Source organism: Alligator mississippiensis, chromosome 7, assembly GCF_030867095.1.
Source record: "Alligator mississippiensis isolate rAllMis1 chromosome 7, rAllMis1, whole genome shotgun sequence".
Taxonomy (NCBI): Eukaryota; Metazoa; Chordata; order Crocodylia; family Alligatoridae; genus Alligator; species Alligator mississippiensis.
The window spans coordinates 69,239,156-69,383,334 of NC_081830.1; the positions used below are offsets into that span (position 1 = coordinate 69,239,156).

A 144,179-nucleotide genomic window follows, 5' to 3' on the forward strand; every position below is an offset into this window, starting at 1 on the left:
CTGAACAAAATGTTTCTTCACCCCCTCTCATGATTAAATTCCTCTCCCTCTTTGGTTAGTGTCCAAAATGGAGTTTGAATTCAGCCAGCTCTGTCCTAATTCAGAGGTCCCAATTGGGCACCATAGCTTGCTTACTCAGTCCCCTAGCTGGCTCCATGTTCTGTCCCTGTTGCAGGGGCAAGCTCCTGCTCTTCACAGGGCAGCTCTCTCTAGGTGGCCCTTTCTTTCTCCCTTGAGGTTATGAACCCAATGTGCCTCACTCACCAGAGGAACCGTTTATAAAACCTGCAATGTGATGTCCTTATGCCGGCTCTCACTCAAGTAAGTTTTTGTCACTGGCTCTGTTGACCCCCTTGGCTGGGGTCAGGTAATAGCTGTGCCTCTGCACAGCTGCATAAGCTCTTGCTCCCATGGCTTTCCCTTTTCCTCAGTGAACACATCAAGCTCATTTCCAGTAGAATGGTACAAAGCAATACTTCCAGGAGTGATGTAAAACTCCTCTGGACATGAAGCACAGCATCTCATACATTGATATACAACCTGCATTTGTAGGAACCACTCACTCACAATTAAAGTGCATCCACCTCTGGTGTGAAACACAACAGCTTTTTTTTTTACAGCACACAGCAATCCTATAATATATTTTTGAAAAAGGGATGAAGAAATATCATGGCATATTGCTTTACAAATGGACTGTCACCAAAAAGTGTTTTCTTAGCTCAAACCTTGTACAGAACTGTGGTTTGCAGCTGATCTACCAGGTGATATTTCTAACAGCAGAGTGCCTTCCTGCATCATTATGGAGAATTGTTTCAATAGGGCTGCAGAAGGGAGTTTGCCATATGTTGCATCATCAATACTATCTCGAAGCCACAGAGCAGATGACTTTTCTAGTTTAAACATATGTATTAAACAGCACATATTCTTCACTGAGTCCATTTACAATAATTTCAGGTTAGATAATTAGGGATGCAGAAGACAAACAGAACCTAGGATCAAAGAACCACAAACCATGCGATGGAACACTCCACATAAGTACTATGGGATCCAATAGGCATCAGGACAGGGGGGTACCAAGGGCACCTATTGTGGGGGCTAAAGTGCCTCTATATCAATGCTAGGAGCATGGGGAACAAGCAGGAGGAACTCACACTCCTGCTTGCAAACAAAGACTTTGACCTGGTTGGATTAACTGAAACCTGGTGGGACCCTACCCGCAATTGGGCAGTAGGCATTGAGGGCTATAGGCTGTACAGATCTGACAGAATGGGGATAAAGGGGTGGAAAGTGTTGCTTTGTATGTTAAGGAACAATACATGTCCTCTATAATCAGGATGGAATCAGAAGAGGGGCAAATTGAGGTACTGTGGGTCAGAATACAAGAAGGTCGGGGGGGTGGGGGTGGGAAGGGACTTGGTAGTGGGGGTCTATTACAGACCACCACACCAGAAGGATGAGCTAGACTGGAATTCTCGAGTCAGTGCACTCAAGGGACATGGGTGTCATGGGTGACCTAAACTACCCCAACATCTGGGAGGAGCACTCAGCTAGATTTAACCATTCATGTAGGTTCTTCACCTGCATACAGGACCTTCACCTAATGCAGGAGTTTTACAGTCCCATCAGGGAAAATGTCTTACTGGGCTTTGTGTTTGCTACAGGCAATGACCTGGTGGGAGATCTGCAGATACAGGGTAACCTAGGGGACAGTGACCACCAATTGTTAGAATTCACTATCCAGCAAAAGGTGGGAAAGATAACCAGTAGGGCGGAAGTGCTAGACTTCAGAAAGGCTAACTTTAATGAGCTCAGGAGATTAGTAAACGAGGCATTGAAGGACAAGAGCATTGGTGAGATGGGAGTCCGGGAAAGGTGTTCATTCATCAAAGGAACAGTCCGGGCACAGAAGAGGACAATCCCATTACACATAAAAGGTGGCAAAAGGGCCAAGGAACCCTTTTGGCTGAACAGGGAAATCCAGGAAAGCCTAGGGGTGAAAAAAGAGGCATACAGACTGTGGAAGGAGCGGGTACCCAGCAAGGAGGAGTATACCTACTTGGCTCGTACTTGCAGGGAGGCAGTTAGAAAGGCCAAAGCAGCAATGGAACTCAGGCTGGCAACAAAAATTAAAGACAACAAAAAGTCCTTCTTCAAGCATAGGGAGCAAAAAGAAGGCACATGCAACACAGGACTTCTACAGGACAGACTAGGGCAATTGGTGACAGATAAGAGGGACAAAGCTGAGCTCTTCAATGAGTTTTTTGCTTCTGTATTCCTGAACATGAATCAAGACAAATCTCCCAGTTGAACTATAGGCAGGCAGGGGAGGGACACCAACCCACCAACAGTTAGTGCCGACCTAGTGAAGGGACATTTGGAGGGGCTGGATGTGTTTAAGTCAGCAGGCCCAGATGATCTTCATCCAAGGATGCTGAAGGAATTGGCCAGTGTCATAGCAGAACCACTGGCATGACTATTTGAGCGCTCGTGGCACTCAGGTCAGGTCCCAGAGGACTGGAAAAAGGCTAATGTAGTCCCTATTTTCAAGAAAGGGAGGAAGGAGGATCTAGGTAACTATAGGCTAGTTAGTCTTACCTCTATCTTTGGGAAAACCTTTTAAAAACATTATCAAGGATTATATTTGTGGGATGTAGGCAGTGGGGTCCCCCAAGGTTCAGTCCTTCGCCCAGTACTGTTCAATATCTTCATCAGTGATCTGGATGAGGGCGTGGAGAGCACTCTGTCCAAGTTCATGGATGACACCAAATTATGGGGCAAAGTAAACACACTAGTGGTCAGGCAACGGATTAGGTGGATTTGGACAGGTTGGAAAAGTGGGCAGAGCAGAATAGGATGCAGTTTAACCAAGATAAGTGCAGGGTACTGCACCTAGGAAGAGGGAATCTCCAACACACTTACAGACTGGGAGTTGACTTTCTAAGAAGCACAACAGCAGAAAAGGATCTCGGAGTCATGGTTGACTCCAGGATGAATATGAGTCGTCAATGTGACAAAGTGATCAGTAAAGCTAACCATACTCTATCATGCATTAGTAGGTGCATCACTAACAGATCTAGGGAAGTAATACTTCCCCTCTATTTAGCATTGGTATGGCTACAGCTGGAGTACTGTGTTCAGTTTTTGGTGCCACACTTCAGGAGGGATGTGGAAAACCTTGAGAGGGTCCAGAGGAGGGCCACTTGGATAGTTAGGGGCCCTCAGGTAAGGTCTTACAAGGAGAGATTGAGGGACCTGGATCTCTTCAGCTTCTACAAGTGAAGGCTGAGAGGAGATCTAGTGGCCATCTACAAATAAGTGCAGGGGGACGGGACAGAGGGGACAGCAAGGAATAGGAGATGCTCTGTTTACCAGGGCACCCCTTGGAGTTACTAGAAACAATGGCCACAAACTGACAGAGAGCAGACTTAGATTAGACATCAGGAAGAACTTATTTACGGTAAGGGTTACTAGAATCTGGAATGGGCTCCAAGGGAGGTGGTTCTGTCCCCTACCTTGGAGGTCTTTAAGAGGAGGCTGGACAAGCACCTGGCTGGGATCACTTAACTGCAATGTTCTTTTCTGCCTGGGGTAGGGGGTTGGATTTGATGATCTACTAAGGTCCCTTCCAACCCTAAATGTCTAGCTATGAATCTATGAATTTTTTTTTTGGCCAAATCATGCCGTACAGAAGGGAATCCTTTTAATGGTTCAGAGGTTCTTGTGACTTTCAGCCCAGTGCTCTATCCCTTAAATTGTGCTGCTTCTCTAATGCTCTGGTAAATTACTTAAAATTTCCATGGGCTATTACTCGATGTACTAGGGTCCTGATTGAAAGCAAATGCAAGTCAATAAGAACCTCTCCATTGATTTCATTGGTCATAGGATCAAAAAACCCTTGGTGGACTGTAATAAACTGGATAGGTTAAGTGTTCTTTCCATTCTTAATTCTCTCACTTAAATTGCCATCCTGCCTTCTTTAAATACCACTGGAAATCATGTCCTTAATTTCTTCTTCTCTTTAAAATCAAGATTAAGGCTTACTAGGTCTTCTCAAATACTCTGAGAAAATTAACTTGAGAGAATTTCTGTTAAATTTTAAGTTAAAAGACCAGCCATTTTCAAAAGACTGATCCTATCTGCCTACAAAATGTAAAGAGTCTGTCAGCTCATCAGCTGCACAGCCCAATTTAAGGGAAGTAGGTGTATCAAGTAGCTGATATGTAATTTGGTATTTAGTCTTAGTTAACATGTGATCCCAAATCATAATGCTAACCACAAAAAATATATTGGTTCTAGTCTAAGAATTTTTGGCAGCCAGTAAATATTGGGGAAAAGCAACAGCCTACAGTAAGTTTGGACTCCTGCTGTCATAATATCCTTCATTCATTTGCTATGCCTGCCCACTCATTCACATATGGTCCCAGTAACAGATGGCTATAAATGGACAAATGACTAACAATTTTCTGTTCTCCTTCTGAAGCTTTATGTATTTGCTGTATGAATAAACTGTTTGAATAGCTCACCAGAGTCTCAGGGCTTTGAGAAATCTAGTCAGACTTATTTCCAGACACTGATTGTCCCTCTCTGGTGAACAGAAGACAGTAAGTCTAGGATGTGATAGTAAATAATATTCATCATACAGGCCAAGGGTTGGAAGATACAAGGCTCTATAGGTAAAATATACCTGTGATAGAGGAGGCTAGCATAGCCTTGAACTGCAAAAGGGGCACAGAGACAGAGTACAAACAGAGCTGTTGAGCAGGAATATTGTACAACCATGTCTAATTTGAAAATAGTAGCAAATAAAGTTCTGTAGAAGGCTGGGTTTAATGAAGATTAGGGCAACAGAATATATATTAGAACCAATCCAATGGCTCTTAAAGCAAGCAAATGGTAAGACTAGCCTACAGAAATTACTATGAAAAGAAACAGAAGGGACATTGCAGGATTTCTTTTTCCTAGTCCTGGGATAAGAGTAGTCCTAGGATTTACATTGCCATTCCCTTTGTATTCTACTTGCACTTTTTAGCCTGAGGATGTATTCAGGTGAAATAGATTTCATCATAACTCACTTCCTTGAAAGCAGAAGCAGCATGCTGGATGGTTTACTGATGGAACAGTCATCTTTTTGGCTGTAGGCATTATTTTCAGTAGTTTAAGACTTTTAGCCTGCTTGGAGATATTTAAAAGGAGAGTGTGAAGAAAGTTTGTGTTTACTCCTCAGTAATTGTTTATGCTTGTGTATTTCTTCAAATGAATAAAAACAAATTAAATTAAAATCTTGCTTCATTTTAGTCAGGGTTAATTACTGCAAATGGTCCTCAAGGGAAAGAAATTGAGTTTCCAATAGATTATTTTTGTTTATCAAGTAACACATTAACAACAGTGTTCTGAAGAATACCATTCCTCTGTATTAGTATTTTTCCAATTCTGTATCTTGACTGTAGCATGTGTTTCTATTAGCCTAAGTGGCTTTAATTGGATCAAGCTACAGCTGAGGTTATAAGGAGGTTTATAATGTTGTTCAACATTAGTTTACATTTCCTTCATAAACCAGTATGCTAAAATCTAGTCCTTCTATAAACACAGGCTCATGGGACTAGATTCCCTTTAGTATTTTCCTATCTTTTAAAAGCCATACAAAACTTTCTTGATCAAAAGACTGCAAAGCTTTAAACTCAGCAAAGTGGTAGGAAGACTGAAATTGAAAGAAATATGCAGATTTGCTCTCCTACTGTGTGTGGTATGCTCCAAATCACAGACACTTGGCAGGGCTTTTTATACCTGCTGCAAAGCTAGGTTTTACTCTTTCCCTTCCTGTTTCATGAAGAGGTGCTATTAAACATCTGTCACTCGTATGATAAGATGAGGTAGGAGTTCTGTGAAGAGGTGGTTTTGGCTGGATGCATAACAATGAGAGCTCCTAAGAAGATTATCCTGTACTCAGCTTATATGGGAAAATACCATTTTGATATATATATATATATATATATATATATATATATATATATATATATATTTAAAGTTTGCATCTATGATCATGAAACTTCTGGTGGAAAAAAAATAATTTCCCGACTTTTATATTGGTAACATTTGAGAGATTTTAATTTTAATGTCATTTTATACTGGTTTTATATTATTTTGGGACATGTTTGAAGTGCTGCATAATGTGAAAACTAACAAAGTTGTGTCATTACGTATTTACTACTGATGTCACAATTAGGAAGTCATTTTAATTATTTAATTTTTAAAGATTTTGAAGACTGCTGTTGCTTTCTAAAGATTAATTTTCTCTAGCAAAGTGGAACTGAGAACTGTTAGTATAGTCTTGAGTTTATACTTTGAGCTAGAAATACTAAACACAGTGCATAAATTAAAAAACAAACTAAGATATTTTAATAAAAAAAGAAAACTTGTTTCTCCAATTAGTATGCTAAAGACTAAATTCATGATGAAATTTAGGCACCTTGCTAACCAAAGTAATCTTCAGCCTGAATTAAGTATCTTAAGATTCTATGAAATATACTTCTAAGAAGCAATATACAGAATGTTGAATGTGACCCTGACTGCCAATCAATAGGACATACTGAGAGCAGGACTGGTAGAAAGTTACGTCTTTCCCTCACGCTAGAGACTTACAATCTTTTGAAATAGTTATTGAAGTCTCTTTGGTTAAAACTGAACCTTTCATTTAGAACTAAGAAAAGGTGTAGCAGGATCTCGCTCTCACGCTCTCTCTCCCCCAATTGTGCAATGGTTAGAGCAGTTGTGCAGGATTTGGAATAGCTGGATTCCATTTTCTTCTCTTTTTGGGAGTATTCAAACCCACAGGTCAAGATCCCAAGAGCATACCCAAAACATCAGAAATAAGGGATAGTTGAAAGTAGTGATGCTATTTCCTGGAGCTTCTGTGAAGTAGATATTGATCCCTTTATTTTAGCAATGAGAAAACTCAGATGTGAAGAAAGAGTTTACATAGGAAATGTAGCTAAAATACTTTGGTTCACAATTTGATCCCCTCACCACAAAGGTCACTCCTTATCCTGCAATATAAAGTAAGCTCACCCAAAAGAAAAATCATTCTCAATGTCTATGTTTTGTAATAAATGTGCCCAACACATCAAGCTGTAACAAGCAATTAGGGTATGGGGAGAATTAAATCTGCAGTCTGGCATGGCAGGAAGCAGAATTGCAGGGATCCTGCAGATCCCATTGCACCTTCAGTTGCATATCTGCTAGGGCCTTACAGAAATACAAAGTAGGTATAAAGTGGTAGCAAAGCAGAACAAGCACAATATGTTTTGTAGGACCTGATATATACAAATTATATTAATTCAGTTCTCTGCTGTTTTCATGACCCTCATCACTACAGCTTCTGAAGAGCTCCCTCATTAATTAAAGAACAAAGACATTTCTTTCAAATAGAAACTGTTATGTTACCTATACATTTCTGTTAACAGTGCCCTAAATCTTACATAAATGAATATACTCTTCATTCATTTACTGTTGTTAATGACTTTCCATTTGATAGGCTTATTCCTGAGTGTTTGTAGAATGCTATATCTATGAGAAGCTAGGCCCCTAGCTGATATATCTGCTTTTTCTTTTTCAAAAACTTTCATATCAGTCCTGATTAAACAAAAGCACTTCTATGTTGTACATGTTAGAGTTGGATCTGCTACTCTTAACAACATTGAGTGATTTCATTGGAATCAGGTAGGAGACTCCTTGACTCTTTCAGTTGTCACTTAAAAATGCTCATTTCTGATTTGCATCTGCTTTTTTGGCTATGGATAAACCTATTCCTTAACTGTTTTAAAAAGGAGTTGCCATTGAGGACTGTACATCACCTGTTGTGATGTGATTGTTACCTCTGCATGCAAATTTTCTTAACCACTGTAACTTTAACCCTGAGTGAAGCAGGATCAAAGTTGCATTCATCTTCCTATACTTGAATCACTATAGAAGTATGTATAAGTAACTACTACATTGTAACGGCTGCTATTGGCATTATTTTATATCATTGCAATTATTGCATCTGACTTCATCACTAAGACTCTCTCCCACTCAGTTATTATCTTAATAATTTAATTATATTAATGTTATTGTAATATATTTGGCTAAATTTACATATAGCATAATACTTTTCAGTTCAATGGGGTTATTCTAAGCATAACTTTGTCCTCAGATCCATATACAATTCTCTCCCCACAACGATTTACACCCTATTTTGCTTTCAGTAATGTTTTGCTATCCCTGACATCTGTTGATGTTTCTTACTGCTCTTTTTTCTATGTTCAGGAGCAGTGTTTGTGGGCATCTTGCTTTGCTTTCAGGCATACCATTCCATTAACCTGATCAGCTGGTACTGCATTCAGGACCACATGCAAAGCTGCAGCCTTAGATTCCTGGTATTGGCTTAATAAGCTACATAATGTAATCTTCTACCAGTCATAGTCATGTGTTCCTTAGGAATGTCTAGTTTGTCATTGTCATAACATTTAAGTTCAGTTAAGCTTTCTTTCATTCTTTCTCCCACGTGAATCAGAGAAGAGGCATCTAAGTGGAAAGTGTGTAGAAAGCAGCCAGGTAAGCAAGCAGCTCAAGTGCTGTAGACCTGTTTGAATGGAAATAAATGTGTTTGAGTGAAGGCACAGTGAGTTCGTGAACTGAGTTCATAATACGTTTTGAAAAGAAAGTTGGATCTTCTCATGTAAAGGATTTCAGCAGATACATGTGTTGTTTTGTCATAAAGACCTAAAGCTTTGCTGAAAAATATTCATTTGAGGGGGAAAAAAATCTCATTGGGGGTGGGAGGAAAGTCTTTCAATGTAAATTAAAATGTATGTTAAGTTATCAAATATGTTTGTAAATGCTGGGGCTCCTAAATAGGGAGTACTTGCGAAATGTCTCAGATAGGTCTTTCTGTTATATTCACCATTTATTTTTTCATGATAAGAGTATTGCCATCAGTTTTTTGTGTCTTCTCTAACTCCCCCACCCCCCAATATTTGGGACTAGGGCCTCAGAAACACTATTTGAAGCTATTATTTCTGAGTGGTAGAGTATACCATTGAAGACAATGTACAATTATTTCATGTCAGAATGAAATCTGCTTGCCCTTGCTTTGTTTAAGTTCAGTTTAACAACTGCTATATCCTCTAGAGGTGTGGCAGTTGCTAATTAAGTAAGTTCAAACTGTTCTTTCCATTATTACCTTTTTTTCTTCCTTTTTTAATTACTCTGTAGTTTCTTAAACTAATTCCTTCTGGGCTGAAAGCTTTCATACTTTGTCATTCCATAGGTAGAATGGAAATCACCCCTGTATAGGGGGCCTTCTCACTTGTTCCTTGAAAAGTTATTTACACTAGGGATAAAACATGCAATTGTTTCCCTACATCCTGGTTAGAAATTTTGTGCACTTATGACTTGTATATGAATTAGGAAGTTGTCTTGTACTTCTCATTGAGCTCTGTTCACCTTAGGCAAAATTAGGAGCAGTCTTAAGTTTGTAAAGCTATTACTTATAAAGATTGAGTTCAGTAGAACTGCTCACATGTTTTTAAACTTGGCATATGCAAAAGTTTACACATTCAACAGTGATTTGCTAAGAGCATTTTCCCAAAATTCAATTAGTTTTATTTTTTAAACTGAAATAAGAATTGAACAGGGGAGGGAAAGGGGATAGTTTAAGAGACTGGTAATGAAACTCTCTTCTTTCTAGATAACTAGTTTATTCCTAGTTGAGGTTGATCTTGAGTAAAAGCTGTTACCCCACAACAGGTTTTTTGGTGGTGAGTGTAAATATATATGTATATGTATCTGCTATGTTTTTTCAAGATGTTGGAAATTCTTTTGAACCTGCCTATATGTTTCTTATGCAAAATAGGAAAGCTAATTCCATATTAAATTTGAGAAAACAATATGTAAAACAAAGTACATGTTTAAGACAATGCCTCAATTTCACCTTGTACATGTTATGATAATTCTGATTCTGAAGACAAAGGACTGATTTAATAAGATCAAATGTGATCACAAATGCAGTGCCTGTAAATTGGTGAAATGAGGTTATGCTGCTGTAAATCAAGTCTCTTTGTGGAAATGGATTTAGTCTATTGTTGCAGAAGAGTACATAGTCTCAGACTGCCTTAAGATGTACTTGCATTGCCCAGCAATGTGCATCAGACCTTCTTTTGCACATACACGTGCATATTTGGAGTTAGTTTTGTTTAACTAATCCTGATCAGGTGATGCTTAATTTTGCAAAGCTAAAAACAAGTTGATTTAAGGCCTATTTTAATTCAGCTTACAAAAGTTTGAGGATGGAGAGAGAGAATTCATAACAAGACTCTGTTGTATGTTGGTGTGGCAGAGCACCTAGCAGCGGAACAGCCTGCAGGTGGCTGCACTCCCCAATCAGGCATCATATGGCTGGCAATATTTCCTGATTGGGGAAGAAGGCTCAGCTGCTGGCAATAAGTGCAGGCCTGAGCAGGGGAGCCAGCAGTTTGCTGGCTGTAGCCATAGGGAGAATGTTGCCTGGCCGGTGCCTTTCCTCACAACATCTTGGAGGTAAGGGCAGGACTATGGGGATGGCAGGAGTCTCCTGGTCCTGGGGCATGATGTAAAACTATACCCTGCTGGGGTAGGATGGTGTGGTGGGGCTGCCCATGGCAGGGTGGTCCCCAGGAAATGCCATGCCAGTTGTCTCCCCAGTGAAAGGCAAGTATGGGGTGCCTTATAGCCCCAGCCCCCACAACCTGGTGCGTAACCCAGATGTAGGGCCAGGCCGACCTAGGGAGAGGCACCTGAGTCCCAGTGAGGGGGCAAGTGTGTGTAGAGGCCTGCAAAGAGTAGTGTTCATGGTGATGGCCTGAAGGACTGTGTGTAAGGTGTGCAGAGTATGGTCTGCTGAGGCAGACTTGAAGGGCTGTACAGGGGCACTCAGAGTAGGTTCACAAGGGTGACCTGAAGGGTCACCCATACGCAAGGGTGACCCATACGCATGGGCTGTCCCCACAAGAGCAACAACATGAGTATAAAGCCCTAGTGAGATGGCATAAATGGGAGGCCCTAGTATAAGGGCATATAGTCCTGGGGAGGGGACAGAATGGCCACAGTAAGTACGGATGCCTGAGGCTGCATTTGGGCCAGAGGCCAAGTGGTATGGCTCATCAAGGGAGGTGGCAGTAGTAAATAGTGGGTAGTTTGGGCCAGTGGAACCTAGTATTTTGGAAGCTATCTGTGCAGCATGGGACATGGTATAGGGGAGGTCAGAGCCATGTTTAGTGCCCTGGGCATTGGGACTGGCCTCATGATGGCCCCCATCACAGTTGGTTTGGCATTTCTTGAGTTTTCTTTCTCTAAACAGATGTTTGCACTCAAGACTGGAATAGATAAGAAACATAGTCCTTGGTACCAGCTTGTGGATATGGGACTGTCAAATCAAGCAAGGCAGGTAGTAAAGCACTAACCCAAAGATCAAAATAACATCTTATTTTGATGGATAACTGTTCTGATATACGGTCTCTAGTCAAACTGCCTTAGGTATCAGGTTCTACAGGTCTCACTTAAATGCTACTTACTGTGCCCCAGAATTTTTCTTATGTTGATATATTAAATTTGAAATTAATTTGGGGAATATTCTAGTCTAGTGGAAAAGAAACATTTGTTTTCAGCTGTATTACATACATGTCAATAGATCTTTTTGCTCAGTGATCCACAAAAAGGAATCTTGTTTTCCTCCTCAAATCTCTTTTCATATAACAGATTCAGTGTACTCTTCCTGAACTATACAAAATTGCTAAAACAAGTGTGGGTATAAAAGTGGTCATCCTTCACCTGGCATTTTTGTCAGGTAATCTAAACTGTTGCAATAACAACTCTATCCAAGACTTATGTGTTGAGTGAAATGATCAGTGATATAAAAATAATGGTGTTTTTGGAAGGCCCTGTGAGCTGTAGGTATGTATAGCAATTTGGAAGCAGCTATAAACTTTGTTATATCAAGAAAGAGAAACTATTACTTCCTCCAAGAGCTTACTGTAGGAATAGACTAGTCAGGATCAAACCTGGGAATCTGAATTCCAAGATCAGAGCCTGCTCTTAGCATTCTAGTTCTTGTGAGAAGTTTGACATTTTGCCCCCAACCCTTACCTCAAAGTGCACCTACCTGCACTTCCTTCAGGCATACTTCCTACCTTGGAGGCAGTCTATCCTCTTTATCAAGCACAATTTCTTTGGTAGCTTTCCATTGGTCAACTGACTTTTCACTATCTCTAATTGAGGTTGGAGATCTCTAATTGAGGTTGGAGATTTCTGGGCAGACTTAAGTATTGCATTAGTGAGAGTGGCAGGTAGAGTTCCTGTAGGCACCAGTTGATACAGTACATTTTTAAACTCCCTTTCTTTAGTCTGGTATACTTTGGGAGATAGTGTGTTAATTCAGGAGGGTGATTTGGGCTAGGCATAGACATTCAAAAAGCCTGAACTGGAATTGATCCAAGTTACGCAGTTTTCTGTAGTTTAGTTTACTAGCCAACAGAACACACATTCACCCTTGGGTGGTGGTGGGGACCATAGACAATGGAAGGCTGGGGCTAATGGGGCTTAGCACCCCCCCCCTCCCCTCCTCCCAGCTAATTTTGTGGCAGTGGGCAACAGCAGCAGTACTATGATGCCACTGTCCCATAACACCTGGTGCCATTCCTCCATCGCTGCATATAGTACCAGTGTGCACCAGCCCTGCAATGGCCCTGTGGGAGGGAGGTGTGGGAGTCAGCCCCCACATATAATACTTACTCATCCTTCTTCAATAATACTTTCTCCTGCTGCCAGTAGGGAGGGCAAATCTTAGACTGGTTTAAAAATGGCATAACACAGTCTGTGTGTGCTGGACTTCTGTTATGTTACAGGGATAGACCAGTTTACAATCACTTATACCCATAAAATGTGATGTCTGTACCTGGCCTTGGGGTCAGTTCTCTAAATTCAGTCATTGTACATTCAGCTACAGTAACTATTTAACAAAACATAATATTTGATCCAAGTAACTTTTAATGATTCTTTCCTAATCAGCTGCAGTGATATGTGGATATTTGTTTCTAGCATGTAACAATATCTGAATGCTTTAGTCTGTGTTTCCCTAGACTGAGTGAAGACTATTTATAAGCAGGCTGATCAACACTTACAATAAAGTTAAAAAGCACAAAGCAGCAATGTAATTCAGAAGCATTACTATATGTCATAATGAAATACTTCCTCAGTTCCCCAAGATGGTTACTCTCTGTGTAAAGTTATTTACAACAGATCAAATAAGTTTTAGAATGTTTATATGAAAAATCATAGCAAATATTAATTCCAAAATACCTAGCTTCAGTGCTCGGCAGTGGGCTCACTCTATTCCCAATGCAAATTCTAGCAGAGGTCAGCTGATATTGAAAATATCACTTAATTTATAAAAACAAATGAAAAAGAAAAGAGCTCCATTCTCTAATGGTAGATGAGGCCCACTTTCCAAACAAGTGCGTTAGAAGCACAGACAGAAGTGCAACTCCCCACTGTAATGTCTCTTTGGGGGGTCTTATAGTCTACTAGATTGCTGTATGGATTTAGTTTCTTATTGTTACCAGAGCAATGATAACTATTTCTAAACATTAGAATGCAGTGATTCCCAAGAAAATGGGCAGAAACATTGAATATGTCTACAGCGTTGCTGCCTTGCCATGTCAAGCGTGCTCCGGCCACCCAGGCTTCCTCCATGTGCAACAGTCCTGAAAATGCAGTAGAGAAGCCATGCTGTGGCTCTCAAGATCTCCCAATGCACTCTAAAGGTCTCTGTCTCTGTTGTGTTCAAGAACAGTGGTAAGAGACACCCTTAGAATGGCTTCACCACCTCATTTCTGGAACTGGAGTAGGTGCAGGCACTTGGGGCCTGCTAGAGGGCAGTGCTCACTAGTGTGCAGTGGAAGTTGGATAGCTGCACCCACTTCTGATCTAGGAGCCCAGAGGTGGAAAAACAAACAGGGAAAGATGGTGCGTGTGTATATGTGCATACATATTCTAAAGGCTCCAGCTTTTTCTTATCTGCCTCTATGCCTCCTTTGGTACCTACAAAATGATGGTCCATATCCTCAGCTACTGTAAAGTGCAACAGCTCTAATGAAGTCAATGGAGCTGATATGATTTACATCAGCCATCAGTCTGGCCCTACATTTTTAAGAAACCTGCAGCTGAGCAGATTACAGGATCATTCCAGTTTTCAAAGGAAACCACCGTTCAATTCGGCTTGAAATCAATGGGCTGATTCTAATGAATTCACTTGTAAGACACAGTACATTGAGCTTAAGGGAGCATTACTAACAGACCTGGATTTCTTACATCGGGGTCATGTCCTACTAAAGCGTTACTAGGAAAGAAAAAAAAAAAAAAGAGAGAGTCTACTAAAAAAGAAAGTAATAGAAAAAAGTTGCAGTGAAAGAATGTTTAGGTTGTACTTTTAATCAGTGGATGGAAATGCACAGGTTAGGAGCTAATAATACTTCCAATGCCCTTTGCTACAGTGTCACAATGTGATGCCAACTTCATTATTTTACTATTCCCATTGTTCCTAATTACTTTATGTGGAAACTTTATGTAGACAGATAATTTATAGACCAATATAAGGAGGAGGTCCTTTCTCTGAAGATGTTGGCAGTAAATCATTTTGGACACCTACAGCCAGATCTTCCTCAGTTGTTCAGTTCACCGAACACATTGACTTCAATGGAAGTGTGCTGAAAATCTGTTGCTTGATTTCTGCGCTTAGTTATAAACAGGGATCCTGTTTTCTCTGATTTAAAAAAATCCCCAATTTTTGGTTTAAAAAAAGTAACCCCAAATCCACATTTTTCCATGATTAAAATGAAACACCACTAATATATAAATATATTAGTGGTGTTTCATTTCAATCACAGAAGAATGTGGATTTGGTGTAGCTTTTTTTAAAAACAAAAATTGGGGATTTTTTTTTTTAAATCAGAGAAAACCAGGATCCTTAGTTTGTAAAGGAAACATTATTATTTTAGCATGCTTCTCACCTGAAAATCAGATCATCATCCACTTAAAATCAAGATATCTTTCTTGCATAATGAATGCAACAGGGTTTAGCTACTTGTAATAAAATAAAGCAGTTTCTGAGCTCGGTCTAAGGTGGTGAAAGAAGTGCATATTAAGGATATTTGCAATGATTAAACCTTTTCATAATTACAAGACTAATTATTACCACATCTGGCAGTGAGTGGGGAGGTGGGGGAGGAAGGCTTACTCCAATCAAAATCAAATGATAAAACCAAAATTAATTTGAAAGATTAACCTGAAGGGAAAAAATCAAGGAAACCTCAAGATTATAGAAACTATCAAAGAAATTTACAAAAACAAATATTTTTCAAGTGTTAGAGTGATGAAGCTATCATTGTCCAGGAAGTATGAAGGAGACAAGGATTTCTGTGGGTGATATCTTTTATTGGACCAACTGCTTGGCTGGGATAGATTTAGACAAACTTTCAAATGCAATGCATTCAGGCGACCTGAAGGAGCATGCACTAAAACAAAAATCTCTCGCATCACATGTGAGTGCCATATTACCAGGGTATTGGCTATTTTGAGGAAGTTTTCTCTTCTTTGTGTCTCTTGTATTTCATTCTGATGTGGTAGGATAAATCTTTTAAATCTTGAAAATTTCCATAGGATCAGAATGCCATTTTGTGCTTGGCTCAATTCCAAAGTATAATGAATGTGATAAAATGTAGCTGGTGCTGGAGTATTCCAGAGAGAGTCTGATGTTGGGGTGATGATTATTGAATTTGTGATGGAAATCAATTAGGGATTTCAGGTTTTCAGTCCAAACAATTAAGATGTCATCTATATATCTTAGGTACAGTGTGGGTTTGATGGTGCAGTTCTTGAGGAATTCTTCTTCCAGGTGGCCCATAAAAAGGTTGGCATGTTGTGGGGCCATTTTGATGCCCATAGCTTTGCCCATGTTCTGGGGGAAGTGTTGGTTATTGGAAGTGAAGTTGTGTGTGAGGATGAACTGTATAAGTTCAGTAATAGATTTAGGTCTGTACTCTGCATTGTAAATTTGCTCTTGTAGATATGTAAGGCAGGCTTGGAAGCCATCCTAGTGTGGGAGGCTGGTATATAAGCTGGTAACTTCCATGATGGCTAGGAGGGTATTGCTGGGAAGGTGGTCTATGTATTTTTTAAGTTTTTGTAGAAATTCTGTTGTGTCTCAGACAAAACTCACTCTTTGGGTGACAAGAAGTTTTAGGATGGATTTGATGAAACCTGATGTTTACTCAGTTAGAGTTCTGTGGTTGGATACTATAGGTCTGCCTGGGCTCCCTTGATTGTGGATTTTAAGGAGCGTGTAAAAAGTCCCAGGTTTGGGTAGTGGGGGTTCAAGTCCTGTAGTTTTTCTTGTAGCTTATGTGGAAATGATTTGATGGTGGTTTTGAGTTTTAAGGTGAAAAGGCATATGTAGAGTAACTCAGGCCAACATCCTAATTCTGCTTCAGGAAGTTATTTGAATGTGTGTGGGAGAGGTGGTACGTGCAGGTGACTTTTTTTCTTTCCATGTACTGTGGCAGAAAGGAAAGGTAAATGCCTTGGATCAAGATAGATTTAGAAACATTTTATCTTCTTAGAAGAAGAGAATATATGATGAGGGTGGACGACAGTGGGACTGGGAGTGGGAAGAGATGGTAACTTTCTAGAAGAGAGAGATTCTTTCCCACTTGACTGTAAACGTTCTCTCTGTATTTGTCTCTCACCCATCTTTTTCTTTCTGTTTTGTTTTCTCTCTTTAAATCTGTCAGTATTTTAAACTACAATTTATTGCCCTCAATATCAGCTTTCATTGAGAGAAGTGTAAGTCTCCATAATTTATTGTTTTTGAGATTAGGGCTGCATTTTGGTCACCAAGCAGCAGAATACGCCATGAAGGAAAACTGAAGTTTACTCTGATGAGGACAAACTAATAAAACAACTACTGATTTTAATTTTAGTTGGGTTGTGATTTAAATGAGTAATACTCAATTTTTATGGTGTCTTTGGGATACTATTCTGACATTTCTAGTGATCTACATAAACTTTCACTACCCCATAACAGTTTATTAAGCTACAGGGTCTTCATAAATATGCAGCTAGCTTAATAAGATTGTCTACCATGATTGCTCATCAATTTGGTATTGAAAGGGCACCAATCTAGTCAATAAAATGTCTAAGGTCTGCATATTTTCAGAGTTTATTTTATTGTAAAGAGTCAATAAAATGTTAGAATAATAGACTCACATTACTTATGCTATTTCTCTATTCAGCCTTGTAGCCTTGTTCTGTTGGTATTAGTTATATATATCAAACCTATAAATGGGTTTTAAATGTGTGAGTTGGAGTTGGAATAATTTTATTAATCCAATTAGTACGGTTCTGAACACCGAGAGCAATTTCTGATGAACAAAGTAGTAAGAATCAATTTTCAATGTTCCATTGTTTTGTTTTGAAATGTTGTTACCAAGTCAGGAATGTGGTGAGACTAGGAAATGCACACATCTAATAATTACAAATACAATGTTAGCACTCCCATTAATACAGAATATTAAGAAGTTGCATAGTCTAAGCTAATATTAAGAATCTGGGTAGCATGATCACATCCCTCACCCTCTTTTTTTTTTTTACAGATGGAAAATGGTTTCTTCCAAATGTACCAATTCATTCTTTGCCTGTACCTCTCTGAAGCTTTAGTTTTGAGCCTTTTTTTTTTTTTATAAAATTAATACCAAAGCCACTGTTAGGAAATGTTTTCCCTGAAATACAGATACATCCTTAGTGTACAGTCTCTTGGTACTTTAGGATTGTTCTGGGAGAGTTTTATTATAACTTTTACTTTGCATCCAACAATAGAAACTTACGAAAGCCAATTAATGGTTTCCTCAAAGTTTTTCAGAACTCCTATACCATATATGAAGAATATCATGCAATGTATGCTTCCCTAAAAAAGACTAGGACTGCTTAAATTAGGCTTACATTGAATATTCTAGGAATAAAAGTGAGATTTGCTCTTGAACTAAATGTGAACAGAATCCGAACTGAAACTGAAATATTATTTTGATTCAGGTGAACTTTTATAGAACTGGTATCAACCTCAACTCCATTATGCTATCAATGGGGCCAATCTTTGAAGAAAAGTGGAATGACCTTTAAACAAAGCAAAAACAAAAGGTGAAATTCTGGTCCCACCGATTTCCCCATTGACTTTGTTAGACCCAAGATTTCTTTCCAAGTGTTCAAGTAGGAACAAAATAGGAGCAGTAGGACAATAGGACATTTCACTTCTCTGCTCCTTTCCCTAGTACCAGGTTGTGCAGCCATGTTTCTAACGAGTTGTGCTTGAGCAATTAATTCTATTAAATTTTATCTCAAAAAATGTTCACGTACATAAGTAAGTTCCTAACTGGGCCTAAAATGTTCAAAAGAAGTAACTTTCTGCATTTCAGTAGATCCTAGATAAGCCACACAGAGTTCTGAATTTGTAATAACTTAAAACGAAAACATCTGCAAGGAGAGTCAAAGCGAGAACTTCTATTAGCACATCTAAGGCCAAGGTCATTTTGGCAACAGATAAGTCACAATTTTGGATCTGTCATAACTTTCGAGTAAGATTCTCTTCTTCCCTTTTCTAAATGCAAGCATGGTTCTCTTCTGTCCAGAAATCTGGTTCTTTGCCACTGCTACCTGAGATGAAACATCTGGAAAGTTTCATCCTCTCCCCCAGAGATCCATGCCTATTCCATAAATATAAGGCATCACACTCCGTGATCTTGGTAGAAGTATTGTCTAACCCCTCACACCTTACAATTCTGGTAATTACACAAATTAATCCTGCAATGTAAGTGGACAGTTTCTAAAATGTTTTAACAGTTCACGCATGTAGCTTGGTAAATTGAAGGAAATGGGACAGAGCCACATGAAGAAAATTGTAAAGCATCTTAATGTCTTCATCAGCAACATGGACGAGGGAGTGAAATGTACTCTGTCCAAGTTTGCAGATGACACAAAGCTATGGGGAGAAGTGGACACGCCGGAGGGCAGGGAACAGCTGCAGGCAGACCTGGATAGGTTGGACAAGTGGGCAGAAACCAACAGAATGCAGTTCAACAAGGAGAAATGCAAAGTGCTGCACCTAGGGAGGAAAAATGTCCAGCACACCTACAGCCTAGGGAATGACCTGCTGGGTGGCACAGAGGTGGAAAGGGATCTTGGAGTCCTAGTGAACTCCAAGATGAACATGAGCCGGCAGTGTGACGAAGCCATCAGAAAAGCCAATGGCACTTTATCATGCATCAGCAGATGCATGACAAATAGGTCCAGGGAGGTGATACTTCCCCTCTATCGGGCGCTGGTCAGACTGCAGTTGGAGTACTGCATGCAATTCTGGGCGCCGCAATTCAAGAAGGATGCGGATAACTTGGAGAGGGTCCAGAGAAGGGCAACTCGTATGGTCAAGGGCCTGCAGACCAAGCCCTACGAGGAGAGACTAGAGAAACTGGACCTTTTCAGCCTCCGCAGGAGAAGGTTGAGAGGCGACCTTGTGGCTGCCTATAAGTTCATCACGGGGGCACAGAAGGGAATTGGTGAGGATTTATTCACCAAGGCGCCCCCAGGGGCTACAAGAAATAATGGCCACAAGTTAGAAGAGAGCAGATTTAGATTGGACATTAGGAGGAACTTCTTCACAGTTCGAGTGGCCAAGGTCTGGAACGGGTTCCCAAGGGAGGTGGTGCTCTCCCCTACCCAGGGGGTCTTCAAGAGGAGGTTAGATAACCTCCTAGCTGGGGTCATCTAGACCCAGCACTCTTTCCTGCCTATGCAGGGGGTCGAACTTGATGATCTATTGAGGTCCCTTCCGACCCTAGCATCTATGAATCTATTAATGTACATATCTATACAAAGTATTTATTAATGGTTCCATGCTATTTTCTTCCCTAGCACAAAGGAAACAGTCACAGTAATGTTGCTCTTGGCTTCGGGTTTGGTTTGGTAGCTAGACATTTAAGTTTCAGTACTAATCTGCTTGCTGCATACATGAATGATGACTTTTAGACAAGGTCAGAAAGTAATGGGTTGCAAATTCTGTAATTTATTGTTATCTGTTTAGATGATTTACATATTCTGCTAAGCAGTGCTGTAGCAATGAAGTTTGGTGCCTGTGGCAAAGCCTGCAGTGGCCTGCCCTCGCCCCACACACAGATCTGGGGGGTATATGCCTCCCCCCATGCTTGCCCGGGAGTGCACACAGCAATGGGAGCCACCCTTTCCCCATCCCCTCCCAAATGAGCCACTCGCAACTCCATCCTGCACCTCACCCTGTCTGCACAGCACCTGTTGGCGCCCCTTGGCTTCAGTGCCTGAGGCATTCATGCTGCTCGCCCCCCCCCCCCCCCCCCGCTATGGCACTACTGCTAAGTACTTCATAGGTGTCCTCACCCTGGTATAACTGGGACAGACAAAAGTTGAATAGAATATTCAGGCAAAAAGATACAAAGAACCATAACCATATGGCTATATATCAGTGGTGGGTTGTTTGTTTTGTTTTGTGTTTTTTTTTTTTTTTGACAATTATTTTTTTCTTGGTTAGACTGTATTACTAGTGTGTCATCACCTGTGTGCTCCTCAGCCACATGGACACTACTTATTCTGATCACAGTGAGACAATTTCACCATACTGGTGAACATGTTAAGAGGCTGTGACTTGGATGACTACACGGTCTGGTGGGTGGCGAATTGGCTAGAGGGTCATACCCAGAGAGTTGTAGTGGATGGGTCGGTATTGACCTGGAAGGGTGTGGGCAGTGGGGTCCCACAGGGCTCGGTCCTTGGACTGATACTCTTCAATGTCTTCATCAGCGACTTGGACGAGGGAATGAAGTGTACTCTGTCCAAGTTTGCGGATGACACAAAACTGTGGGGAGAAGTGGACACGCTGGAGGGCAGGGAACAACTACAAGCAGACCTGGACAGGTTGGACATATGGGTGGAAAACAACAGAATGCAATTCAACAAGGAGAAATGCAAAGTGCTGCACCTAGGGAGGAAAAATGTCCAGCATACCTACTGCCTAGGAAATGACCTGTTTGGTAGCATGGAAGCAGAAAGAGATCTTGGAGTCCTAGTGGACTCCAAGATGAACATGAGTCGGCATTGTGACGAAGTCATCAGAAAAGCTAATGGCACTTTATCATGCATCAGCAGATGCATGATGAACAGAACCAAGGAAGTGATAATTCCCCTCTATCGGGCTCTGGTCAGACCCGTTGGAATACTGCGTGCAATTTTGGGTGCCGCACTTCAAGAGGGATGTGGATAACCCGGAGAGGATCCAGAGAAGGGCCACTCATATGATTAAGGGCTTGCAGGCCAAGCCCTATGAGGAGAGACTAGGGCACCTGGACCTCTTCAGCCTCTGCAAGAGAAGGTTAAGAGGTGACCTTGTGGCTGCCTATAAGTTCATCATGGGGGCACAGAAGGGAATTGGTGAGGCTTTACTCACCAAGGCACCCCTGGGGTTTACAAGAAATAATGGCCATAAGCTAGCAGAGAGCAGATTTAGACTAGACATTAGGAAGAACTTCTTCACAGTTCAAGTGGCCAAGGTCTGGAATGGGCTCCCAAGGGAGGTGGTGCTCTCCCCTACCCTGGGGGTCTTCAAGAGGAGGTTAGATAGGCATCTAGCTGGGGTCATCTAAACCCAGCACTCTTTCCTGCCATGCAGGGGGTTGGACTCAATGATCTATTGAGGTCCTTTCCGACCCTAACATCTATGAATGTATGAACCCACCGGCCCAGGCATTAACAGTGAGAAGGCAGTGGGGCTCCAACCAGCGTGGGGGAAGGTCAGGTTGGTGTCCGCATCCCATAGGTGACTGCGTGACTGAAGCGGAACAGGTCACGGGCTGCAGCCCGCAGACGGGGGGAGGTGGTGCTCTCCCCTATCCTGGGGGTCTTCAAGAGGAGGTTAGATAGGCATCTAGCTGGGGTCATCTAAACCCAGCACTCTTTCCTGCCTATGCAGGGGGTCGGACTGTATGATCTATTGAGGTCCCTTCCGACCCTAACATCTATGAATTTAATGAAAACCATTAGTATTACACTGCTACTCAGCTTTTTCTCCTTTGGCACAGTTGTGTTTTTTGACTCTGACCCATAGGAAGATGACACGGGGGAGACTTCAAGGTTTAGGATGTCTTATGCTAAAGTAAATGTTATTTTTCCTTCCTTACTAAAGGTGTGACACATGAGGGAACATACTCCTGGAGACTGGAGTTTCTGGGGAGCCCCACCATTTAACATTTTTACTATGAGCAGGAAACACATGTCTGTAGGTTTGTCTTCAGTGATTCATTACTTTGCTGCTTTTGTTCTGGGAATGAGCGGGGAAAGCACTCATGGTGCTTATGGTGGTTGCAAGCATTTCTTGCTTTTTTCACTGGAGTACTGCCTCTTTTTGGGGGAACAAACAGATGCTTTGTGACTACCTTTGCCATATATTCTCTGGAAAGTAACACAATGATTTATCTATGAAGTATTCCTTCTTCTTAAACAGTGTAGTCTTCCTTTTATCAACCTGGAATGGTAGATTCATTTGCTAGCCAGCTCTTTTCCACTTTGCACTCCATTGGTAGTAAGCTGGGGAATGACTACACATCTGCCAACCACAGTCTACTCAGTTATTCTTCCATTTAAGGTTCATGGAGGAGAAAGAAAAACCAAGAAAAAATAATTGTCAAAAAAACCAACCCACCACTGATATATAGCCATACAGTTATGGTTCATTGTCTCCTTTGTGTTTCAACTACCTTTTTCTGCTGTCACTGAGACCAGCTAAGGAACTGAACAGGAACCCTGGGGATCTGGGTTCAATACCTGTTTTTAGCACAGATTTCTTTTGTGTTCTAAACTAAATTTCTCTGTTCTGTACATCTTAATTTATGTAATGGCAATAATGTTTTCCCACCTCATAGGAATAATGTGAGGATAAGTCCATACTTGCTCGACAGATATAGTGAAGTAGTGATAGGTACACAGAGGCAGACCTACAGCAAGTGTTGACTGTGGTTCAGTTAGGAGTTTGAAATTTCAATCAAATGAAAATGTTAGAAAAAGGGAGGAGAAGACCATCATTTCAGGTTTATACTTGTGGGTTTAATAGTAGGAACAGACTGTACATGATGCTTCTGATTATGCTGGTCAGAACTATTTTGAGAGCTTTTGTAAGGTTAGCCACTCTATCATGCAAGCTTAGTATAAGTACGAACAAATCTGACTCCTTTTTAATTATCCTTTTATGACCTACAATAAAACCTAAACATTAAATGTTGCAACTCCATCAGCATTTCTATAACCCCATTCTTCTACTTTCTTATTATGTACAAGTATCTCAGTCAGCTATACTCCTCTGTCATAGAAAGTGTTTCATACTAATCCAGTGGGTATGATAAAAGCTAGAGTTTCTCAATTAGTTTTTGCTACTCTTCTTTTGAAAAGTGGATGAGAGAAACAGCTGGATGGCCATGTGGGACTTCTTTACTTCTGTTATATTTTCCAGCTGTGATAAGAGAATGAGAAACACCTACCACATAGCCTTAATCAGTGCCTGTGACAGATCAGAGGAAGAAATGTCAGTGACAAGATTTTTTTTTTTATTGACTCCTTTCTTTTACAGTGACAGTCACTCAGGGAAATCTAATTACCCAAGGAAGTTTTACATGGCTGTAGCATCTGTCTGTCTTTCACTGAATCCCCCTTGCTTCTTTGAAAAAGCTATAAACTGGGTTGATTGGCACAAGAAAATAAGAGTCTTGACCATGATGATCATGGTGCCAGTGGCTTAGCCACCATTATATCTTAGGACCCTTCTGGCAAACAATTATTTGATCTAACACACAACTAAACTGTCTCACAAATGTAGCTGCAAGCTAGGCCTTAGTAGCATGTTACACTGTTTTCACATAGAAAGTGTAATTAACACAGCTGCAAATGAGCTCTTCTCAATAGTTTCCCCAACTGTCCCATAAAATGTGAAAAATATGGGTCAGTGCATTTATTAGTTAGACCCTTGGAGTTTACACAACCCTATCAGCTCTTGGCACTTTGCAATAAGTCTTCTGCTCTTCCATTAAAATGTAAATTGGAGGAGAAAATGTCTGCAGGCTGGTGGTTTCTCACTTAACTTTTCTGGTACTTCATGGAAAGTTAATGGGGGAATGTGATTTTCACAATCTCTCTCATGCTGAAAGAATTGGCTGTTGGAGACTGATATTTAATTAGTTCTACTTCTCTTGGACAATAAATGAGAAAAGGAGTCTTTGTATATGCATTACTTCAGTTCTACCTAACACAATATTTGAAGGAAAAATGTTGGGGGCCCTTAGTTCCCACACTGATGCATTGTTGAATTCAAAGCAGCAAGAGCCCCAGTGTATTCTTCTGTCTGCCTAATGCATGGGCAAGGTGGATAAATGTAGATTGGAGCCCCCTTGAGGCAGGGGTCTCCAATCTATGTGCCCCCCTGTCCAGCTCAGGCTAGGCAAACCCCAGCCTGGAACTCGCTCCCATCTAGTTTTACCCCTCCCATTCTGTAGGCAGCAGCAGGACTGGGAGGGGGGAACAGGGGTGGGGTTAGGGGACAGGCAGGTCCTCCTGGATTGACTCCAAAGTGGAGCTCCATTCTTCCCTTTCCTCCCCCCCCCCCGACTCCAGACACAGTAGCAAATGTCTGTTGGTTAGAGTGGATCACTCTAACTCATGGCTTGTGGGGGTGGCTTGGGGGTGTGGGGATTGTGGAGGGACTCTGGATGTGGAGGGGCTGCTCAAGAGGGGTGGGTCACCTGCCCCCTGCAGGGCACAGCCCCCTCCCCCAGCTCATGGACTGCTTCCCCCCACCGGGCCCACAGCCTCTCCTCCACAGGCCCACAGCCCACCCCAGCACAGCAGCAGCGGCTGTTCGATGCTTTGGGTCCACTGCTGCCAGAGCCCCGTGCAGCACGGCCCTGGCCAACTCAGACCCGGCGCCACCTGTGCGGCTTGTCACGGGTCTGGCCCAGCCTGGCCCGGCCCAGTGCAGGGCTGTACACGTTTAGGCAGCACTGGGCTGCTTGAGTTGTCACTGGGGGCTCTGCCACTACTTGCAGGGACTGTGCATCATGCTAGGCCAGGTCCTGCCTCCACGTGCCCCAGGCTGGCTCCATGAAAGCAGGACCCAGCCCGGCATAACATGCAGTGCCAGGCCTCTGGTGACAACCTGAGCAGCCCAGTGCTACCTGAAGGTGCACAGTCCTGCACTGGGCCAGGCTGGACATGCAACAAGTGGCACAGATGGCTTCAGGTCTGAGGTGGCTGGGGCCGCACTATGCTGTGCCATGCTGCCCCATGGGGGGCTCTGGCAACAGTGGATCCTGAGCACCTGACAGCAGCTGCTGCTGTGGAGGTGGGGGACTGCTGTGCACTCTGTAGGGGAGCACTGTAGAGATGCTCTGGCTGGATGCCTGAGTGTCTCTGGAGGACCCAAGTCCACTTGACTCGGGGCACAGTACAGGACCGTGCCTTGCCTTGCTTTTTTTTTTTTTTTCTTTCTTTGTGGGTTTTTTAATTTATTTATTTTTATACCTGGATTTCAAATTTTGAGCCCTTGCTGCAAATATACAGTGTGGGGAACATTTTTCCGTTTGCAGCGTGTCTCTTGCGGCGTCTCAAGCTGCTTTGAGATGCCACAAGAGGCACATACATGCTCATCTGGACTTGCCCACAGAGTTTATAGCTGCAATTTTCCTGGTCACCCATTGACTGATACTCCAGTTGTCATTGAGGGTGGCATTGGCTTTCAAATAGCTCTGTAACAGAGAAGAGTGTACTGGTTCTAACAGCATATATAAAAGGAGTTAATCTGAGTTAATCTGGCTGTTCTACTTTAGCTCTTTTGGCTTACTGCAGTAAATCTTGGTTACATGGTTTACAGAGACCTCACTAAAGTAGGTAGAGGAGCTGACCAGAATATTATTTCTGAAATTAACATAAATAGGATAACTTGTGGAGGAAATTACTAATGACTGGAAGTAAAAGTATTGAATTTGACTTAGTGGATTCTCATTTTACCTGAACTGGTTTTGTCATCCAAGATTTTACTCTCTAAACCTATGCATTCTTCCTTAAATTATTTAAGAGAAAAAATGACTACTGCTATTTTTATGGAGACAGAAACTGTATTTCAGTATGATCTGGTCAAAAATGAGATCACTTTTTATGACAACTTTTTGTACATTTCAGCTAATGTCTTCTTGGAAAAATAAACCAAAAATGTATACTTTAGCTTTTTGATCAGGTCTAGTTTAATCTGCAAATGGGTTGAAACCACAAATTTTTAGATCTGAACTTGTCTTAACTGTTGGAGGTATTTGGGTGTGCGTTCCAGTTTGGGCTAATCTCCAGTTTGAATTCACCAGTAGAGCATTAGTTCACACTTTTGCAGTGTTTAGTTTCAATGCTATTATAAGATATAGCAAGCGGATAAGAAATATGCACCTGAACATTAAACACATTACTGTTGGAACCATAAGGGGAATCCATGGATCCAGGACTGAGTGCCAAATGTGCCAAATGAGTGCTTGAGGTCAGACACCCGGACAAGTCAGCTAATATTCTCATATTTTGGCTTTTTTTTGTAAAATGTGAGTAATAACAATACATATCTCATAGATTCTGCGTGAACTCTAGGTCAATGCAATGATAGCACTGGACTTACTGGCATTTTCATCTGTTGACCTGGCAAAAGGTATTGGAACAGGTGTAAAGCAACAGAATCCAGGAGGATAACATGCTGTGCATATGCTATTTCTAGAAACTGCATACTGCATGTAATCTGTGATTACAAATTGAATGAGACAACACAGCACTGAAATTGAAGACGAAAAATGGATTTGGATCATTCTGCCCATAGTCAAGATCATAGTTTTTTTCCATCATTTCCCACATGAGAGTTTTCTGTTGCTAAAGTGATCTCCAGGTCTGGAAGTTTTTCTTGATATTCTATTTGTTTCTTAGTTCTTAATTTATTTTATTATTCCTAATTGTTGGTATCATGCTAGAATACTGTAGTCCTAACCCTTTTCAAATATTTGACTTGGAACATAGTACAGCTCTACATAACTCTTTTAATCCTCAGTCCTTTTTCATCAAGTGTTACTGCATTGAATTCTGCTTGTAGCAGATAGGGCTACAAGAAAGTTGTGCATTAAACCCCTCCCAGTATCTCCTGCTGTATATTGCTTTTATGTATACAGGCCAAAATTGCATTGGTCTCTTTTTTTTTTTTTTAAATCCACATCACATTGTAAATACGTGCCTGTATGTCTCGCAAATTTTATGTCCATTATTGCCTCCTCTAGATTTCTTTTAATATGAGTGCTGTAGCCACATTTCTCTTGCCAATTGAATATCTGTACTTTCAAAAGATTAGTTTGCCTTTCCCATATGAAGTCTCATTTTCTGTGTAGAGTGCTAATCTCTGATTTCCTTCCTAGAGAACTCACTAACAAGCCCGATGGGAGAGAACAGATGGTACTGTCAACCAGACAGTGGGGCCAGTGCAATGTGTATGTGCTACTAGATTACCATGTTTTGGCCAGACAGACAGAAATGGCTTCACCTCTTAAGCATTCTAGTTCCTTTGATTATTCTATTTTCCATCAGGTTTTGTATCCCTTGGTGGGTTTATATCTTCGTGGTTATCTGTGGCTCTTTGAAGGCGAGGAGTTATATTTGTTCTCTGCAGTGCACTGCTGCTCTCTGCTCATTCAGGCTAAGGATGCTTTATTTATTATCCAGTACTTCTACATTTCCAAAACACTGCACAACTGATAACTAATAAAATTTCACAAAACCCCCATATGATAGGAATGTGCTTTTAGTTTAGAGTTCAGCTGTAATTAGTGTTGAATGCAGATTCAAAGCACGGTGAAGAGTGATGATGGCAATGTACAAGGTAAGTGACAGAAGAACATTTTTTCTCACTATCACCTTCCAAGAAGACCAGGACGAGCTCCACGTGGCTTTCCCAAGGAAAAGGGGAAATGGACTGCCTCCACCTTACTTTACTCCTTGTTCATAATGACATGCCAGGGCCATTATGACACACGATAGCAGAACCCACAAGTTCTCTGTGCTTGTAACTGATGATACAAGACCTGCAAGGCACTGATGGGATGGTTCTATGCCACTTGGCACGGTTTCTTTTTAGGTATTACCTGGGGTCTGTTCCACCAGATTTTTGACCTCTTAATTTTGGATCCAGTCACAAGCCTTATCCTGTGATTCATGGTCTGCCTTCTGCCCCCAACCATTGGCTGCTCTCTGAGGTAAGACCTTGTTAACTATGTCAATTGCAGTTAAAACCCATTGAGAAAGAAACTACTCTGGGCCTGCCCTTTAGTTACCGTTACTCATGAAAATACAATCCAATTTGTGCTTTCCTAGAATTGTCTAGGAGAAAAATGAGCAGGGGTCATAAACAAACCTGGGGGTTTATGAATGGAGTGAGTCAACTGAGGAATACATGCCTGGAAGCACGCAGTATTCTGTCAGATTATACTCTCGGCAAAAATGGTCTGGAATGTCATTTCACAAACGGATAAAATATGCTTTTGCTAGTTTTTATCACCCAAGCATACATTATTGATTGCACATTGAAGGTGGCATGATTACTTTTTGAATGAGCCAATTACAAGGGCATAAAAATATTTTCTGAGTGATGCACCTGAGCTGTGCTACCAATGTGACAAGAGTTAATACTTCCCTGAGCATGAAATGCTCTGATTTCTCTTCTAAATGCTTCCTCCATATAGTTTTCTGTACTACCATGCTTTGTATTTTTTTTTAAACAGTTACTTTAAAATTATTTAAATAAGTGACCGACTGCAGTCCTGTTTGCATTTTGAACAACTTTGTTATAGTATTTCATGGAGTTATCACTGAGGGTGCTGATGACAGAAGAGGCAGCAGATGGCAATGTTGTGTTATAAAAGCCTGAAGAAACTTGGAACTTTCATGAATTATATACACGTGCCTGTAAAGCTAATTGCAAAATGAAGAGGATAGCTACCATGCAAGATCCGTTGCTTCCACTTCTGATCCTGGTGCAGCTAGGGTATAAAGCCCTCTTTCTCATGTTTCATGGTCCCTTATGTTCTGGCGGTGGTCACTTCTGGTCTTTGACGTAATTTAGAGTAGCTCGTAGGGTGGTTCTCAACCTTTTTAGACTCAAGACACTCTATTAATAGATTCAACACACCCCTTGGAAAATCTTAGTTTTCACTCATTTTTGACTACAGAAAAAATAATAGCAAATCTGCTGTTGCAGAGAACTCAGAAACCTACAACAGGCCAGCATGTTTTTCATAATATGTATTCCTAATTGAAATCTCTGGGTTTATCTTGTGAATCATGGTTGCACGTCTAACAGTGCTAATATTGAGTGGCACCCTTGAAAGGATCTCAAACACAGCAAGGTACCATGGCTCCCTGATGTGAGAATCACTGGTCTATCACAACCCTCTTGGTGAATTATTACAGCAACAGAGAATACCTATAACATATTGCACTTTAGCCCAACCCCTCACCATCCTGATGTGCCCCATTTGTTTCTCATCACTCTCCTGGCATGGCCTCACCATAGAGGCTGTCAGAGAAAACAATGTAAAGCTCTTCTATTTGGTTGGTGTTTATGGTTTCTGGGTTCTGGCAGAATCAGCATTCAACATCTCCCTCCTCCTCCCCTTCCACTCCCCCGCTGATGAAAGCTGGTTGGATCCTGCTCCATTAGTTGTTCTGTATGAATTTGGCATCTACAATTGCAGGGCTGCCATGAGCACTCATTAGTGTATATGAATTGCAACTCACTGATTTATTTTTTGATGACTGCCCATTAGGCTTGAGTGTGGCTTTTGAATTTGCACATGCTTGTACAAAAGTGTGCATATATAATTTTGCATAAATGTGATAACTGATGATTATACCCAGCTGGCTGGCTTTGCTGTTAATAGGAAACATTAAATTGAACAATCTATGGGTAACTCTTTGGGTTATACTTCAAAAGTAGGATTGTGGAGTGCAATTTTCAGCAAAACACAGTACAGCCTGTCCACTAACCTTTACATGCCACAGTATGCTTTTGAGAAATGTATACACTTATGCAAGAATAATGGAAGAATGCATCTGTCTGCCTGTCTCTAATTGGGAAGCCAGAATAGAAAAATTAATGGGCCTTTATTCTTAAGGTGACTCCAATTGTGGAAAATTGGATGCCAAGAAAGTTGTAAGTGCAAATTGCAGAATTTGGATGTCTATTTTATTTGTGGGACCGATCCGCTAATTAGACATTTAAATGCTGTTATCTGCACCTACAATTGATTTTTGGGTGGCAAATTGCTGCTACATAATTAGAGGCAGTCTAAAGAATTTAGTTCATTAGCCTCTCTGGTGCATAAATTATTCCAGTGGGCTTTCAATTTGAGGGTTGTTTCAATTTTTCATTATTGGCAGGAGAACAAGCAAAACAGACTCTTACCAGATGTTGATGTGCCTGCCACTGTTTGCACGGAGCTGCCTTCAGAAGGAAAAGTGGAGATTATGATAGCTGTGCAGGGTTTATGTTGAAGTGTAGCTCTGGGTTAGGGCTTAGAGTAAAGATTAGAAAAAATGCTGGCTGTGAAAATGAGATTTGTTTGAACCTGTGTGCTGATGGATGGAAAAGGCCAGATCTAGAGTTTGAGAATTTTAGGATTTTCTTTCTAAATACTGTTTTGTTTGTATTAATCTATAAAGTAGATATCTCTTTATCTTGTGCTCTTTGTTTCAGTAAAGGGTGACATGAAAAGTTGAAGTAGCCCATTCTTGTTTCTCCCTTTGTCCTTTCTTGCATCTGTGACTAGATTTTGTAAAACAAAGTATGATTCTCAGGATAAAACTGCTATGGTGTGGATAGAAGGCTCAGAGCCTGTTCAAACGGGGACCATTTCAAAAGGGTAGAAGCTGATACAGCTGTGTGTGGATGAGTCTAGAATGATTTAAATGGAGCAAACCTACTCCAGCTTTAACCCTGAATGAAGAAGTGTTAAAGTTGGAGTAGCTTTGCTGCATTTGAATGAGGATTTTAGAATAATCAAAGACCCAGGAAGGGGTGAGGACATGTTAAGAACTGAGCTAAATTTATCAAGTATATTCATATCTGGTGTAACTGGTGAATTAACTGAAGAATCACTGTTAATCATACCTGAACCAACATGTAGCTTATTTTGTTTTGCAAGTCCTCAAATGCACTTTAATGAAACTGGAAGAATGTTCCCAATTTCTGTACAGTTACCCATCTATATGTTTGCTTGGAATTCACTTTAATTACCAAAGCATTTGATGTTCCAGTAAGGAATTACATTTCTTCAACTCTTGGGATTTCTGACCGATGGCAGGACCAAGATGTGCAATCTATTCATGCCTTTGTGATCTGAATGATTTTCAACATTTCCTGAAGAAGTCCAAATTCAGATGTTACCACAACTTAAACAGAGTTGAGGTAGGACAGGGTTTTTGCCTTTTGCCCTAACTTTTTGTTAATTAATTTACTCAGTGCCTCACTAGAGGCCAGAGGAAGAGTTAGCGTATGCTTTAGAAGTTCAGAATATGATGCTGAGGAACTAGGTTAGGAACTTATCTGTAAACAGCCATGAGTGGATAGGATGTAGGATTTCCGTTCAGTGCTGTTATTATTATTTGAAAGAGCACTATGATCTTAACATTTTGTTTATAACAAAGATTGTCCTCTTGGAATAAAATCTGTTCTGTCAGATCTAGCAGTAAGTCTGCATTGAGACTCTCTATGGGCATGACCTCACAAGTGGGAACATGTTTCTCCAGGGATGAGTAGCAGTGGTACTACTTGTGCCACTGCTACTTGTCCCCAGGGAATTGCTGTGTCACGCACACTCTGGCGTGCAGCACGTTGCCACGGGTGGCCAACTGTGCCGGCTCCAGCAGCCTTACCTGGGGTCCTTGGGGCCTCTGGGAGCTGCAGTCGTGGTGCTTCTGGAGCAGGGAGCTTGGGTGGAAGCTGGAGTATGGCTCTGGCTAGCCTGGCTCTGGTTTTGGGTGGTGCATGCTACCACCACATGCGTCATCCTGCTTTTTTAGGCATAGATTATTTTGCAGGCATGCCTGCTTTTTTAGGCACTGCAAAGTAGCAGCATGGGGAATGCCTGCATGTGTGATGTGTATGACATGTGGCACCACAGAGGGCTTTGCGGTGCTGCATACTGCATGTCCACACTACTCTGGACATGTTCTATAAGGCCGTTTATAGATGTTACATTTTTCTAGATGTTGCGTATATATACAGCATAACTTTTTGGAAAAGCAGTCTTTAGGAACTCAGATAAGCAGATAATCACTGAAAATATCATTCCCTGCGAGGGAAACTCAATTGGGTTTTTGCAAAATGATAGAGGCTATGGGGCACTAAGTAACACCTCTCCAAGTCAATTTGTGCCAACAACACCTCATCCTGCTAAGTATGAGATAAATTATAGGTTCTGGAACAGCACTTTAGATAACTGCAACAATGTAGCAGTGCTTACACCAGCTTCTTATTGCCTCCTAATTACTTCCAACGTCTGTTAAGGGGCTCTCAAGTGTATAGACCGTGTGTAGCCAGTGCCTCCTGCCGTGATGGTCAATGATCATCTGCTAGCCCTTAATTCGAATTTTGAATGCAAATCAGTTAACATGGAATAGGAAATGCTGAACATGTCTACAAGCAGCCTAATGGACTTTTACTCCCTAAATATTAGATGCTCAAACACTTATTTGGAGCATTTCTGGAAGCCATTTTGAAAGATACATTTTCTGTCCCACTTACAAACATAAATAAGCCCTCAACTAGTTTGCTAGCATCATCATATGGCTGGTTAGCAACTTTCTTTCTGTTCTTCCAAAACAGCATCTAGGTAACGTTACAAAATTTTCTGTTTGCCTTGTCTGCAATTTCAAGGTCTAATTAGCCTGAATGGATTGTTGCCTAAAGCTGTCAGCTTGGCCTCACAAATGCATATGCAAAATGCAAACAAATTGTTTACTCTGACTATGTATGGCTGTATAGTATACTAATGTGTTGGAATGGTTGCTGTGAAAGCTCTGTAAGCCTTGGGTCTAATGCTAGATGATGTCACAGGGTAATTTTGCTCTGGGTTAGTGAGAACATTAACTTTGAGTCGTTTGCTATTTCTTGTATAAAAGTATGTTTGACCAGAGGCAGCTAGTAACGAGGAGCTAATGGAACTAAGTGCCACTTATGACAACTTTATTTTTTGTTTTATAAATAAAACTCTTTGTGTACATGTACGTAATGGAGGGAACACTAGCAGGTAATTCAGGGGAGGGGAAAAAGGGCTAGGAGATTTGAGACCTCTTTAGCAGCAGAATATAGAGCAGTTTGAGCTGGTAAGAACTGGTAGAGGTCTAGCATTAAAAAACCCTTCCTCCCAGTAATGAAAGGACAGCTTTACCTCTTTTTATCCCACAGGAGCAGCAGGAGGAAACCAAGACTAGGAAAGATGAAGCAGAGGAGCTAGTGACTGTGATTTCAAGGAAGAGCAGGGAGGGTTCTGTTACTCAGGGCCTTCTTCCACATTGCACTTTGAGCTGCTCACATGGTGACTGGTGTTAGTGCTAGCTTAAGTTTGGAGCAGTTGCACCTTAAGGTTAGAAACCTCTGATTCTCCCCAACCTGCACAGCTGTGACTTGCTACTAGAGGGCTGGCGAGCAGAGACCTGATTAAGAGCTATAGCTGTGAGTTGCTACTACAGGGCTGGTGAGCCAGGGTAGGCTTCTATCTCTGCTCTAGGTGGGAGTGTAGGAGAAATGGGTTGGGGGTGGTGGAAACATGAAACTGGGAGGTGGAGAGTTAATGGGATGGCATGGGTAATGAAATGGGAGATGGAAAACAAATGGTGGTAAGGGAAGAGTGGTGAAATGAAGGAAAGCAGCCAGTAAGGGATAAAATAAAAAGAAATAATAAAAAAGAATTTAAAAAGAAATGAAGAGGAAGTAAATTAAAGAAGGTATCATGTTTTAATAAATTGGGATTGGGTTGTGTGAGTTGCTTGCTATGCTTTCTGGGGTGGCTAGGAGGTAGGAGTGGTGAGGGAAGGCACTTTTCGGGGAGCTATTGGCCCTACCCTTGGAAGGAAGCTCCAGCTCATGAGGACCTGATTGAGCCCCCTACTTTGTTTCTCTGCACCCCTCCAAGACTCCGCTTCTGGACCCATCTGTATTTTTGTTGCCCTGTGGGGTCAGGCCAACTCTCAGGATCTCAATATTGCGCTGTTAGACAGGAGGGCGTGGTGTACAATTGCACAGGCACGCACTCAAAAATCAATTGGGTGTGTACATACACTCTAGGTGCACATACCCCCACCAGGCATGCACACGCACACTACCAATTCAGGCACATACACATCCAAAATTACCAGCCTAGGCAAATGCACACCTATCACCAATTCAAGCACCTACACACACTATACAGACCAAAAGAAATTAGACCAGAATCAATTACCAATATCTGCACACCCAATACACATGCACAGATCACTAATTCATATATCATGCACACAGTGACATACATATATATCAGTTCACTCACCTACACATACACACAGGTGAGTTTCTAACTTGGGTGGTGTGGTATGTATGTATGTGCTTGGTATACTTGGGATACCTGGGGGAAGGTTAAGGTAAGAGAGAGAGTGGAAAAAAAGGGGAGGAAGGAGGACCCAGGAAACTACAGGCCTGTTAGTCTTACCTCGGTGCTGAGGAAGGTCTTTGAGAAAATTATCCAGGACCACATTTGCGAGGGACCAGCAGGGGCGATTATGCTTAGGGGCAACCAACATGGGTTCATGGGTTCAACATGGTCCTGTCAGACCAACCTGGTGGCCTTCTATGACCAGGTCACAAAATTCTTGGATGCAGGTGTCATGGTGGATGTAGTCTTTCTGGACTTTAGGAAGGCCTTCGACACTGTCTCTCACCCCATTCTCATTAAAAAATTAGGCGACTTTGGTGTTGATGGCTACACAGTCAGATGGGTCACAAATTGGCTGGAGGGCTGCACCCAGAGAGTGGTGGTGGATGGGTCTTTTTCGACCTGGAGAGATGTTGGCAGTGGGGTCCCCCAGGGCTTGGTCCTCAGGCCTGCACTGTTCAACATCATCATTAGCAACTTGGAGGAGGGGGTGAAAAGCACCTTGTTCAAATTCATGGATGACACTAAGATGTGGGGAGCAGTGGGTATGCTGGAGGTGAGAAACAGGCTGCAACTAGATCTAGAAAGGTTACAGGGGTGGGTGGATGAGAACAGGATGGTCTTCAGTACTGACAAGTGCAAGGTACTGCACCTGGGAAGGAAGAACCAGCAGCACACCTACTGGCTGGGGAACTCCATTCTAGTCAGCACAGAGGCAGAAAAGGATCTTGGTGTCATTACTGATTTCAAAATGAACATGGGCCACCAATGTGGGGACATGGTCAGGAAGGCTAACCGCACCTTGTCATGCATCCACAGATGCATCATGAGCAGGTCCAAGGAGGTGATCCTCCCCCTCTATATGACATTGGTCAGGCTGCAGTTGGAGTACTGTATTCACTTCCGAGTGCCGCACTTCAGGAGGGATGTGGACAGCATTGAGAGGGTCCAGAGGAGGACCACTCGCATGATCAGGGGGCAGCAAGGCAGGCCCTATGAGTGGAGGCTATGGGACCTGAACCTGTTCAGCCTCCACAAGAGAAGGCTGAGGGGGGATCTGGTGGCCATCTACAAACTGGCCAAGGGGGACTAGCAGGCTATGGGAGAGGCCCTGTTCCTCCAAGCACTATTGGGAGTAGCGAGGAATAATGGCCATAAGTTGATGGAGAGTAGATTCAGGCTAGATCTCAGGAGCACTCTTCACAGTCAGGGCAGCTAGGATCTGGAACCAACTTCCAAGGGAAATGGTGCTGGCTCCTACCCTGGGGGTCTTCAAAAGGAGGCTAGATAGGTCTTCAAAAGGAGGCTAGAATCACCTAGCCAGGGTCATTTGACCCCAGCATCCTTTCCTGCCCATGGCAGGGGGCTGGACTTGATGATCTGCTCAGGTCCCTTCCGACCCTACCAACTATGAAACTATGAAAGTGTAGGGGGTGAAAGTTGCTGGGACCAGGATTAGAACTGGTAAACTAGAGAGAGCTGGGTTGAGGAGCTGAGGCTTGGGGTTACTTTAGGTTACTGCTGGTGGAGACTGAGATGAAAGTTGCTGGTGCTGGGATTAGAACTGGCAGACTGGAGGGAAGTTGGGGTAACTTAAGGTTAATTGGTTTTAATTGAAAGCATAAAGTTGGCAGAGCAAAGGAACAATGCTAGGGAGAAGCCTAGAGGCTGGAGCCAGAGCAAGGAGGCTAAAAGGGCGCCGAGAGGTATGTGGGGAGAGGAAAACTAGGAGTGGTGCTGTGGGCGGGAAGGCTGGAGAACACAGAGAGAGAGAGTGAAAGAGAAGGTAGATAGGGATTGGGAAGAGGTGGCAAGAGGCAAAAAGAGGCAGCAACAGGACTGAGAGCCTGCAGAAAAGGGACAGAGAGGAGGCAAAAAGTGGTGGGAACAGGGCTGAGAGCCGAGAGGGAGAGAGAGAAAGACAGAGACCGAAATTTAAGATAGAGAAGGGACCAGGGCTCAGTAAAATACAACCCAACTTGGGGTTACAAATGATAGTGGTTTTATTGAAAAGGGGAGATGGTGACATGATGTTTGATTGGTTCCTTTGTGCGTGCACACACACAGACAATGGCAGCAGGGGTTAAAGAGGCTTGGTGCACTGTCTGAAGTCTGGGAGGAGAGAGAGAGAGTCTAAATTGGAAGAGGACATACGCAGGTGATATCTACTTATCCCAGGCTGAAAATGGGCCCTTGATGGCCAGTCGGGGTCTCCTTCAGCTCGATGTTGTCCAGAGGGGGTTGCCAGCAGGGCCTCTGGGGTGGATAGGTGGTGTGACATGGAGCTGGTCTGGCCCAGATGGAAATGGCATTCCCAAGGAGTCAATCTTCATTACCCCTTTTTATGGGGCAGACTACCTCTGATCTCCTATGGGGAGGGCCTGTCCAGGCAATGTCAGTCCTGTTCCAGAGGGTTTCAGGTGTTCTTACTGAGCATGTGAGCCTTGGCACAATGGTGGGTTGCCTCATCTTTTGTTTCTTGAATGCTGAGGGTGGTTCCAACGGCTGGGTCATTGGTCCAGGCATTGGTGTTGATGATTTGATCATGCAGAGGGAGTTATTTTTAGACCTACTGCCATTGTCTCTCAAGCACTCTCATTCATCCCCATTCATTCAGGAACCAAGTTACATAGGAGGGGTAGGTGTGAGTCATGGGTTACCCAACTGGGCATGGGGATAAGATGGAGGCTTGACATTTCAAGATGGAAACTTGACATGACTCATGCTAACTTACATATATAGGCCTAAAACAGTAATCACACAATATAAAAGCAGTAAAAAAAAATCAATACAAACATAATAATTATCACTTAAAGAACAGTGGATATCTATATCAAAATTGCAGGGCACTTATTTGCAAAGAGGGGAGAGAAAAATAAAACTTACTACCTAAAATAAAATGTTAAAGCTTATTCTGTATTTTAGCTTATTTATACTTATCTATAGGGAATAGAGATAGAGAGCAAGTCAGAAAAAGTTGGGGAAGGGGAGGGAATGCTTTTTAAAAGGAAAAAAAAAAGAAGAAAAGGGGGGGGGGGGCTTGCTATGTTTTGAGACCTGGCTATCTGGCATGTGCTCTGCAGGAGTTGGCTTGGTGCCAGAACTACCCATGGACAGTAGAATTCAGGGGGTGGAAAACTTGTCTATACACAACAGCAAAGTGGGGGAAGCTGGGAGACTGCAACTTGGATGGCTCATCTCTGGGTAGTGGCCACACATTAATGGAACATGAGTTGGGTGACATGGATCAGAGAGCAACCTGCCCTAGTATGGTGCAACTTTAAGCCACCTAAAGTGTGCTTAGAACTAGTTATTTGTGTTAATGCATGGACAATCCAAAGGTTAAGAGCTTGAGAAACTGCCGAAAATTAATGTGTAACAAGGCCCTGAGAAGGTATGGGTGGGAGTGGGTCTGTGACCTTGTGAAGGTAAGAGGAAGGACAATAAGCAACAAGAACTGCCAAGAAAACTGAAGGAGTTTTGAGGAAATTGAGATATAGAAAAATAAAAGGAGTTTTGTTTTGTTCTGCTTGTGCTTCTGGGGATTATGAATTGATCTTTTCCTGAGACTCAAATTGGTGGTGTTGGTACTGTGCATATATCAGCTGGGGAAGCTGGAATGCATAAAGGCTAATATCTTGTTCTGGAACTCTTCGCTGATTGACTGCTTTCATCTCTGTTTGCACTGATTGGTACAGTATTCCTTCTGGGCATTTGCTTTAATTAAAAAGAGATTTGTGTACTACAAGAAACCCCCTAAAACAAAGCACACACACACACAGCTAACCAATCTACAAATATAATTTCCTTTTTTTGCCACTTTTACTCTTGTTGAGTAGTATGCTGCTCCACAAGATATCAGTGGCACCCCTTTTCAAGGAAACATCACAATGCAGGTAGGATTGGCAGAAATCAGGCAGTTGTATTAACTTACTAATATGCCATTCTATACTTAAGCTTCTAGTATGCCATACTCAAGTTATTTTCATATTACTCTGTCCTTTGTGTAATGTACCTCTTTGCTTATATTTATATAATGCATTCTTCATGATGCTAAGGTACTGCAAGGTAGTGGTTTCTTAAATGCTGTGGAAAGCACAGTTAATAGCCAAAGTTGTTCGGTAATATCATTTTTTTTTCTGCACTTGAAATATTTTCTGTAAGAGACTACTGAAATGTTAAGGATGGAGTGAGGAGACAAGCATCATGTTTTCCACTCCTCAAAATAATACTCTTCTTTTGTTTAATTGTTAAGCTGTACTGCATAAAATAAATACATTTGGGTGTGTAAATGAGTTAGAGGAGTAAAATGCCATGTTATGACAGGTTAAAAAATAGGGATATGAGCATATTTGAAAAGATAAGAACATTATTAACATCAGTGAGCAATGAAATTGAAACAGGCAGAGTAGAGCAAAGCCAGATCTAAGGATCACTTACAATAAGCGACTCTTTAAAGCGTCTGTAGTACAATTTAGTTTGACCTTTAGCTAAAGACCACCTCTCCTAGGTGGCTGAGTTTTGTTCATCCCTCAGGCAGTTGTTTTACAGTACTTAATCACTGACTTTCAAATGTCAAACAGTTTAGGTTGGGAGAAGTCATGTGCATCATACATGAAAATTCTTCAAGACTGAAACTTTACCATGAACTTTAACCTGGATAATGTTGCTCACTAATCTTTTGGGCAAATCAGAGCTGTGTTTTGTGTGAATCCTTCCTCTCCAAGTGCATCAGGTTTTTGTCTATGACTGCTTGAACCCTTGAAGGATGCATCTTTTTTTTTTTCTTCTTGGTTCTGATGTTCAGGTCAAAACTCAGATGGAATGCAAATGTGTGTGCACGAGAATGATTAAGGGCCTGGAGGACAAACCGCATGAGGAAGACAAAGGTATCTGGGACTGTTCAGCCTGGGGAAGAGAAGACTGAGGGGGGACTTGGTGACCATCTATAAATATGTAAGGGGTGAATATCAGGAGCTGAGAGAGAAACTCTTCACTAGGGCAGCCTGGGGAGGAAAAGGAATGGCCATAAACTGTTACAGGATGGTTTCAGGTTGAACAAAAGGAAAAACTTCTTTACAGTAAGGGTGACCAGAATCTGGAATAGACTTCCCAAGGAGGTGGTGCAGTCCCCATCTTTGGAAGTCGTCCAGAGGAGACTGGACAGACATTATGCTGGGATCACTTGATCTCAACAGTATTCTTGGGAGCGGGGGTGGGGGGTTGGACTCGATTATTCGAGATTCCTTCCAGACCTTAATTTCTATGATTCTGTGGACTCCAATGGCTGATACCCAAGTCAAGGCATACTCAGTAACATGTAAAGGCACATTGTTAAGATGATAGGAAATTGCAAATAGGATATTTCCACCTTGAGTAAAAATCAACCTTCATGTAAAAACGTGTAACCCAAATTGCTTCACCAGAGATTCATTTTGCTCAGTCCGTCTGTGTCTACCTGGTAAAACATCCAGGTGGATCACATTCTAATTGTTGTTTTAATGTTGGCTACTTGTATTGTTTAGTCATTTAGTTACCATCAATTCATAGAATCACAGAGAAGCAGGCCTGGAAGGGACCTCCATAGGCTTCTAGTCCAGCCCCCAATTCATGCTTGAATTTTATATAGTCTTAGCACATTCTGAATAACAAAACCATCAGAGGTGCAGAAGCCACTTGGTTTCAGGTTTAATGGGATTTGTTCATGTGGATTTACTTTGTGCTCTGTGTGTAAACAGTCAAATGCTCTATCAGTTGCGGCTTCACTTGCATTAGTACTGAGTATGCAAATAAAAACAAAGGACATAACGTAGTGTGCTGGTGTCCCCCAATGTGTCTCATCAAGACAGATGGTATTTGTCATCTTCAGTACATTATATATTCAGTGCTGAAGGCTTTTTCTTTAGCTGGTGTCAGAAAGGGCAGATTGAAGAATCGGAGTAAGAGCCTTTAGAGTAAAGAGCTTGGGAATGAGAAAATTATCCTTGGTAAATTTTAAGATTCAGTGTTATGACTAATTTATTAAATAAAATATTTCCACCCTATAGAAGCTGAAAAGCAGTTCAACTCTAATATGTAAGATGAATTTGAATAAATAATTGATGTCCTGTGTTTAGAAACATTCTGCTAGACGTGTGATACTAAAACCTTGTGCAGAATTCTGTCTCCAGCACTTAAAACTGTGCAAGCCAGCTTACCATACGTCATTCATTTTATGGAATTGTGTAGAATGGAAGAACATGATGGCATTTGCTCCATTTACTCTTTTAAGCACTTTTCACTTCTTAAAAACTCCATTTGGTGCTTTGGTTAGTCAGCTACTGCCAGTGGTTTAACAAGGATCCCCCACAAACTATTCTTCTTAGCCTCTGATAAATGTCATGGATTTAAAATTCATCTGCTTCCAAGGAGCAGTGTAGGTGCTTGAACATTTGGCAAGCAAACAAATATTAAATGCTGGAAGTAGGTTTACCTTATTCCTTCAAGAACGTACTGAATCGGCTAATATTGCAGTACATTGATCAAAGCTTATGAAAGCAGAGAAGCAAATACAACAATTTCTTACTCCATGAATATTTTCACAAAGTCTTCAAGATAGATGTATCATGAGCTTAAAAAACTGTTGTTGTTCACAGCAAGAGGGAAGGGAATTCAACCCAGTGAACAAGGCTTCAGCTCCAGCTCCAGCTGGTCCATACTACAGACCAGTTGTGTCCCAATGCAAACAACATGTGCTTGCACGACTGCATTTCTGTAAGATCTCATTTAAATGAATTAGGGCTATGCATCGTTTGCACAATTAGTTGCAGGACTGCAGTCTTGCACAATATGCACAAGACAGATGAGTTGCGAGTTTTCTGGGCTCTATAGCTTCAAATTTAACTTTTGTGTATTCATCTACTAGCAGTTGTGTTTCAGTTTTATAGGTTTTCTTTGCATTTTTAATCCAAAGTTTTAGTGAACAAAGATGATTTTTGACCAATCTTAGTATTACTTTCTACAGTTCTATTAATTTCCTGTGCTACAAGAGTGACCTCAGAGATTGGAATGAAAACTTTAGTCTGCCTTTCACTGACCTGAAACGATATAAAGAATAATTGAAATTGATTTATTTTGTTCAGTCTGCTCAAAAAAAGGGACTTCCTACTAGCAGCTACTTGGTACTTGATTCCATTACCTCTTTTTTATTATTTTTTATGTAGCTGTTACACTTTGGGCCACATTTAACTCCACATGGGAAGTGGTGTTGTATGCTACTGATGCAGAGTGCATTATTTTTTCTAGAATTTGATTCAAAAGCCTTTGGAAGTGATTGGAAACTCCACCAATGGCTTCAACTTTATACACAGACATCTGAAGGTTGGACTGTAACCTGAACTGTCTATCCTGAATATGGGGTAGAACAGGGATCTTGCTATGGGCCCGGTTTGACTGAATCAAGGTTGGTTTACTTCTGAACGAGAGCCTCTGTCTACTCAGAGATTTAACATACTCTAACTTGTGCACGTTCACTTTACATCTTGATTTGTATTAACTGGGTGTGTCTACGCAAGATGTTTACTGCGCAGTTGACTCATTAACTGCGCAGCAAATGTTTTGGCATCTACATGTGCATCCCTATTCAGGAGCAGAAAACTAATAAACTCTGCAGCAGGGTAGTACCTGAAAAATTCAAGTACTACCCTGCTGCAGAGTTCTTTCATGCTCAGCAGCACTGTAGATGCTGCCCCAGCTGACTAGGACACAGGGAGCTTCCAGGCAGTCTCTGCATTGAAGCATCTTCATGACCCAGCCAGCTGTTCTGCGGCATGTGGAGCCCAGATGGAGTAGCCAGCCCAGCCTGCCTACTGGCTAGCCCCATGCTGAAGCATATTTATGCCTCAGCAAGCCCCTCTGCAACACATGGAGCCCAGTTGGAACAGCCCTGGTCTGGCAGGCTGACCTCCCATGTCCCTGGCTAGCTCTGTAAGGTAATAAGAACCTTTTTCAAATGCCCACTGGATGTATTATGAGTCTTTCCAGCAGCATCACAGGCAGTGGATTGATTATCTTATTTCCAGACCCACTCAGCATAATATATAGTTCTGAGGAACCATCACTGCCATCCAGATATATGATTAAGGGAATGCCTTCCTTCTTCCACCCACAAAATCAGAAAAATGAAGGCTTTAGGAAGTGGCCAGGAAGAGCCTTAACAGCATGCCCTGGAATGGCCTCTCATGGAAATGGTTCAGCTGTTCTACAGGCGTGTTGCTATTGCAGGTCTAATTAGCAGGTTGTCTTCTCAAACTGTAGAAATTGTACCAGATAGAACATGCACAATAGTAAGAGTTAGGACGGCAGTGATACACAGCCTTGCCTACTTTTGTCCGTCTGGTATACTGTTTCACTGATGGAAAGTGCTGGCATTTGTGTTCCACTCTGTCCTGAGTAAGGAGTGCCTATCTGACACAGGCAAATCTGGCTGCTCTGACTAGGCTCCACATGTCGTGTGTGAATAAAATCCAGAACAATAAGCCCCAGAGTTTATATGTGTGCATTAATCACAAGTGTTGATGAGCCCACTGAGTCGCAGCGTTGTCTTAGTTTTGCCCTGAAATCGTGGAGGAAGTAAAGTATTCCTGCATAACTTATTCTCTGCAGTGGCTGCTCATGTGCATAGGGAACTGAAATTTTGTTCTACTTATTCCCTGTCCATAAGAAAAGCTGCTTTCTAACAGGAGGGTCCCATTCAATTGAGTATCCTTGCAGCAGATTAAAGGCATCCCTTCAAGCAGGGCTTATTACTGAACCCTAAGCATGTTCAGTTGTGGTCATCAAACCAATCAACAAGTCCTTTGCTATATGCCATTGTAGCTGAAAAATCAGTGACAGCCTAACCTTCAAAAAGAAATAATGGCGGCATCTTGAGTTTTGTGGGGTGGTAATTTCTGATTAATGCTGTTTGTTGTTTTGTTTGTATCCATTTTGGAAAGTTATATTATCTCATGCACTGATCAGCCACATCTGTGATTCCTCTATGAAACTATAAACATCTTCCCTTGTGGAGAAATTCTTAATGAGGGGTGAGGTATATTTGTATATGTGGATTTATTTAATGTGCTTTAAATTGCTTTAAAGTTAAATGAGTTATTAAACAACTATTAAAAGCATTCTGTTAATGCTGAAAAATAGTTTATATTAAGATGCTATCTATGCCCTGGCAACCTATCTGATGGATTCAGAAATGTTTCCTAATATTGAAAAAAAATGCACAGTAAGAGACGATAATTGTGTATTCTGCAAGAAGTCATGAACCCTTTCTTCTTTTAATTCAGAGCAGGTGACTTCTTATGACAAGGTTTAGTACTAGTGGTATTGTAAAGAAAACAGCAACAAAAACATGCAAAATGAAAGGGAAAAATCTTCAAAAAAGAAAAAGCTCAACCTGCCTATGGTGTTTTTTACCTGTCGAAATGGGCACAAGTTGGCTTTGAGTCAACTGGGTGCATGTTTAAAAAAAAATAATAGCCACTTTATTCAATTTTATAGAAGAACAAAATACAAAAAAGTGAAGTGTCCCCATTGGAATGAAGACTTTATATATTCCATACCATCAGGACATAGCAACCTAGAAAAAAATGGAAGTTGAAATGAAGAACCTGGTGATATTTTGGCCTAAAGCCAGTTCTGTGTGAACACAGCAGCACTGCTAGTTGTGTGGTCCAGAAGCCCTCCTTTTAACTATGTTTCTGTGCTGGCAAATGAGGCATCATGGGAGAACAGAGAAGAAAATGTTATATGCTACTATTGTCAACATATTACATATTGTAATGCAGGCAACTCATCCTGTGTGTGGATACAAGTCTGCCAGGCTACAATAGCAAAACCAATAATTATGTTTCTGCAAAGTTTGAAAGAAATACAGTTGAGTTACAGATATGCTAAAAAAAAAAATCAATGAGACTCATTTGCATTATTCTGGCATATGCATGACAATAATAGATGGCGTGAAGGCTATTGACAGTCACAATCAGAAGTTCAGTTCAAAGCCTATGCATGCCCAACTACTAAGAAAGAACTCCTAGACAGTTAAATTTGGTGTCACATTAATGATGACTTCTCTGCCAATAGTAAGGGGTATAGCATATGTCAAGTCAAGTCAGTCGTGTGGTTGCTGTGATGGTTGGGGCACCTTACATGCTGTTGTATCGCTGGTGATTCTTCTGGCAAAGTGACCTGGTGGCACACATCTCGTCTCCAGGTATGGATGGCCATTGGCTTGCAGGTAGCTTATTTGCCCTTTGTCCAGTCTTGTTTTTAATTTTGCTGAGTGTCCACACACCCTCCCCACCCAGGCTAGCCCAGGTGAATGCACTGGTTTAGTTGCCAACATCCAGACCACGGAATAGGCTGTACTAGTTTACATGGTACCAGAGAGCAGACTAAGAAAGTCCTGCCTAGTAAGGCCAAGAGAATAGCATATGCCTAGTACCCATTTATCATTTTCTTTGTTAACACACTATTCTTTCACCAACAGGGTGTTGTACCTTCAATCCCATGAGCTCTAGAACACGCACCTATTGAGAAATATTTTTCCATATTTGGCAGCCATGCAGACTTCACTCTGAAAAAGCACCCTGTTATTTTTTGAGTATGATCTAGGAATAGGATTTTACTTGGGTACATTTTTCCTTTACCTCTGTTCTTTCCATTAGCCAGGCTGTCTATATAGTTTTGACAGTTAGGAACTAGCAGTTCTGAAAGGAGTGGTGCTATCTTACCACTGCAGTGCCTTTCATCAGAAAATGATATTGAAATATGATTGAGACAGCTGGCTACACTGTTTAAGGGATGATCTTAAAATTTCGCTATCACATTGTACACTCTTACATTATACTGTGAGTTTCTAAAGCAGAAGTCCATATTGAAATTTTGTAAGGACTTCTGTCTATGAATTGAGGACATAATAAAACCATATTTAAGTCTCAAATCTGTTACTTACAGCTACGTGAACCTTAATACCATTTACTAGTAGAGTGGTTACAATTAGGATTTCCTTTAAAAAAAATGTTAATTCATATAAAATTCTAGGGTGAAATCTTGCTGCATAGAATTCAATAGGAATTTTGCCACTGGGTAGATTTAGATCACTAATGTGTTTTAAAGTAACTTGCCTGTCTGATAAAGAATATTTCACCTTTCTTTAGCAGTGTGGCAAAATTCACTGGTTCCTAACCAAGAATAATCTGAGTCTCAAGGGAGTTATCATTCCATATTACACTGAAAATCTCTAAACACCTTCATCCTAATGGAAAAATCTTTCACAGTGGACAGTTTGAAAGATGTAAAAGTTATTCTCTGTCACTGAGATTTTATGGGTAAAGATGCTTCTGAACTCTCTCTACTAAATCAGAGCTATTGAAAACATTTAAAAAGTTTAGCACAGCAGAGAAAATTATACTTGCAGAAAATTATGATTTTTGCTTTTGAATTGCTTCAAGAGCACTTTACAACATCTCTGAGTCTAGCTCCTCCTACAAAGTCTACTCTGGATGCGAGTGGAATTTATATAGCAGAAAACATAATGATAGTCATGCATTCACAAGAAATTCTTATCAGACAAAATGCATTTAACACTTCCTAGCTGCATCGGGATTTATTGTGAATAACATTCTCTAAGATTTAAAGTGACTTAAAATCTGCTTGAGATTTAAGAGACTTAAAAGAGAGGAGCTTTGGGGATTTACAGTAGTTTCAAATTTGCAAATGCTAGAAATAACATGAGCAGAGCAACACTTTATTGATGAAAATAAATAAAATTATTTCTCTTTCCAATAGAAAATGGTGGAAGCATCTCCTTAACTTCTGATGATATATGGTAAAGATGTAGTTAAGCAGAAATCTGCAATCCCAGGTTGCAAATTACGTTGAGTTATTTTAGAGACAAATTCTGGTAGTTACTCAGCCCAAATAGTTTTAATTGTCATTGTGCATTTATGCCATTGTAAGGGCCTGATCCAAACCTTGTCAAAATAACTGGGAGTCTTCCCATTGACTTTAATGAGCTGTGGGTCAAGCTATAACTTAGAACAACATTTAATGCTGGATATAAATGTATTCCCCTCTTCTGAGGATACCAAGGGCTTTTTCATAGTGGTTCTGGTTCATTTTCAGAAAGTACAGAGTCATGACTTACTTGTAGTCAAGATTTGCTTCCAGATGCTCAGAGTTGCATTTGTTTGGTTGGTCTGAAAATCTGTTATGTGAAATAATGGAGCTCAAAGGCTAGGTACAGACATTCAAAAAGCCCGAGGCAGAAAGCCTGTTTTGTAGTTTTCTGCAAGTGGTGTAGTTTAGGTCAGTCGTGAATAGAAAACATATCCCCCCTGGGGTGCAAATCTTAGACTGACTTCTGCCATTTTTAAACTAGTCTGTGTGCTGAACTTCTGTTCTGTTTATGGGTATAAACCAATTTTGTGTGCTGAACTTCAGTATAGACTGGTTACGGTATAGACTGGTTTCCGATCACTTATATAGGTGTAGCCCAGGTAACTTGGGTATATACTCCCTTCTCCAATGGAAGAGGATTGTTAGCTGGCAGGTGTCCTGTGGGGTGGGAACTGTAGACCGCTCAGTTTCCCTCTGTCCCTAGAACCAGGCCAGGATAGTCAGGGGCCTTAACTATATACACATGTATTTACATTAACTTATCACAAGGGAAAGGAACATGGATATAAACATATGTACAATGTATGTATATATTTATAAGATATCTAAACCAGTAACATAAACAATGCCCTCTGGGTAAATGCCATAAAACCTTATACCAGTGTTCCAGATACAGGTAAGTATTTGATCTGAAACAGATAAACCCCAAAGATAAACGCAATCCCAAGGAGAAATCCCAATGCCCTTAGGCTTTTCCCAAGCCCTACAAAGAAGCTGGTAACTTTAGGTGGGCCCTCTCGGTGGGACTTCACCTTTCAGGAGCCCTTAACTAACCATGGGGGGGGGGTTCCCCTCCCCTGTGGGAATCCTCTTTTCCCTGCAACTCACAGCTCCCACGCCTGAGGGTGGTCCTCGTCCTCTGTGCCAGGCTGCTCTTTCGCCTGCAGTGGGCTTCGGGGGGGGGGGGGGTCGCTGTCCCCTGAAACAAGGCTCCTCTATGCAGGGCTTCTGGGGCCTCTGGCTTGGCCCTGTCTGCTGGCTCAGTAGCCTGATCACCATCTGACTCCCTGGACTCAACCTTTTGCTATGGGTCGGAGGCCTGGCCTGCCTCGTGCAGCAGCAGGCTCGGTCCACTCCCAGACCCTCCGTGCAGCGCCTCCTGCACCGAGCTCTGAGCCTCGTTCCGGGGGCAGAGGACCTGAACTGCCCAAGTGCTCCAAAGGTCCTACTCCATGCACTGGCCTGTGCACAGTGTCTCTGCCTGCACACCAGAAGTTGCAGACCTGAGCTGCCTCATGCAGCTCCCAGGGTCTGGATGCTGTGTGCCGTGATACACACCAGGAGCCTAGCTGCTGAGCTGTCTGCCGTTCCCCACTGATGGAAGTCTTCAGGGGTGCTGCTGGGGTCCTGCTTTGCCCTGCTGAGCAGCTCTCCTCAGCTCTTCTAAGCCTTGCTCTTCCCTCTTCTCTGTCCCAGATGTGCTTCCCTCATGCTGGGCAAGCAGCTCCTTTTATATGCTCCAGGGCTCCAGCCCTGAAGTGTTCCAGACCTGAGTGTTGCAGTCTTTAATCAGGTCCGGGGGGGGGGAACTCCTCTCCCCCTCCCCTCATGAAAGAGGCATGGCTTCACTCCTCTTGCTGCCTCCTGATTGGGGGATGAGCTCCACCAATCAAAACAGCAAGATTTCAAGCCTGGGACTCAACCTAAGCTCCGAAAGGCAAGCCTGCTACACTGGTAAAAGTGTAGTGTCTGTACTTGACCTGAGACAATCCCTGTGAACCCTAATGTGATTCCTTTCTTTGCCAACCAAGTGACACCACCACAGGGTGCACAGGACACCTAGCAGATAAGAGCAAATTCTGTGCAACACAGGGCTTGTCTGTACTGTATCAGTGGTTTGTCTCAGGAAGAATGAGAGAGTACTTATTGCCCATGACCCTCTGACCTGAGTCTGCTGCCATCTGCCCATTCTTAGATAAAGAAACCAAGAGTTCAAGTTTAGATGATGGGGTATGAACCCAGAGCAGCCTCATGAGCAAAATTCTGGTTTGGGAGTGCATCAGCAGACTTCAACAGGGTACGTCTGCTCAGACCTGTGCTCCCTGGGGCCTGATGCTAATGTGGTATAGACAAGCCCTCACTATATGTGCAGAAGCAGAAGTCATTGCCATACTGAGTGCTTGACCTGAACACAGGAAGAGGTGCACGTGTTATGCAGGAATTGTCTGTGTACTGACATATCTACTGTATTGAGCCAGTGCTGGATAGCTGATGGAAATGCATAAGTGAGCTAGATACAAACAATAGCTGGTAAGGATTTTAGATTTTCTTTTGGTTTTACTCATGTAAAGTAAACCAAGTCACATTAATAGGGTCATATGGAACGATAACCCAACAATTGATAAAATTACATTTAGACTGAAACTTTACATTTACGTTAGTTTTTATTTGGTTTGTAATTTAAATAACCAAATTCAGTGCATTGTACTCAGTCAGTTTTCTCTGTACGAGTCTGAATTTTGTAGAAGCATTCTGCTCTCCTGTTAACTCTACCATTGTTCACTAATGATGCTGCAAACATGTATTCATGTGAGTAACTTTGATTCCATGGGCTACACCCAGAGTAGTGATACTACCCACACATCCACAGTTGGCAGAAGGAGGGTCCGAATTATTTATATTTTATTTTTATATTATAATTATTTTCAAGACTACTTTGAAATTTGTGACGTCATAAAGTACTCAGTAGAGTAAGTGTAAGTAGCATGAAGTAATGAACTGCTGATTTCTGGCTTTCCAAGTGTTTTTGAAAAGAAATAAAAAAAGGCGCCATTTATAAAGAACAGTTGAACTAAATTGAAACAAGTGGGAAAATTTCAAACTGGTGTTGCAGGCATTGTAAACTTTTTCTTCTTCTTTGTTCTTCATATGTGTCAAACTCCAGCAGTTTTTGAAACTGTATCTAGCCCACATCATACTTTGCACATCTGTAGAAGCTTCTGCTACATATAAATTGTTTTGCTTTCAACTGCTTTGTATGTGCATTATCTTTATGTCAAAGCATTTCTCAACTTGACAGTTCCTTTCCAAGGTTCTTGCCTTCTATTACACAGGCTTTTTATTGCTTTGCAGAAGAAACTTGCCACAAAGTTGTTTTTATGCTTTTCCTGATTATTTTACTTTCTGCCACTGACAACACTTCCAGCACCTATAAATAGGGGTACCTTATGCATTTTGCTCCATTTAACTTTTTAGCCTACTTTTTAGATCTTGCTGAAGAACTGGTGATTTTATTTATTTTTTAGTTCTTTAGTTCTCTTTCATGCAAAGCAGTGTTGGCATTAACATGTTGTCATGAGTGATTGCCTGTGCCAAGAGAATCACCTTATTCTTTTGAGTAAAGATGTCAGGAATTAAGCTGGAGTAATTTGCAAATAATATATAATTTAAAATAACATATTACTGATTTTTTTTGTCAACCTTTTTAAGCAATGTTAATCCACTTCAGCATAGATTCATGGGATCCATGAATAGCACAACTGTTTCCTTGTCACTTTTTATATAAAGCCTTTTGTGAGCTATATCAAACTGTACCTGTACTCTGAATACTGATGCTCCTTGGGGAGCCAAGTTCATGAATATGCTAATATCTATTTCTGTTTTAAAAGAATGACAATATTCAACATACACACCTATCTCAAAACACTTTTATGAACATAATTTCAGCCTCACAACACACTTCCCTTTCCCCATGGGAATTTTTACATGTACAAGGGTAAACTAAGGCAAAGAGGTTTAGAAGGACTTGCTTAAAAGTTTAGAAAGACTTGTGACACCAGTACCAACGTCAGAGCAGAGAGCAAACTAAATGATCTCATACTTACTCCTCTACTCTCACCACTCAAACAAACTGCCTCTATGTCCTCAGACAACCGAAATATAGATGGGCAGATAGCCCAGTAAAGATAGAGATATGAGAGAGGAGAAATAATGTGATAGTATTGACCAAGACAAACTCTAAAACATAAAGGGAGGTAGATTTTTTATAGTATTTCCTTGTAACAGCAACTCTTTGAAGTCTGGATATCCTTTTTCTTTTTACAATTGTCCAATCACTTTTTTGTATCCTACTCCTATGCTCTTAGCTTTAATGAAAGACTTCTTATACTTATCTCCAAATGGTTTCATTGAGTCCTGTTTCTTGGCCATGAATAAAGTGCATCTCTTCATATTTGTTTACTGGGTTTTCATAACTGTTAACATAACCCTTCTCCATGGTATTCATTTAATTAAATCCAGGACAAATGTATTGTTTTGTCAACCTTTGGGTTGTTGTGCACAACTGTTGCAGGCCAGGAGTCAGCAACCTGTGGTCTATAAGTTGCATGTGATCTGAGAAAAGTTTTGACACATCCAGCTGGGCCAACAGTGGCCTTCAACAATGGGAGAAGTTGTGGTAATCTGCAGAGGCAGCAATGGCAGCTGGATTGCAATAGGAGACCCATTTTAGGACCACCCTGAATTAATTTGGCCTGCCATTGCTAGAAGATTGCTGACCTGATTTGTAGAGATTGGGTTGGATTGGGTTCTCTGTGCCAATAAAGTATATGAATGAAATCTTCTTGCCCAATACTTGTTAATACATTTTTAAGTCTCTTGTATTATCATGACTGTAAACCAATTTAGGGTAACAGGCTTGATTCATAATCTATAAGTGTATCTCATAGATAAGTCAGGAAAGCTTGCATCACCAAGACCTGAGGTAAAGCATAATTTACATTCTTCACTGTCCTTACTAAATCAGTATACAGGATCGGTTTCTCTGGCGTGGTATATGGATGAAACGTTGGATGTAGAGTTGGTACAGAAACCCTTATGTCGTTCCTCTCCCTTATTGGTAGGAAGAGCCTGTTTGGGGCTAGAGCAGTCTGAAGAGGATAAATCTTGCAGAGGCAACGTGAGGATTAAGGGACTGGAAAGATGATCTTTAGGTTCCCTTTACATGCCTATGTGTGTGCAGTGCACTAACATGTTCCTCTCAGATCTGGGGTCCTTCAAGATCAGCCAGGTGTAAGAAGTTCAAAGAGATTCAAATACATAAACTCTTGTGCTGTTGAACAGTCCATGGCATATTCAGTGATAGACATGCTCCATCTCCTGTAAGAAGATCCTTTATTGTTTGTTTTTTTTCATTATTTAAATTACTTGGTTTCAAACCCACAAATCTTTATACCAGGCTCTTCCTGCCTGTTTTATTATTCTCTTTCTAGCTCTCTTGCTAATTTATTGTGTGACCTGTGGGAAACCTTTATCTGTCCCTGAATCTGCAGTTATAAAAAGATGATGCCTACTCTGATTGCCATTGGAAACTTAGCAACACAGTTCCAGACATTCAGTCAAGTCATGATACTGTCATTTCCAATCCCCTCAAGCCTTTTTATTATTTATATGAATTGTCAATATTTCTACATACTTGTTATAGCTGGTACTGTGTTTGTGAACCTAACATAATTTATTTAGGAAAATACATTTACCATATAGTGATATTGCAGAGGCCGTAAATGCAAAAAATTCAAAGAGGGCTTGGAAATTTTTCTAGCTAATTATAATTTGCAGGAATATTAAGAATGTTATAGTTAATGTTAGCAAAAAGGTGTTAACATTAGAGGTTATATTTCAGAGTGTTATCCTATCTCTAACTACAAATTGGTAAAACCATAGGTATGGCCATGTTACATTGCATCTACCAGTTGCCGTGTTTGTTGTACTTTCCTTTGCATCACCTGGTATTACCCATATTGGAGATAGAATGCTGGACTGAATGAAAGCAGGGTCTGATCCAGTATAGAATTTGTTTGTTCCTGTATCTGAAATACTGCAGGGATATAGATTCATTGTAAAGGCTCCTAGGGAGCTGCTCCAGGCTGATAGAACTGCAGGAACAAGAAAACATTTGCAAAATGTCTATATATCTGAAGTGAATCTAAAATACCACTAGAGGTGCAGTGGTGCATTGAGAAACACATTTGTTTTCAATTTTTTTGAAACTGCCATATGATTTTTCGAGCTAGATAGTTTTGATTAGCCGTATTGATACGATGGTATGTTTGTTCCCTGCTTGGGGGCCTGATCTAAAGACTGTTGAAATCCATAAGAGTTTTTCTAACATTACTCATCACTTGTATGACAAATTATGGTAAAATTATATGTGTGGGTTTACGTCATAGTGCTACTGGTTTTAATAGGTTTGTAAAAATGCAAAGTAAAGGAGAATTTGGCTATCATTGAGGAAAGGTTTTGCATCTACTTTAATATCTTTAAGGAGAACTCTTCTTAGTTTAGACTTTTCTGACTCTGAAGTTATTGAAACTGAGCTATAATCTTTACGGATGTTTACAGAAGTGCTCCATTCACATTTTCCAGTGCTGTAATTTAGAACACTTTTTATAGCATTGTAAAGGGCAAAGACCAAAGTTACATTTGTTACACAATTGATCCCTTGAGAACACGCTACAGCTGTGACCTTACAGAAGTGCATGGTTGCAGAGCACTTTAAAAGTGCCCAATTGCAAAATAACCCCCCTGGCTGTGTCCAGATGAGTGTGGATGTTTGGTTCCCTGGGGACAAGAAGCAGTGGCACACCTTGCACCACAGCTACTTCTCCCTGGGGAACGCCCTTGCCACTCATGCTTTGGCACGCGGCAAGTTACCCTGGGGATGGTAGGGGAGGCTGGGGCCAGCACTGTTCTGGCCCCTATGTTCTTACTTAGGTTCCTGGAGGCCTCCCAGGGCTGCAGCTGTGGTGATCCTGCCAGATGGAGCCCGGGTGGCAGCTGCAGCACTGCTTTGGGTGGCCCGACTCCACTTTTCAGCAGCGTGCAGTGCCCGTGTATACGCTGCTCCAGTTTTTTGTTCTGTGGGGTTTTTTTTGTTTTTTTCTTTTGGTATTCAGGAGTTAAAAAAAACACAAAAACCCACAGGGGAAAAAAAAGAATTGGAGTACTGCACACATGGGCAGCATGTCTTTGCAGTTTGGGGAACACCTCAGTTTGCAGTATGTGGCACTGTAGACATGTTATGACTAAATTTACTTCACACTAAGCTAATGTGCAGTAAGCGATTTTTTGGCATGTGTCTACATATGCAGGGACTTGGCACTAGAGACAACCAGCCAGCAGCCCCGGGGGGATCTCAGGGCTGGGGAAGGGGTGCAGCAAGCTGCAGCACTCACCCGTGCAGCAGCTCTGGAGAGGGAAAAGGCCGGGCAGAGGCAGCCTGTGTTCTGCCCAGGGTGGCATACGAGGCCTGCAGTGGTCCAGGGGATTGTACAGGACCCACTAGGCTTCTGTGTGGTGTAGCCCAAGGCAAAAAATGGCTGCAGGCTTTTATAGCTTGCAGCTAGGGGCTGCCAGAGAGCAGACCATCTCTGGCTCAAGAAAGGGCCCCAGCCAGGAGCCCCGAGGCTGGGTTCAGGCCAGTCCCTAGTGGCAGGGCAGACCCAGCACTAAAGTTAGTGCTGAGTTACATCTACATGTGCATTCCTGTGCATTAACTAATCACAACTACATTTGATACTGCACTTTTACTGCACAGTAAGGGCACACACATGTAGATGTGCACCCTTACTGTGCAGTAAACTAGGCTAAGGCACATTAATGCATCTCATGTAGACATGCCCTCAGTTCCCCAAACTCCACAGAAAAAACCATGATCTATGGATGGGGAGGAGGAGGAACATGGGGATATATATATCAACTCTTTTACCCATTCTCTGGCTATCTGTACAGAAATTAATGCATGTAACCTCAAATGCATTAATGTCGTACAGTGAAGAGGGGGCTCTAAATAGCTGACCAGAGCCTCTGGTCCATGCTACACATATCCTAGAGAGAACTCAATTTGGGTGGTAGAATTTTATAATTCTGAAGGTCTGTGATAGAGGAATTTTTACAGATCTGCACAGGGAAGCTCACACAATTTTGTTCTTCCTCCTTCACATGTTTAAATTGTATGTGTTGTTGAATTAGATTAAAATCTGCAAAAATACTTATGTACCATCTAAGAGATGTTCACAGGTCTGCTAGACCAGAGTATAACTGGAAATAGGGTTGAATGTTTTCTTTCTCTTATTTACCCACTTATTTAGTCACTCAGCCAGGTATAAGACAGCATACACATCTATAGTAGAAACTCCCATTAGATACTATAAAATTAAATTTACAGCCTTCTCAGCAGAGCCTGTGATCGTGAACCACTAGTATATCTGGAATTTCACATGAGGTGATGAAATTACAAGAACACCTATAACCTCCTTCCAGGAAAAAAAGCCACATTGTTAGATGATATTGTAATAACCACACAGTAGTTCAGGCTCTTGCAGCAGTAAAAGGAGAATTGTATACAAATCTCATTGACATAATAATGAGATTTTTTTTTTTTTTTGCATATAACTCCCTTATTGCTTTACCTTATTCCTCCAGTGAGTTTCCTCTTACTCCTACTAGCTTCAGACACGATATAAAACAATAGCTATTATTAGGTTTGTCTCACTCCTCCATGAATAAAGATTTAAAGTAAACTATCTTTGTGGAGGTACAGACTAAGAGATGGTTGGCAGAATAATGAAATAAGAAACAAAGTGCTTACATACTACTCATAACAATGGTGTCCAAGTCACCTATTTGCATATCCAGTTTTGTACCCAGCAGCAGTATCAGTGATTCTGTTGGAGTCAAGAATCAAAAAAATGATCAGAGAAATATAGACAATTTCTGTTGAATAGAATAATTTTACAAATATATTTGTGGGTGTAACCCTGTATTGGAGCAACTGCATGGTTTGAATAGATTTTAGATGAGCTTTGGGTACCAAATACCTTTCCTTAGAGTTACAACACTTCGATACTCTGAAATTAGTTTTGCCAGGGGATAGAGACAAAAGCCCTGAGGCAAGTGGGGAAGTGAGTGACCTGGAGGAAACACAAGCAGGAGAGGGCAGTGGAGGAGGCCTTCTCATTCTCCCTGAGAAATAAACTACAGTTAAAGTAGTTTTACCACAACAACCTAAGAAAATACATGTCGGATGAATGGATTGTGAGGTGGATAGAAAACTGGCTGGATTGTTGGGCTCTAAGGGTAGTAATCAATGGCTGGATGTCTAGTGGGCAGCTGATATCAAGTGGACTGCCCCAGGGGTTGGTTGGTCCTTGGGTTGGTTTTGTTCAACATCTTCATCAGTGACTTGGAAGATGGGATGGAGTGCACCCTCAGCAAGTTTGCCGATGATACTGAGATGGGGGCAGTAGTAGATATACTGGAGGGTATGGCTAGGATTCCGTGCCCACATTCTGTGCTTTCTGTGCAAGCTGGCAAGCAGCGGCAAGCAGAGTCCCACAGCTCCCCCTGCTGGGGCAGAGTCAGACTTCAGAAGCCCCCATGGCTGCTCTGCCTAGCCCCATCCCCCACCCGGCCCCAGCCTCCTGGCACTTAAAAAGGAAAATAAAATAAAAGCCCTGCACTCACAGGATCTGGCAGCAGCCATTGGGACCTCTGGGGGCTCATGGCAGAGCTCCTCTATGCAGCATGGGGCAATGGGGGGCAGCTGGGATGTCCCCCCCGCTTGGTACACGTGCAGCTGTTGCCCCGTGGTGCAGGTGCAGTGCAGCTTGGCAGGGTGCTGTGTGCTGTCTCAGAGCTCCATATGTTAGTGGGAGCCTGGCATTGCTTGGCTCCAGTCGCCCCAGATCCCAGACAGTGCATGGCACCCCGCTGAGCCGTGCTGCACCCGCACCATGCAACAGTCGCTGCATGGGTGCCAAGCAGGGGGGAATGATCCTTGCTGGCCTCCACTGCCCTGTGCTGTACAGGGGGCTCTGCCATGAGTGCCCAGAGGCCCCAATTGCTTCTGCTGCAGCTGGTGAGTGCTGGGCTGTTTTTTTTAAAGTTCAGGAACTGGGTTGGGGCTGGGCTTGGGCTGGGGCTGGGCAGCCATGGGGGCTTCTCCCATGGCTCCCCCTGCCCTGGGAGAGGCAAGCATAGCTGGAGGAGCCACGGGAGAACCTGCAGCTACCTGGCTGTGCCTGCCTCTCCCCGGCTGATCCGAATCACCGAATCTCTCTAAATCGGGGCTGAATCTTCCGAAGCTGATTTGGCTGAATCAATTCAGGACAGTGATCTGAATCTCCAAATTGAATCACTGTCCTCTGAATCAGCTGAATCTGAACTGAATACTTTCCTATTAGCACAGGCCTACTAGAATATCCCTCAACTGTTAAAGGTCTTCATGCTTAGTATTTTGGCCTTGGGGCTTGTATAGCAAACGCTTAGATGCCAAGGGAGGATGGCAACAGAAGTAGAGGCTTAGCTCCTCCTAGGTACTACTAGAGTGAGTCAGATGGGATGAGACTAGGGTAAGATTCCAAGAAAGGCACCTGAAGTCTATGGATGATTTGTATTCTTGTGATGGCAGGTATCACAGCCTTTTGTGTTTTCAATGCAATGAATGATTAGTACCCGCTTTTTGATATCTGCTGGCTCTCTTTTCTGGACTTCTCTCTCTTGTGTCTTTCCTAGGAATTAATGCTTTTACTTTAGCCTATTGCCTCTTCTCCTTTTTCCTCCGCATCCAAGTCTCTTTGTTGCTGCCACTGCCATTATTAACTACAAGCACTTCTTCCCTCCTGCTGCTGTCTAGTATTTGTTTTTTTCTGGCAGCATACCTCCAAGGCTTGGCCTGCTTTTTAACTTCTGCTGTTGCTAGCTGACCCGAGTGTTCCTTTGGTGCCTCCTCAGCTCTCCTCAGCTGCTACTGCACCTACCAATTAATCTGGGTCATTGTAAGACAATTTTTGAATATTGGATCACAGCTAGCATACAATTCCATTTAAAATGATGTAAAAATGATTTTGGCAGCTGGGGTATGTATTGATTAAAATCCACAACTAACAGATGTATAAGTGGAGTATTTCAAAGTAAGATTTTTTTAGTAGATTGCCATATGGCACATACTTGTACATTTGTGCACAATAGCATACCCTTTGTAGGAAGGATATACACACCAGCTAGATGTTGAAAAGCCCTTGTTCTTTGTAGCAGCCAAGGCTACCATCCTGTATTGTCATCTGAAAAAAAAACAGTAAATGGGCATGACTTACGTTTGTTGAAGGGCACTTTTTCCCTGCTGGATCTGGTGCCTGATTATGTGGTGTATGTTTTTGATAACAAAACTGAAAAGGATTTACTTGCTTTTGGTACATGGGTCTCACAAATCATTATGTATGTTTGACATATTGTTGCGTGTGAGGAACTTTGTATCATGAAGAAATGATTCACAGAACTTTTTTCCCAGAAAGCCTGTAAACTCAGCCTTTGAATTGCCAGGCTGCTGCCCAGATAAGGTCCTAGATGTACTGACCCTGAACTCTCTGTAGCAACGGAAGTAATTTGTTTGTCACAAAAGTTCCTTTCTTTTTTTTGTTTTGTAATAAAGATGTCTGTGCACAGATAAGCACTTAATGTTACACACAAACTTCTGATTTATTTAAAGAGCAGGGGCAACAAATATTGCCCAAGGATTTAAAACATTGTAAGTCTTCAGATTATACAATATTGTGCCTTGGTAATTCTCACATACCTCAGGCACTATGGTTATGAAATGCAAATGTTTTGAACTATCAACAGCAAATATAAAGCATACAAAATATAATTTTTTTGTTTTATTTAGGGTGATCTGTCCTGTTTTTGCTGGCACGGTTCTGGATTTTGGAGGCCAGTCCTGGGCATGGGGAACAGATTAAAATGACTGACCTGGGCAGGGGCGCAGTCCAGTGGAGAAGGGAAGTGGCATGGCTCCCCAGGAAGGCAGCCACAGTGTTTGCCCGGCTGGCCTGCCGGCCTGTTGCAGCATGCCACTCTGCTTCCATCTCTTCCTGCATGCCACTGACTAGGGAGGAATGGGGAAGAAGGGCACTGTCCTGGATGTCCCATATTTCCAGCTGGAATGGATGGTCACCTGGGTTTTATTGGTTTCTTTGCCAGTTGTACCTGGGGATGCTCAGGAGTGTGTTCTCAGCAGGAGGATACTCGGCAAACCTAAAATCATGTCTTGTGGGATGTTGCTCTTGGCAAGCATTACATTGACAGAGTCCAGGAATAACCAATTACTAGGTCCCAAGAGCTACTCAGTCACTTTTGTTGCAGAGTCAGGTGGTTAGTAATTCTCCTCAGAGTAGTCCCACTATAGTTTTTGGGACTGCCTAAGAAGTTAATTATCTGTCCTGTTACTTGCTATGTCTTGTCAAAATTAACTAAATCTGAAAGGCCTTAGCTACTACAACTGCACATTACACTTAACAGGAACTTTGGCTGAGTTGCTTGTATATTCACTGCTGTTTATTTCTCATAGGGTAGGTACAGAGGCTGCATCTATTGAGCTTTAACCATCCAGAAAGAAGTGCTTGAAAGTTGTAACTGAACAGAGATTCACATCTCTTAGTGTGCTTTAAAAATGGCAGATCATGCTCTAAGTTAACCCTTGATGGATGAGCTTCTGGCAAAGCGCTTTATCAAATGTATGTGCCAGATCCCATCAAGGGTCAACTTAGATGGTGATCGCTGCCATCCCAGGTGGCATTGCACAGGGGTGTGCTGTAGCTTTAGAACTGCTGACAGTTGCCAGCTGGCAGAGAGGAGGGGGACAGAACTGGGGAAAGGGGCCACTCCAGCAGCCTCCTGGGAGGTATGCGGGGGCAACCCCAGTGGCCAGTGAGGGCAGGATCTGAGCAGCGAAAGTCTGTTTGGTGGGCTCCTGCTCTAATTTATCATGCTTTAAGTAAAGTACGATAAGTTAGGGTGCTTCTGCCAGAGGTTTTTTGAATGTCTGTGCTTAGCCATAGTGACCACTGTGCCTGGCTTCTTTCGTGCAAAAGTGGTGCTTGATTCCTTCCCTGACAAGCCGACAGTCTAATAACAAAAGTAAGCAGTGGTTTCGGAAAAGATGACATGCATGCACTGATCTCTTCTAAATACAGCAGTCTTTTCAGTATGTGATAGGACAAGTGAAAGGTGAAGCTTTGCTTAAGCCTCTTGGCCCAGTAAGTTAGCGGTGAGGACACAACAGTCTAGAAGGGAGTGATGTCGGCAGAATACTGTGCTTTTGACCTCTGCAGTCTGAATGACCATGTTTCCATTTATACCTGGGTCAGCTGTGAGCAGCCTTCACCATGAATTCAGAAAGGGGCTTGAATCATGTCTCTGGAGCTGTAGTGAGGCATATGTCAGTACCTGGAAGGTAGGAGTCATTTCCTTTCTGAATGGATAATCTGGGACAAAGAACAATAGCCTGAAGTTGATTCTGATTTGATGCCCAGTTGAGAACAGCAACCCTTAGTGACAGGCTAAGCATGAAGGCTGCTTACAGATGTGAACGCCACCTACCCTACTGCCCCCCCCCCCAGCCCGTGCTTTACTTTAAGCTCGGCATGCCCCTGCACCAAGCGCAGCGTGTGCCCAGAAGAGGCATTGCATTAGTTTGACTGGGCTCACCCAATGTCTGTATAGATCAGACGCTTCAGTGGGGCTTTTGGGGGGTTCTGTTTAATAGCTGATTTAATCTGCTTTACATAAAAGCACTGAAAAGCCCCACTGATATGCCTGATCTATACAGACCCCGGGGAGCCAGGGTGAACTAAAGTGCTTCTTTTTCTGGTAAACTGCTGTTTTTGTGGCTTTTGGGGTTTTTTTGTTTTTTTTTTAAACATCTTTCCCCCACCCCATGTCTGTCAGCAGCCAAACAGACTTGTTGTCTGGGGAAACAAAAATGCTTAAAAAATGAGCACCCTGTGTCCTGTGAGCTGAGAAAGAGGGGAAGTTCAATATTTGTTGGGAGCTAGAACTCAGAAGTGTTTCCTGAAAGTGGTAAGACTGGAGTCTAGAAAAGCATTGCTTTTGCTGTCTTACCCATCTTTCTTCCAAGTGGAAACAATACGTGTTTTGTGAATGAAATAGATGAGGAAGGATTCCTGAGTGTACTTATTTCTCTCTTGACAAGTAATTAACCAGAAATGTAATTTATTCTTAAGCAGGAAATGGGAATAACCTTGCTAAAACCTGACACTTGGATTACCTCCTTTCACTGCAAAATGCTTCTATACTTCTGTTTTCCTAGACATCTTTATGGTCAGCAGTAGGTATAGGTATCATTGATGGGTAGTACTTTCAACAGAACATACATTTCAGTGTAAACTCAACTAAATTTCCATATTTTCCTGGGAAAATTCCATCCAATGCATATATATTTTTAGGCATTTAAAATGCATAAGTGTGTTCTATTAATTACTACTCATAACTTTTTCCCTATTCCCTCCATCCTTGTACTGTATTATAACTTCATGTTGTATTTTTCTTAACCTTGACCAGTAAGCTCCTTGGGTTAGAGACTGATTTCAGTATATATTTGCTCAACTATGGTAGTGCTATGCTATAGAGTCTTCATTCTCTTGAGGTCTTTGGCATTCTTGTAGTGTAAATAAATAATAATCACCAGAAGACAGCCAAATCTATATCTTAGGATTTTGAAGATGTTTAAAATTAGGATCCATATCTGACTGTTGTAAATGGAAAAATGTGAGCAGAATATCTTTGGGCACTTCACCAGAGTGCCAGGAGTTCTCGAAGGTCTGTGCCAGAGGCTGAGCTATGATGCTAGCCAGCTCCTTGAGTACCCTGGGGTGTAAACTGTCGGGGCCAGCTGACTTGAAGGTATCCAGCCTCTCAAGGTGTTCCTTCACAAGGTCAGCATTGATGGAGGGTAAGGAATCTCCCTCAACTGGGCCTCCTTGTCCCGTAATGGGCAGGGGCGTCCCTTGGGACTGGTGAAAAACCAATGCAAAGTATCCATTAAGCAAGTTGGCTTTTTCCTGGGCATCATTTGTCAGTTGTCCCATCTGGTTTAGCAGGGGTCCAATGTTGCCCTTACTTTTCCTCTGGCTCCCCACATATCTATAAAAGGACTTTTTATTGTCCTTGATACTTGTAGCAGGCTGGAATTCAGTCACAGCCTTGGCTTTCCTGGTTCACTCCCTGCAGGTCCGGAACACTGCAGAATATTCCTCCTTGGTGGTGGATCCCATCCTCCATCCTTTGTAGGTCTTTCTTTTTAGACTCAGGAGGCCTGCTAGTTCCCTGCAGAGCCAGGGGGGCTGCTGGGTCCTTTTGCTGCCTTTCTTCTGAGATGCTTGTGCATCCAGGATCGCTCCCTGGAGGAGCAACCACTGATCCTGAACTCCCCTCCCCTTTGGGTTGTGTTCCCTTAGGGCCTCACTGACAAGCCTCCTGAGTTTGTCAAAGTTGGCTTTCCTGAAGTCGAGGACTTCTGCATTGCTGACTGACTTGCCGGCTTTACGGTGGATGGTGAAGGTGATCAGCTCATGGTCACTGTCACCCAGCTTCCTATCAATTGTTAGGTCACTGATTAGGTTGTCCCCCATTGCCAGTACCAGGTCAAGCAGTGCTTTACCTCTCATCAGCCCGTAGACTTCTTGAGTCAGATACAGCTCATCCATGCACGAGAGGAAGCTTTGCTACTGTTCTGATTTAGCCGAGAGCTCTTCCCTTGAGATGTTTGGGTAGTTGAAGTCTCCCATAACAACCATGCATCAGGGGCATGCAGCCTCAGCCAATTCAGTGCCTGAAGATTGGAAGAAGGCCAATGTGGTGCCTATCTTCAAGAAAGGGAGGAAAGTGGATTCGGCAAGCTACAGGCCCATCAGTTGGACCTCTATTCCGGGGAAGGTCCTAGAAAAAATTATCAAAGAGGCCATTCTTAACAGACTGGCAACATCCTGAGGGATAGCCAGCATGGGTTTGTCATGGGTAGGTCTTGCTTGACCAATCCTATTTCCTTTTACGACCAGGTGACCTATCACCTGGACAAGGGAGAAGAGATTGATGTCGTATATCTTGACTTTAAAAAAGCTTTGGATCTGGTATCCCAAGATCACTTCTTAGCAAAACTGGCTAACTGTGGCCTTGGCTTCACCATGATCTGCTGGCTGGGGAATTGGCTCTGTGGTTGGAACCAGAGGGTGGTGCCCTGTGACCAGTGGCTCTGTCCTTGGGCCAACAGTATTCAACATCTTCATTAATGATGTGTACATTGGTATCAGAAGCAGACTGGCCAAGTTCACCAATGACACTAAATTTTGGGGTAAAGCATCCACACCTGAGGACAGGAGGGTGAGCTAGGCTGACCTTGACAAGCTCAGAAAGTGGGTAGATGAGAACCTGATGGTGTTTAACACTGAAAAATGCAAGGTTCTCCACCTTGGGAAGAGAAACCTGCAGCATGTTTATAGGCTCAGCAGTGCTACGCTGGCTAGCACTACAGATGAAAGTGACTTGGGGGTCATGATTGACCACAAGATGAACATGAGCCATCGGTGTGTTGCTGCAGCTAGTAAAGTGAGCAAAATGCTGGCTTGCATCCATAGATGTTTCTCAAGCAAATCCCAGCACATCATCCTCCCATTGTACTCGGCCTTGGTGAGGCCACACCTGGAGTACTGCATCCAGTTTTGGGCTCCACAATTCAAAAAGGATGTGGAGAAGCTTGAGAGAGTCCAGAAGAGAGCCACTTGCATGATCAGAGGTCAGGAAAACAGACCTTATGATGAGAGGCTGAGAACTATGGCACTCTTCAGCCTGGAAAAGCACACGCTCAGGGGTGATCTGGTGGCCGCCTATAAGTTTATAAGGGGTGTTCACCAGGATCTGGGGGAATGTCTGTTCACCAGAGTGCCCCAAAGGATGACAAGATCGAATGGTCACAAACTCCTCCATGACTGTTTCAGGCTAGACGTAAGAAAGAACTTCTTTACTGTCTGAGCCCCCAAGGTCTGGAATAGACTTCCATCGGAGGTGGTTCAAGCACCTACTTTGAATGTCTTCAAGAGACATTTGTATGTTTATCTTGCTGGGATCCTATGACCTCTGTGGACTTCCTGCCCCTGGGGCAGGGGGCTGGACTCGAAGATATTCTGAGGTCCCTTCCAGCCCTGATGTCTATAAAATATATTGTAGGCTGCCCTCAGCAGTAGCATAATGTGGGGTGGGTGAGCAGAACACTAGCCCCAGGTGCCAACTAAGTAGGGTGCCAGAATTATGCTGTCATGGGGCACATCCAGGCTAGCCCACATGTGCCTCTTGCAGTTTTTCAAACCCCTCTGAGATGCTGCAAGAGGCACGTGCAGGAAAAGGTTACCCCCACTGCAAATTTGTAGGACGGGTGCAAAATTAGACTCCTGGATATCCAGGGATCTAAAAATAACATAGTTAAAAAAAGCGGGGCAGGACACATGTGCCCTGAAGCAATCAGAGGCTGGGTCCTCCACAGAGACTCTGGCTGCCAGAGCAACTTTGTGGTTGGCCCTCACTCTGGTGCTAGCAGCAGGGCTCCAGTACTGGTAAGTAAGGAATCAGGGGGCTGGAGAAGGGGGGAGGGGACTATGGGGGGACCCCCACTGGCCTTGCCCACTCCCTGAGCCCTGCTTTGCCAAGCCCCGACCCCAGCCCCAGCCTTGCCCTGCCCCCCTGATCCCTTTTCCTGCCTGGCCCTGCCCCCTGCCTGCCCCCTAGACCCCCCCAATCCCTGTCCTGCCTGGCCCCATCCCTCCCCCCCCCAGCATCCCCACAACAACCCCCCAGCACTTATCAGCAGTGACTGTCTGTGTCACTGGGGCCCCATCTGCACAGCACGAGGCAGGGGGGCAGCCCCAGACCAGGCCCTGCTGCACCCTGCTACCCTGTGCTGCCCGGGGGGGGGAGGGGGTGCTCTGCCAGGAGGCCCTGGAGCCTCCACAGCCCCTGCTTCTAGGGTGAGTAGAGGCTTCTCCCCCCTTTTTTCCTTTTTTTTTCCTTTTAAAGCAACAGTGCCTGGGGTGGGGGGGGAGGGCCTGGGGGCCTTGGGGTGCAAGTGGAGGATGGGACTGGGTGGGGCAGCCATGGGGGGGGTCTGGAAGAATGGGGGCTGGGGCTGGGTGGGGCAGCCATCGGGGAGGCTGGAGTGGGGCATGTGGACCCTGCAGGGGTGGGGGCATAGCCTCTGCAGGGTCCATTTGGCCCCTATTGGGGGGCCATAGCCCCTTTGGGGTGGGGCACAGCAAAATATATATTCATGAATTCATTAAACATGTATTTAGAGTTCACTATATTATTATGATAGAGACACTGGTAGTCTTCCAAATTGCTTTAACACTGTAGAGATATCAATCAAATATTGCCCAACTAATCACTTTCTCTCTGTCTCACTCTCTTTCTCTCTCTTTATAGTGGTCTTTCGTTTCAATTGTGGAGGAACATTGATTTTGGGGTATTTTACAGAATGACTGGGATTTTTTATCAGGGTTTTTTCATTTTTCCAATAGGGAACACCAGAATTCCTGTTAGGGAGGCCAGTGGCAGGACCCTGCCTGCTCAGAGCTGGCACCTTGGACCCAGCTGGCTGTGGCTGACCTGGCCAAATGGGGCCAGGAGGACATGCTTTGACAGTTCAAACCAGGCCACCACTCTGGGAACATCTTCCAGGCAATACCTGCCCAGATGGCCAGGCAGGGGGCACATGTGGCAGTAGTGCCACACAGAGACCATCTCTGCAGCCACAGCCCACTGGCAGCTGGCCTAAAGGGGCAGATGCCTCTACTGGCTGTGCAGTCCTCATCCGGGTCTGGCAGGTGCACAGCAGGTCACAGCCAGGCAGCAGCCCCCACTGCCAGACTGCTGCAGTGGGTAGAGGGTGCAGGGAACTCTCAGGTCTGCTTCAGCAGTCCAGCTGGAACAAGGGGTAGTGTCCCCAGGTACCAATTGGCTGGGGCCCAGAAGCTCCTGAGAGCGAGTAGCCCTGAGCTACTTGCCAGGGCGGCTTTTTATACTGCTGGGGACAGCACAGGTGCTGGCCCCAGGCTCTAGCTCCCCCTGGCTGCAGCTCTGGGAGGAACCAGGCAGGGTTATTTTGCCCCAGGTGGCACAATTTGCTCCACAACAAAGTGCATGTCCAAGCACATGCGCTGAGGCAAAAAGCCCCGGGGCAAATTTGCACTGCTTCTATTTGAGCTGCTGCAAGTGCATGTGCTTGTATGAGTGGATGGGCCCATGGAGTCCATGCCCCAGCACCAGAAGCAGCTCCACAGAACTGCTGGTGCAGCAGCAGCTAGGTGAATGGACATTGCAGTATGAGTAATAGCTGGGGCAAGCAGATCGTGTTGCAGCTGTGGCACAGAAGCTGAGGTCTGTTTTTGAGTTCCTGGAGTAAGTATATGGCTCCTTTCTCCCTGCCTGCTCCCAACTTCTTGCTGAACCACTTTTCCTCTGGTACTCCCCACCCCGGCCCCACCACAGGATTTGCCCTGGACACAAACTCTACTTCATATGCCTCTGGCCTAAAGTCCTTAAATAAAAGTAGTCAAAATCTATTAGCAATCCTAATCTTGATTCAACTCCTGTTTTTTGTAACTTAAACCTATCTCTGTGGTTGTCTTTTGCTGTCACAAAAGGCTAATTTTTTTCAATCAAATGTTAAGGATGTCATTAGCTCCAAACACTATTGCAGTGCTATTTTGCGATGACTGTGCCTTCACCTTGACATTTGATAGCAAAACACCATGTTATCTACCATGCTGAGGATAAAATAATCTCTAAATGTTGCTAGTGTAATTTCCTTTTCATTGGCCACTTTTTGTCTGATCAAAGTCTTAGTGCTCTAAAACTTCTTATTGTCTTTTAGATTATATAATAAATCCAGTGCTGGAATTAGATTCAGCCTAGTTCAAAAGAATCGGTCTGCTTCAATTAGACTTGTGCTTGATAGTCTTTTGATCCTTAAGCTAATTAGTAAACAATGGAACAGAGCATTTATGTATGAAGTGACCTAGAACTAACAGGAGAAATTGTAATTATTATATCACGTGTTGTCTTCTCCTTTGCAATGCAGAGTTCACAGCCATGTATTTATGAACTCTGGGAGTAGAATTCAGATGCATCCCATTCTCCATGACTTGGAGCAAAACTTGCATTCAGAACTGGCTCTGGATATGGATTTCATACTTTGGACTCCCTTTCTATTTAGGAAAAACACCAAGATATTTCTAATTTTCTGGTCAGTTAGTTTTTTAAATTCAGCTATTGGAAAACCTAACACCAAAATATCCTGACTTGAGTGCCAAAATCTTAGGCTGCTGTGAACCCTGAAAAAGCACATTTTGATAGTGTCAGCAGGACACTGTGTTAAAGCACCACCAGTCTGGGGGGGTCAGGGTGTTCTGAAGTTTTCAGAGACTTTTGGATGGGCAGGGCCTCCATCTTATACTCAGTTGTACAAAATGAGATCCTGTGGTCAAACTGCCTAGGTCCTTTGACAAGCATGGGCTCACCCAGGCTCCAGTTACACCAGTAACTTGAATATACTTTTTACCAGAGCTTTGTGGGCACTCTGTCTTATAGTTTCTCCTTCAGGGACAATTGATAGTTGGGGCATGTAGTACATAGCATGTTGGTTTCAAAATTGGAAACTATTGTAGATAGCACAAGAAATGCATAGACAGAGACAAAATAATAAATGTTCACTGTTCTTGAAAAATGTTTGAATATAGATTGGAGTCCCCTAAGTGTCTGGGATTTTTCCTTACCTGAACATGGTTTCTCCTTTGGAGTCTCATTTTGATCCTTGTAAACAGTGTCCTTCTGCTACTTTTCAATGGCTAATCAGACTACTTCCATTAGTCTTTATTACAGGGGCAGGGAAAATATGGCCTATGGGCCAGATCTGGCCTGCCAGGTCATTCCATCTGGCTCACAGGGGGGGAGAGGGGGGAGGCAGGGGAGGCCAGTGGCAGCAAGTGGGCATGCAGAGTACAGGGACAGCTGAGTGGGAGCACGGGGCCCATGCCATTGTCCCCGGGCCAGCGCTGGCAGGGCCCAGAGTGGGGTCGAGGCTGGCAGGAGCTCTGGAGCTGGGCTGTCTCCCCCATCTCCCTGCTGGCGCAGCCTGGCCCAGCTCCATAGACTCCTGCCTGCCCAGGGCTTGCACTCCTCCCACCCTGCCCTGGGCCCTCACATTGCCATTCACGTAGACCTTCATACCCAAGGCCCCTCCCAAACCCTATACCCAGCCACATCCCATGTATCCACACACACAACCACATGCTTCCTCACCCCACAGCCCCCCCACAAACCTATACGCACCCCCCCCATGTCCCCTACCCTCCACAATATACAAGAGTAAGACTTCATTTTAAGCTTTTGTACAATCATCTCTGCATATACTACACAAATACATGTAAATCAGAACAAAAATATTTTTAAAAATCAAATTAATGAATGTTCTAGACATTTAGTTTTTAGAATATAATTTGATAATTTTCTGGTACCAACATGGCAAAATCCCTCGCTGAAAGGAGTGGGAAAGGGAAGGGACTGCTGGTGGCAAAGGTCAGGGGTTAGAGGGTGGGACTTCCGGTCACAAGATGATGACCAGGGGGTGGGACAGCCATCAAGGGGTGGGGCTACCCATGTGGCCCTTGACAGCTTGCCAAAACTTGGTAAGCAGTCCTACAGCTGAAATAATTGCCTGTCCCTGCTTTATTAGCTGGTTAGCCATATCATGTAACCAAAGACTCCCCAAAAGCAATCCCTACCTTAGTTACTATCCACCTGGATTTCAGATCTCTAGCTATCTCTCTGTCTATGGGTTCTCCACTTGAATAGATGACAAATGAAGTTTTAATTTTCATCTCCAGATGTATGAATTTCTACTGGTGGTGCCTGTGGATGTTTTTCTCTTGATATGCAGGTAGAGCACAGTAGAGAAGGCAACCAACTCTTGGTTCAAAATGGAGTTTGCAGTCTGATGCAAATGTACATAAAGACTAAGTACAGACAGTAAAAAAGCCTGAGGTGGAATCAATGCAATATACTCAGGTTTCTCTAAGCTGTGAGGATTCGACCATTAGAGAAAACAACTCACCTTCACTCCTCAGCTGGTCAAGGAAGGCAGATGCCTGCATTGGCCAAGACCAGAAGGTTGTGGTGGGGGGGAGCTCTTCCACATGCCTCCCAGCTTTGCTGTGCTGTGATTGCCCCAGCTCCATACCCTAACCAGCCCCCTGCCTTTCAGATGTGGGCAGGTGGGTGGGAGGGGGGGTCTGGACAGTGGCTAGGGGGAGAAGCCCCCAATGTGGGGGCATCCCCTCACTCCTCCAGCCTGGCTTCGCCAGGATTTGATCACCCCAGCCCTGCCCCCTGGCCAGCTCCCTGCCTCTTAGGTGCAGGCTTGTGGGTAGCGGGGGAACAGACCCCACCACTTCAACTTCTCCAAATGGGGTCTGCACAATGGATGGGGGGGCATTGTCCCTTGCCTGCCCCCCTCCAGGGATGAGGCAGGGGGCTGGTGGTGGGGTGGAGATGCAGAGGGAAGGAAGTCCCTGCCACTGGAGCTGTCCACCCCCCAGGTGTGTAGAACCTGGCTGGAGGGGGCTGAGGCAGGGGTGTCCATTTCTTCCTGTGGCTGAGAGGTGATGGGCTGGCAAGAGGTTGTGGCTGGGGAGATCACATACTGGTGGAGCCAGGCTGCACAGCAAGGAGCCCCTGCCATGGGGGCTTTCTGCCCTCTAGCTGTGCAGACCCTGGCTGGGTGGTGACGGGCACAGGGGGTTCATTCCTCCCTTGCCTTCACCCCCTGTGGCTGAGAGGCTGGGGGCTGGTGAGGGGGTGAGGTTGGGGTGAGCACAGAGGGATTTCAACCCCCTGCTGTGCACACCCTGGCTGGTTGGGGCCAGGGCTGGGGTAGTTTTATGTTTCCCTCCCAATCCCCCTCACCGTGCTGCCACTGGCTGGACTGGGGAGTAGAGGCTCTGTTGCCTCAGCTCTGTGACAGCTCAGGGATGGAGCCACCTGGCTTGCCTGGAGCAAACAAGCTGGGGAAGAAGCTAGGCCACCTACTGTGCTAGGGGAAGTTAGTGGGGAGCTGCAAAGCATCCTGGGATGCTGGGGGACTGCAACCAAACTTGTGTCAGGAGGGGATCTGGAACAGAAGTTCCATAGACCAGTCTAATTTAAAGTGATTAAATCTGATACTATATCCATCAGGTCCTTCTTAGACCAGATTCCACCATTTTGAAACAGGTCTATGTGTACTGAACTTTTGTTCTCTTGCAGGCTTAGACCAGTTTCTAATCACTTTATACCAGGTTATTTGTGATTTCTGTCCCTAGCCAGAATTCTAGTATCAAAAGTATTCATAAGCTGAACACACATTCCTCAAATTGTCATAGAGGGCCTTCAGTCAGGAGGAGGCAATGCTGGCAGCAGCAACTGGAAAAGCAAGTAATGATATGTGGTGTGGTAGCACCATTACTACCACAGAACAGGAGGCAAATACCTGAGGGAGATGCACCTTTAGCTCTAGCCACCACTGGCTGTCAGTTAATATCCTCCAGGAACTAAATCACTTCTTGAGTAGTCCTCTAGCATCTGCTATCTCAGAATACCATCTACATCTAGTACCAGCTTCCTCACCACTTGCTCTTCCTCACCTCGCAATGAATCATCTGCTTAGATATTCTCTAGCACTTGCCCTTCTCTGGTGGTGGTTACATTTTGTGCAGCTCTGTGCCTTGCCCTCCCCAAGCAATAATAGGGAGTATGTTGACTGTAAGTTTACTGTGGTATGCAAATTAGCTCTGTAATTTGTATTAAAAGTCACCCGACAAATACCATAACATTTGGCAGTTATGCATCTTATACTGTGATGGCACTGCTGTCAGGAAGTGCACCCTTTGGGTAGCCATGGGCAGCAAAGCACAGAAGGGCACCCATGCCAGGGCCATAGTAGGAGGGGGGCAGATGACCATGTAGACGATTGCAGCTTGGTGTAGGGCAGCTATAGCTTGCTGGGGTGGGAAGTGGGGGTCTGTTTCAGGAGTGAGGGATTACTGGTTTGCCAGCGCCTCCTGCTGTAATTGAGTTCCAAAGAGATCAGTGGCATGAATTGATATATGGCTGGAATTTACCGGGAATTGCACACCAGGCTTAATTTATTATAAAGGCTACCACGTGCAAACACTAATGCAATGTTTTAAAATAAACCATTTTAAATTTAATAAATCTATTTAATTTAATGAGGATTAAACCCCATTATGTGTAAAAGCACCCCTTCATTTTCTGTGTCATTTTATTAAGTGTGGAATGCTCTGGTTCTGGCTTAGGCTCTGGCTGGGTATAATAGTCACATTTCTTTCTGTTCCTTCAAAGAAATAATTAATATTTGCTTGGGGTTGTCCAACTCTATTATCTATTGTTTTATTTATATGAGCTCAGATCCAATCAGTTCAATTTGAAAAACTGATGATGTTGTAGTTAGAAAGTCAATATTTCAGAAAAGCTCCAAGGGAGGAAAAAGATGCCAATAATTGAAATGATCACTTTTTAAAGCCTTTATCTTTAATATAAGACAGCTGTTATGAAATAACGAACTTATCTTTAACTGTGGCCTTGGTAGATGGATATATTTATAGATCATGTCTTTGTGGACCACTATGCTACTGCACTTTGATATTAACACATCCCCAAATGTATATTGGTAACATGCAACATGTCAAATATTTTCAGATATACCTTACAAAAAGTAATGAATTCATATTTAATGGACCCCAAGTGTCAGGGAGAGTCATTGTGATTACACTTCTGGCTAAAATACTATTTCAGAACATACACAGAACAATGAGAAATAATTGTACATTCATTATTTATATGGAAGGTAATAATGGAAAATATTTTTCTTCCCATAGCCTACTCTTATAAAATAACATCTCTTTTTGCTTTCTGCAGGGCATAATTTCTGCTGCCACCTTTTTTGAGATAGGTTTTGGCTAATGAGATATTTTTCTTCACTAGACCGATTGTTTTACTCGCCAATATTGTTAAATAATATTAATGTGGGTTTTCAGGGTTTTTTTCTCCACAAAAGCTTATAATACTGTCGTTTAGATGCTAACCAAAAAAAGAGAGACTCTTGTGTTTGACAGATAATGTATCATTTACAAGAAGAATGACTAGGATAAAACAGAAAATTGCATCTTTAAAAGGCATTGCCTTTCAGCTTGTTTACTCAGCATAGGTTTAGTTAAGGAAATGAAAAATTTCTAGCCTTCCATAGTAATTGGTAAGGCACAAAGCTGCAAATTGTATTTTCAGCTTTGCCAATGACACACAATTTTAAGGGATGTTCCAGAGTGGCAAGCAAATAAAATTACTTAAGTATAGCATTGTAAATGGTAGTTGTTTGATTAACAAATGATAACTGTAGCACATGATTGTTAGCTCAGTGCAGGCTGGTCTGTTGTCAAGGAGTTTTTTGCAATGTCTGTTGTTGCAGTTGAACTAATCCTGCTGCAAAAATATAGCATCTGTATTCTATATCCTGTTGCAGGTGTGCATGGCATAAAACAGCCGTAGGCAGGTTTGTCAAACTTTGAACTACAGCACCTGCTCTTAGCACAGCTCTGTGGAGAAGATGCTTGATCTCTGTGCTGTATTATGTTAACTCATCCCCTATCCACATTTACTTTTCTTTTGCCTACATGAGATGATTGTGAGCTTTCATCTGAGAAAAGACTGAAGAATTAGGCCCTTAGTATGGTTTTGCATTTCCCAGGAGTGGATATGACAGCTTGGATGGCAGAGTGTTTATGGCAGTTTAATTTGGCTGTCGGATATCATGTTTTTTGAATCCTTCTTAAATGTAGACTAGAAATTTTTCCATGGTGTATGCCCTCTGCTGGATAACTGCATTCTGAGTCAGTGCCAGACCTATACTAACATCAGATCTGTAGAGGGGACCTTAACAGTGTTACAAATAAGTAGATTTCATAGATAAATCTTGATCTGTATTTTTCATCAACTCCTTTAGCAGAGGTTTAAGGGAGTTTACACCAAGCTCAAAACTGAGTTGTATTCTGCATGTACGCCTGATGGGCTGCTAAGCTCTGGCAGACCTTTGATATTTTAATTAGTTTGTGTGGACAGTTTGCATGTTCGTGAGTGCTCATCGGGGTTGCCAACCCAAGGTTTTGGGCTTTTTTTTGTTCTTTATTGTTTGCTTTTTTTTACTGACAGTCTGTAAACTTTTAATTGACCACAAAACCTTTTTGCTGATGTACATTTTACATAACGTACATGTAATTCTCTCAGCTAGATGGCAGTAGCGAGGCTCAGGTTCAAACTTAGGAGTTTTATACCAACCGTAGTAAAAAAAATAAAAAGTAATTTAGTTTTTAGTAAAAAGTTTCCAGATTTGCCAGGAAAAATATTTTCTTGGCTTGGTAACCCTGCTTGATTTGCAGCAGTAGTATTACACTGTGCTATCCCCATGTGAGGGGATCCTGAATCGCTCATACACTCTGATGCTCCTAAATGTACCCTGTACTGGGTAGCCTCACTCCATATCCTTACCCCTGCTGGGTTTTCACCCAACACCTCTCCCACCTCCCAGACCTGCAGCTCCATCCTAGCTGCATTGCCCTACTCCCTGTCTCTTCAAGGTGAGCAGCTATTAGAGGATGTCCAAAAAGACACATGGCTGAGAGGACTACACTCCTGTGAGCCAGAAAGCCCTGATAAAAGCTCCCAGCAGGGTGCTGCAATCACACTTGGATACCAGGGAATGCTGTTCTCCTCCATCTATTAATCAATCTCATTAGTTTTTAATTTTTGTGGATGGCTCCAATTTTATGGCCATTACAAACAAACATTTTACCCTATTTTTAATGGACTGTTCATTAATTTATTGACAGTGGGCAACCCTGATGGTTGTACAAAACTGCATGTGCTCCTTGAAATATGATTCATGCCTCCATAACATTGATTTCATTTCTTTTCTCCTCCTCAGTTTAATTATGAACTTTACTTTTGCTTAAAAATGTATTTGAGTGCTATTATTAAAATGCCATCTTTTCGTGAGGGAATTGCTAGCTTTATATGAGAGCTTCTCAGAGGAACTTTGTATGACAAAAGTATTTGCTGCAAGGTGATTAGAGAGCACTGCATCACTGGTTGGGAGGGTGGTAGTCGGGGGAAAGGGAACAGATCAGAGTGTTGTTTTTTTTTTTGGAAAAAATTAAAATTCTCACAGACTTAAAAAAAAAATAAAATCAAACAACCCCCTCATAAAGAAGTCATATGTTAATAACTGCAAAGGCAGGGTAGATTTACACCGTATAGACTAACTAAATTGGAGATGATACAGCATAAGCTTTTCTGAACCAAGGTTCATTTAATCAGATACCACGAGAGGCATCTCTCTCTAATAACCTTTCTCTAATACCTCTAATACTGCCCTCTAATAACCACAAGTCATTTTAAGAGCAGATATTGATTTGAGAGGACACAGTTTCTGAAGTGCACACACACATATGCATACAAATGCACCCCAGATATAGTTTCTGTGTATTGTTTACCTTCAGTGGCAAAATGAAAATTTAATCAAACTAATGAAACTGGGGCAAAATTTATCTCAGTTAAAGTTGAAGATATATTTTAATGAGCAAAATCTTTCTTTTCCCCAATCCCATTGACAATATTTCTCCATTTGCAGGAAACACAAATGATTTCAGAGCAGGCTGATGCATGTGATGTCATCTGTTCTATGAATATCTTATTGTTCCTTTGGCCTGACACTTAGACCATATAATTATTTGCAACATCTTTTTTGAGGGGAAAAATTTGGGCTTATCTCTTGATTTAAAATGACAAGTCTGAAGAATTTAACTAACGTTGTGGATGCTTTACATTCTAATTGGCTGTAAAAAGTAAATCTAAAGACAGTTTTTCAGTATACCTTCCAGAAAATAACATTTTTTTATTGTATTTATAAAATATACAATTTATGCAATGCAATATGTTTCAGGTTCAGATAAAGGCGAGTTTCTAAAGCTTTCATAAACCAGTGCCTTATTTAATATAGTTGCACCTCTTAAATTAAAAACAGCACTGTATACATATTTTTGGTAAGTGCAAGGTCATGTCCTTGCACCCAAATGTAATGCTTACTGCTGCCTATTGTTTCTCTGGAGTGTTGTCTCAGTGGAACTAGGTGTCTGCGGAGTGCAGGATATAGCCAGGGACCCTGTTGGCCTTGCACCCAGCGGGTCTGTGCTGTGAGGATAGGCCTTCTTATCCTCTCAAGATCAGACAGCAATGTTTGCCTGGTTCTCACCTGCCATGTCATGTTGTATATATTGGGAGGCATTCTCCTTGCTGAGAGTTCACTTCAAGGACATTAGGACTGCTCCTACTTGGGGTTCCAATCTCCCCTTACACTCCTGCCAAACACCACCTAGATGTTAAGATATCTCCAGAAGCCTACCAGTTGTTTGATGGATGCTCAGACTTCTCCTCTGTTCTGTTCGTCTTTTAAGCTGAGAATCTCTTCAGCATTGGCTCCAGATGCAGCAGATCGAGTGGATCCAGAGGAATATTTGGTCACAACTAAAACAAAGGGAAACGGCAGCAAAGGAGGAACAGAACAGTCCAGGTAAGTACTTGGAACTACCAAGTCCCAGGGTACGAGGCACTTTCTTTATCCTGGGTATAGGTCCTCTTCTCCAAGGGCCAAGGGTGATCCTTGTCTGAAAACACCTTTACAGATAGGAATAACTTCAATCAAAAGGGGGGAAAAACAAACAAACCAAAAGCAGAGAATGTCTTTGCCTTCCCATTTCCAATCTCATTCATAAAACTCGGGGTCCTCCCCTTTTGTTCGATAGTGTCCCCAAATCAGTCATTCACAATTCTTTTCATCCTATAAGGTCAACTTAAATATTAAAGGATAAAAAGAAACAACCTTATTTCACTCTGAATGCCTCCGACTGCTCCGCATTTCTCAACACACTCAGATTTTAATTGCTGGCAGGGAACACTGATGGGAGTGTCTTCTGTAATCGGAGCTCCTCCAAGCCCTGGGACCGAAATTCAGTCCTCTCCCCATCCCTTGGGTTCTCATAGCTGGGAGCTCCAGGGTAAGTTAGGCAAACCTACCTGTTTCCCCGGTCTGCCTTCTTCCTCCTCTGGTGCGGCCATTCTGCCAGAAATACTGTGTTGGCTGTGGGGGAGACCAATCTAGAAGGACTGGTGGCTGATAAAGTAGTATTCTGGCATCAGCAATGTTCCTATCATAGGGACCATTTCCAGTGGGTGAGGTAGGTATTATGGGCTTTCCTTTGGGGTTTCTAAAGAGGTGGAGAAAGCCTTTTCACAGTAGGCACAGACAGCAAGTTCTTCAGGACATTTTTACAGGTGCTGACAATGTGGCACTGGGCACTTTTTAAATTAGCAAGCCATGCTAATTAAAAGCACCTGAATGTCACATGCATCAACCATGTTTTAGTTCAAAGCATGCCACTGCCATTTTCTCAGCACAGAGGCTTGCTGCGCCACTGATACACGAGACACACAAGGCTGCCAGAGCACAGCAATTTACATGTTCCAATAGGTTTGATTAATCGAGTCTGCTCCAATGCACTTGATTTCCAGTGCATCCGAGCAGGCTCCCCATGTGTGTGTAAGTGCCTCTCACAGCCCAGGGCAGAGGTGGCAAGGGGAGAAATTATTCTGTCCACTTGAGTGGGGCAGGGGTGGGGAAGGATGAGGAGAGGAGTCTTGCATGTCTGAGCAATCCTCACTTTGGCAGGAGCTGCTACTGCTTCAGATACTGCTGCAAAGACTGAGGCTCCTGCTACTGAGGGAGAGACAGTGGTGTGGGTTTCCTGGGGACTGCTCTGTTGGGTTTAAAAATGGGTTTTTAAACCTAGTGCTCTGAGAATTGACACAACACTTGGTTGATGAATAGCAGAAAGAGTTGTTTTAATAACAAGAACAAGGTACAAAACAAAATAGCAGAAAAAGACTCTTTCCCTATATAAAACAAGCTATTAGTACTTGTGTTGTCTTAGCTGCAAATATATCTTTACCCAGTGCAAGCAGGAAGTAGTTCTTGTACAGGCTTAAAGCGTGGATCCTTCACTTGTTGGCTGGGTGGCAGGATGGCTTCTTGGTCTTCCCTGGACTACACACACCTTGCTGGAAGATTTCCTTAGTTCTTATACTGTTTAATTGTACGGTGTAGCTTCAAAGCATTTTTCCTTGATGGTTGGCCAATTAAAGTCTGAACAAAACAGGGAGGAAAAGGGTGACCATTATATTACAACTGTTAACTTCCCTGGCTCCTGTTGTGGCTTTGTCTAGTTGTGAAAATTAGTATTTCTCACAGCCACTGCAATTATCGAGTAGTTACAGATGATGAGCCAGAGTGGTTAAACAGGATGCTTAGTGGTATCACCAGACCTGTCTTTAGGCATTTGTTTTTCAATGGGGAAATTTGCAACATTGTACCGGTGATGGTCTGTTTACCAAACTCGAGACATGCATTGAATGGTTGACAAGGTTCCTTGGGTGAATTTGATATCTTTTATTAGACCAACCTAAATGGTTGGAGAATAGTTATTAAGCACGCTTTCGGGTTCAAAAACCCTTCGTCAGGCTCAGGAAGCTGCAGCAGTTGGTGTGTGCTCTTCCTACCAGTTACTGAAACTTCCCTAGCCTGACGAAGGGTTTTTGAACCCGAAAGCTTGCTTAATAACTATTCTCCAACCATTTAGGTTGGTCTAATAAAAGATATCAAATTCACCCAAGGAACCTTGTCTGCCTATATCCTTAGACCAACACGGCTACAACCTAAACCCTTGAATGGTTGAGACATTTGTAACACCTTAGGAATTGGATGCTTGTTTTGAGAAATATGAGCTTGTCATATACAGGGCTTCCTTCCTGTACCTTTTTACAGGTTTTTCTTGAGATGTATATTTAGTCTTTTGTTTTATTTAGTTTCTAATTCAATTGAAATGCATATGTCGTTTCCTTGCTGTTCCTGGTTACACTGACCCAGCCTTTGGCTTTCTTAGCTACACACATGTGATGAGCGGGTTAGGTCTCTGCCAACAATTTTAACCATCACTTTTATTACTTTATGGCATGGGTCTGGTATTGGGTACCACAAGCACGCCACTGTCTTGACACCTAATGGGTTGCAAGCCATTAGCAGAGTTTGAGTTTTCTTGTGGCAGTCTTGTTACCACAATCCAGTCTTGTTCCAGCCATTGTCTTGCATTTTTGTGCAAGAGATGCTGTCCAAGCTTTCAAAGTTTTCATATGCAGCATGCTTCTGGTACCCCATTAACTGCCCCCACCCCTCTGGGCACAGAGCTGTGCCTCCCATGGCAAAGCCTCCCAGGTGTGGGGCTTCATTACTTGTGACCTTTGCAAGTTGGTGTCCCGCTGCCCTCCCTCCCATAAGAATGCTACAGGAACTATGCATAATATCAGCAGTTGGCCGAATACTAAGGGTTTCCAGGAAATGCTCCTCACATATAGATATTTAAGGTGGAAATTACAGAAGTGTTTAGCATTGCCCTAACTAGTGATGCAGTGGGAAAAGTTAGGTCCGTGCTTGTATATCGCATGCTAATGCTTAAACATTAATTCTTTTTTTCATTTATCTTCTAAAATGGAGTTGTGTTTCCTCTGTAATAGCTTGTCACTGCTGATACTTGACTCAGAGGCAGACGGAAAAAAGACTCTTTGTTCTCCTTATTATGTCATAAGTGCTTGGAATTCATTTTTTGTGTGTGCAGTAAAATCTGCAAACATTTAATTGAAATATTGAATGAATGTTAGTAGCATTTAAAAGTCAAGTTAGTATCTCAAATGCAGTGTGTATCTTATTCCATTTCCAATGTATTGTTACATATCTGACTACATTTATTGCCCTGGTAATGAATTTGACTCACACTGCTGATGATTACACTTGTGAAGTAATTACTGACTTACTCTAAGTTTTATTTACTATATTGACTTATTATATTGAAATCTTGATGCATACACACACACTTTCCCCCTATGCATCAAGATCCAAACTTGTGATCCAAACATCCAAACTATGTGGAACTCACTCTCTCTCTCTCTCATTAAACATAGTTTGGATGTTTGGATCAGAATTAATTTGTTATACCTATAAATGTAATTTGTTCCCTAAATGTATTTTTTTCTATTGGAATAACAGACTTCAAATCTGTTGGATTTTTTTTTTTACACATTGAAGTCGTTAACACTTCCATCTTTGAAGAGAAGAGCAATTGGAATTATTGAACAAATGATTTGTATACTCAGGCTATCATAACTTGTCAAATCTATTTGAAGCAGAGAGCAGCATTTGGGCCAAACCCTGGCTTACTTGCTCATGTGAGTGGTACTGGTGGTTTAAAACAGTGCTTCTTGTGGCTCTGATTCAGAAAGTGTGTGGTTTAGTTTGTTCCTGTTCAAGGATGTGTGGTTAAGTTTGTTCCTATTCAAGGAATTGCATCCCTAGGTATATTCCAAATATCAGTGTAATGCAAGCATATGCTTAAAATTTAATTGTGATCAATGCTTTCCTGATTTGGCAATTATATGTGAAAGAAAAGCAGGTTTTGACCTGCTTTCATGAAATATATAATATTACTTTTCCTTCTGAAGTCTGAGGCCCATATACTAAAGCATTTAAAAATAATTAGCATTAACAATCCTGATTGCTGACATCAAAATGTTAATTGCTCTCTCTCATTCCATAATTAATTATCTAGCTAAAATGGGGAGCCCCACGAATGGACACAAAATAACTGGAACATCAATCAAAGGTTCAAAGATTCTGAGATCATTTAAAATTTTTAACTGAGATCAGATCCCTTTGGGGTACTGCTACCTGCCTAGGAGGCTTAATTAGACTACCTGCCTGAAAAACAGCATATACCATATGGGTGAGTTCCTCTCAAAAATTGTTTTATGGGCCCTTTGATAGCTCCAAAAGCATATGCATGAACTTTTAAGCACCTTAAACTAAGCCTTTTGTTTAGCCTTTTATTTCCTTAAGGAGAATGTTAATAATAAGAATGGCTACATTTAAGATCTTCATATTCTGAATTTATTTTGAGTTGAGAAAATACAAGTAGTGTGTGAATTCATCTGAGAAACTAATCTGATAGTTTGTTGAATAATTTTGTCAGAGAAGCCTAATATCCCAGCTAGATGTATATATTTTTTTCAGTGTTTCGTATGTGTATGGGATTTTTTTATTAATTTGGAATAAAAATATCTGACAAGTAAAATTTCATAGTTAACAGCAACGTTTTTGTAAGCTATTTGTTTAAAATATCTGAACAATTTTTCTACCAATATTTTTGCATTGTTTTATAAGAAGCCCGTTATGCTAATCACGTGAATAACATTGTACTGTTGTTTTTATGTGACTTCTTACAATTAAAACTTCAGACTTGGAGGTTGAATATATTTGTCCTCAGCAATTACACCCAGAGAAAGATTAGTTGTTCTTGTCTTAGTGACCTCAGCTGAACTATTTTCAGGCTTGTCAACACATGGCTTGCGTCCTGTTCATATTCATTCATTGGCTTTCTGTCACCTATTCAAAAGTCCCTTTCCTCATTTGTAGTCTAAATGAAAAAAACTTCCCCAACTGGGGCTAATGTGTGTTTTGCTCTCCATCCGTCTCATACAACCAGAAGGTAACAGGTTATTGTGTGTTTCTGTTAGAAGAGTGGCTGAAGAATTTTACCTTGCCTTTGGGGCAGATGGTACGGATGTTTGCAAGAGTATTTAGTTCTTGTTGATTGCACAGCATTTAGCTGGTCACTGGGTTGTGGCTCATGTAGTTTTACCAGCTCCCAAATTCCTCAGGGGGAACCAACAAGTATTGGCCTGAGAGCAGCCATCTAAAGTTTGTTCATTGATGGCATCATCACATTGTGGTACTAAACAACACTTGTTGGAAGCATTAGTTAGTATAAGGATAATAGAATAATACAAAGAAAATAGGTCTGGGAAGAACTTCAGGTGGTACCTGCTCAAGACAAGGTCATCCCAATCTAAACCATCCCAGACAAATGATTGTCTAACTTGCAAATTTCAGAGCTAATGGGTGAGGCACATTGGCAGTAGGGCTGTTTCTAAGCTTTGGTCCCTGATTTGATTCGGCAGAGATTTAGCCCGATTCAATGTTCGAATCTCCAAATTCAGATCAAATCAGGAGACCTTTTAATCTCTCTGAATCGAATTGGAGCCTTCTAAATCGATTCAGAGAGATTTGGAGATTTAGACATAGACATAACTTTAAATGATTTTTCTACATACCTTGAGGTACCAGGTGTCTTATGAATGCTGTGATGGTGGCACAGATGGAGTGTCCCACAGGAATGTGGGGGACTCCCCAGTGTGCTCAGCAGTAGACCCGGAAGTGGACCAGAAGCACTTCTGGTCCACTTCTGGGTCTGCCAGGGACTGTGTTGGAGGGTCCCCTCGTGCCCCCCCAGCTCAGCAACTGGTACCTCCTGGGTCTGGGGGGGGGGGCACCCAGGGTCCCCCCATGGCCAATCGCTGAGCCAGGGGGGCAGGCAGAGCACTCCTTGGCAGACTCGGCAGTGGACTGGAAGTACTTCCGGTCCACTTATGGGTTTGCTGCCAAGCATGCAGTGGGCCCCCCTGCGCTCCTGTGGGATACTTTATCCACCCCAGCATCTTAGCATTCACTAGACATACCTGGTACCTTGAGGTATGTAGAGAAATCATTTAAAGCTGTGTCTATGGCCAAATTGCTGATTCAGAGAATCAGCATCTGATCTTCAGATTCAGATTCAGCTGAATCGAATTGGGGACAGTGATCCAAATCAACAAATTGAATCACTGTCCTCAATTGGGGCTGAATCTGAATTGAATATGGCCCATTTCACACACCCCTAATTGACAGGTCAGTTTGAGTAACTGTCCAATACCACTTGCTGTGGCACCTTTCACTTCAATATGGCTGGTGTATTGGCCTCTGCATTGCAAATGATTTTGAAATATGACAATTTCAATATGTACATATGAATACTCTAATAAAGCTCTGTAATGGGTCTGCTTATCCTACTGTGTATCCTACTGTGTGGTACTTTTTCTGGACTACAAAATTGTTATTTGGAACACGCAGCTCATAAATTGTATGTAAATTAATACTGCGTCTGACAGCTGTGAGTGAAGCTTCACCTTGCCTATGGAACTGTGAACTAAATAATATATTCTGTCTCTGCTTTGGATAGGATTATTCATTGAAGCACATCCACTGAAGTGTATGAAACATGATTTAAATACTACAGTGCAAGTAGAGCCCTAATAATCAACACTGAGAACTGAGGAAGTATGTTGGATTTTATATATTTTAATTTGGTCATGTTAAAATACCTTTCCAATAAAGATTATCTTCAGTACTGCTGTTGGATCTCATCTTTGAAATGTATGTTATATCTTTGCCTATGTTCAGGCAAGTTTATACACTAGGGGAAAAGTCATCAGGTCTAGCCAAGCTATGGTGGCTTAATGCTCTTTTAAAAATTGATTCCAGGACCAGATGGGGCCAAGGGAGGTATGGTCCCCTGTATAAATTGGGATAAAGAATCATTTACAAACATTAATGGCTCTTATGGAACCTTGCCAGTGACTCCAGATTACTGATATCCAGGCAGTAGGGTCACATGCCTGAGATGCCCAGAGATGCAAGGGAAATCCTTAAATCTCCTATTAGGCATCTCATTCTTTCAAAGCAGAGAAACTTACTAGAAAGCACAATCCAAAACTCCATTGAAGTCAGTAGAAAGACTTTAATGAACTGTTTTCAGCTTATTATATTGAACTGATTCAAATGATTTAGCCAATGGAGTTGCACTGAGATTTCCATTAGGTCATTTATCACAGTAGGGGAAAGTGCCTTTTTCAGATCTGTTTTGTCATTGTATATATCAATTAAGGCTTGGCATTAATAGGGCTAAAACTAGAACCATATTTTAACCCAGTTTAAAAGAACTTCTATTACTTGGGGGAAATAGCAGTGATACGATGTGGTCATGATTATCACTGAAGACATTTTGAAGCTTCTTGCTGGAGCTGAACATGCTTAGAATGACTTTGGTGTCATTGCTTTCACCTATTTAATCATCCTCCTTGTAAGAATTTTAATGTAATGGGTACTCATTTCTGGAATTAGCTTTCCACTTGATTATGAGACAGAATGATATTTTATATTGACTTTAATAAATGTATATGTCTTGTATAAATACTAATGTCTGTGAGGTTTAGCTTTGTAGGTAGAGTCATTTTCCTCACTAGAATATAGATGTAAGGTATTTTCCAAAGATTACACAGAAATTAATCATGTGCATGTGGCATTGGGTATAGAAAAGGGTAAAACAGCCATAATAAATAAAAAAAACCCCAAAAACAAAACCACCAAGCTAGTCCAATCTTCTCATGTCTATCCAGTTAAAGAAATTCAGTTAGGGCGCTGCCATCTAAAACATTATTACAGTGGAAGTTTGGCAGTTATATTGCCTTGTTAAAACTAATGGGCTTCATTGTGACCTTCCATTCAGATTAAATGAGGGAAAAATTAAAAGCCCATGAAACACTTCTAAACCATCAGCCAAAGACCAGATCGCATGCAAAGTTGGAAAGTAGATTGTCCATGAACCTATGTAGTATACTGGGGGCCAGACATGTGTCTGTGAGTATGGAAAGAAATAGCAGACATGGCACAGAAGCCCCTCAAAAAGGCAGAAAAAGTGCTTGACAGTCAATAGAAGAGCACTTGAAGCATGAATTTAAGAAAAACATGGAGAAAGGTCCTTGTGCAGAATGCTGGATGAAGGAAGGCTTGGACTGTGTGCCTGTTGTCTCCTGTTACCTTGTTTCTTACTGTATCCAAAGATACTGTATATTCACCTGGTCCTGGGTATGACTTTAAACTGCATCCAACTAGAGGCTTGGTGGTAACGTGGTGAGGCTTCTCATGGTGGGGTAAGTCCTATAAAATACCACAAAGTTGAAACCTGCAGAGTAAGGCAACTATAAGGCACTTCAAAACCCTAGCCCCCATTGCCTTGTGGGTATTTTTAGGTTGTAGTAAGGCTAAGGTACATCATCCTGACAGAAACGCCCTCACTGAGATGTTAGGCAGTCACCAGCAGTTCTAATCTGTTGTCTCTGGCAGAAGCTGCAGCCATCGAGGCACTGAGTGTCTGGACTTGGTTTGGCCTTTGGACTCTGTTTCAGTGGATTAAAGGTGGGGATGGTAGGTCTTGGACAGCCTCCACTTTTCCATACTCTTGCCTAGGCATATATGTTGAAAGTCTAGGTGTGATGGTTGCAGGACTCCATAAGTGGCATAAAGAACCGGAGGCAGCTACCAAGGCATCTAAACAGCCTTATTCAGCGGTGGTCTGCTTGCCTTTTCAGAAGAGCATTCCATCTTTTTACTCCTCTGTAAAATATGAAACACCATAACCAAAAGGAAATATGACTACATCCTGCTTATCACCAAACAACTTTGAGTTAACAGGCTATTCCAACTTTTCTCTGAGCCTAACCTGTATATAGAATGAACTGTTCCAAACAGGAGATTTTACCACACCTTCACCTCTCCTATGGGATATGAACTTTCATTTCTACCCAGGAGAACTTTTATAATCTTTTCTCCTATGCATGAAAAATGGTGCTTGTGCCCGAAAGCTTGCAATTAAAGATTATTATTAATATTATTATTATTACTGCAAAAATCTAGTTGGTTTAATAAAACAGATCACCTCTACCATGAATTCTGATTCCTTTTGCCTCCAAACCAATATGGCTACAACCTGGATACATGATGATTCAAAAGCTTCATGAAGTTACACTGCTCTTTTAGAAAAAGGAAGTGGCACTGTAAGATTTCAGATATACTCGGATTGTATAATTATACTAAAACAAGGGCAATAGAAGCAACTGTGACAACTATAGAGATCTCTCTGTTCAATCTTGTCAGAAAAGTTGTCACTTGCATTTTACTCCCTAGACTACAATCTCTACGTGAAATAATCTATCCTAAAAGTCAGTGCAGTTTTGCTCAGGATGCTCCACCTTTGTTATGATAAGAATTTTGGGCTATTACAGAAATGTGCATGAAATAACAATAAACTATCAGCTAAAATGATGCAAATTTAAGAGATTTGTGTGCTGTCATCCTGCTTTGTGGTTCAGAAACATGGGCTACATACACTAGGCACATCAGGAGACTGAATACCTTTTATGTGAGATGCTTGTGTAAGATCCCGAAAATAAAATGAGACGACAAAATGCAAAACAGAGGCTCTGGAGTGTGCAGCGCTCACGCACTTAGAAACCATATCAAGAAGAGGAGGTTGTGATGACTCGGCTATGTCAGGAGAATGGGAGGAGACACACTTCCCAAGAATACTTTGTATGGTGAGATTTAAGATGACTCTAGAAAGTGAGGTCACCCTCTATGACGGTACTATGACATGTGGAAAAACACTATGAGGTCATTCAACATCAGTGTAGAAAGCTGGGAGGAGAGAAAATCCTATCCAATGTGGAGGGGGCATCTGACACTGTGTGCAGATCAATATAAAGAGGCTTTGATTTAGAGGAAAGAAAATGAGAAAGAAAGAAGCAGGATGTTGTAAACTTGGGACTCCAACTTAGACAACACGTGGATCTGTGAAACTTGTAACAAGCTGTGTCACTCTCAAATTGGGTTTGTCAGCCACAAGTGGATTAATAAGGCCTCTGACTAGACCTGTTATGTGTACACCATGATCCAGAGGATCAACGGTTGCCAAAAAAATTCACTCACCATCAAGATGATTGTGAAACTAAATATCTGACTTCATCATTGATGTGCCTGACAGATGGAAATAACCCCCAAGGGTTTAAATAGTATCTAATGACTCTGGTCAAAAAAGGATAATAATACACAGCATATGTCTAAAAATATATTTTTCAAGTAAAAAAAATCATCAAGAATCCATCAAATGAAATGCCCAATATTTATATTATGCATGTATCATCATTTAAACTTGTTTTAGGATGCTACAATCATATGTAATGTTGAGATTTAGCAAGGAACTGTATTGTCATTTAAACATTTATATTAGCAATTATCTTGGTTTAGAGATTTAATTTTTGAGTTTTCCTCAGATTTGGGGGGGGGGAGTTCTTTTTTTTCTGATGCATTTTATGTACACCGTTATACTGAAGAGCTTATGGCCTAAATACACAAGATAGACATGGGATGGGTGAAAGTGATTGAACACACCAGCAGAGTGAACAGTGTGGTGGTAGCAAACCTCTTATTTAGATCCACAGTAGTTTTTGGAGGTCAGGTTCAGGAGAGAGGGGATTAGCTCAATGGAAAAACAAAGGAAGAGGCAGGCTGCCAAGGAAGACCATACTGCCTTATTGTAAAGCAGAAGAACAGAGAGAGAGGGTTGCGTGGGCTCTATCTGGACTGACGAGCGCTCACAGGTCAAAGTGAAGCTGTAATTGACACCTGGGTCTTCATGCTAATATTTCTATACTAGGTGGACAGGGTCAGAGGGACAAGGGAATATAAAAGGGGCAGGTGTGGGATTTGGTGGGACTGGAGCAAGTTGCCAATTAGATGGGGTCAAGTATGTGTGTCCTGAGTTGTAGAAAATATTTTATGTCTATTAGTCCATGTAGCTGCTCCTGTAGCTGTTCTGCCAGCTTGGCTTTTGTGCGACTCCTCCCTGCATTTCCTTCACCATATGACTATGGAGGGCATGCAGCCATGGATTCTGGCTTCCCAAGGATGATGGAATTTATGGGTCCGGGCATGTGGAGAGGCCCAAGGATTGCTTCAGCTGGTGCCATTTTACCCTCTTTTGCCTGCCAGTGCATCCACCTGTGTGTAAACTTTTGCATTTATGATCCTGATCTTTGTGTTATTAATCAGTGTTTTTTCAATATGGTGCAATGACATTTTGTTCAAGCGCAATAGCATTGTTTCATATGTTTGGGAGGCAGCTGTACTGGGTGTTTCCTTTATTATGCAGCATAGGATTCATATAGTAAGTAAAATCATCGATGTGGGAGGGTGCTTGTCTATTAAGATAGCAAAATATTACTTTGTTTTCCTTACCACTGGAGAGGCTGGGATAGTAAGATCATATAGTAAGTGAATGTATTAGCTTCACATTTGTAGAGACTTTGAACAGACTCTCACTTAACTTACAGGATGTGCAAAGACAAATTTCATAACTTTGTCCTAGCTCTTTGTAGATACTGGAGTGTTACAGTGTAATTTTAATTTGCTGATGTTCTTGACTGCAAAGAAGGCGATTTAGTAATATACATTTCTTCTTTTTTCCCCCTTCTCTTCTTACTATTCTGTTTGTTAATGTCATTTAAGGTTTTTTTTGTAATGTTTTAAATTTGATTTTTATCTGGTTTATTTTTCTTTGTCAACTGATATGAAATGTAGGGTCTCTAGTAAGTGAAACTGTTTGAGATGAAAGCTTTTTAAAGTAATGTTTTGCACCTGTTAAACATATTTAGATATTTGGAAAGCATATGTAGTGCCTGTCTATTATATTTCTGGCCCTGCCTGCTGGTAGTGGCCTATCATTTTTAGAAACACCAACTCCATCCCCCTACTCCTACCTGTCTCTTCCTTTGCTTTTCCATTTAGCTAATCCCCCTCTTCTAAACCTGTAGATGATATATCTTCATCCTAATGGCTGATTGATGCTTAAAATTTTGTCTTGTAGTCTCTGAAATTTTGTAAGATAAGAAAGCATTTACAAGGGCTTACTCTTGAATTCTCCTTCACCCATTTCCTCTGATGCTTAATTATTTTTTAATACTATGTTGTTGCTCAATCTACTTTTCACTTTCTCTGCGTCTCTCTCCTTTCTCATTCCTTCTTTCTCTGGCACCCTAACATGTTCTTTTTGAATGTTTTTAGAGATCAAAGCAGTCTTCTGCACCTTCCTCACAGTCTGTCTTTCAGAACAGGTATAGCAATTAGTGTAAACTTCAACCACAAAGGAAAGAGAAAAAAAATCATGAAAGATAAGATCAAGACCACAATACAAGTATGATGATATCATTTGGACAGCTTTTTCAATGCAGTCCTGTCTGAAATGCTACATGCTAAGTCTTAGATGCATTTACATTTTCATCATGCTTGATTTTCATCTGAAATCTGAAAGCACACATTCAGACTGCCAAGGAAGACCATATTGCCCTCTTGTAAAGCAGAAGAATGGTAAGAGGGGGTTGAGTGGGCTGTTTATCTGGACTGATGAGCGCTCAGAGGTCAAAGTGAAACTGTAATTGATACCCCGCTCTCTATACTAATATTTCTGTACTAGAATGCATCCCTCAGGATTTGGTCATTTTATAACACATTCATATTATGGTTCAACATAGATCTGGCTGGCAAATATTGTAGATTACAGGTAGAGTGGTTTTGCCTACCACTTCTGGAAAAAATTAGTTGTTCACATTTCTTAACTGGCTCATGAACTGAAATAGATTTTCTATAACTCCTAACAATAACTAGTTATTTCCTTGTTGTGTCTTGTGCAGTATTTTCCAGAAAGAAGCAGTTAGATCAATGAATCAGTTAGACAGGGAGCAAAGGTGTAGCTATGGGTAGGAACTGTGCATTGCCAAAGGATACAAGAGTTGGGAGCTTGTATGTATTGTTTCATGTGTGAGAGAACCTCTGCTACCCTGTTAGATACTCTTCTTGCCATAGAAAAGAATTCAGAATGAAAGTTAAAAGGATGTAACGGGTTATGCCATCCCATTAAGATAAATATTTCATTTAGTCTGTCTAGAATTTGGGAATGGCCAATATTAATGTTTCCACAGAAAATGTAAGGAAGTTCAAAGTGGAACATTGTGGAAGAGTTATAATCCCTAGTTTCTTTCTTCTCTCAAGAATGTGGTTGTCATACACTCCACAAAAGTATAAGATGCACTTTACCATCCACTAGCATCTTGTTCCACCAGTGGTATCTTGTGTCAAGTTCCACAGATCAATTGTACATTTAAAAAATATTTAGTTTTAATAGTTTTGAAGGTATTTTTATTTCAGTTTTTCTGGCTGCCCCCTTGATTGTCCATTGTCAGTATGCAATTAAAAACTGATTCACCTTTTTTAGAGTTATTTTGCGTATCTTTACCAGGTCCCTGTTTTGGCTTCTCTGTAAATGGTTTCAGTTTTTTCAGTCTTTGAGATAAGAAAATTAACCTGATAGCAAAACAATGTTTCTTACGTGGTTTTACTTGGTTTAATTTGTCCACAAATTCATTTATTTGTTAGGGGAGAGACAGTGGCATATAGTTCATCTAGATTTTTAATATTTTTTTTCATTTTAGCAATCCTGTAGCAGCATCATACTTGTGGAACATTAATCTCTTATTACATTCCCCTGAAATTGTGTTGGTTATAAGTAATCATAAACTGACAGATTTGAAAAGCTAACATTTGTTAGCTTCACAGGAATGAAAAACGGTGATAAGTGAGGTTGTAAAAAGTCAAATTAAATGTTAATTGATGCAGGGGCACAAAGTGGTGAGGCACTTAGTTTAGATGCAGGCACTACATTTATCAGACTTGACAAATTGACCAGGATGGCTTCATAGATACTCACTTTTCTATTTTATTCATCACCATTTTAATATAAAGAATATGCCATTACAAAAAAAAAAAAAAAAAAATAAAAGTAGGTAGAGTAGAGATATCTCCAAATGTTTTTCTGGTCTGAAGTGAAGTAGTAGGTAAGAGTTGAATTTCATTGTGCTTATTTACAGTATTTTAGGTAAAAAAAAAGTGATGATCTAAGAAAAGAACAGAACAGACTATCCAGGTAATTTGCATAAAGAGAAAGGACATGCACACACGTAGGGAATTAAATTGAAAATCCTGTCTTAATCATCTCACATTTAAATTAGCTGAATTTGCATAAAAAACTAATGCATGAATCATTCTCACTCTTCTTTTCAGTATCCTTAAACATTCATAATTATTACTATTGGTTCTTTCTTGGGCTTTTTTCAATATGTAACAAAAGTAAAATTCACTGAATACAAAACAGAACTTAGGGACCATTACTAGTTCCTTTTGTCTCCAGCTTTCTCTTTTTAAAAACCTGACATGAGTCATGGATTGTGTAAAACTGGATGCTACTTAAAATAAGTTGCAGAAGTAGGACAGGTACAGGAGCATATAGGTTTGGTACATTTGCATGTGCCATTAATGTCACCTGAATTTCTTTAAAAAAAATAATACAAAAATCTGCTTCCTTCTGAAAATTCATTCTCTCAAATCTTCCTCACTAATTTAGACATTACTCTCATGTGCACAAAACTTATGGGCAGAAACTATAGCAATGGTTATCCAAGTATTCACTCTAGTCCTCTTAGTTCATGGGTTCAGTCTTGCTTCTACTGAAGTCAATGGAGATTTTACAACTGATTTAAGCTGAAATAAGGACAGGCTTCTTCTGATCCTATTCATATAACTCTGGGTTAACTCATGTGGGCAAGGTGAATGGAATTTAACTCAAGTCATTAGTATAAATAGTGCTTTCACTGCTTCAAAAAGTAAATGTACCAATGACTTCTCTAAAGATTAAGACCACATGACTGTAGGCCACAGGGTCAGGGGCCGGCCCTGGCTTGGACATGCAGAAGCAGAAGGGAGAAAGGAGTGTTTCTCTTTTTGAAGTTCATAAATAGTGCCCAAGTACAGTATCCCTCCTTGAAATCAAGGGAAGACTTACCTTTTCTGGGGTGCAGTGATGGGTTGGGATCATAATTCCTCCTCAGCTAACAGTAGAGTGATTTGGCTGTTGTTGTAGTTATAGGGAGCCACTGCAGCATCCTTAAGAATAGGATTTCCCTTGTTTCTTTATCCCAGGGACCTTTGGGAAGGATTATGTTCCTAAACTCCTATTTTAGTAGGGCCTTAATGATATAATGGATTTGTGGGATTCTTAAAAGGTGCATTGCCACAAAGAACAGAGCAGAGCACAGAACAGATTTTTGCAGTTAAAAAGAAACTAGAAGGTTGGGGGATTTGTAGATGACATGGGGATTTAATTCTCCCTAAACTGAAGTGGTGTTTTGTTTTTTGGGTTTTTTTTAAACACCGCTTCAATTTAGGGCAAAGTAAATTCCTGTGTTGGAGCCCAATCCTTACCTGCCTCTCCAGTGGCAGGGAGGGGAGAGTGAGTTGCTGGTGGGCAGAGTGGTCCCTGAGCAGTGGCAGGGGGGAGGCTGGTGCTTCCCTCCGTGCAGTGGCAGCCCCCCCCCCAGGTGACACCCACCCACAGGCACCTGTCTTGGGCAGTCCTGAGGGGCACCACAGTTGTGGAGGGAAGCACCGGGCCCCTGCACAGTGCAAACAGGCAGGATGGCTCGGGGGGGGGGGGGGATAAAAGATCAGGCTCACTGCTTCCGCCTCCCCCCCCATTCTGTGGAGCCTGCCTTCCCAGGCTGCTGCTGGGCTGCCTGCATAGTCTGCCTGCATGGCCCCCAAGCTGCGTGAAGCTCGGTGCTTCCCTCCGTGGCTGTAGGGTAGGAAACTAAAACTCCAATGGGCAGGAAGTCAGCTGGGGTCATAGGATCCCAGCAAGATAAGTATCCAGTTTCATCTTGAAGGTGTTAAATGAAGGCGCTTGAACCACCTCCGGTGGCAGGCTGTTCCAGACCTTGGGGGCTCGGACAGTAAAGAAATTCTTCCTTATGTCCAGCCTGAAACGATCTTGTAGTAGTTTGTGACCATTCGTCCTCGTCATCCCTTGGGGCGCTCTGGTGAACAAACGTTCCCCCAGATACTGATGGTCACCCCTGATAAACTTATAGGTGGCCATCAGATCACCCCTGAGCCTGCGCTTTTCCAGGCTAAAGAGCCCCAGGGCTCTCAGCCTGTCATTGTAGGGTCTGCTTCCCTGACCTCTGATCATGCGCGTGGCTCTTCTCTGGACTCTCTCAAGCTTCTCCACATCCTTTTTGAATTGTGGAGCCCAAAACTGGACACAGTACTCCAGCTGCGGCCTCACTAAGGCCGAGTACAGGGGGAGAATGACATCCCGGGATTTGCTTGAGAAGCATCTATGGATGCAAGCCAGCGTTTTGGTCGCTTTACTAGCCGCAGCATCGCATTGCAGGCTCATGTTCATCTTGTGGTCAGTGATGACCCCCAAGTCTCTTTCTTCCATAGTGCTAGCCAACATAGCACTGCTGAGCCTATAAGGATGCTGCGGGTTTTTTTTCCCCAAGGTGGAGAACCTTGCATTTATCGGCGTTGAACACCATCAGATTCTCGTCCGCCCACTTGCTGAGCCTGTCCAGGACAGCCTGGATCATCCGCCTGTCTTCTGGTGTGGATGCTTTGCCCAAACGTTTGGTATCATCGGCGAACTTGGCCAGTCCGCTTCTGACTCCAGTGTCCACATCATTAGTGAAGATGTTGAACAGTATGGGTCCAAGGACAGAGCCTTGGGGGACCCCACTGGTCACAGGACACCACGATGAGTGACTTCCATCAATTACTACCCTCTGGGTCCGACCCCGGAGCCAATTTTCCAGCCAGTGGATCGTGGAGGACCCAAGGCGACAATTGGCCAGTTTCTCCAAGAGGTGATCATGGGACACCAGATCGAAGGCTTTTTTGAAGTCAAGATATATGACATCAATCTCTTCTCCCTTGTCCAGGTTATAGGTCACCTGGTCGTAGAAGGAAATGAGCTTGGTCAAGCAAGACCTACCCGCAACAAACCCGTGCTGGCTATCCCTTAAGATGTTGGCGTCGGCCAGTCCATTAAGGATGGCCTCTTTAATAAACTTTTCTAAGATCTTCCCCGGGATAGAAGTCAGGCTGATGGGCCTATAGTTAGCCGGATCCACTTTCCTCCTTGGGTGAACCAGGACTCAAAGGGGTGGTACTGTACTATGCATCCCCCTGAATCCATCCCTGAAAGAGTTTGTTACAAATGGTGAACTTTCTCCTGGTTTACTAAAAGCTTTTCTGTTGCTAATGGTTATTTTTGAAGTATGTGATTTTGTGTGAAATATGATTTTTTTTTTTTCATAAGGAAACCACGCAAACCTTTCCTAGTTTTGACAGCATGAGTAGTATGGACTTGAAGTGAATTAAGCAGTGTTCAGATTGACCAATTTGTAGCCTTCATCTCAAACTCTCAAAGGTTATGGATCCTATGTTACTTATTGAAAGAAAAGAATATTGGTGCCGGCTTTCCCTCAAAAGCTAAAATGTTCACATAAAGGCTTCAGTTATGGAAGAAGTGTAGAGCAATTTTATGGACAGCCCTTCAGTAGCTTTCAGAGTGGTCTCCTGTTTATACTAGCGGATACTCCTTGGCTAAGTACAGTCAAAAAGCCTGAGTCTGAATAGATTCAATCTCTTCAGCTTATTCTAAACTGAGTAAATTTAACCAATAAGCAAGTGAACAGACATTAACTTTAGATTCTGGAAATGTAATCACATGCCTGCAGTGGCTCAAGGTAGAAGGTGGGGGCACTAGAGCATGCCTCCCTCCTCAGCTGGACCAGAGAACTTAGCCCAAGTCTAGCCCACCCACCCTGCAAGCAGGGAAGGGGTTTTGGGGGAGGTGCAAAGCATCCTGGGATGCTGGGGGACTATGGGTGCAGACATTTTTCATGATCTGGTTACAGACAGCAGTTTATAGCTATGACCAAAAACAATTGCATGGCTGCAAACAGCTTAAAAATGGCTGATCAGGTGAAAATCTGCCCCTCTTCCTTCCTCACCATGGGGGGGCCTCAATCTGCCATCCCACAGCCCTTCCCTCTCCCCCCGCTCCTTCCCCCACAGACTTACCTGCTGGGTTTGGGGGAGGGATGTGTGCACGTGTGCATGAGCACACACGCTCAGCCCTCCAAATAATTTTTTCTCCCTCTGCCTATGCATCTCAGAAATCCTTTAGTGAGTGAAAATGGGGCATACCTAAAGTTACTGGCATTGCCCAACAGTGTCTGGTTAGATCATCTTGATATAAACCAAAAGCTTCCCTTTGCCAGGAATTTTGGGCCTGGAAAGTCTGTTAATCCAAATAGATACACAATTGGTCACATATTCAGGACGCATGTAACTATTTTGAGACCCCTGAAGGAGCAGTCCACCAATAGTATCTCAACTATCCCATAAATAAATGAAAAAATTCTGCTAGCAAAAATTTGGAACCAAAGTCTTAATAATGGGCCAATCATGTTCACTGTACCAGGCTCAGAAAGGCATAGTTCCTGTTCTACAATGAACAGAATTTTTTACATAGAATTTGGAAGAAAATTTAACATTTAATTTGGACAGGAAAAGAATGAGAACGTTAGGATTACCAGTTTATGTTATAGGCCGATCTGCCTTCCTACACACACCTTACTCTCTGTTTTAGATTAAAAAGTCATGTAGACCCAAAACAAAGGGAATATACATACTCTCAGTGAGCAAGCTGAAATGACCAAGTTTCTCTGAGCTATCCAATTTTATATTTGCAGCAAAAATTCTTCTCATTCTCATCTCAGATCTCATATCTGTGCTGGGGATCTCTATTATGTATTCCATCCTGATCCCATGTGTGGAGTTTCCATTGACATTGGTAGAGGTTCCACATGCAAAATGCGCGTTAGTGAACTGTAGTGTTGATCAGAGACAAGAATTTTGCCCTAATTTTTTGACACCTGTGGAGAAGCCAGAAAGGTTATGAGCATCAGTAAAGCTTTTTTTTTCTTTTGATGGATTGCCATAACTTCATTTTTATTTAAAGGTAGGGTTCTGGTTATTATTTTCCTTGTTTTAATTTATGTTTAGGTCTACTGCTCATGAAAGTTAAGGTAATACTTACTTTACCCTCATTCTCTCTCAACAAAATATGATCTATAAACTGTTTTAATGCATTCTTTGTATATACAGTAATTGGTTTATAGGTCTTTTGAAAACCATTCAGATCTTGCAGCTAGATGAGTAACAGCTGTTTGAGTTAGTTGATTTGTAACCATTTTTAAATGAGAGTTGTAGACTGGTTATTGTTCTCTTGCTTTACTATAGTATCTATGTGATATGAAATAAGATATACTGTTACTTGTCAGCTCTGTGTTCATGAGGAAGGCCTGGGACCCGGCTTGCTGGAATTACATAGGACTTTTTCTATTATTCCGCCCCCCGCCCCCCCCCCGTCCCCCACATACCTCATCTAACCAGAACTAAGCAGAAGAAAAGTTTAATAGGCATCTTTGGCCGTACATTCCCTGGTCCCACTATGGGAGGCTGATTTAAACTTGATTGACTAAAACTCAGTTACCAAGTTTGGGAATGCTGAGGCAAGAGACTGCGTCAGAAGGGGTATGGGTGACATTTGAACAATGGTTAAAGATTCATCACAGTGTCCAGCCCATTGGAGCCCTGGCCACAAATGCTATGTGGCGGAGACCCTCCCCCATGTGCTGTGCAGCTGCAAGCCACATGCTAGGGCCTGGCAGCTCCGCCACAAGGGAGGGCCATTCTGGCCGCAGCGGGGGAGGTCTCCATGAACCGCACCGTCCTGGGCTGCGAGAGCCAGATGCGTCCTGACATTGTCGGCACCAATGAGGAGGCCAAGAAGATTGTGATTGTGGACGTTACTATCCCCTTCGAGAACCAGCGCCAAGCCTTCACCGACGCCCGAGCTCACAAGCGGGAGAAGTACGCCCCGCTGGCCAACATCTTGAGGGGCTGCGGCTACGATGTGACGGTCGACGCGCTCATCGTGGGAACGCTCGGAGCCTGGGGCCCCAGCAACAAGAGCATCCTGTGTGCCTGCAGCGTCTCCCGCCGCTACGCCAAGCTCATACGCTGCCTCATACTTTTCCTGGGATGACTGGTGGAAGTCCTCCCCACAAAGTTTATAAACACTCCAAGTAATTGCCTTGAGTCTGTTTAAAAGATTACAGTAAAATCTGAAAGTCATGCTAAACTGAGACTTATTCCCAACAGGTAAAATACAAAACACTAATGCTGACTTCACAGTGCAAGCATAGCTAGGTCATATAAGAAGATCCCTTCCAGTATATTCATAATAATTTCAAGCTGGCTCCTAGGTGTCTGGTTACTCCTTAAAACTTAATGTTTTTCCTGGTTGTTAATCAGTTTCTTGAGATGTTCCCAACCAGCTAACCCCTTGGCACTGAAAAAGGTAATTCATTTAAATTTAAACTGTTTATATAACAGGATTTTCCCTGTCATTTATGGCTTGGAACCCTCTTGATTTACACAGTTAAAAGAATACTTTGAAGAGGCTAGACTAAGGGTATAAGAAAGCTGTAAATCAGCAAACAGTGTGCTTCAAAAGAGAGAAATCTCTCTGACACCATTTGCTGTTGTTCTCAAGAAGCTGGGAGAAACAGATCATCTCCCTTCAAGGATCGTGCTGGGAACTTTGCTTGTCAACAAATCACCCGAGTACTTTGGAACAGTGAGATCCCAGCTCTCTCTTTTTCTCTCTAGGCATAACTTTCTGAACCTAAATTGTATTAGTTAAGCTCAAACTAGGTCTCTCCAAATACTCAATTAAGCCAGGGTTATATTGTAATTGTTTTTGTTTGTTTTCCCTTGCATGTCTGTTATTACTAGTACCATGATAAATTTCATATACTTAGCAATAAATAACTTTATAGTCAAACTGGTGGTAACTGGGTGTATTTTTCCTTCTCTACGTTCCCTTCCTCACTTGTTCTGCAGCAACACTTCCTTTACCTAAGCTAAAGATCCCTGTGAAGCCCAGAAATACTGTGGTATCCACTTATCAAGAGGCTACCACTACTAGGACAGTTAGGGCAAAAGATTTGGACATGCTGAGTTTGAGACACATAAGGGGATCAGCTTGTATAGGCTGATTGACCCAGTTTGGCTCCGACATGCCCTAATGAACTAAATGCTGGCCCATGAGGGTGTCAGCTGTACAGAAGTATTCCGTTCATCTGTGTGCTGGTGTCTGACTGCATTTTATTGTTACCTTAATGAACTGATTCCTGGCATATGAGGGTGTCAGCCTGTACATGTCGATCAACCCAGCCAGGTCAGGCATGTCACATTAATTTGTATGTGTGTGTATATTTGACTGATGTGGTGGCTGGAGGAAGCTGGCCCCACTGAACCTGAGTTCTGCAAGATAGCTCCACTGGGGGTGAGGACTTGCAGAAGGGAGAGATACAGCTCCATATAGAAACACAAGCAGCACATTGATAGAATTACAAAGACCCTAGAAACATATCCCTAATAAATGAGCACACCCCAAAGTGATGGGCAAATCTGGTAACAGTACTGGGCTTGAGGAACCAAAACTCTAGCTGAAGTCAATAAATTTAAAATTGTTTTAGTCTGCTGGTTAACTGAAAAATGCTATTTCTTTGACTGACAAGAGTAACAATTTGATTCAAAAAGCATTTGTGCTAAGCTGTGGCCTGGAATGACTTTAATGTCAAATTACAAACCAATAAACATGTGTCATATTGAATGTGCTGACACAATATTATTGCTCATCACATTTCTTTATTAGGAATTTCTTAGGCTTATTCAATCCTATGAAATAACTATGATCAGGCAAATGGAGGTCTAGCAAACCCATTGTAGACAGACATATAGCTCACCTGGACTTTTGACCTTCCCTTCCAGATAACTCAAATTCCAGTTCTCTAGGTGTAGACCTCCTATGCTGAATCCTTGCAGCAAAGACAGTAGGGTAAATTCTTGTAAATTTGGGTAGGAATGTCTGTATAGATTATGCAGAAGGAATATATACATCCACAAATGATAAGATCATTTTACATGAGCCAACATAAGGTGGAAAAATGACCAGATTTTTTTCTGTATTTTTTCCTGTGGAAAATCTCATTATTTTATCAAGTCACCGAAAAAATGGTCTAAAACTCCAAAACATCATTTCAGAAATGCTGTGATAGTGCTTATATGCTCCATGTTCCACTTTCCTCTTCAGGTCTGGCACATTGACAAGACTGTATATTTTATTATTAGAGATGCACCAATACATCAGTCTGATATCAGTTTGGTACCAATATAAAGAAAATTGGCTGAATTGAAAATTGGTGTGACAGGGCCGATAATTGGCTGATAAATGTCCGTGTGCGTGCAGCCACAGCACAGCACTCAGGCAGTGAGGAGCACAGGCTGGCAGCATGGAAGTTGCCCCAGCTGGTAAGGCCATTGTGGTGGAAGGGGAGGGAGGAGGGAAGGAAGGAGTGTGGGGGGGGCAGTTCAACCCCCCCCATGGTGTGGGAGGGGACGGGGCAGAGGCAGGCTCTGCACAGCCAGGGTGGGGCAGGGTGCAGGATGGGCCCATGGCTCATTGTGGGGGGCTGCTCCTGTTGCTGTGTGCACCCCTGGAGGGCATGGTGGGATGTTCCCCCAGATGTGTGGGGTGGGGCGGAGCAGGGTGTGTGGGCTGGAGATGGGGCTGTGCTGGGCTCTTCTTGCTGGGGCTGGGCTCGGGGAGGGGGCTACTGAAGGGGCTGCAGCTACCCCAAATTTTGCCATGGTTCCTTCCCAGCACCACCGCATGCCCAGTGCAGCCTCAGCTCTTCCCAGCTCAACCCACACCTTCCCCCATGGTGGGGGAAAAGCCAGGAAGAGCCTGGGCTGTGCTGGTGCATGGCAGTGGTGGTGCTGGAGGGAGCTATGGTGAAATTTCTGGGGTGGCTGCAGCCCCCTCCATAGCCCCTGCCCCAAGCCCAGCCCCTGGTGAGAAGAATCCTTATGTAATGGCATCAGCCCCAGCTGCAACCTGCCCTGCCCCGCTTCACACAGATCCAGGGGCACATGCCCCCTGGGCCCTCCTGGTGTGCATGCAGAGGCAGGAGCAGCCCCCCCCCGATGAGCTGTGGGTCTGTTCCATGCCCCACCCCACCCTGCCCCACCCTGGTTGGTGGTGCCTGCCCCTGTCCCCTCCCTCAACATGGTGGTGATTGATCTGCACCCCCAATGCCCCTTCTCTCTCCCCTGCCATTCCACCAGAATAGACTTACCAGCTGGAGGCAGCTCTCCATGCTGTATCGGAAATCAGATTGGTATCCACCGATATTGGCCCTAAAAATCTCTATTGGTGTACCCCTATTTATTATGCATTATGTTTTTTAATTTTGGAAGGGGGTGATGGTACATCTTGGGAATTCCTGTCAGTGCTGCAGATAAGATGTGTAGTTTTCATTAAAGCTACATGAGGAGGACAACCTGTTGAGGGGAAAGCAGGTATGAAGCCATAAAACTACGATTCCTATGATACAATTTCATAAAGTCTAATTCAATACACTTATGTTCTTAGGTATTAATTTTTCAATGAACAATTGACAATTTCCATGAAAAGTGGACAGTGATTGCACATGCTGCCATGTATTGAGATGATAACTATTTCCCATCAAAAGAAAGTCTGAAAGAACATTTTTTACCTGTACCTTTCACTCATTCATCTTTAGGCCACAGCTGAATTCAAAACTGGTGAACCTTTATCTCACTTCACTAACTATTCCTGGAGATATCTGGTTCCACATCCAGGGTGTCTAAAAAAAAAAAAAAATCAGGCAAAAATATTTGGGCTGAAAAAAAATTTTCTTTTTAAATTGTAATTCTTTTAATTTAAGTCATGCAATAATCATGCCAGTCACTCCCAGTCATTTTTTTTTAAGGTCAGTGTAATTTCCTTGAACAGTGTTGCTTGATTATCCTATGTTAACAACACCTGAAAAAGTTTCATGTTTTTCATTAAAAAAAAGCCAAAACCAACAAAACAAAACCCATAGCATGCTGGCATGAATCAACACCTCATAAAATATATATTCTCCCCCTCTTTGACCTTCCCAGTATGGGTTAATACCCTCAAAGGTCCCCTTCTGTCTCTCTCCAGTTCTTAACTTTTATAGTTTGTTTGTCTTTTCTTGACCTCCTCCTCATGGGTTAATCATGTAAGTCTCTTGGTTTCACATTGTGTAAGTCTTTTCATTTCACACATCCCTGGAGTTGGTTAATATGCCATAAAGGTGTCTGTCTTATTATGTGTATGTGTGTTGACCTCCTGCTATGAGTTAATGCCTCATAAAAGTCTTTGGGTTTAATTTATTTTATTTAAACTGTGTTGGATCTCTCTAGCATGTCAGCACAAGGTGTATTAAAGGCATATTTTTAAATATTTTTCCATATATAGTCTGTCATGAAGGACAATAAGCTTCCCTAATAATACTGTAAATCAAACTGGAAATGTAAGAACACATATGGCATTCAGTGAACATGCATTGTTGGGCTTTTTTTTCCTATATGACACAATATATAAGCCTTTTAAAATTCCACTTTAATGCTTTTGCATAAAATGAACAGGAACAAAATTTCTTAATAATCAACAAATACTAATAAAAAAAAAATCATGTCTTGTTTCCATTCCAATTAGTTACACATGGATTTGGACTTTCCGGGAATTGGGTGCAGTGGTATTACAATACTCATCAGAAACTAACATCATTAAAATTAAAATTTATTTTTATAAAACATAGCTTTGCAGTTTTTAACTTATGCAGCTTCTCTTTGGAACAAGGTAGTGAAAACCCCAGTTAGCATACTGGGTTTTTGGTTGTAGCCACATTGGGTAAGAACCTAGCCAGGTAAGGTTCTTTGGGTAGATGTGATAGCTTTTATTAGACCCACTGAGTAGCTGGAAAAAAGTTGTTAGCAAGGTTTTGGGCACAGTCACCCTTTGTCAAGCATAGGGAGTCTCTGATGGTCTGATCTGAGACTTCAAGATTTCTTTGGAGTCTCAGACCAGCAGAGACTCCCTATGCCTGATGAAGAGCAACTGAGCCTGAAACCTTGCTAAGAACTTTTCCCCAACTACTCAGTTGGTCTAATAAAATATATCACATCTACCCAAAATAACCAGTTAGTGTACTTTTTTAAATATTTCCAAGAGATTTCCCTTTCCTTCTTTATCAATCTCTCTCTCTCCTTTTTATATAAGCTGCACTAAAATGGTATCAGAACACTGCATGGCCTTCAATGTATCTTTCTTCACTGTAATCTTTGAAGCAGGGCAGTGCTGTTCTAAAGGGCTTTGAGCACATGTTAAGGGCAGTTGATAAAAGATATGAGCTTGGACAGGTCTTACATTTGTGTTGGGAGAAAACTTGCTCCCAGCACAAAAAGAGAATGGACAGCCATTTCAAGAATTTCTCATGGAAGAGAATAGACTCTTCAGCAAGAAAGTTAGATCTGATACTTACCAGGAAAGTCTTCTTCGTCGTGATGATCTAATGTGAACAGCTGGACAGTACTTCTCTCAGGACACAGAGACACCCGATATCCCACATTCCTTTGCTCTCCCTCTCCTTCAGGTGAGCAGCACTGACTCCCTGTTCCTGAGAAGGGAAAGCACTGACTCCCTGTTAGTCCACCTGGGAGCAAGCCCTGTGAGGACCCTGCCTTCCGACTTGCCTCCTGCCAATCAGCTGATTGGCAGTGGTGATGGGGGCATTCTCCTGTGACAAGGACCCTCTTAGAGTCCTAGGAGGGTTGCTGCTGGGGAAAATGGTCCCCTTTCAGCCCCCTGCACTCCTCTGGTTCAACCCAGAGGGATGGTGTTGTGATGGCATAGCTCCTGGAATTGGGGCTCCAGGATCTGGGCTGCACACAGGTGTTGAAAAACCTGAGAACAGGGAAGTCAATTTGGGGAGAGCTTCCTTGATCCCAGTTCTCAGCCTGCTGGATCTTAAGTCACTGCATGTATAGCCCAGGTGGGCTGTGATGTAGTCTCTTGACTCCGAAACAACCTGTCCTGTCTGGTTATCAGGAAATCCTTATGTAATAACAAAATTAAATAAGTTTGGAAGTTGGGCATCTTGTTCCTTCTCCACTGAAATGTCCTCGCATTTGGAAAACAGCTCCCCAATTTTAAATGTGTAATGGCTCAGCTCTGCTGACTGTCAGGACATCAGCAATGCTTACACATTTACATGAGCTTTCTATGGAAGGAAAGTCTTGGTGGGAATTAATTTTGTCTAAGTTTGTTTGCTTTGCTGGAGGCTGGGTTGTGTTTGGGTTTGTAAGTGGGTTAAGAGCTATGTCACTTTGTCAGAGGTAGCTAGACTGTTGAATAATGCCTTTCTTACATTATTTCTTCAGATGTATAGAAAACTATCAATCAATATTACCCAGCCATAATGAATAGTAGATGGGGTGCTGCAGTGATTTCTTGTTGTTAGGCATATGCATCTAAGTCAGTGGTTCTTAACCTTTTTAGACTCAAGAAGCCCTTAAGAAAAACCCAGCTCCTAGCTTTCTCTTAGCTTTTGACCACAGAAAAATGATAGAACAGTTCTTGTCACAGAAGGAAAGCCTACAACAGGTCTGATTGTTTTTGCATGCAGTGGATTCCTATTTGAAATCTCAGAGTTTATCTTGTTTATCCCATAGGTGTTTGCACACTTAACAGTGCTAATATTGTGTACCATCCTTAAAAGGATCTCATAGCGCTCTGATTGAGAATGAATGACCCAAGTGTAAATGCTTTGAAAGATCATTCTAAACTAAACTAATTCTGTACTTCCTCTGTATTCTCTGCCTTTTCTCTTCTTTGCTGTCCTTTTCTTTCCATTTCAAATTTCCAGTTATTGTTGGGATAAGAGTAAATGTACCACATGGTACTGTGTGCCCCAGGCATACCATTCCTGTTTTTCTATATCTCCCTATATCTATCAGCCTCCCTTTCCTTTTCCTTGTTGCCAAAGGGGTTAGTATTAGAGCTGTGCAAAATTTCACCAGCTGTTTCAATTCAACACTGTTTTGACTCTTTTTGAGCTTGAAACAGTGAAATTGAATTGAAATGAAGGGCTTCATAGATTCATAGATTCATAGATGTTAGGGTCGGAAGGGACCGCAATAGATCATCAAGTCCGATCCCCTGCATGAGCAGGAAAGAGTGCTGGGTCTAAATGACCCCAGCTAGATACTCGTCTAACCTCCTCTTGAAGACCCCCAGGGTAGGGGAGAGCACCACCACCCTTGGGAGCCCGTTCCAGACCTTGGCCACTCGAACTGTGAAGAAGTTCTTCCTAATGTCCAGTCTAAATCTGCTCTCTGCTAGCTTGTGGCCATTGTTTCTTGTAACCCCCGGGGGCGCCTTGGTGAATAAATCCTCACCAATTCCCTTCTGTGCCCTCGTGATGAACTTATAGGCAGCCACAAGGTCGCCTCTCAACCTTCTCTTGCGGAGGCTGAAAAGGTCCAGTTTCTCTAGTCTCTCTTCGTAGGGCTTGGTCTGCAGGCCCTTGACCATACGAGTTGCCCTTCGCTGTACCCTCTCCAGGTTATCCGCATCCTTCTTGAAGTGTGGCGCCCAGAATTGCACGCAGTACTCCAACTGCGGTCTGACCAACGCCCTATAGAGGGGAAGTATCACCTCCCTGGACCTATTTGTCATGCATCTGCTGATGCACGATAAAGTGCCATTGGCTTTTCTGATGGCTTCGTCACACTGCCGACTCATGTTCATCTTGGAGTCCACTAGGACTCCAAGATCCCTTTCCACCTCTGTGCCACCCAGCAGGTCATTCCCTAGGCTGTAGGTGTGCTGGACATTTTTCCTCCCTAGGTGCAGCACTTTGCATTTCTCCTTGTTGAACTGCATCCTGTTGTTTTCTGCCCACTTGTCCAGCCTATCCAGGTCTGCCTGCAGCTGTTCCCTGCCCTCTGGTGTGTCCACTTCTCCCCATAGCTTTGTGTCATCTGCAAACTTGGACAGAGTACATTTCACTCCCTTGTCCAAGTCGCTGATGAAGACATTAAAGAGTATCGGTCCAAGGACCGAACCCTGCGGGACCCCACTGCCCACACCCTTCCAGGTCGAGACCGACCCATCTACCATGACTCTTTGGGTGCGACCCTCTAGCCAATTCGCCACCCACCGGACTGTGCAGTCATCCACATCACAGCCTCTTAATTTGTTCACCAGTATGGGGTGGGATACCGTATCGAAGGCCTTCCTGAAGTCCAGGTATACGACATCCACCCCTCCTCCTGTGTCCAGGCGTTTCGTAACCTGGTCATAGAAAGAGACTAGGTTGGTCAGGCACGATCTGCCCGCCACAAACCCATGCTGGTTTCCCCTCAGCATAATTTGTCCTGCCGGGCTCTCACAAATGTGAGCCTTGATAATTTTTTCAAATACTTTACCAAGGATGGAGGTGAGACTGACCGGCCTATAGTTGCCCGGGTCCTCCTTCCTCCCCTTTTTGAAAATGGGGACCACGTTAGCCCTTTTCCAGTCCTCCGGGACTTGGCCTGTGCGCCACGAGCATTCGAATATTCCCGCCAGTGGCTCTGCAATGACATCGGCCAGTGCCTTCAGCACCCTGGGATGGAGCCCATCCGGGCCTGCCGACTTAAAGGCATCCAGTTCTTCCAAGTGACTCTGCACCACCTCAGGATCTACGCATGGAAGTCTGGCGCCTTGCTGCTGCCTCTCTACAACCCCAGTGAGAGACTTGTCGTGCCCCTCGCTTAGGAACACTGAGGCAAAGAACTCGTTGAGGAGTTCAGCCTTGTCCCCTCTATCTGTCACCAATTGCTTCTGCCCATTTAGCAGGGGTCCTATTCCTCCCTGGGCCTTCCTTTTACTCCCTATGTATCTAAAAAACAATTTCTTGTTGTCCTTTACTTGGGTTGCCATCCTCAGCTCCATGGTAGCTTTGGCCCGCCTAACTGCCTCCCTACAAGCACGAGCAGAGGAGGTATATTCATCTTTAGTGATCTCACCCTGTTTCCACTTTTTATGTACTCCCCTTTTGGCCCTTAGGCTGCCCTGGATTTCTCTGGTCAGCCATGGAAGCCTCCTGGCCCCTTTCCCTCTTTTGCCTCGCTCGGGGATCGTCTTCCTTTGTGCCCAAAGGATCGTTTCCTTTAGGCACAGCCACCCTTCTTGGGCACCCATCCCATCAAAACTCCTACTCTGCAGTGCTTCCTTGACTAATTGCCTGAGTGCAATGAGATCAGCTTTCCTAAAGTCTAGCACTTTCACCCTACTAGTTACCTTACCCACTCGCCGTCTTATGTTGAATTCTATCATAAGGTGATCACTGTCTCCCAGATAGCTACCGATTTGGAGGTCCCCTATCATGTCATCTCCCATTGCCAATACCAGATCCAGTATGGCATTCCCCCTAGAAATAGCCTCAAAACAAAACAAGGCTAGTTGAAACATTTCAAAAGTTTTGAAATGTTTCGAGTTTCAAAGCAGCCAGGTGGTGGGAGATGGGGGAGAATCAGGGCTGTTCTCCCAGCAGCTCCACAGCCCCATGTGGCTCAGCCAGGAGTGAAGCCCTGGCTCTCTCTGCCTCCAGTGGCCAGGCTGTGGGAAGCCAATCAGAGCACAGGGGAAGGGAACTGAGTCCGGGCTCAGTTCCCCTCCCCAGTGCTAGATTGGGCTAGGGAAAGGAACTCAGCCCAGCTGGCGTGATCTAGCACTGGGGAGGGGAACTCAGCTCAGCTGGGCTGACTCTCTTTCCCCAGCCTTATCCTAGTGCCAGGGAGGGAAACTGAGTGAACAGGCTCAGTTTCCTTCCTCAGCTCCCTGGTCCCAGGCAGCAGCACCCAGCTCCCCTCCCTCATCTTGCAGGCAGATCAGGGGCCCGCAGCCCCGGGAGGAATGATACAGGCCCTGCAGCCCTCCTGGGGTTGTGGGCCCCTATCTGCCTGCCTTATGAGAGACTCTGTTTTGAGCTTCCCCATTATAGTGTATGGGTGAAATGTCGAAACAGCGTCACTGTTTTGATGAAAAGAAATGGAACAGTGTTTTCAAATCAAAATGAAATTCAAAACGAAATGCTGTTCCATCAAAACCTCAAAACTGAAGTCGAAATGGAACAGTGTAATTTCACACAGCCCTAGCTAGTATGTACTTTTCCTCCATATTTTCCAGGCTGAGGTCCTGCTGAAATCTTGACAATTATTCAAGTGAGCACCTTTTGGAATGGCTAGTGCACTGCATCTCTTGGGCTAGGGACAGAAATTACAAACAAACTAGTTAAAGTGGTGAGAAACCAGTTTAAACCTGTAACAGAACAGGAGGTCAGTGCAGTGAAACCACTTACAAAATGGCTGAAACTGGTTTAAGATAAGTCTGGTTGGATGTAGTATCAGACTTAACTGATTTTAAGTCAAACCAGTTTATGGAACTTCTGTCCCACGTCCCTTCCTGATTCACAGTCCTCTAGCATCCCAGGATGCTTTGCAGTCCTGAGCTATGCTGTCTTCTCCAGCAAAGCAGGGTTGGCTCCACCCCTCTGCTCCCTAGCTGGAGCACTGTGACTGCTCTGGCTGGCTGAGAAGGGGGTGGGGGTGGGAAACCTGGTTCTAAACCCCAACTGGAACCTGCCTGGCAGGGGCAGAACAGCCGCTCAATCTTTTCCCCTGATTCATGCTCGAGTGGAGGGGTGGAGGGCATGGCCAGACACTGGTCAGGCCAGCATACTGAAGTGGAGGGGAGGGAGGGGGATTTAAACCCCCCTACCCCTGCAAGGGACCCGAGCCAGAGTCTGCCTGGCATGGGCGAAGCAGCCCCTGCCTGGCTTTTCTCCTGCTACCTGCTCGAGTGGAGGGGCAGAAGGTGTGGCCAGATGCGGGACAGGCTGGTATGCCGAGGTGGAATACGGGGGATGGTATTCAAACCCCCCTCACTCCCCACCTGAGCATGTGAGCCCTGGGCTGGGGTGTGGCCATGACCCCCCCTACAGTGAGTAGTGAAAGGGGGACAAAAGCCTGACAGGGGCTGTCCCCCCAGGCAAACCCTGGCTGGGATCTGGGGCCAGGGAGGGGGTTTAAACCTCCTCCCTCCCCACTTCAACCATGAGCCCCTGGCTTGGGTGTGGCCATACCCCTCACTTTCCACTTGAGCAGGGGGTGGGACCATAGTAGGGGCTGCTCTTACCCGCCTGGCAGACTGATGTTGAGGTCCCATGCAGCCGGGGAGGGCCTCCTTACCTCAGTCGGTGAGCCCCTGGCCAGTGCATGGCAAAGCCCCTGTCCTCTGCTTGAGGGGGGGAAACCCTGGTAGGGACTTCCCCTCCCCCACTCCTTGAGTGGGGAGTGGGGGACAGAAGCCTGGCAGGGGTTGCCCCCCCCCCCAGGAAGACCATGGCTAGGGTTCCATGAGGACCAGGGATTGGGGTTTAAAGCCCCCCTCCTTCTGGCCTCAACACACTGGCCCAAGGCTGGGGCCTGGCCATCCCCCCTCTGCTCCAGCAGGGAGGTGGGGGGGAACCTTGGAGGGTTTCTCTCCTTCCTTCCCTTTGGCAGTGGCTGGGAGGCGTGCTCTAGTGCCCCTCAATTTCTGGCCTGAGCCACTGCAGGCATGTGACTGCATTTCTGGAATCAGAAATGAAAGTCTGTTTACTTGCTTCTTGATTCAATCTACACAGTTTAGACTAATCTGCAAAGATTGAATCAATTTGGCCTCAGGCTTTTTGACTGTCCTTACTTAGTCTTGAGGTACTTCTGTTCAAGAAGGGGGAAAGAGAAAGGCATTTACGTTGGTGAATAACAGCTAGTGAGAAATCAGGATTTGGTTTGAGAAAAAGCATCTGTTGGATGAGAGAAAAGATAGGTTTGGAGATGAGACACTGAAAAGCTTCAGTAGAGTAGGGATTAAATATCTGTGGGAATCATCGCCAACAATATAAATAGATAACAAATATTGGTGATGCTATGTACAACAGGGTCTTTGAAAGTAAAGTGAAAACCTTATTTCAGTGATGAAACTGGACTTCAAAGATCTCTGAAATCCCTCTAGAACAGATGACATCACTAGCACCTAAATAATGAAGGCAGTGCCTCTCTGAATACTGTATATGTCTTCAGATATTCATGCTATTGGTAGTGGCAAAGGAAATACCACAACAGTGAACTAATGCCTTTTTTATTTAATCATACTGTGACATGGCAGTAAACCTGCCCTGTCACGAAACCCTGAGGGAGCAAAGAGAAAAGAACAACTCACCAGAGTGAGCCTGGGTGGGGAGAGGAGACATGGCAAACCTGGGCTGGGAAGACACTGCATGGAAGACCCAGATGGTAATTAGCCTGATCAGCTGTGAGAGCCAGGAAGGCAGTGAATGGGACGCTGCCACAGCAAATGCAGCTGATCGGCATGGGGAATTAAAAGGACACCGACCAGCCGGTTGGCATTGGTCTGGGAGAGAAGGTCCCACAAGGAGGACCCTGAGAGAGTGCAGGGAGATGGTGGTAGTGAGAAGACTGGCCAAGGGGACTCAGGGAAGAGTCCAGAAGTTCTGCTTACCTGTGGAGGTAGGGAGATGAGGTGGCTGAGGTGCCCAAGATGGTGACTCCAATTTCAGTTGGCACGGGCAGCCATTCCAGGGATCTGGAAGAAAGAAGAGATGGAGAAGCATATGGGCATGAGTTTGGGGCATTGGTCCTATATGACTTAGTCCTGAAGGATAAGGGCTGGGATGAACTGTGGGATAGTCAGCTTGAGACCCATGCAGGGAAGAACGGGGCAAGACACCAGGAATAAGGAACAAGGCACCTAGAGTCTGGTCAAGACAATTCAGGGGTGGAGGCTCCCATAGGGGAGAACTGAGGCAAATGAATTCTTAACATCAGGTGTGGTGAGGGCAGGGTATGGGCATGGTGGAGCCCTGCAAAAAGGAGCCGACTGCTTAAATCACTGAGTTAATATCAAACTTCTTTCATAGGACTATATGAATCCTTTTCCCATCAAAGTCATGGCGGGTGAGTTCAAGGAGACCATCCGGTCCAGCATGAGATGATAGTTTTGTTTTGGGAAGACTCAACTTATCTTCCATACATACTATTATCTATTGTTATCGTTTGCATTACAGTGGTGTTCAAAAAGAGGAAGTCATTTTCAAATTTTAGATCAAATTTAGTGTAGATATCAGCAGGCCTAACTTCAGTCAAGTGGTGTACAAAAGGGTAACTTGTGTCCATTTTTTAATAATATGAAGCTTTCAAATCTGTACAATTATCTGAAATCTCAAGGACACGTTATAATTTCCAAAGCAGAGTTAACTTTACATTTTAATAATGAAGTAAAATAGAGACTATTTTAAGTCTCTCTGCAACATGTGTGGTGTTAGACAATGAAAATTCAAAGGTAAAAGAAAGCACGATTTATCCCAGTGTGTTCAGTGGGAAGAGCAAGGTTGGGAAGGACTGATTATATTAAATATTACTATTATATTATTATATTACTTTGGTGTAAGATCAATATATAGAATAAAATGGGAACACTCTGAGATGTTGATTCAACCTTTATCCAACTGGGTGTGCCTTGGCCACCAAGTAAAATATGGTTTTATAGTTTGTCTATTTTTTTTGCTTCATTTTTCCTGTGTGCCTAAGGTAATGTTTTTCTTTCTCACAGTGCAGAAGTAATCTACCCATCATGAGATTTGTAGGGAAGCATTTTTTAGTGTTATGCAATGTCTCTGGTTGATGACAGAATCATAGATAGAAAAGAGGTATTGGTTTAAGTCATCTCTCATTCTGCTAATGCAGGATTAGTTCTTGTAATATGTAAAAGGGAGGTTTATCTACTTAATTTAGGTTTAAATGACTCTGTGCTTCCATCACTTCCTTTGGGAGGCTATTACCTAATCTATTAGAAACACTGATTATAATGTTTCCCTGAAGCCGTATTAAGCAAAGTAAAATCTAGGCTTAAGTTTATCTTACTTCTGGTTATACCTTGATTGCTCTTGTTGCATTCTCTATCCTTTCTGTACTTTATATGAAGAATTCAGATAAGTATGTCTTATGTTGATGTAGCGTAGCATAGCATTATGTACAACTCATCTACAGCAGGGAAAAGAAATGCAGAGTAGGCAATAGGGCCCCTTCATCACTGTGGCTAGATGGGCAACTTCATGGTCAGAAGAATTTAAATTATTTTCAAAACTTTTTATACATTTCTACAGGAAGTCAAAGTAGCATAACATACCAATTCATTTGGCCCATATTGGGCATTGAACATCTAGCAAATCATCTATTCACAGTAAAATTGCAATAAAAACATGAAATGCCACAAAATGAATCAGTTCTCCTTGCAGTCTCGAGACTTCAATGTCAAAGTCTTTCTTGCATGATGTATTTAGTGAGACTTTTCTTTTTGAAAACTTTTGGTGATTTTGCAGGTGCTGAATGATTTTATGTTGTAATTTTCTGATGGCCATTACCAGTTATATTCTATATTCTGACTAATGTCTCATTCTCTGGTTACAAAACCCTTTCCAATTTTTATAACAGAATCAGGACAATTACTTTAGCAAAATTTACAATACATTATCACCGAAGTGTCAGAAGATGGCAGCCAATTTCTGTTGTTTCATCATGGTAGTCAAGAACCTCCTCATTCTACAAGAACAAAAACTCTCAGATGAGGAAATGAGATGTAATAGTAATTTTCAGATTGCCTGTCAGCCCTAAACACATTTCTATCCATCAAGTTGGTGACATAACGTTGACTTCTCTAGAATTTTACAGCTAATTTGCATAACCCACAGCACCAGTACTTTCCTGAGACTTAATAACAACTTTCCCACATATACTCTGCATAAAACCCTTCATATATTGTAAACAAAAGTAAAAACAATTTGTACTGTCATTGTGCACCTTGCATTTTTATTCTCCTGTAGCACAACTGAGGAACTTGATTGTGGAGGAGCTTTCACTAAGAAATGCTGTGGCTTCCCTTGACCAAACACTATCCCATGGAAAGAGTGGCTTTCCCCTACTGAACTTTGTCCCCATGAAGGAACAAGCCACCTTCAGATCTTGATGTGCAGGAAAGTAAATTTTATTCACATGCCCACTGGCATCAGGTGTTTGTGTTTAGGACAAAACACTGGGGAATAATCTCAACTGACCCAATTTACAGCATCCCTTTCAGTGTCACCTCAATATTAGTTCATTAGCTTCTTTACAATGTTGTTGTTATAAAATTTGCGCAAATATATTCAAACTTGTTCAGCACCAGTACCATCTGGTTTTGTTTTTGTGCTCCTACCCTTATATTACCTCTCACCTGCTAGTGGTTCAATTACTCTAATCCTCATCTTCAGTCTCTTGTACCTGCCGTTACCCATTGTTGAAATTCTACCCATCCCCCCTCATCTACCAGCTACCAAAAAAGACCCGTTAAAAGAAACAAAACTAAAACTCAAAATATCCTTACAACTCCCCTTAAATAAACTTTCAGAGAAGTTATTTTGTGCCACTTCTCTCAATTACTTGGGCAATAAATTCCTGGTAGGTATGCTTTTATAGGGTCTGGCAAGATATTTAGGTACTAGTTTGCAGACACATGGCTTTTGACATTAATATGCCCAGGTGGTAAATGAATTGGCAGGAGCACTTTTTTTATTGCCTGTTTCAATTCACACCACAAAGGCCTTAAAACAGCTTTCAAATTTTCAGGCTGGTGGACTTGATTCACCTTAACTGGTGATTTGGCCAGTCTAACTCTGCAGATTTCACATATGTGAAACTCTCAGTTGATGTCTTGGCCTTTGGGCTGGGGTCAAGTATCTGAAAATAAATAAAGGAGTTCTTTCTTAAAATAAGATTTAGGATGGATTCTTCAATCAGAGGGCTAGAGTTCATTTAAAGTTTATCTCCCTCCTACACAGAAATCTCTCTCCTACATCCAGAAATCTCCCTCCTACATAGCATGACTCTGCTGGTATGAAGCTGGTAAAGCTCTACTTCAAGCTTCCCTATGGCATGGTCTTGGTACATGAGAGAGAAGGGACTGGGATGGGGTTTTGCTCCATGGCACTTGATCCAGGAGCAGAAGTTGGAATATCAGGCTCTTTTTTGCATTCTGCTGGAATTTGGGAGTGTTTATACACATGCTGCAGGAGTGTGGTGGGGGGGGAGAGTGCTTTAATTAGAGCCGCTCTCAGGGTGACTCTAATTAAGACTCCTGACGCATCACATATATTAGTGTCCCCAAGCTGAAAAATGGTGGTAGGGGTGATTTAACTAAGGCTTGTCAAATAAGCTTTAGTTAAAGTGCCCCTACCACCATTTTTCAGTGTGGGGATGCTGATACACATGACACTGGAGTCTGGTGGAGCATAGTAATTACCATGCTCCAGCAGACTCGATTAATTGAGCCTGCTCTGATGCTCTGTAATTACAGTGTTGGAGCAGCCTCGATGCATGTGGATAGGTGCCCTGGGTGATCAGAGATTAAAGCTGCAGTCAGTTTCCTAGAAGCATAATTGCTCACTATATCTTAGCACAGGCCAAATGTGGTAGAGAATTGGAGTAATCAACTCTATAGATTCTCTTTGAAAAAACAAAATATCTGGTAATCAAGTCATAACCTCTAGCAACAGAAGGAAAAAAAAAAAGTGAAAACTATAATAACCTGTATCTTATAAGTCTATGCCAAATGCAAATGGTATTCAATGCACTAATAACTATTACCATCTAAATTATGACTGTTTTGATACACGCTGCTAGAGACTTTCTATTAACTTGAAGGTACTCAGATATTATGGAAATAAAGACCTAAGGTAAAGGATTGTCAAAAACTTCATTTATACCAGTGTATAACAAGAACTAGAAGTAATAGAGTATATCTGTCAGTCTTCTTTTAATCCTGATCGTGACATCACAAAACAAACACAAATTAGCACAGTAGTGTCTGAATTATCCCGTTATATTTATGAAATGTTCATTCACGTTTTGTGTAGGATTCCCTTACACATGTGGTGGTCATGGAAAACCTGGTCCAGAGGAGGCAGGCAGTTACCAAGCTTTTAAAAAGCAATCTTTTGCAGGTTATTTTAAATGCATGACGCTCCGCATCAGGCAAAGAAAATGGCTTTCTGTTGTTTCTTTAACTCTTTCATCTCTGTATTAGCATCCAATATGGGTCTTATTCTCCCCTCTGAAATATGTGCAGTTATGGTGCTTGATTCTTTTGCACTGGTATAAGTAAAAAAACAAACAACCCCCTTCCTCCTCCCCCCCCCCCAAAAAAACCAAACAAACAAACCCAAAACCCTGGAGCAGAGATGGTAGCTGAAGAGGAAGCAGACTCTTACTTTAATCAAAAGAACATATCTAACATACAGTTTGGTACAATAGTGATGTCTGATTTTAAAAACAAAATTTTTTTAAAGGATATGATTACTTTTAGAGGAAGAATGAAAACTACAACAAGCAATAAAATCAAAATGTCATGCTTTTTCCTAAATGATTTTCTTTTGAAAGGGCAGATGAGACGAATTATAACTGATAGGCTCTATATGTGCAATGAAAGAAAAGGAGTAATTAACCTATTCAGGAAGAAAAAAGGGCTTTTTTGTATATGACCCCTTGAAGACTGGATACGTTTGCAAATTGTTATAATTAGTTGCATACAATCCCAGGTGCTAGTTATTCATATGACTCTGCAAGCTACCTAGTTGTATTTTCAAAGGAAAGACTCATAAAGTTTGAAGTACAGATTTTGGAAGCTGGAGTTACTTGAAAATGGAGACATAGGGGCTGTAGAATACATGACATTGGGTACATTGCTTTATTTTGGTAAGTTCTTGATAAGGTTCTTTTAGCTGTTTCAGGGATTATCTTGTCCTGTTTCTAATGATCCTATTCAATGAATTTGAGAAGAACTTACTTTTTTATAGTCATGTATGAAGCCAATATATCAGTTATTCTGCATGAGGAAATGGTCCAAATGGTAAAGGTATGCAAGGGGAAAAGCATGAGACTGGATTCCTTGAGGGCTATATTAGATGAGCTATTTCAAGACTTTGAGGGCCATGTCACACATTCACTTGCAACAGTTGTAAATCATTGGAACATAGTGACCTATTAAAATTAGCATGTACTAGGATATAACTCTCACCTTAAAGGCAACCACTTTGCAGTGCTACAAGAGCACTAAACAAGGGCTAAACTGCTTGTACATGTCTGTGTTTTAACGGCATTTAGTAAGCATTAAGTTGAATGGGTGACACCCTGAAAGTTGCTTCTGTGAAGTGGTGAGATTGTAAACCAAACTGAAGTGGAGTAAGAGATTGAATTTTAGCTGAGGATACTGGTGATATAGATAGTTCACTTGGTTAGTTTTTAGAGGTATAGGGAAGGAAAGAAAGATGTGAGTAATATAAAATTATATATCTTGAAATAGATTTGATACAGATATGTTTTGTTCTTGGGACTGCTGGAAAGGTGTTATTTTTGATCATTCCATCTATCATTAGGTTTCTATGGTATTGCCAAGAATAGTTTGACTTTCAAAGGAATGTATCATGCCAAACGTAACTATTAAATCAATTTGAAAAAATGAGCTTTGTTTACATTTTTGAAGTATTTTCTAGTTATTTTAGGTTCAAGTGTTTGAGAAACCATGTTAAACTTTCCTGGAGTAATTCATACTGATTTCCCCCCCCCCCCCCCCCCCCCCCAAGTAACACAGGGCATTTTTACATGTGCTCTGGGAGTAGGAAGTAGGGGGGCGCTTTAGTTAGAGCAGCTCTTGGAGGGCTGTGCAGAAAAATGGCAGTGGGGGCACCTTAACTAAAGCTTGCATGACGAGCTTTAGTTAAAGTGCCCCCACCACCATTTTTCAGTGCGGGGACACTAGTACATGAAATGCTGGAGTCTGATGGAGTGTGGTAAGTACTACGCTCCAACAGACTATCAATTAATCGGAGTCTGCTCCTATATGCTGTAATTACAGTGCATCAGAGCAGCCTCACTACTCATGTATAGGTGCCCTAAATTGCAATAGCTAAAAGAATTATGAGTATTGTTAGCAACAAAGAGCTAATCATAAAATTATGTCTGAATTAATTTCATTATATTATATCATTTCAGTCATTGGGGCTTTGCGAAGTTTTGGTAGCTGATTTAATTTGGAGGAGATTTGGTCCAATTCAGTGGCCGAATCTCTGAATCTGAACTGAATCGGGAGACCCATTAAAAGGTCTGAATTGAATCCGAAACCTTCAAATCAATTTGGAGAGACTGGCCCCGATTCAGAGATTTGGCCATAAACTAATGCGGCAGCAGTCCTTGACCATGCTGGACACAGCTGCCTCCAGCAGGTAAGTCAGTTGTGGTGGGCAGAGGGGAGGGAAAGTGTGTGTGTGTGTGTGGGGGGCATATCAATGACTCCACAGCGAGGTGGGGATTAGGGCTGGTGCTGGGACAAGCTGCCCAGCCGGGGGGGGGGGGGAGGGGAGGGTATATGTGGGATTCAGGGCAGTCAGCTCTCATCACTGTGGGCCACTGGTCTGGCAGCTGCTCTTCCAGTGGCTCCTCTACCGGTCTGGGAGGGCATGGGAGCAGGCGGGTGCCCCTGGATCTGCATGGGGCAGGCTGGGCTGGACTGGGCTGCACTCCAGGAGCCTACCTCCAGTTGCCCGCCTTTGGGCTGTGCTCATCAGGGCGGACAGAGCCAGGGCTGCGCTCTGGGCGGCTAGCCCCAGCTACAGCCTGGAGCACAGCCCTGGCTCTGCCTGCCCCACATAGCACAGTGGAGTGGGGTTTGTGGGGGAAGCTGCAGCCACCCTAAAATTCCCCATAACCCCTGCCACCAGTCCTGCCTCAATCCAGGTGTACACGCCTGCCCCCACGCCCTGCTGCTGCTCGCCCAGCTGGGGCAGAGTGGGGCAAAGCCATGGCTTTGCTGGGAGGCGCAGGGAGGCTGGAGTGGCTTCCGCTGCTGTGCGCCTCTTGTCTGAGGCAGCACAGTGGCACTGTCCCATGCCTGCCTGTCCCAGCTGGGTGAGCGGTGGGAGGGCATAGCCTCCACTTCCAGTGCCTTCTGTCGCCTCTCCAGAGTGCAGCCTGGCCCAGCCCACCCTGTACAGATCCAGGGGCACACACCCGCTCCCATGCCCTCCCGTACTAGTGGTGAGAGCCACTGGAGGAACCACCAGAAGAGCAGCTCCCGGACCGGCGGTGCACAGTGGAAGGAGCCCCCTCCCCAAGTCCCGTACCCGCTCTGCCCCAGCTGGGCAGCTTGTCCCAGCCCCAATCCATTCTTCGCTGTGGTGGCATTGATCTGCTCCCCCCCCTTCCCTCCCTCCTCTGCCCACCTCCTTTCCCCCTCCACCCACAACAGACTTACTAGTTGGAGGCAGCCATGTCCAGCATGGATGAGGACTGCTGTCTGTTTAGTTTATGGCTGAATCACCAAATCAGCACTGACTCTCTGGATCTGAATCAGCCAAATAGAATTGGGACAGTGAATCAAATCACCGAATGAAATCGCTCTCTCCAAATCAGCTGAATCCAAATCCAAAGCAAATATCTGCTGCCTCGCACAGGTCTATCAGTCATCTCACTTCATCAGTAACTTTCTAATCACCATTTAAAATGAGAAATGAAAGTTTTGGTCTTTTTATATATTCAACTTTAATAAAGTAATTTTAAATGTAAACAGGATGAACACTTATAATTTGGTCAGTTTTGATCAGGTTTGATGTTGCTTAATTTTAGACTCCAAATGTCAGCAGCTGCTTAACAGAGCAGAATATTCATCCAGAAAAATCTAAAGTAATTGAAAAAAATTTTGCACATCTGCAATTATTTCCTGGGACATCTGTGTTTCATTACTCCAAGTTTAAGATAAGTGATTCTTAGTATTTCATAGACTGCAGTCACAAGTTTTCTGATCTGTGATGAATTAAGAATTTTTATTTCTGTATCACTCATGAGTGCAAATCTTTTTAACTTGAAGAACTTTCTACTTTCCAAATAATGTAGTCAACCAGAGAAATACACCAGTATTACTAAGAAAGTATGTTAAACAAAAAAGCACATATTATTCAGTAGTGCTATAGCATGACTATAGTTGTTGCAGTTCATATCCAAAATATGAAATATTCTGGTGTTTTTACAATGGTGGCGATGCAATTGATCTTCAAAGACCTGTGGTTCTTTTTGATGTTTGGCAGTCCATTAATGTCACAAGGTGACATCATTATATTTCATGTTATTGTCACAGTATTTGTGATATATCTTCAAATCCTTTGAGATGCATTTAACATCTGAAGTGCTTTGGATTAGAGTTCAAGAATGTGCCATCTTTATTAGGGACCATTAAAAACCATATCATTCTTGTATCAACTGTTAATTCCAGACATTCTTCAGGTCTTCCTGTTAATTTCAAGGAGGTCAGGAATCAGAATTAATTTTAAGTTAGGGGCAACCATTTATGACTGAAAAAAAGTCAATGGAACAGCCAAAACCTTAACTGCTATAAGCCAGTTTGTAGTTAACATCTCAAACAAATCAACATAGATTGGGCCCTTGTTTAGCTAGCTATAAAGTGGAATAGTATAAAGTTTGTTTCCAAGTTGGCCCAGGCTCAAGTGAGCTGGGGGTGTCTGTAGCATAATTTGGGAATTCTTTCAGTGAAAAGAAATACAGTTTTAAATGGAACTGAAGATTCCCTGAAGCACTCTATCCATGGTACGATGTAAAAGTCTAGCTTAAGCTCTCTGCAAGAGCGGAGTTTGGAAAATATTGAGGTTAGCTCCTACCTACAGTACTTGCATGAAAATGAAGAAGGATGAAGAGAGAAAGAAATAGCTTTCATCCATCATCAAAGGAGTAAAACTTACCCTTCTCAGATGAACTACTGATTTTTTTTCTCTCCTTCATCATCCATCTTACTAATAGTAGATTCCTTGCTGGTACGGCAGTGGTGGTAAGACTAGTGGATGATTAGCAAAAGTGGTGCCCCTTTCAGTTCCTGAAATTGTAAAAGGTTAAATGAGAAGAAGCCTTGGTATCCCTGGCAATGAAATATACAGTGTGAAGAGAACATTCAGTTTTTGCAAACATCTTTGGCAGGGCTGTTTTTCTATACCGCTGCTCGTTAATCTTGACCTAACAGTGTTTCTTCCATCATATATCTTTTCTCCTGTTAAAGGCAAGAGGTCTTTGTAATTATGAAGGCACAGTTGCAGACAACAGTCTGTTATGACTGCATCAGGGTTTCTGTATCAAAGTGTCATTTCTTATTACCAAGTACCTTTATAGGGAAGAAATTGTAATTGTTTCCTCAATGGTTTAGATTTTTAAAAGAATTAGAAATAAAAGAATATAGCTTTAAAAATGTGATTATTTTGAAACCAATCTATTTAAGTTGTTTTACAATCAATTTTGGAACGAGCGTTGTATGCTGACTGGCCACATCTACAAGAGAGGCTTACTGTGCAGTAGCTTATTACTACTGCGCAGTAGTGTTGTATGGCACAAACCGTGATGAAACACTACTGTGCAGTAGTAATGAGCTACTGTGCAATCAGTGTCACTGGGAAGCTGTGTGGTGATGCTACTGTGCTGTAATACTGGTTACTGCACAGTCATTTAGTATTTGGGCATGCAAGCACTGAATGACAGTGCAGTAACAACTGTGCAGTCAGTGTCTCGTGTAGATGGGGCCACTGTTTCTATAATATGGGGAAGAGTGGTGGTATTTACCTGTTTGTATATTGGACCTTGCAACCAGAGAACCAGCACAGGGTGTGCTCCTGTGTTAGGGATTTGATTACCAAAACACATTAGGAGTATGGGATTTCAGGAGTCTTTGGCTTTGCTTTGATACTGAATATTTGCCTCTTCTTGTTTTTGTTAATGACATTGCAACCTTTTATTTTTTTTGCTTACTTAGCTAATCTTTATTTATAAAATGTAGTGCCATCTAGGGACTCTATTCTCTGACTAGAAGAAACAAATCAGTTGAATTGACTTCAATGGAATAACTCCTAATCTGTCATGCAAAAATCAGACCTCAGGAGATGAAAATGTTTGCCTCTTGCAGGGAATCTCTTTCTCCTTAGGATGAAATTTACCGAAACAAAAATTAGGTTCTAGTTTAAAAAAATGTTTTATCTCCATTTAGCTGTAATCAGTGTTTGACTATAAGATATAGTTTTCTAACTTCTGAATTTTTCAGATATAATTGCATGATCATCTCATTTATGCATTGGCTTACATTTATTTGTTGAATTACACACAGCTTGAAAAGTCACAAAAAACAGATGAGATGAAAAGTATCATTCCTAGCTCTTTCAATTTTCTGACCTCTTTTTTGCCATTTTATAATTTGTAATCTGGTACTCTTCAAATTACAAACTCAATAAGGCAATGCCATGGTTACAAGATATAGTATATTTTAAGGTGTCATTGAAATTGAGCGGAATTTAAGTCTTTGCTAATGTAAATAGGAATATTGCTGAGATGAGGCAATATTTTTATCCAGGAGAAGCTCTTCTGCCGGAAGGGAATGGGACACTGGTGAAAGGAAAGGTTTTGCATTCTAGTTTGCAGGTTTGTATCTAGACTCAATCACAGAAGAGCTGTGTAGCTTGTGCGAGTTGCTTTACTTTGTGCCTTATTCAGATAAGCAAACTGGAAATAAGATGCACATTGTCCACATGTTAAGAGAATTAATTACCATAGTTCAGAGGACACTATCAACTGAAAAATCACACCGCAGTCCAGAGTTTTAGCATTATTGTGGGAGCAACTGCCATGCAAAATTGGAAGAATTTTTAGAGAGTGTTTCATATCTTATGATTTCAACAATATCTTACATTAGTGGTTCTCAACTGGGGTTCCCTCGCACCCTAAGGTGCCATGACCCCCTTCTAGAGGTGCTGTGACATGGATGCTACAGCGCAGGCTGAACTGATCTGCATAGGGAGAGCAGGCAGCAGCTGTGGTTGGAGCTCATATTCTAGCAGGCCTCCCTAGTCTGAAACCACGTGCTTCTTCTTGAAACAGAGGTGCCCTGGGCTGGGGGCCCTGTTCTGGGCCCCCCAGTTTCCAGGATGGGCATGTGGGGTCAGACCAGGAAGGACTGTGGCGAGATTGTGTGTTCTCAAGTCAGCCCTTTGCACTGTCCATCTGGGGAGTCAGGCTGGGCTGTGGAGTAATCCTTTGAACTGCCAAGCTGGAAGGGTCTGGCTGGGCTGCAAGAGCCCTTCACACTGCCCATGCAGGGACCCAGACAGGACTGTACCAGCCCTTTACGCTGCTAAGCCAGAGGAGTCAGGGTGAGCTGAAGCAGCTCTTTGTACTGCCTGGCTGGAGAAATGAGGCGTAGGGGCACCCAGGGCAGGTGAGATCACCCTCCTTCTCTCCACCTGCCTCCCCCACACTCTCATAGACACAGGGGAGTTTTACATGGGGCACAAAGCTCCTGTCTGCTTTAGGATTTACCCCTAATACAGGCAGCGGTGTGGAGCAGCACCCTAGTTGAGAAGCACCAAAGCAAGCAGTTTTGGTACAGCAGATTTTGGCTCTCAACCAGGGGACCCACCAAATTCAGAAGAGTTGTGGAGGCCTGCCCTGGTTTGAAAAAGGTTGAGAACCATTATCCTATCCAATCTGTGTCACCTGTTTCCCTGAAGGTGTGTACATGCATGACAACTGAACAGTTCCCAAATGTCACTGAGAACTGGTTTACAGGTCAGAGGTGGCCACACACACAGTGCCCTAGCATTCCAGGGAGAACAGGAACCTTTTAAGCAATCCAACACCAGGGCATAGAAATGAGCACCCAGCCAGCATGCCTTGCAATGAGCTGCTGAGGAAGAGTACTTGCATGCACACTTCGAGGTCCAAGGTGGTAGATGACCCATGGCTGGGGGGGCATCTTCACGTTTCTGCTGTCCCTTCTCTTCTAAGCATTAGTTCAGTAAATTTCAGCCACCTGCACTTGACTGAGCTCTGCAGTGTGCTTGTCCAAGTTGGGGTGGAAGTGGAGGGAAGTGCTTGCACTCATGCTTTGGAGTTTCCAGGAGTTTGGAAGGCATGATGAGGGGTCATGGTCAAATATGGAGTGAGGATAAAGCTGGAAGTTGGAAAAACAGCTTTTTCTGAACAAGCAGTGTGAGGGAGCTCAATGATAAAATGTGCCAACAAAAGGAAAACAAAAAAGGTGGGGACGTAGAAGTGTGGCCACCTACAATAGTGAGGAGTGGGGCTGGAGTGGAGTGATGCTGTGTAGGATGTCTGGAGGACTGACCAACCCAGAATGCTTGCTGTCCACACATGGTACTGACCAAGTTCACAGTGCACTGGTTCAAAAGATAACTGGTTTTCTAGGTACATTTTTGAACCATTCCAGGTGGCTTTAAACTAGTTTAACGGACTCATACATTTGCCCGTGCAGTTCAGGTTTAAACTGCATTTAAATTGGTCTAAGTGTTATGTGTGCCCATAACCTTATACAGCCAGTTATGGGTTGATTTTGCTAACACCTACATGTTCAGCTTACTTGAGATACACTAGGATAGTTGTTTGAGTCAAGTTACTTGAGTCAAGTTTCAGACCTGGGCCATTATTGTTCATTCTAGTGTATTAACATCTTGGCCTCTAGTCCTCCAGTGAACTCTCTTTTTTTGGTAATTGTGTGCACTTCTTGAGTGCAGGATGAGGTACATAGTAACTTACTTTTTCCTTGTTGCTTGCTTGAGTCTAAGGTAGAGTAACATGCAGAGAATGTTAGGCAATTCAGCATTGCTGTGTTTTATGATTTCATCATGATTTATTGCAATATTTGGAACTTTTCATTCTTTCTACTTCTGGAGTAATGTAACTATGGGAACATCCAGCTTTAACTTTTTAAGTATGTTTCAAGCCATCATGAATCCAAGAAAATACCTCAAAGTTTATAAAGTAAATAAAGGGAATTTATTTACTTTAAGACCCCCAATTTATTTTATTTAAGACTCCCAATTTATGTCTTTTTTTGTTTTGTTTTGTTTTAATGGCATGACTTTTAAAACTGATCTCATGACCTGCAGGAACTGGACTCGTGATTTTTAAACTCTTAGGGTAGACAGTACTGAAACTCAAATGGGTTTTGGGATTGAGAGCCTGGCATTCCTTTAGGAAAAAAAGTCATCAAAATTTCATTTATTTAATTACATTATTTTATTTCAGCTTCAAATAATTTGTTTGCATAGCACTATATATGTGCAGAATATTACTTCCTTAATCTTCGATTTATAGTCTGGCACATATCCCTACAGGTAGGAAAAAGGAAGTGTGAAAATAGCTTTCCAGCCCCTTTGGTCAAGGAGAGGGCACCAGCAATACCAAAGGTACAGAGTACGTATTCCCCTAGTAGTTTAATGCAAACAATGCTGCCAGAAGCTGAATCTTCCATGGCTCAAGCGAGGCTTTCAGCATAAGATAATATTGTCTGAAGAAGTGTTATCAGGTGGGGATGATCCTCCACTGTCAGAACCCCACAGCCACTATTCCCCCATGGAAAGGATTCCTTCACTTCAAGGAGTGATTCAACAGGGATAGCACTGTCCCGTCTGTATCTTATATTCCCTCTGCCTAAAGAGGCAAAGTGGATGATCTGGCCTTTTGGAATTACATAGCATTACTTCATCTAATAAATAAAAAGGAAATGGGTGGTATTCCTGCTACTCAGCTTTTCTTACAAATTGAATTCTTATATTTTATTGCTTTAACAGAAAAAGAATGAAATTATTTTTTTAATTAGGCTCATAACACAGACACACGCGTGCGCACACACACACACACACACATTCAATATTTGACAAATGTCACTGTTCTGCCTTTATTAGATTATTCTGAATGGTGACAATAACTGACTTTACAAACTTTCTGGTGCATATTAAATTTTGTACAGTAATATTAAAGAAGTTGAAATATATCATACTAACCTATTTTTTGCTGCTCAGTTAATCTAGCCACCTCTGCACGAGAACATATATGCACGCTTCATGGATCTATCGCTTTTTAGCGATTTTAAGTGTTTCTGTTTGATCTTAAAGCCAAATATGTTAATGTATTTCACTTTCTGCTAAGGTTTCTCCATTTTCTAGTTGTCCTTTTTGTGGCATAAAATTAGCTTCTAAGAAGGGTTGATTTAAATATAGAGCATTTATCTATCTCTTTGTCTTTCTTTTTTTCCTGTAAGCCAAGTGGGAAATCAAATTCTCATCTCCTGAGGTCTAACTCCCATTTAAAGAAATGAGCCCGTAACTGTTTGAGATTCCCAGAATTTCACCACTGTTGGAATTGGATAAAAAACATCTCAGGCTGAAAAAGTGAGAGATGAGTCTTGTTTATTTCACAGCTGCAAACCCTTTGAAACACAATTCAAGAACAAGATACTGATTATAATTCATTAGGGTAAGGGTAAGTGAATGCAAAGTTCTTATCTATGATAAATGAAACAAACCCTAATTTACTAGTTCTGTGGCAAATGTGAATTACAGGGTCAGAGTTTAGGTTTCATTTTCACTATTGAAAATGTTATTTCTTTTTGGTTTTAAGATCAAAAACCAATCTTGCAAGGCGCTTTACACGGACACAGGGATTTGTCTGCAGAGAGGAAGTGGTTCGACTGGGGCCATGGTACTCCCTGTTGAATCTTGCAATCCTGAAGGATATTTTTAATCCCAGAGAGTCACAATTTGCACCAGATGCTTTATTGATTTGAAATCTGAGCCATCAGCTTCACAGAGTCCTTGAAGATGGTGGTAAAATATAGGAAGTGGGGGGTGAGAGAGGAAAAAATCCAACCATTCTAGATGAACAAAACAGACTTAAATAATATAAATATTTAAAAACTGATTAGAACAAAGCAGTATTAATGTGATAGCTGTTATTTCAAGCTACCTAGTCTTAATGCTGGGAAATGGCAATTCTGGGAAATCTCAAATTCACTGAACTCAGAATTTCCAAAGGAAACCTATACTTCAGCTCGTTTTTGTCACTGCCCATTAGGGCATAGGCCTGCTCTTGCTGCGTTGTTGCCATAAGAACATAAGCACCATACTGGATCAGATCACTGGTCCATCTAATTCAGTCTCTGACAGTGTAGCTCTCTGTGGGCCTAGGCCCACCCTTACCTTTCATGCAAATAGGCCTGTTTGTCAGTGATGGTTGTGGATATTTTAGAGAGGGAGTATATGAACAGGGCATATCTAGAGTGGCAGTAGGTACTCTGTCTTACCCTCCATGGAATCCATCATCACTGGTTTAGAGATGCCAGAGGATACTGACTGTTCTGGTTAGTAGCTATTAATGAACTTACCATGCATGCATTTGTCCATGAATCTTCCAATCTATGAGTTTGCTAATGGAAAACTCCTAGAACTAGATGTCTCTGCCAATGATTTGACCTTATATTAAAAAATCTTTACTATAGGTCAGATTGTAGCTCTCTGAATCATACTGCTAAGTAGTGTCATTGAAATCACTAGGCTTATTCATGTATACGTGATATGCAGATTTAGACCTTTAGGGAGCTTCATTCCTTTTCTGTTAGTTCTGTAGTGAAAAGGGCCAGTTCCCAAAGTGGATGTCAGAAATACTGAATCTGAATTGCAATTCAAACTCCGACTTACTGTCTCTGATAAGTGATACCTACAGTCTAAGGACACCTCAGTTTTTTTATATCATATGTTCAGTTGCATATAATTCTATTTTTACTTATGTTTTGAAATAGCTCAGTTTTGACAGCGCTGAGCAGCTTGGCACCTACATCATGGCTGAGTCTCATCACTATCCCTAACCTAGGGGTTTGTCTGCCTGGAGAGGGACCCAGGCTGAATGGCTACACCAGGATGGGGCCTGCATGCCACACGCTCAGCAAGTATTTTCAAATCTCACCCACCACAACTTGGTGTAAGTGAAAAGGGAGATCAGGAGGTGGTACCTGATTGGAGAGAGCTGGCTGAGACCAGCATGTGTCATGATGTCTATGGGTCTTTCATGGGACTCCTCTTCCCCTACATCCCACCCCTTTCCACTCTGGTGTTCCTGTTGGTGCCTGGTGAAGATGCCTGGACATACTGGGCATGTGGCCTCATTGTTTAGGCAGAAGAATCCCATGATGGAAAGAAACTGCATTGCCCTGAGTCAGTGTGTTTCAGCTGGACCCTCCAGTCTCTGCTGCAGTTCTGAGATCAGCGGTGTATGGCCTGCCTGGCCTCTTACAATAGAATGGCAGTCAGGAATCCATCCAGAGAGATGGAGTGATCCAGGTCCTTGGCTCCTGGTCTTCTGTTTCCATGGAGGAGTGCATGAGGCCCTGCCATCCTGGGGTCAGTGCAGCCTTATGTAAGGAGTTCCAGGTTAGTCTGAGCCAATCCAGATCCTTGCTTGCCTCCACAAGCTCTGCTGACAAGTGCTGAGAGCCACAGAGGAACTCATTCTCCCCTCCACCTATCATTTCTAGGCCCTAGGTGGCACTTCCTGTGCTGGCCACCTGTCTTCTTCTCGGGCTGCAGCAGACCGCACACGGGGCTGGGGTTCTGACCCTTGCCCCATTCTGGGAGCAGGGCCTGGGGGGTGTCTGCTCTGCGCTGGCTGCCTCTCTGGTGCCTGTAGATGTGCAGGAATGCTGCTCCGATGAGCTGTAATTACAGAATGCCAGAGCAGACTTGATTAATCGAGTCTGCTGGAGCATGCTAATTAGCACTCTCCAGCAGCCTCTCTGTCTCGTGTATTCAGTGTCCCCATGCTTCAAAATGGCAGTGGGGGCACTTTAACTACAGCTCATTGAAGAAGGTTTAGTTAAAGCACCCCGCCACCATTTTGAAATGTGGGATGCTGAATACGCGAGACAGAGAGGCTGCTGGAGTGTGCTAATTAGAGCTGCTCTAATTAAAGCGCACCCACTCACAGAGCATGTGTAAAGACGTCCTTTGTGTCTAAACCAAAGTCTGTTTAATCTAAACACGTGAAAAACATTACTTCCCTTGGGCAAGAGAGGATATTGAACCCAGTGCTCCTACATCCTTGGTGATTTCTCTAACCCTGTCTGTAGAAGTGGGTGACTCCTCTGCCAGTTGCCTTTCCACAAGAAAAAAACAGCATTTCATTTGCTTGTTTATGGACTAAGAGGTGTATGTTTCCCCCAGGTTTTTTGGGGAAATTGCCTTTTGCATTTTGATAATCAGGGAAATCTGGATTTAGGTCTGTGACTTACTGGGGTGGCCTGGTCCTAGCTTGGCAGTCTCACCTGGATAATCCAGATGGTTAAATTATCAAGGTGGGTGCCTAGATTTTAGGTTCTGTGAACTAAGGTGGGGGTAGTGCCAGGGGATCAGCTGCAGCCACCCTTTCTGCAAAAAAATGGTTTCCTTCCTCATTGCTTGTTGATATTCTTTCATTCGTTTAATAAAGTTTCAGCCTTTGCATTGTTGAAAATTCATTAGAATTGGAGGTATCGTCCTGCGGTGGTGCTGTAGACAGTATGTATGTAGCTATGGGGAAATAGTCAATTTGTGCTTAATTCTTAAGTGGTGCTGTTTTCACCGGGTTTACACCAGAGATTAATTTTGTCCATTGTCTTTGATACTCTCCAAGCAAATCAGTCTTTCTTGGATCTCAAGCTGTGAATACCTGATCAAATGATTGAAAAAGATTTCTGCTTGGTGTTTTAGAAGGTTAATTTTTAACAAAGATGGATTCAGTTTAAGCACATATAATCTATATTGTTTGATGAAGAACATGAGAAAACAATATGTTATCAATGTATATTTACATAGAGGATATGTAACCTCCCCCTCCCCGCAACTGTGTCTGAAGTCAGATGGCAATTGCCTATAGAAATATCATTCATATCTCATGTGACATTAATACAAAGTTCCCTTTGTGAATTGTATATGAGAGCTTTCAGGATTTTGTACATGCTATGTATGAATGAGACTTATTTCTAAGGAGCTACAGCATGTCAAAGACTTGATATTCTATCCCTCCTTTGATATGCACTGAGGCTAGTTTACGTCCCTCATCCCCAAACTCCTAATGGCGGTGTGAAACTTGGCTTAGGCGAGTAGCCCTATCTACTTCATTAGGACTACTGTTATGAATAAAGTTATGCCTTTGAATCCTTTTCTGCAGAATGAGTATTTTAATCTTATTTCACAAATATTCAAGAAAGTGTATTTAGTGCATTTGATTTATTTCCAATTTATATTCCACAGTGCTGTACAAATATGGATTAGGTTTTGTAACTGTTGTTAATTCTTTTTTTTCAGAGAGGGAAACTGAGTCAGAGAAGTGACTGGACTTGAGCTATACATTAGGTTACAATAGAAAGAGGACTTTTTCTAGTGAGTAGTGGAGGCAAAGAACTTTGTAAAATGGAACTATATCAGTTTATGTAATTATAATTATAATTATGCAGTTGCCTGTGATAGCAGGGCCTGACCTTCCAGCTTGATGTTCCACCCAAGATTTAGAAGTTAAAACTACCTGACTCCCATGCCTGCACTTACTTTTCCAGGTGTTTTCTCTCATTAAAAAAAAGAACAAGAATTTTAACATTTGTCTAGATGGCAAGACTCTTAACATTTGTCTAGATGGCCATCAAGGCAAATATTTCAAGAAGTCTCAACTGGTACTATATGAAAAGAGAAAAGGATTAATCTTTTTAAGCTTCTCTTTCTATATTTAATAGCATATTTTTCATTTTCCTGCTAGAACCAAAATATGAGTGTATAGAACTCAACTCATTCATTTTGTTTGAACAAGTGTAGAAAAGACCATTGCAATCTGCAGCAGACATTAGTAGGGAGATTTTTTCCCTGTGGTTCTTGGCAAAGCACTTACTGCAGAATTTTTTCCACAGTACATTGTATACAAAATAGAGGTTTAGAAAAAATAAGGTTCATCTTGAGTCCAGTGTTTCTTTTGTTGAGGTAGATGATATCTTATTTGTTATGGTTATGTCTCAAAAATAAGACAACTGGCAGATGGTTTTATGAAACACCATCCAGCTAGTCAATCATGCTGCACAGTTATGACATTTTACAAAGAAATGCTAAAGATACTTGGACATATCAGGAGGTAAATAGTGCTTCAATGCCTTCATTTGACAAGTGCTGTCATTCATATAGGGCAGAGTGAATGTCAGAGGTAACTCAGTGTCCAGTCCATGATTCTCAGTGACTGTCCTTGCATCTTCAGGGGTTTTCCTTTCCCAGGTTAGAATGGCTGGAGAGAACCATTTATAAATCAGTTTAACACCGCTTGTAGGGTAAGCTAATATTCTTAGCAGATGTTTTGTAGGAGAAATTTAAAGAATCATAGAAAATTAGGGTTAGAGGGATCTCAGGGGGTCATGCAGTCCAAATCCCTGCTCAAGGCAGGACTGTCTCCAACTATATCATCCTAGCCAAGATTTTATTAACCTGGGTCTTAAAAACATCTAAAGAAGGAGATTTCCACAACCTTTATGGGTAGCTTGTTTCAGTGCTTTGCTACCCTCCTAGTGAGAGAGTTTGTCCTAATATCTAACTTCAACTTCCCCTGTGGCAACTTGAGACCATTGCTCCTTGTTCTGCCATCTGCCACCACTGAGAACAATCTAGTTCCATCCACTTTATAACCACTCTTCAGGTAGTTGAAGGCTGCTATTAAATCCCCCCCCTCGGTCTTCACTTCTTTAGACTAAATGAACTCCGTTCCCTCAGCCTCTTCTCATGTCATGTTCCCCAGCCCTCTCACCTAGGTTTCATTGCCCTCTGCTGGACTCTCTCCAATTTGTCTATATCCTTTTTGTAGTGGGGGGGCCCAAAACTGGACACAGTACTCCAGATGTGGCCTTAACAGTGCTGAATAGAGGGGAAGAATCACTTCCCTCAATCTTCTGGCATTACTCCCGCTAATGCAGCCCAGTATGCCATTAGCCTTTTTGGGAACAAGGGCACACTGCTGGCTCATATTCAGCTTATTATTTACTGGAGCCCCAGGTTCTTTTCTGCAGATCTGCTGCTTTGCCAGTCAGTCCCCAATCTGTACTGATGCATGGATTATTCTGTCCTAAATGCAGAACTTTGCGCTTCTCCTCATTGAACCTCATGAGATTTCCTTTGGTTCAGTTCTTCAGTTTGTTAAGAATCTTGCTAAATTCAAGGTATGTCACATCCATTGCTCTCCCCACATCCACAGAGTTAGTCACCCCATTACAGAAAGCGATCAAGTTGGTCAATCATAACTTGCCCTTGGTGAATCAATGGTGACTGTTCCCAATCACCTTCTCCTCCAAGTGCTTAGAAAGGCTTTTTTTAGGCCCTGCTCCATGATTTTTCTAGGGACTGAGGTGAGGCTGACTTATCTGTAGTTCCTGTGATCCTCCCTCTTATCTTCCTTAAATATGGGCACTATATATACCCCTTTCTAATCATCCAGGACCTCTCCTGGATGATCATCATGAGTTTTCAAAGACAATGGCCATGGCTCTGCAGTCACATTGGCCAACTCCCTCAGCACCTTCAGGTGCATTCTGTTCGGCCGCATGACCCTTTATACGTCCAGCTTTTCTAAATAGTTCCTAACCTGTTCTTTCACCACTGTCTGTTGCTCACCTCCTCCCAAGATGTGATGCCGGTTGCAGTAGTCTAGTAGCTAACCTTGCCTGTGAAGACTGAGATTAAATAAGGCATTACTTCAGCTCTTTCTGCATCATCTGTCACTAGGTTGCTTCCCCCATTCAGGGAACCTAACTTTCCTTGATCTTCCTCTGGTTGCTAACATACTTATAGAAACCCTTCTTGTTACTTTTCACGTCCCTTGCTCACTGCAACTACAATTGAGCTTTAGCCTTCCTGATTTCATCCCTGCATGCCTGAACAATATTCTTATCTTACTTCTTAGTAGTTTGTCTACATTTCCACTTCTTGCAAGCTTCTTCTTTGTGTTTTAGCTCATTGAAGAATTCCCTGCTAAGCCAAGCTGGTCTTTTGCCATAGTTGCTAATCTTCCTACACGTTGGAATGGTTCATTCCTGCACCCCAAGTAAGGTTTTTTTAAAATACAACCAGCAATCCTGGAATCCTTTTCCCTTCAGACTGGCCTCCCAGAGGATCCTACTCAGCATTTCCCTGAGTCAGAGTCTGCTTTTCTGAAGTCCAGGGTCCTCACTCTGCTACTCTCCTTTCTTCTGTTCCTCTGGATCCTAAACCCTATCATCTTCCAGTTGCTACTGCCCAAATTGCCACTTCTACATTGCCCACCAAGTCTTCCCTGTTTGTGAGCAGCAGGTCAAGAAGAGCACTGCTTCTAGTTGTCCTCTTCATCACTTGCAGTAGGAAGTTGTCCTCAACACTCTCTAAAAACTTCCTGGCTTGCCAATGCACTGCTCTATTGAATCACCCTGACATCTGCTGGGAGGGCAAGTCCCCCATGAGAAGCAGGCCTGTGATTGGGAAACTGTCACTAGCTGTTTGAAGAAAGCCTCATCCACCTCATCCTCCTGGTCTGGTGGTCTACAGCAGACACCCACCATGAAATCACCCTTGGTGCTCTCCCTTATGACCCTAACCAAGATACTTTCAACAGGCCTGTCTCCAGTTTCATACCGTACCTCTGAACAATCATACAGTGCTTTCACAAAAGGAGCAACTCCTCCTTTTCTCTTCTGCCTGTCCTGCCCAAACAGTTTATACCCTTCCATGACAGTGCTCCAGTCATGCGAGCTCCCACCACGTCTCTGTTATTTCACCGACATCATAGTTCCATGACTTGTGCAAGGCCTTCCAATTCTTCCTGCTTGTTTCCCAGGCTCTGTGCATTTGTGTATGGACATCTGAGGTAAGTAGCTGATTGCTGTACTGTCTCAGGAAGAAAAAGAAGGCTTCTGCTGTTGCCCCTTCCTGCTTGCGCTTCCTCCAGGTTGCCTGCTTCCCTACTTACCTCAGGGTTTTGATCTCCATCCACCAGCCAACCTAGTTTAAAGCCTCCTCATTAGGTTAGTGAGTCTGTCTCTGAAGATGCTCTTCCCTCTCTTTGTCAGTTGGATCCTGATTCTTCCTAGCAATCATTCTTCTTGGAACAACATCTCATGGTCAAAGAACCCAAAGCCCTGCTTGGCACCACCACCTGTGCAGTCCATGTATTGATCTGCAAGATGCATCTACTCCTGCCCAGGCCATCTGTCCTGCCTGGGACTTCCCTTTTGATGATTTCTTTCTCTTGCATTTTTGTCCATATTCATTTGTTTTAACAACAATCAGCTAGGAAAGTAGAGAAGCAAGATTTTTAGAATCACATGCTTATAAATCCTTCTTTGTGAAACAACTTTGTATTGTGTTGGATAGCTGTTAAAAATACTTGACTTGCTATGGTTACACAGGCACAACAGCATGGGCTAGTTAATCCATATGGTACATAATGCTTCACCTGTCTCCTTGTTCTCTGTGAAAAGAAAGCGACCGTTTTCTTTTTAATGGAGATTTTGAGAGAGAGATTGATAGCAAGATTTGTTAACACTTAGAAAGCTCAGTTTATTTTTAATCTCTGTATGATGCTTTCTAGGTTTATTCAGTAAGGGGAAGATAAGAAGGAGTTGAGAGAGATGAGATGTATTTAGTGCAAGAATTATATGAATTATAGCAATGGATTGACACTTCTTTAAAAAGGTAATAAATATTTCTATCTCATTTTCAGTGGCTAGCTGAACTACTCCTGTGTTGTTCAGTTGCATCTGTAGTAGAACAACATAGAGTAATGATGTAAATTAGTCCCAAGGAAGTACTCTGATATTGATAGAAAGGGTAATGATGGTGTACATCTTCCTTTGATTTTTTCCATGTATTTCTCTGATTCTCAAGAAGAGAAGAATATTCATGAGCTATCATATGATTATCTATTTTCTACTAATATTTTCTTTTAATCAGTTTCTTCCTAGCTACTGAAGCCCACTCAAAAATGTCTGTTACTTCCAAGTTTGGCAGATGATTCTTGCTATGTTCCTTTACTGATTTAGGACCAGGTTATTAAACTCCTGTTTTGAATAGCAAACCATTATTCATACGAGCAGTGCTACAGGAATTCACACAACCAACTATCCACCAGAACAAGTAAAGAACTTACTTTTTGGTGATGTGATCAAGTGCCATGTGAAATCTTTCAGGGCAGAAGTTTGCTCTAAAATGTCAAATGTTAATTCTGTTATCACTTGTATAGTCTCATTTCCATGATCACTTGTGGTATGTGTAATACAAATCTGGGATTCACTGAGACAAGGAATATTCCGTTCTAAGTATCAGTTCCTTTTCTTTTTTGGCTGTTGAGGTAACGGTAAATGTTACCAGAGCACCTCAAGGAAAACAATTTTCTGTTTTCTTTGCATCCAGCGATGGATTGCCTGTTGGATGGATCCATTTTTTTTTACTGTTTTAAAGTGCCACCCTTTTGTTAAATGCACCTAATTTTTTATGGTGTATAACAAGGCTAAACATTTTTGCTTAGTGCATAGCCCAACTGCAAAGAAGACTAGTGATGGAAACAACAAGGAGAAGAGATGATGAAGTATAAAGATTAAGGTTGCTTTGTCACCCCCTCTAACAAATCATGCTCCATGTACAGGCACGTTTATTTGTAAGACTTCATAGCTGGTTTGCAAACACCAGATTTTCCTAGTATAACTGCAATTTGGTATAATTCATTATACTGATACTTTTAATTTCCCCAAAGAATCAGCCACGTTACTTGAAGAAAAACGAAGTAAGGATAAAGGGAGTGCAATGAGAGGTGATACTAAACTACAGCTTTTGCATTTACATCCTGATTTTATCCTGATGCAATAAAGTAAAGGGCATGTTAAGGTGAAGCAACCATATTAGTTTTGAATTGTATTGATGGCTTTTGCACTGTGTCATAGTTCTGATGTTTATATTAACTCGCTATAAACACAAAGAAGACCGAAGTGATGTTTCAAGCTTCACCTGGCACAACACCCCAGGAACCACACATCTCAGTTAAAGGCCAACAACTGTTGATGGGCAACAAGTTTGCCCATCTAGGCAGCACACTTTCCCATGCTGTCCACATTGACGACAAAGTGAACACGAGGCTAGCAAAAGCCAGCGTGGCCTTTGGCAGACTCCGTAAGTTGGTTTGGAATCGCAGAGGCATCAAAATGTTGACGAAACTGAAGGCTTACAAAGCCATCATTCTCCCGACCCTCCTTTATGCCCGCAAAACCTGGACCGTCTACCAGCACCATGCCAAGAAACTAAATCACTTCCACCTGTGCTGCCTGCGAAAGATAGTAGAGATCAAGTGGCAGGACAAGATTCCGGTCACTGAGATGCTCAGAAGATCAGCTCTTCCCAGTATCCATACCCTAATGAAATGGGTGCAGCTAAGATGGGCCGGCCACCTTTCAAGAATGACTGACGCTCATCTGCCGAAGAAAATCTACGGCGAGCTGTCAAATGGAGTACACTTTTGCAGCACACCAAAGAAGTGGTACAAGGACACCCTAAAGATGTGTCCCTAATGAGTTTTGGCATTGACCCAGAGTCATGGGAGCAAATTGCTTGTGACCATCCATCCTGGAGGTCATCGGTCCAGAGTGGAGCACTGGCCTTCAAGCAGCAGTGCACAACAGAGGCAGCGAGGAAGTGCATGGCCAGGAAAATGAGGGCCTCATGTCCGGTCCTCATCACTCTCCTGCCCCTGCTGCAGCAGATTGTTCAGGGCAAAGATTGGGCTTATAAATCACCTGCGTACCCACATGACCCAGCCTCCACCCCCTTCTCTCTCCTTCCTCTTTTTTTTTCTCCTTTTTCCTTTCTTTCTCCATTTCTCTTTTCTCCCTCCCTTTTTCTTTCCAGATTCCTTTCTCCTTTTCTCTCTCCCCCCACCCCTCTTCCCCTCCATGCTGGATGCAGTCATCGTTGCTTGTGAAGGACAAATAACATAATAATTGAGGAACAATTGCTTCCTTTAAGAGTTCACACTGCATTTCCTGTGGCCAGGATTTGGTTCTAAGAGACTTTAAACAGGATAAGGTATTTTGCACAGTTTATGCCTAGCATTTAGAATAAAATGAGGACATCAGGGTCAGTTGGTGGCTCTAAAACATCGTTACTGTGGCAACTTGTCACATGATGTGTATGGTTAATCCAAGATGCAGATCTCCCATATGGGAGCCCATCTATCTTAATCATCTTTTTACAAGCAGCATCCATGACAGAATTGTGGGATTTTTTAATGATTTCAGTTTGAAGTAAAACTGCAGGTGCTTCTGGGATAAAACCCTCCTCCCAGCAATATTTGATTTTTGGCATTTTGATTTTGGCATAGGGAGAATTTATAAGGCACTTCTCATAAGAATATAAATTTTTGTTTAGGCTACTATCCCATGTAATTGAAAAATTGCAAAAATTGGCTTTTTACATCCTTATGATGTATTTGCATACAGTAGTTTTAGACAGTTAAATCTGTGTCGATGTGCGTACACCTTTTGCATATTTGATATCATTTCCTGTCTCTCTCGGGTTGATTCCTGCAAGCAGATTTTGACAGTCTCATCTGCTCCACATTAGCCAGTTGTAACTATGGTTTAGGTAAGTCATCTTTTAAAATACTGGTTAATTTCAATGTAACTATACCCCAGGATTAGCACTTTTCCAGAATTTGTTTTAGTTCTGTTCTTGGGAGTAGGTATTATTTGCTTAATATAATTGCAGATCTTTAGTTGCCTGGGCAACATAATGCAGTTTTAAATTTAGAAACCAATTTGTTTTCTGTCATTTTGCTCTTTACTGTTAAGGAGACAAACTGTTTGCTGTTAAATAAAACTTAAAGCAGAGAACAAGATAGGGATATATAAAATAGGGATATATAATACTGTAACAGGTAAAATGTCAAGAATAGTTCTCCTGTTCCCTTGAAGATAACTGAAAATATTGAGAAGGCCAGGAAATAAAGTCCCCACTTCACAGAAACTATGAAGTAAGCTTCTTTACTTGGCCATTAATGCTATTCATAAATAATTCCCAAACCTGATTTAAACAATAGCATTTCAGACAACAGTCACCAATGCTTTTTTCTCTCCCCACCTGATGTTCGCGTGCATGCTTGCATACATGTATGTGTAGAACAGATATCTGACACTTGAATTAAAGACTAATATCTATGGTGAAATTTGTAGCTATTTCTATGGGTCAGCAACTACAGAGTGACTCTACCCATTATATATGCAAAATTCTTTAGAACGGTGGAAATATCAGCAGCTGTGATTGGAATGCATCAACCTCACTGGCACAGAAAGAGTTAGAATGAGCCCAATAGCTATTAAGCCTATCTGGGGATGAAACCTTCCTATATTGAAGGCGGGACTCAAAACGTGAATGGAAGGCAGCCAAAGGAAGGAGATCCAGGAGACAGGAAGGGGTGGAGGAAGAGTGGGGTGGGGAAGGAAAGGCTATATCATAAAAAGAGAATGAAATGGTGGTGGTGGTAGAAAGAAGAGGAGCTAAAATCTCATACCTAACAGGGTTGAGAGAGGTCCAGGAATATTTACAGTCTGAGATGCTGCTTGTTGGAAGAGTTGATTAAGGAGGAAGGCCAACAGGCTTTTGAGTTTTTTCCATGTTTGCTTTCATTTTAGGGAGAAATGATATTTGGAACTTAAGGGACATTACTGCCTGGGAAGCAGTTGCATATTGCAATTTGGCTGGTGTGGCCTGTCTGAAACACAGAAGACTAGTCAAAAGAACCACAGGAAATTCTCTGGGATAGTAAAACTACCACCGTGTCAACAGGACCGAATAGATACAGCACGAGTGCCAGAAAGTTCTGAATTCTAACTCTGCCACTGACTTGTTGTCTTGCCTTGAGAACACTGCATCATTTTTGTAACTGTTTGTTAAATATAAGTGAGGGGGCAGGGAATGCCTTTTATTGGACCAACTATTTAGTTGGGGTGAGTTAGACAAGCTTTCAAATACAAATCATTCTTCATCAGGTCTCTGATCACAGGAAGCCAGGCACAGATTTTGCACATACATGTGAGCAATCACGCATGGAAACATCTGTACCTGGCTTCCTCTCATTAGAGATCTGACAAAGAATGTTGTGCATTGAAACGCTATTTCACTTTATCCTAACTATACAGTTGGTCCAATAAAAGATATCACTCTAAGATAGTCTTGCTTCTTGCATAATTCTTGGACCCTCACAACTACAACATCACTTTTACACTACAGAGACTTAAGTATGAACTGCGTTTAGATCCTGTAAATGCAAAATATTAAATTAAGTCTATCCTTTCCCCCAAGAAGCTAGGCTCCACTTCAGGAAGCGTGGTAAGCATGTGCTTGACTTGATTTGACTTCAGTGACACCCAAGCATATACTTAAAATTTAAAACATGTAAATTGTTTGTTAATTTAGGCAGACAAGTTTCTTTGGGTGAGTCTGATATCTTTTATTAGACCAACTTAAATAGTTGGAAAAATTTTTTTTAAGCAAGCTTTCAGGTTTAAAAACCCTTCATCAGGCTGAGGAAGTTTCTGCAGTTGGTGCGTGCTCTTCCTGGATGGAATGAAAAGTAAAGAAGCCAAGGCTGGGGCATGAGTGACTGGTGCCTCTTGAATCTGGGGGGGCACCTGCATAAGCCGCTGATGGCAGCAGCCCTGTTGGAGGGGCACCAGCCCTAGTGACAGCATCAGTGTTGGCTATTGGGGGTGACTGTCCCCATCGTGGCAGGGGGGCATGTGCACTCCCATGCACCCTCTATCAGTCACCTATGGGATGGGCCGGTGTGCATACAAAATAGGCAGTTGGTGAAGGTGTAAATTGAGGAGTCAGTGGGTGAGAGACAGGCTGGGTGTCGGGGAGAAGGGGGATGAAGAGTGAAGAGGTACCTGGGGAATTAGATGTCAAGCAGGTTATAAGGTGTCATAAATCCAATGTATATATTTAGTCCATGGTTTTTAGTATCCAGGAGTTTGATGAAGTGAAGTTCATAGGCTCATCTCTGGGAAGTGTTTTGTAAGTTTCCTTTGAGGATTGGAGAGAGAGTGGTTTTCTTGCAAGGAATGTGCCCCCACAGGTAGTTGGGTATTCTTGGCTCTGATAGATTTTTGGTGTGTATTCATTCTGGTGCGCAGTTGTTGTTTGATCTCTCCTACGTATTTTCCATCAGGGTATTTGGTGCATTGGATGAGGTATATTACATTTCTGGAGGTGCAGCTGTAAGATCTGGGAATGCTGATGGCTCTGTTGTAGGGTGTAGTCATTGTGGGGTTGGTGGAGATGTGTTGGCAGGTTTTGCATTTCTTGTCATGGTATGGCCTGGATCCATTCGGTGTGTTCTGGGCCTGTTAATTTAGGACCTTTAAAGCTAACCATCTTCCCAAGTTTCCCTTTTGGTAGACTGGGCATACTGATGTTCAGGTATTTATTCTATTGGAATATATTTACATTAGTTAATAGTTTTGCAAACAGATTTAAAAAAAAAGAAAAAAATACTTGAAAAAAGACGAGCAGCATTATTATGAGCAAAAGGGATTGCTCTTTTAATGTTTTCTCCATAATTTTCAGAGTACATACGTGTACCCTGTTTTAGTAGATGTTGTAAAAGCTAATAACATAAACATAACATAAAAGTGGGAATTTTCTTACAACAGTTCATTGACAATTAAACACCTAAAAATTGCTGTAAAATCCTTCCCTTTATGTGCAATGGTGCACATACTTTGGATGAACAGTTATCTTGACTGTATACAACAACAGCTACTTTGTAGGCCTGTGTGAAGTGGCTAGTATTTGCTTCAAATTCAGATTCAGCCGATTCAGGGGAAAGTGATTTGATTTGGTGATTCAAATCACTGTCCTGATTCAATTTGGCCAAATCAGCCAGGCCCATCTCCTGCCCCGTCCCAGTCCAGCAATGGCTGCCCCAGGTCCTGGCACTTGTTAAAAGAAAAAAAAAGCCCTGAAGATTTGGAGAGCTTTGAATCAATTCAGACCTTTAAAATGGTTCCCTGATTTGATTCGGATTTGGAGATTCGACCACCAAATCGGGCCAAATATCCTGCAAATCAATCACAACCTGAAGCTTCGCGCAGGCGAATGAATGAAAAATTGACTGATATCTGTCTGGTCATGTGGAGATTTAGGGATGCAAATTAGTGTGTATTTGTCTATCATAGGAAGCTAAGATATTTTTGAATTAATACTTGGGCCAAGCTACAAATGGATAACTGGAAGTAAGGTAAGGAGAAAAAAAAACCAAGACAAAACCTTTAACAAAACCTTTCAGGCTGGCAGAGATGGGTTACTGCACTGAGAGCTGCTGATAGTCACAGTGCGCATGCTGTCATATTAATGCCTGTGTATCCAGGCCTTTAAAATAAATGATCTATGATAATTTGTGGTCCTTCTAAGTATGCTTCTTGCCATGCAGATGTGGCAAATATAGTCAGATAGCAGGGAAAAAAGAAAATCATACTTTATAAAGCTCCTTGGGTAAAATGCAAGGCAAAACAAGAACATTTATAAAAGAATAAGATAAAGGAAATGATCATGACTTTTTGCACACTGTGGGCTTTACCAGAGACTTAACCCCTAGATTTTTGCTGTAGTTTTGTAGCAGTGAATTAAAACACTGTGTTCATATAGAGGCAAAAGTGGTCTTTTATATGACATAATATGGAATGTTTGCTACCTTTTTTGCATAACATGTAAACCAGGCAGGTTTCTTTATAGCATAAGAATGAATATAAAATATTGATGTAATTTCTGCAGAAGTAGGTCTTGCAGCTTATTTCTTTTAAATGAAATGGAAGCTCAGGAAAGCTTAAATCTTTTAAAAAGCAGGTTTGGGAATTTGGCCAAATAGGTCAATTTCCATCTTGTTTCAAATGTATCCATTTATTTTGTTTAGGTATTTGGTCCTGAAGCTGGTGACAACTGAAAATTTTGAGGCAAAACTGACAGAATAGGGACTTCATTCCACAGTCCTTGAACAGTAAATATGACTCTTTATGGGCACCGGCTGCACGTAGTTAACTTGAGAACATCCAGTACGTCTATGTATCTAACACAAGGACAGATGATGTTTAAATTTTCTAAAATAGGGCCTTGTTGTACATTAATTTTAGGCAGCTCCTAGAACTTTTAAGCCCTGGATTGTTAACACGTTAACACCTGAAATGAGTTTTAAGCATACTTCAGGCAGCTTAATGTGATGCAGCTCTCAGGCAGGTTTCTTTCTGATCCATGTTACCCAGCTCACATTCCATTAGTGTGTTGCCACTCCTCATAGATGAATTGCCCAAGTTGCAGTCCTCCAGCATCCTAGAGTGTTCCCCCTCCCATCCTCCTCTTCTGTGTGGACAAACTATCCACCTCCTGAACTCTACTGTCTGTGGGGTGGTTCTGGCACCAAGTCAACTCCCCCTTCTGCCCTGAATGGGAGTGACCTATCACCCCTGGGGGTGTGACCCTATGCAAACAGCTTGCAGAGCACATGCCACCTAGCCAGGTCACAGGGTACAGGCAGGTCCAGGAGTGGGGTCTAAGAGGGGTGGGGGGGTAAGGTAGGGAGCTGGATCAGGTCCCCATGAGCTGGGACTTCCTTCCCTGGGCAGGATCAGTAGGACCCCCAAAAGTGCTTCCCTCACCCTCCCTAGTTTCATTAACGCTATACTTGTGTCCATATAATGTGTATGAGTTCATTCTGCAGGATACATGATAATCTTTGAAGCTAATATGAGCCTCACATCTGGTGGAGATTCATAGTATCTGTAGTACTCCTAGGTCTTTATTGGTTGCTCTGGACAACAAACCAAAACAAAACCTAATACACAACAAAAAGCACAAGCTGTCTGTTAACCTTAAGAGATTAAACTTGAACTTAAAGATTTGATGGATGCAATGTATTTTGAGACTAATAAGTGCATACTGTTTTTTTCATATTTATTATTATATTTGCCAAGTTTGAAAAATTAGTGCTTCTTCAAGCTTTAAAATTTAGACTCCAAATTTAATCTTAAATGAAAATGCAATGAATGTCAATCTAATAATCCCAACATCTGACTCTGAAAGACCATTTTAAAAACCATTTTGCTATTCAAGTAAAAACATTTGTTTGAATATTGAGTTGCAATAATTTTATGTGGCATATGTAGTTCAAATAATAGAAAAGAAAGTCCGTTAACAGTTGAGTCATTTAAATGAGCCCATTGTACCAACCCTGTAGAAACTGGCACAAGAAGCAAGGGGAATTCCCACTTGTATAGAGAAAATTATAGTGGTTAGGGTCACAAGCCAATGGGCCAAAGGGAGGAAACAGGTTAAAGGTAAAGACATATCAACACCATGGTAACATAAACTCAGTACCTTAATTTCCCCCTCTACACCTCCAGAGGTGTCTCTAAACAAGCATTTCACCCTCAGAGTCCTCAAGCAGCACCCTGAAGTTTCCCCCAAGTCTAAGCCCAGGTCCTTCAGTCCACAGCCCTGGCTGACTGAGTGAGATCTCCAGCTTCACTGTGCACTCCTCTGCATGCTTTCTTCTTCTGGCTCCACCCTCATGCTTCCTCTTCCCTTTTCCTTTGAACCCCGGTTCCTGGTGGTTTCTGGGAGGTGTTTTCCACATTAACATTCTGCACAGCTCTGCCAACTGCCTCCCTGGCTCCACCTGCTGTTACTTGCATTACATTCACATACATTACACCATCTAGTAAAAACCATTAAACCAAGTCAACGTGCCTGTTCAGCTACTTGCAAAATAGTTTTGTGTTTTGCACTGGGAAAAATGTTTTCACTAATAATAATAGCCAATTAAAATCTTTGGGTAAACTTACATGGGCTACACTTACATTTATTTTTGTGAGTGTTCTAGTCAATGACACTTGGCTAAAATGAACATTCAAATAAAGTAAGTATTGAACTAAAGTGTAATAATACAATGTACAAACATTTAGAATTGCTAACAGGAATATAATTTCTATTGACAAATTAGTTGGGTTGGGTGTGATCCCCTGGATCAACCCACAGTTAACTGACATATTTAAATATCATGAAGAGAGAAGAGGTATTTAGGGTAGCACAGTGAGGTATAATTAGAATGAAATTAAGAAGAGAAAATATTATAAACATTAGGGCTGTGCACAATGGCAGCATTCTGTTTCAACCAGCGTTTCAGTGTTTCAATGGAACAGCATTCCGTTTGGAATTTTGTTTCGATTTGAAACAGCTGTTCTGTTTTGTTCTGTCGAAACAGTTTTGCTGTTTTGACTCTGTTTTGACGTTTCACCCATAGGATATAACGGGGAAGGTTGAAACAGCCTATAACTTTGTCATTTCTCTCTTGATTTGAATGAAACTTGCAGGAATGGTAGCCCTATTTAAGGGCATGAAGCTTACCCAGATTCAAGGAGATAGGTATAGGAGGTTCAGAGAAACTGCACCTCAACATTTTGAAAGCAAAACTCACTTCATGTGTATGTTCTAAAACACAGTGGGGTCAAAACTGCAGGCATGCTAGCCCCTGCTGAGGCAACAAAGCTGGACAAGTTTCAAGGAGATGGGGGAGGTGTTTGGGGGAAATTGTACCTCAAGCAGGCGGACAAGCAAAACTTGTGACATGGATGACACTGTGTTAAAGCGCAGCAGGGTGAAAGCTGCAGGTCTGCTGGTCCCTGCTGAGGCCACGAAGCCTCCCAGCTGCTAAGGAGATTGGTGCAGGGGGATTCTGGGGCCCTGCATCTCTGGCTGCTGACAGGCAAAACTTGTGACATGGGTGCTTGTGCAACTGACTGTGTCTGTCACAAGTTTTGCCTGTCAGCAGCTAGGGGTGCAGGGCCCCAGAACCCCCCTGCACTGATCTCCTTGACAGATGGCAGGCTTCATGGCCTCAGCAGGGGCTAGCAGACCTGCAGTTTTGACCCTACTGTGGCTTAAAACATACACATGACATGAGTTTTGCTTTCAAGACTTTAGGGTGCAGTTTCTCTGACCCTCCTGCACCCATCTCCTTGAATCTGGGTAAGCTTTGTGCTCTTAGAAGGGAATACTATTCCTGCAAGTTTCATTCAAATCAGGTTAGAAATGACAAAGTTATAGGCTGTTTCAACCTTCCCCATTATAACCTATGGGTGAAACGTCGAAACAGCATCGAAACGATGTCAAAACAGTGAAAAATTTTGACTTGCCTCATTTTGTTTTGAGGCTGTTTTGATGATATCTTTTTCATTTTGATTTTCCTGATTTGACCTTGAAACGAGTCAAAACAGCGACTGAACAAAGCTGGCAATGAAATGTCGCACAGCCCTAGTAAATTTGGCTCTATGGTTAAGGCATTACACTGGAATATAAGGTAATCTAGATTCAGTTCCCAGCACCACAAGAAACTTCCTGAATGACTTTTGGCAATTATTTAATTTTCCATGTCTCAAGTTCTTGATCTTGCATAGTCTCTTTTTTTTTTTTTTTCATTTTTTTGAAGGTAAATTTTTCTGCATGGGGCTTTCTTAATTATAATACAATTAACATTTTCTAGAAGGCAAAATGTGTTTTAAGAAAAAATGTAGAAGTTGTTTGGAACTTTTTTTTTTAGAACTGGGCCAGTAAACTCACTACCAACTTTATAATTCAAGGGAGCAATTATATTCTGGGAAGAAGATGGTCGGGATGTTTATCTGAAAGAGTCATCTAATATTTTAATATATGTGAATGGATGATAAATTGCTAAAGAAGTGCATAGACTCCTGGTCTTCAAGCTTTTGCTTTAGTGTCAGTGGTTCCTAGTTGAAATTACAATGGAAAAAATAAGATGTCCTATGTTGTATTATCACCATAGCCTACAAAACAGTAACTTAGTTTCTTGAGGAAGTAGCTTATTTAAAAGACAATAAAACATATAATATTCACTGACCATAACTCAATCTTTTCCAGAGCTAGATATTATGGCTTGTCTAGACAGAAACAGTTGTCAAGCAATTAAACGGTCTTCTTGCCAATATCTTTTCCAGTTTTCCAGTAATGCACTTTGAGCCATATGAAATGTCAATTACTCTTTACATCAATTAAACCAACCAATAGAATATTAAGGACAAAATGATCATCATTTAATGGTATCTTTCTGCCTGTGATAGCTGCTAGAGATTCTGATAGCAAATCTGATCAGTAGTTTACAATGAGTTTCTCTTTTCCCTCTAATAACCATGCCCTTTATTATCTAGCCTACTCGTGGTCTAGAGCAGGATTCTGTGTGCTTTGTACAATGGAAAAACAGAATTGCCCCAACTTCCTGGAAGATTGCAGATATTTCTTATATTCAGAATGCAACTTTCATTTTTGTAAAAATACATTGCCCACTGAGCAACAAGTTTTTAATCTGAGGCATGAGCTTTTATATGAAGTTTAGTTTAAAAATCTGTGTGTGTGTACACACGTGTGCCTATGTTGATACAAGAGAACGAGAGAGATCTTTAAAAATCTTTACCTTGTAGCACTTTATTAATTTAATAGTTTTTATAGATTTCTAGGGTCAGAATGGACCTATTAGATCAGGGGTGGGCAATTATTTTGGGCGGAGGGCTGCTTACTGAGTTTTGGCAAGCCTTCAAGGGCCGCATGACGGGCAGCTAGTGGAAGATAAATATTAAGTTTCTAAGTTTTTTGGGGGTTTTTTTTAGGGGTTTCATGGGCCGGATAGAATGGCCTGGTGGGCCACATGCAGCTTGCAGGCTGCATTTTGCCCACCCCTGTATTAGATCATTGAGTCCAATCCCCTGCTCCAGGCAGGAAAGAGCACTGGGGTCAAGTAGCCCCAGCCAGGTGCTTGTCTAACCTGCTCTTGAACTCATCCAAGGTAGGGGAAAGCATCACCTCCCCTGGAAGTCTATTCCATATTTTGGCAACCCTTACTATAAAGAATTTCTTCCTGATGTCCAATTTAAATCTACTCTCCTTCAGTTTATGACCATTGTTTCTAGTAACCCTGAGGGGTGCCCTGGTAAACAGAGTATCCCCTATTCTCTGCTGAACCCCTGATGAGTTTGTAGACAGCCACAAGATCAGCCACAATTTGTTGCATGACATGGTGTAGCAAGTATTGTATTACCCTATACTGTTGCAAAGAGTTTTAATAAAAGATGCAAAAAATATTTTTTTAAGGGAGATGCCAGTAGGTTTTGCATTGGGTAACTTCTATCTGACATTAATCCCCCATCTTGAAGGAAGCATATATATCTGTTAATGTAGTAATAGGAACATGGATGGGGAATTTCATGTGATCATTTAATATTATTTCTCTAATTCTTTAGTGTC

At 42.3% G+C, this 144,179-nt stretch overlaps 1 long non-coding RNA gene across 4 annotated transcripts; it reads left to right on the forward strand.

Moving 5' to 3' along the window:
* The first annotated feature begins 5,819 nt into the window (after positions 1-5,819).
* On the forward strand, positions 5,820-82,373 carry LOC109284177 (uncharacterized). Of its 4 annotated transcripts, none has more exons than XR_009463501.1 (4): positions 5,820-5,870; positions 75,488-75,603; positions 79,745-79,918; positions 82,250-82,373. It is a non-coding gene; the product is annotated as an uncharacterized LOC109284177 (long non-coding RNA). The 4 variants fall into 4 exon arrangements; XR_009463502.1 differs by lacking the exon at positions 5,820-5,870 and adding an exon at positions 8,463-8,589; XR_009463503.1 differs by lacking the exon at positions 5,820-5,870 and adding an exon at positions 10,521-10,572.
* The last annotated feature ends 61,806 nt before the right edge of the window (positions 82,374-144,179 follow it).